The sequence below is a fragment of the Ranitomeya variabilis genome, chromosome 3 (genome assembly GCF_051348905.1).
Source record: "Ranitomeya variabilis isolate aRanVar5 chromosome 3, aRanVar5.hap1, whole genome shotgun sequence".
In the NCBI taxonomy this organism is placed as follows: Eukaryota; Metazoa; Chordata; class Amphibia; order Anura; family Dendrobatidae; genus Ranitomeya; species Ranitomeya variabilis.
The window spans coordinates 471,545,431-471,689,609 of NC_135234.1; the positions used below are offsets into that span (position 1 = coordinate 471,545,431).

General features: G+C 44.5%; 1 protein-coding gene across 1 annotated transcript; it reads right to left on the minus strand.

Moving 5' to 3' along the window:
* Positions 1-16,472: 16,472 nt before the first annotated feature.
* Positions 16,473-106,302, minus strand: LOC143816391 (septin-10-like). Its single transcript, XM_077296677.1, has 11 exons — positions 106,146-106,302; positions 80,326-80,397; positions 79,966-80,080; positions 66,577-66,772; positions 55,148-55,334; positions 53,126-53,287; positions 52,796-52,892; positions 44,596-44,764; positions 27,791-27,923; positions 20,675-20,859; positions 16,473-17,230 (listed from the first exon to the last, which is right to left on the minus strand). The coding sequence occupies exons 1-11, from the start codon at positions 106,176-106,178 to the stop codon at positions 17,221-17,223; spliced, it is 1,359 nt and encodes a 452-aa protein (XP_077152792.1). The 5' UTR covers positions 106,179-106,302; the 3' UTR covers positions 16,473-17,220.
* Between the last annotated feature and the right edge of the window lie 37,877 nt (positions 106,303-144,179).

Below are 144,179 nucleotides of genomic sequence, written 5' to 3' on the forward strand. Positions count from 1 at the left end.
TATCTACAGCATTCTGTAATGCTGTAGATAAGCCCCGGATGTAACCTGAGCGATAAGAAAAACTAGTTATACAGGTCCGTCTCAAAAAATTAGCATATAGTGTTAAATTTCATTATTTACCATAATGTAATGATTACAATTAAACTTTCATATATTATAGATTCATTATCCACCAACTAAAATTTGTCAGGTCTTTTATTGTTTTAATACTGATGATTTTGGCCTACAACTCCTGATAACCCAAAAAACCTGTCTCAATAAATTAGCATATTTCACCCGTCCAATCAAATAAAAGTGTTTTTTAATAACAAACAAAAAAAAACATCAAATAATAATGTTCAGTTATGCACTCAATACTTGGTCGGGAATCCTTTGGCAGAAATGACTGCTTCAATGCGGCGTGGCATGGAGGCAATCAGCCTGTGACACTGCTGAGATGTTATGGAGGCCCAGGATGCTTCAATAGCGGCCTTAAGCTCATCCAGAGTGTTGGGTCTTGCGTCTCTCAACTTTCTCTTCACAATATCCCACAGATTCTCTATGGGGTTCAGGTCAGGAGAGTTGGCAGGCCAATTGAGCACAGTAATACCATGGTCAGTAAACCATTTACCAGTGGTTTTGGCACTGTGAGCAGGTGCCAGGTCGTGCTGAAAAATGAAATCTTCATCTCCATAAAGCATTTCAGCCGATGGAAGCATGAAGTGCTCCAAAATCTCCTGATAGCTAGCTGCATTGACCCTGCCCTTGATGAAACACAGTGGACCAACACCAGCAGCTGACATGGCACCCCACACCATCACTGACTGTGGGTACTTGACACTGGACTTCAGGCATTTTGGCATTTCCTTCTCCCCAGTCTTCCTCCAGACTCTGGCACCTTGATTTCCGAATGACATGCAAAATTTGCTTTCATCAGAAAAAAGTACTTGGGACCACTTAGCAACAGTCCAGTGCTGCTTCTCTGTAGCCCAGGTCAGGCGCTTCTGCCGCTGTTTATGGTTCAAAAGTGGCTTTACCTGGGGAATGCGGCACCTGTAGCCCATTTCCTGCACACGCCTGTGCACGGTGGCTCTGGATGTTTCCACACCAGACTCAGTCCACTGCTTCCTCAGGTTCCCCAAGGTCTGGAATCGGTCCTTCTCCACAATCTTGCTCAGGGTCCGGTCACCTCTTCTCGTTGTACAGCGTTTTCTGCCACATTGTTTCCTTCCAACAGACTTACCATTGAGGTGCCTTGATACAGCACACTGGGAACAGCCTATTTGTTGAGAAATTTCTTTCTGGGTCTTACCCTCTTGCTTGAGGGTGTCAATGATGGCCTTCTTGACATCTGTCAGGTCGCTAGTCTTACCCATGATGGGGGTTTTGAGTAATGAACCAGGCAGGGAGTTTTTAAAAGCCTCAGGTATCTTTTGCATGTGTTTAGAGTTAATTAGTTGATTCAGAAGATTAGGGTAATAGGTCGTTTAGAGAACCTTTTCTTGATATGCTAATTTATTGAGACAGGTTTTTTGGGTTATCAGGAGTTGTAGGCCAAAATCATCAGTATTAAAACAATAAAAGACCTGACAAATTTCAGTTGGTGGATAATGAATCTATAATATATGAAAGTTTAATTGTAATCATTACATTATGGTAAATAATGAAATTTAACACTATATGCTAATTTTTTGAGAAGGACCTGTATTATACTCACCTGGGGGATTGTCCGATTCGATGGGCGTCGCGGTCTGGGTCCGGCGCTGTAGATAAGCCCCTAATGGCGGTGGCCAAAGCTTACATACGAAAAAGTAGGTGACAGATTCCCTTTAAAGATATGTATTTCAAGGGAACAGACTCCAGAGCCTCCAGAACTAAATTTAGATCCCAGGGAGGAACTCGAGGAACGTGAACCGGGTAACTGTGTTCACAAGCTGCGATGAACCGAGAGACCCACCTATCTCTTGCCACATTATAACCATAAAGAGCCCCTAAGGCTGGAGTCACACAACGCATAAAAAAAAATCAGTCCGTTTTTCAAGGCTGAGATTCGCAGAAATGTTCCCGAACAGTGATCTGTATGTCATCCGTGTGCAATGCGAGGATGCGATTTTTTTCTAATCAAAGTATCCGTATGGTGAGATTTTCTCGCCGGCTTGCAAAATGGACATATAATGGATCCATGGCCTCAAATATTCTTGAAAACATATATGTCAGTGATATATATATATATATTTATTTTATTTTTTTTCATACAGAGCTACATAGCAGAACAGCAGTTAAATCAATTGTCGGGTTTTGTAAAATCATTACTAGTGATGAGCGACTATACTAGTTACTCGAGATTTCTCGAGCATGCTCAGGGGTCTTCCGAGTATTTTTTAGTGCTCGGAGATTTAGTTTTTATTGCCGCAGCTCAATGATTTACATCTGTTAGCCAGCATAAGTACATGTGGGGATTCCCTAGCAACCAGGCAACCTCCACATGTACTTATGCTGGCTAACAGATGTAGATCATTCAGCTGTGGCAATAAAAACTAAATCTCCAAGCACTAAAAAATACTCGGAGGACCCCCGAGCGTGCTCGGGAAATCACAAGCAATGAGTATATTCGCTCATCACTAATCATTACCAAACACGACAGGATAGGAGACATGGTTTACATACAATAAACTATTGCATATCCTTTAGATTTTTATATGTCCCTCACTAATAACGTTAGTAGTGTGTATGTGTAAAATTTTGGAGCTGTGTCAAATTAAAGGATTCACAGTAAAAACTGGCGTGGGCTCCAGCGCAATTTTCTCTTCCAGAGAGAAGCCAGTGATTGAGGGCAGGTACTAATAGCCTAAAGAGGGACCATGGTTATTGCCCCCCCCCCCCCCGGCTAAAAAATATGTCCACAACCACCCCAGAAAAGGCGCATATGTAAGATGCACCTATTCCGGCACTTGGCCTCTCTCTTCATATTGCCCTGTAGCGGTGGCATATGTGGTAATAAGGAGTTAATGTCACCTTGCTATTGTAAGGTGACATTAAGCCTGGTTAATAATGAAGAGGTGTCAATAAGACACCTATCCATTATTAATCCAATAGTATGAAAGGGTTAAACACACACACGCACATTAAGAATAAAGTCTTTTAATAAAATAAACACGTTTAACATCTTTCTTACACTCTCAATCCAAGCGAAGCCCTCATTTTTCTGTGAAAAAAAATCCAAAATAAAAAAGCAACAATATCCCATACCTGTCCGCTGTACAAGTCCCACGCTGCAATCCATCTCAAGGGGTTAAATAGTTTACAATCGGGAACGGTGCTAATGCTACCGCCCCGACTGTAAACCACTGTGTAATGAATGAAAAGCTGCCTGCGCCGCCTCCCCGCCTGACCGGACATGAACTCATTAGCGTGGGAAAGTTTCTGAACATTTTCCCACGCTGTCAAGTTCACCTCAGGTCAGGCTGTGAGCAGGGGCTGACTGGCCCAGGTGGCAAAGAGGCAAATGCCCCCCGGGCCGCTCCCCCAGCAGCTGTTCAGGGCCGGCTGCCTGGTGGTGGCTACAGCCACACAGCAAATTGTGCGCAGCCATGTCTGCTGTACTGTGATGCAGCTGGCAGCAGACACAGCCGCATCACAGTTAGCGCACACGTCTGTGCTGGGGCCAGGAGCTATGCTTGGCTGTCACCTTGACGGCTGCGCAGCTACTGCTCCCTTCATGTTCTCTATACTTCCAGGTTAGGTGTTGGGCATGCGCGATAGCATCCTCACGCACACGCCGACATGACCCGGATGCTAGAAGCAGAGAGGCACTGCAGGTGAGCGACTGGTGAGGTAAGTATGAAGAACTTTTTTGTTTTCTTTATAAAATAAATTTAATGGTGGGTAACTGCAAGTTATGAAGTGGGGGGTGTAAGGAGGCTGCACATGATGGAATTTGGGGGTTAAATGAGACTGCACATGATGGAGTGAGGGGGTAAGTAAGGCTGCACATGATGAAGGGGGAGTGGGGCTGCACATGATAGTTTAGTGGATAAAGGAGACTTCACATGATGAAATGGGGAGAGTGGGGCTGTACATGATGGAATGGGGCAGCACATGATGATGTGGGGGTAAGGGGGATTGCGCATGATGAAGGGGGAGTGGGGCTGCACATGAAGTGGGGGTAAGGGGGACTGCACATGATGAAGTGGGATGTAAGGGGGACTGCACATGATGAATTGGGGGTTAAAGGGGACTGCACATGATGAAGTGGGGGTAAGGTGATCTGCACATGAAGTGGGGGGTAATGGGGACTGCACATGATAAAGTGGAGTGTAAGATGGACTGCACATGAAGTGGGGGGTAAGGGTGACTGCACATGATGAAGTAGGGGGTAAGGGGACTGCACATGATGAAGTGGAGGGGTAAGGGGACTGCACATGATGAAGTGGGAGAAGGGGACTGCAGGACTGCACATGATGAAGTGTGTCTGATGTGGGACTGCTCATGATGAAATGGAAGGGGGATAGGGGGCTGCAAATGATGAAGGGGCACTGCAGATGAAGTGAGGGGGTGATAGGGGACTGCAATGAATGAAGTAAGGGGACTTCAAATTAAAGTGGGGGGACTGCAAAATTATAAATTCAGTGTGAGGGACAGGGGACAGCAATTTAATTGAAGGTGGGGAGAGCAAATGATCAATTGAAGAGGGGGTGGGGAGAGCAAATGATGATCTAGGGGAAGAACAAATAATGAATTTTAAGGGTGGGGGAGTAAATGATGTATTGAATGTGGGGTAGAGCAGTTGATAATGAATAGAGGGTGAGAGAGAAAGACATGACAATGAATTAGGGCGGGAGGGGCATGCAACTATAATGAATCGGGGTTAGGGTTAGAGTGGTAGGTACATAGTGGGGGGCGTTGAGGATGAAGTGACTGGTAATGAATTGGGGGAAAGAGTACAGGTGCTAATTCATTTATATATTAAATGGGGAAAGTGGCTATTTATAGTTAGTGGGTGCACAGTGGTGGATTATAATTTATATTTGGAATGGTCGGTTAATAATAATAATTATGATAATTTTATTTCTATAGTGCCAACACTTTACATTTTAGAGGGGACTTGTACAGACAATGGACATTAAGCATAACAATAAACACATAGATCAACAGATACCAAAAGGAATGAGGGCCCTGCTCGCAAGCTTACAATCTGAGGTTGCATAATAACCAATTATATATTGTTTGTGGGTGCACCTCTGTATTCAGATGTCTAGTGTACACCATGTTCCAAATTATTATGCAAATTGGATTTAAGTGTCATAAAGATGTAATTGTTTTGTTTTTCAAATAAACTCGTGGATGGTATTGTGTGTCATGGCTCAATGGATCACTGAAATCAATCTTAAACACAAGTGATCATTAGTTTTCCAGGTGATTCTAATTAAAGAAAAACTACTTAAAAATGATGTTCCACATTATAAAGCAGACCACAGGTTTCAAGCAATATGGGAAATAAAAAGGATCTCTCTGCTGCTGAAAAGCATTAAATAGTGCAATGCCTTGGTCAAAGTATGAAAACATTAGATATTTCACGAAAACTTAAGAGTGATCATCATACTGTGAAGAGATTTGTGACTGAAATAGAGCACAGACAGAGTTCATGCAAATAAAGGCATAATGAGGAAGGTTTTTTGCCAGACAAATTCATTGGATAAAGAGAGCAGCTGCCAAAATACCATTACAAAGCAGCAAACAGTTATTTGAAGCTGCTGGTGCCTCTGGAGTCCCTCGAACCTCAAGGTGTAGGATTCTTCAAAGGCTTGCTGTGGTGCATAAACCTACTATTCGGCCACCCCTAAACAGTGTTCACAAGCAGAAACAGTTGCAGTGGGCCCAGACACACATGAAGACTGATTTCCAAACAGTCTTGTTTACTGATGAGTGTCGAGCAACCCTGGGTGGTCCAGATGGATGGAGTAGTGGATGGTTGGTGGATGGCCACCATGTCCCAACAAGGCTGCAACGTCAGCAAGGAGATGGATGTGTAATGTTTTGGGCTGGAATCGTTGGGAAACAGCTGGAAGGGCCCTTTAAGGTTCCTGAAGGTGTGAAAATGATCTCTGCAAAGTATATAGAATTTCTGACTGACAACTTTCTTCCATAGTATAAAAAGCAGAAACGTGCCTTCAGGAGCAAAATCATCTTCATGCATGACAATGCACCATTTCGTGCTGCAAAGAAAACCACTGAGTCATTGGCTGCTATGGGCATAAAAGGAGATAAACTCATGGTGTGGCCACCATCTTCCCCTGACCTCAACCCTATAGAGAACCTTTGGAGGATCATCAAGCAAAAGATCTATGAGGGTGGGAGGCCGTTCACATCAAAATAGCAGCTCTGGGAGGCGATTCTGACTTCATGCAAAGAAATACAAGCAGAAACTCTCCAAAAATTCACAAGTTCAATGGAGGCGAGAATTGTGAAGGTGATAACAAAGAAGGGTTCCTATGGTAACATGTGACTTGGCCTGTTAGGATGTTTTGGAGTTAAATATCTTTTTTGTTCAGTGAATGTGACCTCCTAATGCTGTAAATTCCACAAATGAGCATTTTCAGTTCTTTAAAACAGATCAAATATTTAGAAATTCTACTGTGCCTAATAATTTGGAACAGTGCATTTTGAGTTTTTATTCATTTTGGAAATTATACTGTTATCATTGGGAGGTTTCTCCAATAAAATTTGATGTATACTCTATCGGGTGATGACTTTTATTAGACTGACTGTCATTTGCACCGACCATTTAGGAAAATCCGAGAAAAATATAATTTGCATAATAATTTGGAACATGGTGTAGAAGAAAGGGAAAAAGTGGGGAATGTGGTCTGGAAGCCATGCTCTAGGTAACTGTGTTATTTTATGCAGAGATGAGTCCTGGCTGGAAGAAATGATGGCAGTCTGTGCTGGATGAAAATGAAAAGCAAAGATGAAGGACTTCAGCTAGAGACATCACTAGTGAGTCAGTGTATTGCCTGTACACTGACACTATACACTGTATACTTTATACAAAGCTCCTGTGTATAATGTCACTGGCAGTGGTGATCACTGTATTACCTGTACACTGACACCTTATACAGATCTCTTGTGTATAATGTCACCAGTGATCACTGTAGTATCTTTACACTGACCGTAAATACAGAGTTCCTGTATACAATGGCACTTAGTGTTGTGCTTTTTTAAAATTAATGATCAGTATTGTAGTATACTAGTAGTAAAAGTTGTACGCTCCCTGACAGAAGTAATGTCGCTTATCCATGTTATGTAAATAAAAGCTTATAACCTGATGTTAAATTCATCCATTGGTTGTATAAATTATTCTTTTGAAAGCTGAAACCTTCCAAAATGTGGTTTAGGTTAAGAAAATAAATTGACATCAATGCAGAAATATTGATCAGTTAATGGACACAGAATGGTCAGATTTTAGCAAGACAAAAGTTTTGTCGCCTGGTCATATAATGCACCCAATCCTAGTTTACATCCTTACCTGTGCTCAGTAAATGATCGGTTATTTAGTGTGTGTGTATAAAAAGAAACCCAGCACCCCAGACCTTCACTTGAACTGCAACTTGAGCTCTTGACAACATGCCAAAAATCCACCCTGCGACCAAAGCCTGGATTATCAAGAGGCTGAAGACCAGATCCACTGCAGAGGTGGCGGGCACCTTTAATGTCTGAAAAAGAGGTAACTGGCCGACAGCACAGCAGATGAGCGGATGCACGTCCTAGTTCCACTGGACCCCCATGGAAAATGTACATACCACATAAGAAATGAAGGACAGCATCCAATCCAGGTGAAAGTGTTCAAAAACGATTTCCTTTATTTGCCAAAATGCAACGTTTCAACCCACATGGGTCTTTATCAAGCTTGAATGTAGTAATCCAGATTATGGTACTGTATGTATGTCGTAATCTCAGTTCTGCTCCAGTTTCTATGTAGCAGACTTGGTTCCATGTAGTAGACTTATTAAGCTCGGTTCTGCTCCCTTATCTCTGTAGTAAGCTCGGTTCTGCTCCCATATCTCTGTAGTAAGCTCGGTTCTGCTCCCTTATCTCTGTAGTATGCTAGGTTCTGCTCCCATATCTCTGTAGTAAGTTTGGTTCTGCTCCCATATCTCTGTAGTAAGGTCTATTCTGTTCCCATATCTCTGCAATAAGCTCGGCTCTGCTCCCATATCTCTGTAGTAAGCTCGGTTCTGTTCCCATATCTCTGTAGTAAGCTCGTTTCTGCTCCCATATCTCTGTAGTAAGCTCGGTTCTGTTCCCCTATCTCTGTAGCAAGCTTGGTTCTGCTCCCTTATCTCTGTAGTAAGCTCGTTTCTGCTGCCATATCTCTGTAGTAAGCCCCGTTCTGCTCCCATATCTCTGCAGTAAGCTTGGTTCTGCTCCCATATCCTTGCTGTTAGCTCGGTTCTGCTCCCATATCTCTGTAGTAAGCTCGGTTCTGCTCCCATATCTTTGCAGTAAGCTCGGTTTGGCTCCCATATCTCTGAATCTAGTAAGTTCGGTTCTGCTCCCATATCTCTATAATAGGCTCTGTTCTGCTCCCATATCTCTGTAGTAAGCTCCGTTCTGTTCCCATATCTGTGTACCAGCCTGTTTTTAAAGCCTGTTCTCTCTGCTACTTTAATGCAGTGGCCAGATATAAGCAGGGAAAAGGAGGGCCACCGCCTTGTGATTGCCCCCCAGGCTGAAAATTGCCAGCCAGCCCCTGGCTGTGAGTCTGCGCATGCTCAGTGACATCAGCGGTAGTTAACATTAAGGGGTTAACATTAACCCCTTATTACCCCATATGCCACTGCTACTGGTACATCTTACAAATGCGCCTTTTCTGGGGTGGCTGGTGGCAGATTTTTTTTAGCCAGGGGGGCCAATAACCATGGTCCCTCTCTAGGCTATTAATATCTGCCCTCGGTCACTGGCTTTCCCTCTCTGGCGGAGAAAATTGCGCGGGAGCCCACGCCAGTTTTTTCGGTGAAATGATCCTTTAATTTAACACCTAAAGGTCCAAAATTTTACACACACATACACACTAACATTACTAGTCAGGGACTAAACCATGTCTCATATACTGTCGGGATCTGCAATGAACCTGACAATTGAATTATTGGCTATTCTGCTATCTATGAAATAAAGAGATTATATATATATATATATATATATATATATATATATACACACACACACACACAAACACTATGTGTAGACATTTATCTTATATATTCTATTTTAACCTGTCAGTGTGATTTTACATTACACCACACTGAATTGCCGGCTTTTCTAAAGGACACCTGTGTATTTCTCGCACGTCACACTGATGATCCGTGTGGTGTGCGAGTTTTTCTCGCACCCATAGACTTTCATTGGTGACTCTCGGCCGATATACGGTGCAAATCGCAGAAGGCTGCGATTTACCTAGCACATATAATTCGGCCGAGAAAACAACGGATGATAGGAGCTGCCCCATAGATTAACATTAGTCCGAGTGCTATGCAATTTTTTTTTTATAGCACAGCACTCGTCCGTATTCCGCTCTAGTGCAACTCTGGCCTAAGGCAGATACCTGGACCTTTAACATACTAACGGACAGATCCGGTCCTCTACCTTTCTGCAGGAATTCTAAAATAGGTGTGATCGGAACGTCCCTAGAGAGGGTATCTGTATGGAATTCTAGGAATTTCCTCCATACTTTATTATAAATTTTTGTTGTAGATTCCTTCCTACTCAGTAGGAGTGTGTTAATTAAGCCTTCCGAGAGTCCCATTCATTTTAATAACTGCCTCTCAAGTTCTATGCCGTCAAGTGGAGGCCCTCCACTTGAGGATGAAGGCATGGACCTTGAGAGAGTAGATCCGGAATCGAAGGGAGGATCCATGGGGCGGTCATGGACATGGCCCGCAGCCAAGAAAACTAAGGCCTCTTGGGCCAGAATGGTGCAATGAGGATTATCCATTGCTTTTTCTTCCCTGATTTTCCTGATGACAAGAGGTAGCAACATTATCGGTGGAAAGGCATATGCCAGTTTGAACTGCCAAGGAGCTTGAAGGGCATCCACCATCTCCGGATGATCTGATGTATTCAGGGAGGCAAATCTCCGCACCTGCTTGTTCTCCTTCATGGCAAAAAAGGTCTATTTGAGGAAGACCCCATAAATCTACAATATTCCTGAATATGTGGAGGTTGAGACACCATTCTCCTTGACATAGCACATGACGGTTCAGGAAGTCCGCTTTTCAGTTGTCCTCCCCCCGATATGGACAGCTGAGAAAGTAGATGGGCCTCGGCTAAACTGAAGATTTTTAGTGTGGTAGACATCAGCTTTTTTTTATCGCATTTTACCTTGCTGGTTCACATACGTGACCGCCGTAGTGTTGTCTGACAGGACTCTCACATACGAACCTCGAAGCTGTGGAAGAAAATAATGTAATGCATGACTGATCGCGTTCAGCTCTTTCAAGTTTGATGAGTCCTGCATCTCCTCTATGTTCCTCTGTCCCTGGGCCAGACTGTCCCATATATGGGTGCCCCAACTTTCCGGACTAGCATCAGTGGTGATTATACTGGATGGTCTTATAACCCATGGGACACCTCTAGAAAGATGGGCATCGTCCAGCCACCAGGTCAAGGAGGTTAACACTTCTGCAGACAAGGTTATTACTCCCTCCAGCTTTCTTCCTTGTGGAGGACCTTATGCTGCAACCCCCAGGTATGGTACTGGGCCCATTGGACCGCCGGAATGCAGGACTAAAAGTGAGTCTTAAGGACATCCGAGGGCTGGTTCACAATTCCTCGTCACTAAATGGATATTTCCTCTTAGAAGCTGAATGAAGGAAGCCCCTCTGGTTTTGTTTGTCCCATTCCCTCTTTACTAGGTCCTTTATTGCCGGAATCACATGGAAGGCTTTCCTCTTTCTCTGAGCAAGTCCCGCAAATATTATATCCCGAGATGTTTGGGCTTCTTTTGCATCCATGCACCTCAAAGTGTTCCTAACTGACTTAACTAAATTGTCTATACTTTCTATAGGAAAGCACGAACACCCCTCTACATCAGATGAAAGGGAAAAAAAACACAAAAATTTAGCTTAACTTGAGTTGGTACACATGCAGAAGTTAAACGCATGTTCACATTGGCCACAAAGCATAAAAACCTACAAGAGGAAAAAAGTAAGCAAAAACCCTGATATAACTAAGTAAAAAAGCAAAAGTGCATTTAAATAACAGTTTTTAGTAATACTGTTTTTTGATCAAAAAATAGCACAAAAGTCATCCCACCTCGTCAAGGTAACTCTGATCGGGACAGTCCTACACTGTCTAATATTAAAACCTTACCATGTGTCAATGTTGACCTCAGTATGAATAAGGGCAGACAAAAGGACTGGGCGCAACCAGTGAAACACCAGACTGTGGAAGCCTTATATATAAACTCTAGCTCAGAAAAAGGGAGACCACACCCTGGCTTGCACAGAATGCAACAATACAGAGAAAAAAAACACAAAAATTGAGCTTAACTTGAGTTGGTACACATGCAGAGGTTAAACGCATGTTCACATTGGCCACAAAACATTAAAACCTACAAGAGAAAAAAAAGTAAGCAAAAACCCTGATATAACTAAGTAAAAAAGCAAAAGTGCATTTAAATAACACAGTTTTTAGTAATACTGTTTTTTGATCAAAAAATAGCACAAAAGCCATCCCACCTGTCCCAATCAGAGTTACGTTGACGAGGTGGGATGGCTTTTGTGCTATTTTTTGATCAAAAAACAGTATTACTAAAAACTGTTATTTAAATGCACTTTTGCTTTTTTACTTAGTTATATCAGGGTTTTGCTTACTTTTTTTCCTCTTGTAGGTTTTAATCAGATGAAAGGGAGGATGAAGACAACTGCGAGGAGTGAGAAGGCTGTTCTTGGTCACTATCAGACTCCGGACTGGATATGGGGGGGATCTTTTTCCTTTTACTTGTATGGCTCTGGGGTGTTTTGGTCTGACCCAAGGCCTGGAGCTCCTCTCTTATCAATATACGAATGTCCTTTGATGTTACCGCAGCCACCCCCTGTAGCGGCTCACTAATACAACTTTGACTGTCTCTTGGGGTAGGAGTCATAAAGGGGCTGCCTGCACAATGCACACTCATTATGCTTAGATTTTTTTGTTTTCTTGGTCTGAAAGAGGGAGGCATACAGAAAGAAATGGGAGTTAGCGTAATAGGTAGAGCTCCGCACACTCACCCAGTGAAGCTTATACGGTACCGGTTCTGGAGGTCGAGATACAGTCCGAGTCCTGGGTGAGTTCGATGTTCCACCTCTCAAACTTCTGTCCATGGTGCCTCCTTCTCTGGAGCGTCCACTACTTTTACCCACAGTATGCTCCTGTGAGTCCACCGCTGGTGGGCGTGCCTCATGTTCACAAGGAGATGATGTTTAGCACACTGGCGGTACTATAGCCACCAGTATTTATAGTTCCCTGTCAGGCATTTTTTTGCGCATCCGCAGTGCGCCGGGCCAACTGCTTCACCTCCTCCCGTCCCCCCGGAAGTTATCCAGCCACTTCTGGGGCAGGGAGTGCTTACCGGTCTACTGGGCATTCCTGGGACCGGCTTTTCACTTCCCCAGGATTGCACCCTGATACCGGTTAAACAGAGGCGGGTGACCAGTGCCGGAATCCTCGCTACCGCGTGAGCCAGGACGGCTTCACCCAGACCCTGGCCGAACACAATCCACGCACCTTCCACATGATGCTCCGTAAGGCCGGCGGTCCCCGTACTCAGCCCAGGCGAGGGGGGAGACTGATAGACAGGGCTCCCCCGACGCGGCTTCTGGAACCACAGCCCCTGCCGTTCTCAGCAGATACTTCACATGCGGCATGCATTGGCCCAGGTATGTCTTTTCTTCTCCGTAGGTTTTTGTCCTTCGGTTCACATAGGAACAGGAAACCAACTGAGGAGAAGCGGACCGCCCCTTTTATTTCTGTAGGTTTCCTGTTCCTATGGGCAGATCCCTCTCATGTGGGTGCTGTCGTGGTGAAGAGTAAAAAAAAAAAGCTCAGGTCATAAAGGGGTTAAAAACCTTACGTGATGCAGACTTTTGGAGCACATATTCGTGTTCAGCATATCAAAATCTATAAGATACAATAAAATTTTCTCAGGGGACAAAAACTTCCCTGAAATTTGTTGCGCAGTGTAATCCGTGTTTTTAGAATTATAACAGAATATTATAATGTTTCGTATCATTTCTCAAAAAACGTACGTGATAGGAAAAACCTGAAGTTATTTCTGAAATCAGTATGAAAAAAATCTATCAGGAACACTCAAAATTGTCAGAGTGACAAAACCTTTGTAACAGTGTTATTTGTGTACATTTATTACACAACATTAGCATAGCCGTGAGCAGGCGCACTGGAGCAGAAGTAATAATGCACACTCCGTAAAGTAGATTGCGTCATATAAAGATATACGCTATTGAAATAAATATTCAGGTTACTGTGAAGCTATTCTGCTCTAGTCGGTCATAAATAACAATTTCAAGGGAGGAAAAGCCACTACTCCAGTACAGCACCTTGTCAAAAGGTTACTGCCATGATTATTATCACTGTAATAGCATAATCAATATTATTCACCTTTCCTTTTTAGTGGAAGTAAAGCTATGGCTGATTGTTGTTCAGATTTTCATTTTGAAAATGAATTGTCCATATTGCTAGGTTTTTGCTTAAAGAGTTGCCATTGTTTAAATTTTTATTTCAGAAATCAATAGTACATGTGAAAATAAGCAACTTTGTAATATATCTCATCAGAGAAATCTGCTTCCTTCTCTGCCAAAATTGATAAAAATTCTTAATTGTGAGGACAAATCCATATTCATTAAATACTGAATGTTACATTACTGACATAGGAGATGGCAGATACACTTAGGCCGGCGTCACACTGGCATATTGCATCCGATGCGAGATCATTGGATGCGATATGCTAATGACCCTCGGTTCCTGCTCGCAGCAGAGCAGGAGCCGAGTGTCATGCGTCTGTGCCCTGATTCTCTCGCACAGGGAGGATCGGAGCACAGCTGCGGAGGAGGCGGAGAAATGAATTTCTCCATCTCCTCCATTGCTGGGGTCCGCTTATAACGCACAGCACTCGGATGATATCCAAGTGATGTGCGTTGTCTCACTCGCACCCATAGGCTTATATGGGTGCGAGTGAGCCGAGAGTTTTCCTCGGTCCGAGACAATCGCGCTGCGATTGTCTCAGACCGAAGAAAACGGCCGACAAAAAGTCGGCTGGTGGGAGCTGCCCCATATGTTAACATTGGTCCAAGTGCAATGCGATTTTTTATCGCATTGCACTCGGCCGTTTAAAACGCCAGTGTGACGCTGGCCTTATATGTAACACAGGATGGGGCTCTGTATCTAGCTCCTAAGTCCTCCCGTCTATATAGAATAAAATATACTGTATCTGCTCTGATCTGTTCTGCGGTTTGATAAAAACAAAAATGCAAAACTGCAATAGGGTCTCTTCCAAGTAATAAAGAGAGAACAAGAGGGTGGGAGTGCTCACCTTAAGGGGCTGTGTGAGACACAACCCCTAGAATTGCATATATAGAAGTCACTGCAGCCTCCAGGGGAAATATATACAAATGTGTCAGGAGTGATGGCTGTATCCCGCACTGCTGATAAAATGACAAGCCACGATAAAATAAAGAATTGCTGGCTTAATATCAATGCGTTTCAGAATCACTCCGAGACCTTTTTTTGGGTCATCCTGAAGAAGAAGTCAGAGTGACCCTACAGGTTATTTATACTGAAAATATTGTTAAGATAAAGCGAGTACAGCTTAAGCGTGTGTGCACATGGAGTCTTTTTTCTGAGTTTTTGGAGCAGATATTCCAATTTTTTTAGGAGGATTTGTAGAGTTCCCCTCAATTTCTGTTACAAAAACTCTTAAAAAGGTTAGCGGGAACTTACTATAGAGTAAGCATTGATACCGATTGGCATCTACTCTCTGTAACACTGCAACTGTGTTCTGTAAAGACAACCTGGGAGGATAATTAGACATGCTCAAAAGATGTGGATCAGGTAAAGTGCATTTAATTTAACTTTTAAGATATATTTAGAACTTCAATGTATGCACTAGAACTAATCATTAAGGCCTGGTGCACAAGATCTGGAAGTAGCAGCACTTTGGACACAGCGCATTACCGATTCATCGTGTTCAATACATTCTATGGGTGAAATTTCTCTTGCGGAGACTAGCGTTTCCAGAAGAGAAATTGACATGCTGCAGTCTGGAAAAACGCGCCGCATGTCCGTCTCCGTAGGTGAGCAGCGGGTGTCTGTGGACGCATAGTGGTCATGGGATTTCTTGAAATACCATACGCTATGCTGTAACATCTGGCAGCTGCGGGTTTGACGTCCAATCTGCAGCATTTATTGATGGTGACATTAAATTAGGGTATGTGCACACAAGGATCAACCCTGCTAAGCTGTCTATAAGGGAACATATCGGTAGGTCGTAGGAAGCTGGATAAAATGATATCTTATCTGTGATCTGATCTCTTCTCCAGAGAAATTCATGTTTTTCTTATGTGTAAGTTAGCTGTTAAGATCTATGGGATGGACACATCTGCACAAGAATCTGCCTTCAGAGTTTATTATAAATGAAATGGGGCATTACCAGTGTGAGAAACGTAACTAACACCGAACAGCAGAACTGAACTTTGTCTCATAACAAACCTGTTACAATTCAGCAGAGCCGTAGCTTCTAACAATATTGTAAACCTGGCTGCCTGTGAGATGGCAGCTGAGAGGAACCTGCAGATGTGTCAGTTAGGCCGGGATCACACATGCGAGAAATACATCCGAGTCTCGCATGGTAATACCTGGCATTGCCACCATCACTCAGGAGCGGAGAGTGCGGCCGCATAGCAATACATGCAGCCGCACGCTCTGCTTCAGAGAGACGGCGGCAATGCTGGGTATTGCCATGCGAGACTCAGATGTATTTCTCACATGTGTGATCCTGGCCTTATAGTCACAGCTCTGCAGTGAGATCAGGAGAGCAGCCATTACATATCACACTGGTTACACCTCCTTTTATTTAAAATAAGCTTTGGAGGCAGATTCTCATTCAGATCAGAGTCCGGGGCAATAGCCCTCAACAGCGCACTCACATATATAAGAAAAAGGTGGATTTCTCTTAAATAAGACATCAGATTACAGATATCAAGGTATCATTTTATTCAACTTTCTATGTATGACCTGCATGCCTATGCAGATGGCTTAAGAGGGTTGATCCCCAGATGCCCTGCAAGCCTCCCAGATTACTGTAGGTACATTTAAAGCTTACATTTGTGTAAAGAACTGGATTATTTGTCATCAGCTAAAAGAGACTAATGAACATTATGACCTTTTATTCGACCTTTATTAGACCTTCGCTCTAAAAAAGAAGACAGTGAGAAACAGTAAAATAACAAAACACCAAATAACTTTACTTTATGTTGATTAAATCAAATGTAACAATTCTTTTTAATAAAAAAACAACATACCGTAATAAACATTTGAAAAAAACTGTTCTACGTGCAACTGTTTTTATGGTGGGCTACCAGAAGATTGGAAATGACTTGTTTTTGAACATACAGAAAATAAAACCCCTTATTGATGTGTTAGAATACTTTACATTTTTGAGTGGCATTTATACACTTCTATAAGCAGATCCAAATGTGGACTGACACAAAAAAGACTTTAAGGGCCTCTAGACATGTGTGGAAGGTATTTATGTGTTTTGTAAGCGTCGCCCATGTGATTGCAGTTCGAGGCAGTAAATTCTCAGTGTCGACATCTTATGATCTTCTGCAGCTTTGCAACTGGCTTGAATTCAGTAGAACATACGCCACTTCCTAAACAGAATATTCCTTAGGCTTTTCAGATTGCCCATGCTATCCTTGAATATAAATCACATCCCCTCTTATCACATATAACTGTTCCATCTAAACATATCTGAACATATCCAAATTTTTAACAGTCTTGTAACAAAGCAGCGCCCCAGCAGTCTTGTCTTTTCCTTTGGTATGATTGAGCTCCCCAAGTCTAAGGAGCCCGATGGTTTAATAAAAGGGTTACAAAGTAACGGGGTAGAGAGAATACGTTTTATTTTGTAGTAAAGAATGAAAAGAAAATGCACGCCTGCTTATGTAGTATCATGTCAGCTTTGTTTGATCACATGAACCTGCAAAGCAAAAACACAGAAAATGTAATATATACAGACATGGAGCATTATTTGCAGTGAACACTTTTTTCCTATTAATTTTACCCTGTCAGTTTTATTTATGTTACTAAATTGATGATCCACTTTTGACTTTGATATTATATATGCTATATGTCAGCAAATATAACATATACTTGTTTTTCTATATCAATACATTATCATTTCACCAGATATGAATAACTTAAATTAATGTAATGGAACCCACATCCATCTTGAAAATAAGGTCTTTGGAAGTATTGTTGGTCACATGCACTGTCACTGTTCTTAAAGGAAATGCCTCATCATAAAATAGCCTACAGGTCAGTACCTACCAGTAAAAGATCCAAACACAGCAATTTCCTTCGCTCCCATACACTTTTTTGGATTGAACCCCTAAATACTGTGATCATACCTCCACAATTACATATGAATGGCATATGCTGTCCACTTGTTAATAAGACTCTGTTCACATAGCACAAGAAATACAAACAAAACAAACAAACTGAGGTGCAAGGTTGTGATACAATTGCATAAAAATAATATTTACTGAAATATACAAAAGCACACGATTACAATAATGTTAAAAATAGTGTATGGTGGGTGAATCCAAAAAAGATATAGATATATCTATGATATAAGCAGATAAATAAAGTAAAGTAGGAAAGCAGCAAATAGTATCAGATATTAGACTTTAGTACTGGGAGTCCCGACTTACAAATATCCAAGTTACATATGTCCCTTAGTTACCAATGTCAGATCTTAAGGAAAAAAAACTAACATACCTCACTGCTGACCTCTTCAGCTGTCGTCTGGTCCTCTTTCCGCCATTGCACTCTGGCCTCTTCACTACAGGCCAGGCCGGAGCTCACTGTGCATTGTAAGGTCGCATCATCACAACCTTATGACACACAGCAAGCTCCGGCATGGACACAGACAAAGTCTTGGCCTATTGTGAAGAGGTCAGAGATGCAACGTGACAATGACGCTAAGAGGACAGGACGGCGAGGTGAGTATTGATAAGAAAACCCCCACTAATACTCACCTTTCCGGCTCTCTCCTTTCTGCTGCCACGTGCCGCATTACCAAATCTTCCGGCCGCGTCCAAGCCCCACGGCATGTCGTCGCAATGTTGATGTTGCGACTTTATGATGCACAGTGACCTCCAAGGACTGCACGTAGCCATTAGTCCTGGCCTATAGTGTACAGGCTGAAGATGTGGTGCATACAATGACAGAAGGAGGAGGAGGAATGGAAACCGTTCAGCAGAGGTTAAAAAAAGGTAAAGAATTAAATATCTCTCCGGGCCCTACTGTTCAGTCCTCTTCTTTCAGCTTGAAGACCATATACTGGAATCTAATATACTTCAATATACTATTTGTTGCACTTGCACTTTACTAATCTATCTGCAGCATGTGTACAATGGATATATGAATTAGGCTAGGGCTACATGGCAATATGTATGGCGCGACACAAATTGCAAAGACGAATTCCACCTTTCGATGTAATGATTTCCTATGGTGTTGGGCTGTGACCTGAGATACTCTGTGAAAGTCACATGCTTCCAAATGTATCAGACTTTGTCGCTTGTCACAAGTGACAGACTCGCCATAGACTTCAATGCAAGTCACACGCGATAAGCAATTAGTTTGCGACTTGTTGGCAACTTGGCTCTTTTATTTATGGCCAAATCAGAGCTTTAAAATACTTTTTAAAGATTAAAGTTATTAATAGACTTGGTGACCTGCAATACTAAGACAGGTTATCAATTTTTTTGTTATTCAGTTCGGAAAAAACTAAGGTTTTGGGGCGATCGTATTACAATGTAAGTTTATATGAAGGGACAGTACAGAGATTTTTCTAATCCTCTTTTTACACCTAGGCCTGCAATTGTGATAAGGGACATCCTCTATGTCTAGAAGAAAAAAGGTTTAATCATCACAGACATAAATCATATTCTTTACAGTTAGAGCAGTGAAACTATGGCACATGATGTTGTAATAGTTGATTCACGGCAAAATTTCAAGATGGTCTTGGTACCTTGCTTGAAAAATATAATATTACAGGTTATGGGTACTTAATATGGTGAGGGGCCTTTGATCCAGGGAACCAGTCCAATTGCAGCATGGGAAGAATCTTTTCTGCTTAATATGGGCAATTAGAATCCCCATGGGGTTTTTGCCTTCCTCTTGACCGACATGTTAGGCTATAGGTTGAACTTGACGGACTCATGTCTACCTTCAACCTTAAAAACTATGAATAGCTAGCGCGTAACATGTTGCTATGTAGCCCCAGCCTTAGTGTACTTTTTTGGCTTCAACCACCATATGTTTTTTAATGTGTCTGAGTAGTAGGTTTTAATCTTGCATAACTGTATTCATTTGTATATTCAGTGAAGAAATAATTTTTTTATGCAATTCTATATTACTTTTTTTCTCACCCTATTTACTATCATTCTTATTGCTTGGTCTTAACATGTGCTTATTTAGGCAGTCTGCATAGCATTTTATAAGATTATATTCACACAATTTTTATTTATTTTTTTACTTAAATCTCTATCACACGTTACATTACTACAGAGCACCATATTTATCATTCGTGCTTTTGCTAATTATTTTGACTGTTAGTTGCGTTTCATACATCTACAAATTACCTTATTGCTATCCTTCCTCTCCTACTCCTGGAAAACTGCTCGCATGTTGTAGGATTCATTTTTATTGCTTTTTAAAATTTAATTTATATAGCTTTTTAGATTCATTGAGACTTGTTTGTGGGTTGTTTGGTCATCTTTTCTGTACGATTACACTCATTATATATGACTGGAGAGAGCCATATTTTGGCTAGTAGTAGTTCAGTAACTAGCTGTCATAACCACGTGGATGTATTAAATGGAAATAGACTCTTAGGCTATGTGAACACGTTGCGGATTTTGCTGCAAATCCGCAGCAGTTTTGACGCTGCAGATTAGCAGCTGTTTTCCATGAGTTTACAGTATCATGTAAACCTATGGAAAACAAAATCCGCAGTGCACATGCTGCGGAAAAAAACACGCGGAAATGTAGCGTTGTTTATTCCGCAGCATGCCACTTCTTTGTGCGGATTCCGCAGCTGTTTACACCTGCTCCATAATAGGAATCCGCAGGTGTAAAACCACATGTGAAATCCGCAAAAAAAAAAAAAGCGGTAATTCCACAGGTAATCCGCAGTGCGGTTTACCTGCGGATTTACAAAAATCAATAAGACTTTCCGCAACGTGTGCACGTAGCCTTAGGGAAGATTTAGCTTTGCCTTAGATAAAAAAAGACCTAAATTCTGTAATTTGGTAATGTTCAGTTGTGGTGTATACCATTCACTAGTAGAAAAAGTTCTCACTATAAGATGCAGCTTCTCAGTAATCAGTGAGCGCATAGGAGAGTAACACATACTTACGTTTTGCGATCCTTTTTCAGGCTGCTGTTGGAAACCGTTCCAAATGCTTGTCCTTGTAGGAGGTCTGCCGCTGCCTTACGTTTATTAAAAGCACTAATTTCTTCTTGCAATTCTTTTCTTTTGTCCTCTAGACTTGTCCTTTCATCATGATGGTGTCTCTTCAGCTGCTCAAATCTGTTCTGAAGCTGTATAAATCACATACCTTATCAATATTCTGTAAAAGATATCCTTATAAGCACTACCAAACAATGGTAAAAACGATATAAATGTAATTATGGATCCCAACAGACGTGTCCATGCTGACATGCATCTTCTAGACAATACATGTAATACATAGCGATGTTTCTGCTGCATATACATGAATTTCTTCAAGCCTCAGTCAGACATTTCTGCGGTGTGTGAATATTACCCATAAAAGGTTTTTCCCATCGCAGACGGTTGCCTCTACGTCCAGGTTTCGCTGGAAGTGAAGCCATAGATACAGCAGAGTTGCTGATCTACACCTTGTCCGTGAGTATCAAAGAAATGAATAGGGAACTTGGGAGTTACAGAATCAGTGTTACTTCTGTAACTTCCATTCATTTCTTTTTTTAAAATCAAACTATTTTTATTGAACAAACCACAGTTACTACATTTTACATTTTCATAAATACAGTAAAATGACAAAGACATAAAAATCTGTGCATTTAACATTGCAGGTGCCACCCTATGTATAAATACATTACAATGTACGGACCATTGGGTAACCTCCATTCCACGTCTCAGACAATGTCCCAATCCCCAAGTAAGCCCCTCCCCAATTAATCCCCAAGACCTGTTTTCTCTTTGCCAGGACAGCACCCACTGAGAGAGGGGACCCCGCCCATAGAACAGGGCATACAGAATAAAAGGGGCAGTCCGTCTCTTCTCCTCCACAGTTGGTTTCCTGTTCCTAGGGGAACCTGCAGAAGAAAGAAGAGTACCTAGGCCTATGCATGCCGCCTGTGCGGTGTCCAAGAAAATGGCAGGGGCTGCGGCACCAGAAGCAGCGTCGGGGGAGCCCTGCCGGTCAGTCTTCCCCCTCGTCTGGCAAACAGATCGTCAGGCCCGGTTCCGGGAAAAGCCGTCTGGGCTCACGAGGAATGCGGTGCAGGGCAGGCACAGAGGCAGAGTGTGAGTGGCAGCCGCCTGGCGTCTCCACAGGCAATACTTCCGGATGGTGGTCGTGCATGCGCACTGGCCGATGCATCATTCCTGAACCGGAAGTGCTTGGAGTGCTTCCAGAGGTACAGGGAGGCGTTCTCCATAGGGGCGGTAAACATAAAATCCGGCAGCTCCAGTGCGGCTGGCGTGCTAAAGGATCTCTTCCCCAGGAGAGTCTGAGATGCACCGACCAGTGGTGGAAGTGCAGACGCACAGCATTATGAAGAGCAGCAGTGGACGCTTCCAGAATCGGTACCTTATTGCAAGCTTCACTGGGTGAATGTGATTTAACTCTGCCTATTAAGCTGATTCCCCTTCTTACCTCCCTTCCAGGCTAAGAAAACAAAAAAATCTAAACATAAAGAGTGTACCTTCTGCACGCAGCCCCTTCCTGACGCCTGACCTAAAAGACTGTGCCAGGGTTGCTTCAGCCAGACATTACAAGGGGAGGCTATGGTGGTATCCGTTGATGTACGAATGATGATAAGGGAAGAGCTCCAGGCCTTAGAACGGTCTAGTAGACCTGAGAAACAGTGACAAGAGGGAAAATGTTACCCGTCTCCAGCTCGGATTCCTCAGGTTCTCTGGTCTCTCTGACTTGTCGTCGTCATCATCTGATGAGGAAGGTTGTTCGTGTTTTCCCATTGACAGTATAGACAACTTGGTGAAGTCAGTCAGGAATACCATGGGGTGCTCGGACACAAAAGAAACCAGGTCTACGCAAGACATTATGTTTGCGGGTCTAGCACAGAAAAAGAGGAGAGCCTTCCCGGTTATTGCAGCAGTGAAAGATTTGGTAAAGAAGGAATGGGACAAGCAGGGTCAGCGAGGGTTCCTCCCTTCATCTTCTAAAAGAAGGTATCTCTTTAGCGATGACGAGTTAACAACCTGGTCCAAAGTCCCCAAAGTGGATGCTGCAGTGGCGTCAACTTCTAAACACTCGGTCATGCCTGTGGAGGATGCGGGCATTCTATCTGACCCGCTAGACTGCAAAGCAGAGACATTGCTAAAGAGGGCATGGGAGTTGTGTACCGGAGCCTTTAAACCAGCTACATCCAGCACATGCACAGCAAGGTCAATGCTAGTTTGGGTGGACCAGCTGGAGGAACAAAATCAAGGAAGGGGCATCTAGGGAGAGGTTGTTATCCTCCATTCCATTGACCAGGGGGGCCACAGCGTATCTAGAGGATTCCCTAAGTCTGGCGGCTAGGTTGGCTGGGTTGGTTAATTCTGCTCGTCGTGCTCTGTGGCTGAAAAGCTGGAAAGGTAATGCGCAATCAAAAGCTAAATTATGCGCAATCCAATGCCAGGGTGAGTTCCTGTTTGGCCAAGTACTTGAGATCCTCACCAAGGCGGGAGAGAGAAAGAAGGAGCTCCCTAACCAGTCTGTTCCATCCTACAGGAGAGGGTTCAGGAAGCGCCCGTTTAGTAGGAGAAAGCCTTATGAAAACCAGGATCGCTGGTACACAAAGGAGGTCAAACAAAAAGTGTCCCTCTTTAGTGGATCCTCTTCCAGAAAGGGTAAGAGATTTCGTTAGTCCTGACCCTCCAGTGGGAAATGGAAGGAAATCACTTCTAGTTCTTGGATCCTGAACTTAGTAACATCTGGGTTGAAGCTGGAATTTCATAAAATTCCCCAGGATTCTTTCATAATGACCTCTCTTAAAATCACCCGCACAAGAAGCTCTTGAGTTAGAAATTTTGAGTTTGTTACCTAAAAATGTCCTGACGGAGGCCCCGGGGGATCAGGAGGGAAGGGGATTTTATTCCCCTTTGTTCCTGATCTTCAAACCGGATGGTTAATTTAGGACTATTATAAATTTGAAGAGGTTAAATACTTTCCTTTGTAACCACACCTTCTAAATGGAGTTGATTATTTCCCAGATGTGTGATGGCTGTTTTGGATCTGAAGGATGCATATTATCATCTCTCCATACATGCCGAATACCAACAGTATCTCAGAGTGGCAGTCATCTTGGGAGGTAGAAACCAGCATTTCCAGTCCGCAGCAATGCCGTTTGGTCTTTCTATGGCACCTCGGGTGGTCACAAAAGTGATGTTAGAGGTGATGGCTTACGTACCTCAGCCGGACACGCTAATTGTGCCATATTTGGATGATTTCTTGGTAGTAGGGAAATCTGCCTCCCAATGTAGAGGTCGCCTGGCTGATACGACTTCATCCTTACAGGCGTTGAGGTGGATAATCAACTTCGACAAATCCAGACTGGTCCCGGTAACTTCAGTCTTTCCTGGGTCTACACCTAGATTCAGTAAGTCAAAGGTGTCTCCTCCCAGAGTCAAAAATGTTGGTAATAATAACAAAGGTTAGGACAGCAATGGATAACCCTCGGATGTCCTTAAGAGATGCCATGTCCCTTCTGGGGTTCTTTACCTCCTGCATTCCAGCGGTCCAGTGGGCCCAGTTTCATACCCGATGCCTGCAGCAGGAGATCCGAGGTGCAGAGGAACGTCTGCAGGGTCACCTATGGGGTAGTGTGACCTTGTCCAGGGAAGTGATAAACTCCCTGTCTTGGTGGTTGGAGAAGGACAATCTTTCTAGAGGGGTTCCTTGGCTAGTAAAACCATCCAGGATAATTACTACTGATGCTAGTCCTGATGGATGGGGGGCTCATATGGGGGGACAACCTACCCCAGGGGCAGTGGGACACAAGGGAGGCGGATGACTCCTCAAATTTAAAAGCAGTCAGTCATGCATTGCATCACTTTCTCCCACAGCTCCGAGGGTCTCATGTGAGGATCTTGTCAGACAATACAGGGAACGTTTTAGACCGGTGGGGACCGCCATCTTTTTGTCTAGGCCCGAGTGATGCCTGTTCCAGGACGTAAGGACTGCGCTTTGAAGGTGTCTTGAGTAGTGATGAGCGAATATACTCGTTGCTTGAGATTTCTCGAGCATGCTCGGGGGTCCTCCGAGTATTTTTTAGTGCTCGGAGATTTAGTTTTTCTTGCCGCAGCTGAATGATTTATATCTGTTAGCCAGCATAAGTACATGTGGGGATTCCCTAGCAACCAGGCAACCCCCACTTATGCTGGCCAAATCTCGCAATCTCGAGTAACGAGTATATTCGATCATCACTAGTCTTGAGTGGGCCTGACTCACACTTGGGATGCAGGATGTCATCAGTCCTAGGATCCTCATGGCGTATCTGATGGAGGTCATCTTCCTCTGTAACGTACAGATCCAGCTTCTGATCTCCTCCTGATTCACGTGGGGTAGGTAGGACATCCTGCGATGGGAATCGAGGAGGACCCCTAAGAACACCTGGGTCCCTGGATGTAAATCGGATTTTTCCAAGTTTATTTGCCACCCTAGATCCTCCAGAACTTTTATAGTGCGGGATAGCTGTTTGAGGTGTATAGCCGAGACTGCTACCAGCAGGATGTCGTCCAGGTAGGGAACCACGATAATCCCTTGTTTCCTCAGAAAAGCTGCCACCTCCGTCATTATTTTCGTAAAGATGCACGGGGCTGAGGATAGGCCAAATTAGAGGCATGTGAACTGGAAATGATGGTTTGAATCGTGATGGTATAGAGCGAACCTCAGATATTGGCGGTGGTCTGGGTGAATCAGCACATGATAATACACATCTCTTAGATCTAAAGTGCACATGGTGTTGTCTCTATGAGTTGAATGACAGATTTTATTGTCTCCATTTTGAATCTTTTGTATCTTACCCACTTGATTCAGGGGTTTTAGATTTATGATGGTGCGATATTTTCCCGAAGGCTTTTTTATGGAGAATAGGGAGGAGTAGTGGCCCTGATCTATTTCTACAATAGGTCCTGGCTCGACCACCCCTAATTCTAAGAGATTTCTGACATCTGTCCAGAGCCTGCTTTGCGCGGAAAGGGATTGGGGTTTGGTGATGCAAAACTGATGGGGAGGGAGTTGGGCGAAATCTATCCTGTAACCTTCTCCTATGGTTCACAGGATCCATTTGTTGTCAATTATGGCCCCCCACTCTGTTTGAAAAAACTGCAGTCTCCCTCCTACTTTCCTGGCGTTCCTGGGTTATAAAAGCGTTTATGAAATGCAGCACTGGCCCTGAATAAAAAGTGAGTTTTAGTTGATATATGACAAAACTGGTGACAGGTTCCCTATAATAGATGAACAGTTTATGTGCTTCTCCCAAGGGAGTTAAAGGGAATCAGAAGAACTATACTACATTTCTATACATTTCTAAATGGAAGTATTTGCTAATATTATCATCATTACACCTACTACACATTGTGATAGGATCTTGTAGTTGGGAATACCACTTTAAAAAATTATCATACCCTAGGTGCTCAAGATTGACCACAGATTCTCAATTGAATTAAGGTCTGGGCTTTCACTAGGTCACTTCAAAACATTTAGACGTTTCCCCTTAAACCATGCGAGTGTTGCTATAGTGTATGCTTTGGGTCATTGTCTTGTTGGAAAGTGAACCTCAGTCCCAGTCTCAAATCACTGACAAGACGAACAGGTTTTGCTAAAAAACATCCATGTATTTTGCACCATCCATCTTTCCCTCAACTCGGACTACGGCTAAAAAACATCCCCACAGCAGCATGATGCTGCCACCACCATGTTTCACTATGGGGATGGTGTTCTTGGGGTGATGAGCTGTGTTCGTTTGGGGCCAGACCTAGCGTTTACCTTGGTGGCCAAAAAGTTCAATTTTGGTCTAATCTGACCATGTCACTTTCCTCCATACATTTGGGTAGTCTCCCACGTCTTTCGGAAAACTCAAAACGAGCCATACAATTTGTGTGTGTAAAGGCTTTTTTCTGGCCACTTTTCCATAAAGGCCTCCTCTATGGAGTGTACAGGTTATTGTGGTCGTATGGACAGATACTCCAGTCTCTGCTCGGGAACTCTGCAGCTCCTTCAGTGTTACCTTTGGTCTCTGTGCTTTCTCTCTGAATAGTTTTGGTGGGCTGCCCTTTCTTGGCAGGTTTGTTGTGATACCATGTTTTCCATTTGATGATAATAGATTTGATGGTGCTCCGGGGGATCATCAGAGATTTGGATTTTTTTTTTTTTTTTTTAATAACCCAGCCCTGATGATTTGTACATCTCAATAACTTTGCCCCTGACTTGTTTGGAGATCTCCTTGGACTTCATGGTGTTGTTTGGTTAGTGGTTCCTCTTTCTTAATGGTCTTGCAGCCTCAGTGGCCTTTCAGAAAAGGTGTGTATATACTGACAGATCATGTGACACTTAGATTGCACTCAGGTGGACTTCCTTTCACTAAGCATGTGACTTATGAAGGCAATTGCTTGCTCCAGAAATTTTTAGGAGCTTCACCCCCAAAAGGGGTGAATACATATGCATATGACAATTTTACAATTTTTAGTTATTGGATCCCACAACTTGAATGCCTATATTTTTCTCACTTCTCTTCACCAACTTAGACTATTTGGTGCTGATGTATCATAAACAAATCAGATTACAAAAATATTTAAACACAGGTTGTAGTGTAACAAGATAGGTAAAAAGCAAATACATATGCAAGCCACTGTAACTTCAATGTGTCTGCACATTTATAGGCCAACAATTTAAAAACTATGAGCACTGCTATATATTTGCACAAGTAGTCTAATCATATTGGGTACCGTATAGCAACTTGTTTTTCCTATGTTTTTTTTTCCTGGAAGGGAGCAATTTTGCAAAACTTCTTTAAAGTAAATTTTGTAGTATGAACAGGAACAGAACTCAATGTATAGCTGTGCATGCTCTACACTGGAATTACATGTGGTCCTCATTTGTCTAGTGACTTGTATGTAATTATTGGGGCTGGATGAGGGTTTGATTTTAAAAAAAGCTAAGCTATCGCATTGTAGGATCTAGCAACGTCCAGATTTGTTTGGCCTTGTAAAAAAACCGGTCAATACTAAAAAAAAAAAAAAGGTCAGGAATGGATTTTGTACCTCTCTCTCTGCCTCTTTCAGCACAGTCTCCTTTTCTCTCACTCTTTGCACAAAGGTCTGTCTCATCTCTTCCTCCTTCCGCTGCAGATCCTCGAAGAACTCTTGGCGTTTGGCTTCATATGTTTCTTGTAAACTGCAGTACAAACAAAATACATTGTGATTCCATTGATCTAAGAACTAAAAATTACCCCAAATATCATACCATTCCACCAACGTTAGATTTTTTTATTTCGTTCTTTTAGTGCAAGGTACCAACAAGGGGTGGTCATTCACAAGGACCTGATGCTCTACAGATCTGTGTTCTCATTGCAGATATGACCATTATTCCTTCCATAGCTTGTTCTGGTTGGACACAGATTTCATAAAATATAGTTTGTTGTTAAAGGGATCTGTATCCTTCGCCCATACACTAAATATAGCACATTAGTACAGAAGTCAGTCAGGTTATGAAGGGCAGGTATCTGGACATGATACACGCCGGTTTTGTATTCAGCAGTGCTATAAGGCCTATCTCTCTAATGCAGAGTTCTGTTTGGCCCAATGTTTTACTGTAACTTCAATATAGTGCAGTTACTGATGACATACAGTTGCTCAAACACTAGATGGCAGCATACATTCAGTGACAGAATTACAGATTCGCTGCTCTTGTGCTACTTACACCAATCAAATGTTTCTTTCTAAAAGAAACTGTAACCAGCAAGTACTATCACTTCTAACTCAATATAATATGAAGTATTGCATATTTATAGATATTACAAGAGAAAGTATAGTCCTATCCAATCCTCAACTGCAACCTAATAAAAACATGTCTGTAACAGACAGTATTGTGCTATTCATGCAGCCACAAAAGCATTACTGACTGTGTAATTTTCAGTGGAAGACAAATAACTGGAGGCTGCATTTGATGTTCTCTGTTCACCCCATTAACTGACACCTACTACACTCCCTGACAGAAGTTATGTCGCTTATCCATGTTATGTAAATAAAAGCTTATATCCTGACATTAAATTCATCCATTGGTTGTATAAATTATTCTTTTGAAAGCTGAAACCCTCCGAAATGTGGTTTAGGTTAAGAAAATAAATTGGCATCAATGCAGAAATATTGATCAGTTAATGGACACAGAATGGTCAGATTTTGGCAAGACAAAAGTTTTGTCGCCTGGTCATATAATGCACCCAATCCTAGTTTACATCCTCACCTGTGCTCAGTAAATGATCGGTTAATTAGTGTGTGTATAAAAAGAAACCCAGCACACCAGACCTTCGCTTGAACTGCAACTTGAGCTCTGACAACATCCCAAAAATCCACCCTGCGACCAAAGCCTGGATTATCAAGAGGCTGAAGACCAGATCCACTGCAGAGGTGGCTGGCAGCTTTAATGTGTCTCAGCGTCAAGTACAAAGAATTAAAAAAAGATTTGAAGAGACTGGAGATGTGTTTGACAAGCCCAGGTGCGGCAGACTCCGCAAGACAACTGCTCAGGAGGAACGTTTGTTGGTTAGAAAATCCAAAGCAAACCCCTCTTCCACTGCAGCAGAGCTCTAACAGGCCTGGTCACCTCAAGTCCCTGTGTCAACAAGAACAGTTTGTAGGATTCTGTCTCGAAATGACCTCCATGGTGGATTTCTCTGATGAATCTTCAGTAGAATTACACCACACCTACTGGAGCCTGTATGGATCCAAAATACACCCAGAAAACGGTTACATTTGGTGGTGGAAAGATCATGGTCTGGGGTTACATGCAGTATGAGGGTGTGCAAAACATTTGCAAGGTGGAAGGCAATATCAATAGCCTAAAATATCAAGTAGTATTAGCTACCGCTATTTCAAATCATAAAAGTGGTGAAATTCTGCAGCAGGATGGTGCTCCATCTCATACATCCATCTCTACAACAAAGTTCCTCCAGGCAAAAAATATCAAGGTGCTCAAGGACTGGCCAGCCCAGTCACCCTTGGAAGACAAAACCAAAGAATCTAGATGAACTCTGGGAGGCATGTAAGACCGCATTCTTTGCTATTCCTGATGACTTCATTAATAAATTGTATGAATCATTGTTGAACCGCATGGATGCAGTCCTTCAAGCTCATGGAATTCACACAAAATATTAAATATGACTAATAGCACCACAACTTCATTCACCAATGTTATGCAACATATATTTGAATTTTAAGTTAATTGTTTGAATATCACATTACTTTCTGTTGGCGACAAAACTTTTGTCTTGCCAAAATCTGACCATTCTGTGTCCATTAACTGATCAAAATTTCTGCATTGATGCCAATTTATTTTCTTAACCTAAACCACATTTCGGAGGGTTTCAGCTTTCAAAAGAATAATTTATACAACCAATGGATGAATTTAACGTCAGGTTGTAAGCTTTTATTTACATAACATGTAACATATATATCTAGTCTCCTGTCAGCTTTCCTGAAGAGGTGGGTTTTTAGGTTCCGTCTGAAGGACCCGAATGTGGTTGATAATTGGATGTGTTGGGGCAAAGAATTCCAGAGGATGGGGGATATTCGGGAGAAGTCTTGGAGGCGGTTGGGTGAGGAGCGAATAAGTGAGGAGAGAAGGAGGTCTTGGGAGGACCGGAGATTACGTAAGGGAAGATATTGGGAGATTATTTCAGAGATATATGAAGGAGACAGGTTATGGATGGCTTTGTAGGTCAGTATTAGTCATTTGAACTGGATACGCTGAGGGAATGGAAGCCAGAGAAGAGACTTGCAGAGGGGGGAAGTGGAGGAGTAGCGAGGAGAGAGATGAATTTGTCAGGCAGCAGAGTTCAGGATGGACTGGAGAGGTGCAAGGGTGTTAGCAGGGAGGCCACAGAAGAGGATGTTACAGTAGTCGAGGCGGGAGATGATGAGGCCATGCACAAGCATTTTAGAAGATTGAGGGTTGAGGAAAGGACGGATTCTGGAGATATTTTTGAGCTGGAGGCGACAGGAGGTGGAAAGAGCTTGGATGTGCAGTTTGAAGGACAGGGCAGAGTCAAGGGTTACTCCGAGGCAACGGGCTTCCGGTACGGGGGAAAGTGTGATGTCGTTAATTGCGATAGACAGGTCAGGTAAAGAAGATCTATGAGATGGAGGAAAGATGATGAGTTCAGATTTGTCCACATTGAGTTTGAGGAAGTAAGAGGAGAAGAAGGAAGATATGGCTGATAGACACTCCGGGATTCTGGACAGCAGAGAGGTGACATCTGGGCCACGAAGGTAGATCTGAGTGTCATCAGCATAAAGGTGGTACTGGAATCCATGAGACTTTATGAGTTGTCCCAGGCCAAGTGTATAGATTGAGAAGAGTAGGGGTCCTAGAACAGAGCCTTGGGGGACTCCAACAGAGAGAGGATGGGATGAGGAGGTAGTGTGGGGGTGGGAGACGCTGAATGAGCGGTTGGAAAGGTATAAGGAGATCCAGGATAGGGCGATGTCTTTGATGCCAAAGGAGGAGAGAATCTGTAGTAGGAGGCAGTGGTCAACTGTGTCGAAAGCAGAGGACAGGTCTAGAAGGAGGAGTACAGAGTATTGTCCATTAGCTTTGGCTGTAAGTAGGTAGTTAGTAATTTGGGTCAGGGCAGTCTCAGTTGGGTGATGGGGGCAGAAACCAGATTGTAGATTGTTAAAGAGCAAGTTAGATGAGAGGTGGGAGGAAAGTTCAGCATGGAAGATTGCAACGAAACATAACAGATGGCAAACTTCTTTGTATTTGATCATCTGCAGCATACCACACATAAAGCAGTTATATAGTGCTGGTCAAGAACTAGAATGCTTTCCTGGTCCTACACCAAGCGTCATATAGTGCTGGTCTAAAACTGTAATGCTTTCCCTGTCCTTCACCAAGCGTCAAATAGTGCTGGTAAAGAACTAGAATCTTTTCTTGGTCCTACTTTAAGCCTCATATAGTGATTGTCAAGAACTAGAATGCTTTCCCGAGGCTAACGCAAGCCTCATATATGGGCAGGACGGTGGCTCATTGGTTAGCACTGTTGCTTTGCAGCACTGGGGTCCTGGGTTCAAATCCCACCAGAGACAACATCTGCAAGGAGTTTGTATGTTGTTCCCGTATTTGCGTGGGTTTCCTCCTGTTCGTCCGATTTCCTCACACATTTCAAAAACACATGGATAAGGAAATATAGATTGCAAGCTCCAATGGGAACAGTGCCAATAATGTCTGTAATGTAAAGTGCTGTGGAATTAATGGTGCTATATAAGTGATTAAAAAAAAATAAATATATGGCTTGTCAAGAGCTGTGAGGCTTTCCTGATCCCACACCAAGTCTCAAAGAGCTAGAATTTTTTATCCTGGGCATACACCTCATATAGTTCTAGTCAAAAATTAGAATGCTTTTCTGGTACTACGCCATGCATAGCAAGTGATAGTAAAGAAGGAGAATGCTATCCCAGGCCTACTTCAAGCCTCATTCTAGTTCCTGACCAGCACTATGGTATATGCTTTTCTGGTTCTATTTCAAGCCTCATATGCTGGTCAAGAACTAGAATGCTTTTCTGGTACTACACCGATCTTCTATGAGGTAGTAATGAGGAGTGTCTACTAGACAATATACACATTTTTCAGGGGTCCCGTTATGTAATAAGTTGGTAATTCCTGGAATACTGTAAGGACTCCCAGTGTCCGGCTTCCTTCAGATATCCATCTTCCTTATTCGGATATCCATCCATGTTTTGTTAATAGAGACCATTAGAGAACACACAACTAAGATTCCCACATCTAACACACAAAAGTCCCAGCTGCAGCTGCTCTCAATACTGTCATGTCAGCCTTGGTCACCGATATAGCTGGAGAAAGAAGATGGGACAGTGGTTCAATTGTATTACTTGCCTTCTTCTGCACAGAAGTCTCACATTACACCAAGTACTACTGGTAATAAAATCTGCATTAATTAGCAATTTATTTTCATTAACCCGTAAAGCTATATTACTAAACGAGCTCCAGTTTCTTTTGTGCACCATACTGACAGATGAAAGCGGTCTAGAAGATTGCCATTAAAGCTTGTCAGAGTTGCACCAGATTCACTAACACCATTTTAATTAACAGAGCATAATTTTGCGGCTCACAATAATGTCTTTCCTAGGACGGTCATCAGAATCATACCCAGCCAGAGCTGCAATGCTACAAATACAAAAAAGATGTTTTGTGCAGTGTTCGATGTTGCGTGTAAAAAACTGCTAAACTTTTGTTAGCGTGGGAAAAATGTAAGGCACTTTTTTTTTAATCCCTTGCTGACATGATACACACAACCTCCTTATGGCAGACCACACCACGTTCCTTTATGTGATACAGAAAGCGTGTACAACACAACTCTTATGCAAATCATGTATGCCATTTTTGGGGCACTTCAGAGAGAGAATTCTGACTCGTTTAGCTTAGTAAATCAGCCCTAATGTTATGAAAGTAGCACGTGAGATATTTGGGCAGAACAGATGACAAATCATATGTTCTGGGTGACAACTTTAGTCAATGCAGAGTTAGGCTGGGGTCACACATGGCGTAAGACAATACGCCACGTATTATACGTCCGTACTACGGCCGTAATACGGAGAAATGTTCCCAAAATAGTGATCCGTAGTCAGGGTGTGTCAGCGTATTTTGCGCATGGCATCCTCCGTATGTAATCCGTATGGCATCCGTACTGCGAGATTTTCGCGCAGGCTTGCAAAACCGACATCTAATGGATTTATGTGCTCAAATGTTAGGGAAAACATATATATATATATATATATATATATATATATATATATATATATATATATATATATATATATATATATGTCATTGAGACACATATATATATTCTGTATTTAGATTTCATTCAGCGCGATATCTGTGAACAGCCGGTAATTCAATTGCCGGCTTTTCATTTCTCCTGCACAAACCCGACAGGATATGAGACATGGTTACATACAGTAAACCATCTCATATCCCCTTTTTTTTTTGCATATTCCACACTACTAATGTTAGTAGTGTGTATGTGCAAAATTTGTGTGCTGTAGCTGCTAAAATAAAGGGTTAAATGGCGGAAAAAATTGGCGTGGGCTCCCGCGCAATTTTCTCCGCCAGAGTGGTAAAGCCAGTGACTGAGGGCAGATATTAATAGCCAGGAGAGGGTCCATGGTTATTGGCCCCCCCGTGGCTACAAACATCTGCCCCCAGCCACCCCAGAAAAGGCACATCTGGAAGATGCGCCTATTCTGGCACTTGGCCACTCTCTTCCCACTCCCTGTAGCGGTGGGCTATGGGGTAATGAAGGGTTAATGTCACCTTGCTATTGTAAGGTGACATTAAGCCAGATTAATAATGGAGAGGCGTCAATTATGACACCTATCCATTATTAATCCAATTGTTGGAAAGTGTTAAAAAACACACACACACATGATTAAAAAGGATTTTAATGAAATAAACACAGCGGTTGTTGTAATAATTTATTGTTCTCGCAATCCATTTCCAGGCCCTCGCTTGGCAAAATAATAAACACACAAGATACATACCTTCTGATGTCAGATCACGTCCCACGAAGTAATCCATCTGAAGGGGTTAACTAATATTACAGGCAGAGCTGCGATAAACCACTCGCTCGTGCCTGTAATCCCCGGGTGCTGAAAGGAAAGCAGGATCTATACTTACATTGAGTCGCGGTGAGGCGCCCTCTGGTGGATGTTCTCCTGAACTGCAGCCTGGGAACTTTTTCCCACGCTCCAGGTCATATGAGGACATCCACCAGGGGGCGCATCACCGCGACTGAAGGAAATGTAGGTCAATGACCTACATTTCATTCATTCGCTGGGGAATTACAAGCACGGAGCACAGCTGCATTTAGCAGGGCTCCTGCCTGTAATATTAGTTAACCCCTTCAGATGGATTACTTCGTGGGACGAGACGGTTCACCAGAAGGTATGTATCTTGTGCGTTTATTATTTTTCCAAGCGAGGGTGTTCCTGATGGATTGCGAGAACAATAAATTATTACAACAACCGCTGTGTTTATTTCATTAAACTACTTTTAAATCATGTGTGTGTGTTTTTTAACCCTTTCCAACAATTGGATTAATAATGGATAGGTGTCATAATTGACGCCTCTCCATTATTAATCTGGCTTAATGTCACCTTACAATAGCAAGGTGGCATTAACCCTTCATTACCCCATATCCCACCGCTACAGGGAGTGGGAAGAGAGTGGCCAAGTGCCGGAATAGGCGCATCTTCCAGATGTGCCTTTTCTGGGGTGGCTGGGGGCAGATGTTTGTAGCCACGGGGGGGCCAATAACCATGGACCCTCTCCTGGCTATTAATATCTGCCCTCAGTCACTGGCTTTACCATTCTGGCGGAGAAAATTGCGCGGGAGCCCACGCCAATTTTTTCCACGATTTAACCCTTTATTTCAGCAGCTACAGCGCTGAAATTTTGCACATACACACTACTAACATTAGTAGTGTGGAATATGCAAAAAAAAAGGGGATATGAGATGGTTTACTGTATGTAAACCATGTCTCATATCCTGTCGGGTTTGTGAAGGAGAAATGAAAAGCCGGCAATTGAATTACCGACTTTTCACTAACAGCGCTGCGTATTTCTCGCAAGTCACACTGCTGGTCCGTGTGGAATCCGTATTTTTCTCGCCCCCATAGACTTTCATTGGCGTATTATTTGCGCAATACGCTGACAAACGCAGCATGCTGCGATTTTGTACGGCCGTAGAACGCCGTATAATACTGAACCGTAATATACGGCTAATAGGAGCAGCCCCATTGAGAAGCATTGTGCCGTATGTAATGCGAGTTTTACGTACGTAGTTTTTGCGCTCTTACGTACGTAAAACACGCATGTGTGACCCCAGCCTTATAATGTATGGCACTTGAGCATTTCTAAGACCTGAACAAAGGAGCAAACCAGGACTATAACTCCAGATACATATTAAGATGGATTTATTAAACATGCGGATTATACTGACGTCAGCAATTATAGTGTCAAATCATTTTAGTAATACACAGCAGTGTTAGCTGGACAGCTAGGAGAGGAATGCTGCCAGAGTCTGGTGGGTGCATACGTCACAATCATTCATCTCTGTACTCAATGGACAGATAGTAAAGGTACCTTCACACGAAGCGACGCTGCAGCGATAGCGACAACGATGCTGATCGCTGCAGCGTCGCTGTTTGATCGCTGGGGAGCTGTCACACAGACCGCTCTCCAGCGACCAACTATGCCGAGGTCTCCTGGTAACCAGGGTAAACATCGGGTTGCTAAGCGCAGGGCCGCGCTTAGTAACCCGATGTTTACCCTGGTTACCAGCGTAAAAGTGAAAAAAACAAACAGTACATGCTCACCTGCGCGTCCCCCAGCGTCTGCTTCCTGACACTGGCGCTCAGTCAGTGTCAGGAAGCAGACGCTGGGGGACGCGCAGGTGAGCATGTACGGTTTGTTTTTTTTACTTTTACGCTGGTAACCAGGGTAAACATTGGGTTACTAAGCGCGGCCCTGCGCTTAGCAACCCGATGTTTACCCTGGTTACCAGTGTAAAACATCGCTGGTATCGTTGCTTTTGCTTTCAAACACAACGATACACGGCGATCGGACGACCAAATAAAGTTCTGGACTTTATTCAGCGACCAGCGACATCACAGCAGGATCCTGATCGCTGCTGCGTGTCAAACTAAACGATATCGCTAGCGAGGACGCTGTAACGTCACGGATCGCTAGCGATATCGTTACAAAGTCGTTTCGTGTGAAGGTATTCTATACCAGGGTCGTTTCATCAGATTGAAATAAGTTATTATTTAAGTAATTCCATTCATAATGAATAAAATATCAGATTTTTTTTTACTTCTAAGCATAGATTTACTGTGGTCCAGACAAGCAATTTAAAGCAAGGCCAAAAAGGTACATTGTGAATGCTAGATGTATGCTTTGTGGATAGGTAACCCAAGGTCTGGACATTCAGGTAACAGTATACAGCTGTTCCCTGCCTTGTAAGGGGTGTAATGTACGCAGAGGACACTATCTGAGAGATACACATCAAGGAACAATACACAACCCCAAGCACACAGCAAACAAAAAAGGAAAAAAGAACAAGAATATGGTCTAGCTAACGCTGACCGTGATGCCACAGGGCATGTCCGGCTGGAGCACTAAACTCTATGAAGCTGCATTATTAATTCAGGCTGGTGAAGAGTAAACAGGATATAAGAGCCATAAACTCATCCTGAGAATTTCATTTCACTGCTCTGTGACAATGCTTGGGAAGCAGATTGCCTGCAAAATATCTAAAAACCTACTTCCTAAAGCAATGAGCATTTCCTCTTCTCAATTTACATAATGTAACACATATTGCAGGAAAAAGATACAATTGTAAGAAATATCCTAAAATAGAATTCATTTATAAAGCAGCGTTAATTCCATGAAGTTGCACATTTGAAAATATTCACTATAAAATTGTGACATTTTTGTGTTTCTCAACGTCTAACAACGCCACGCACAACTTTAGGTACAACTGCTGTAGCGCCAGTATCACCTATAGTCCAGTTATGGGCCCTAAACATGAAGACTGCAGTTGTTCACACCGGTCTTGATGAGGAGGTGTCCTGGAGTCAGACGCTCCTGATTCATGAAGAGGCGTACACCTCTTCATGAGTCAGAAGCGCCCGATGAGGTGTGTGCACCTCACCACAAATCCTACTCCTGTCCCTGCTGGAATAAGATTTGGAGCTTAAGGAATGCTGCCACTCCTCATGAATTTGATGAGCGTTGGTCACCATGCCTCTGTCCTAGCCCTGCCCAGTTTGTTGGAGCTCGTCGAAAATGGCGCGAGAACACCAAAAGTCACAATTTTAGTGTAGCTGCCAGTTGTGCCAAAATTAGGTGACCTTGCAAAGCAGAATATTGCTGGAAAAGCTTTCATGAATCAAGCCCAAGCATTCAGGTTAAAGATTAACTCCCAATTAATGGGTAAAGGTGTGGATGGGGTAATCATTCTTTTTATAAAAACAGTATTCTTTAACTTTTTCTACTTTTCTTTCTTGTATTAAAAATATAATACATTAAATGAATCAAGGCAACAAAAATCCATAGAATAATTTTCACAGCAAAATATTGCCTGCTTCATAGCAAATAGATCATATCCTAGACAAAATATCATAGAGTAGAAAATTTGTAGAATCTGCCACTTAGATTCTCTGTTACCAGAGATTCAGATTAAATACAGACATTTGAAAGAGTTAAACAAGTTTTTAGGAAAGCACAATGCTTTTTCCACCTACCCATTAAGCCAGGCATTAACTACTGTATGTCACTGTGTAACTGTCATTAGCAAAACATAATAGCAATAAGGCCCCAATAAACGGAACCTACTTGTAGACATAGGGACTCAATTGTGAATCCCAGAACTGTTGTTAAAGGGAACCTGTCTCCCCCAAAATGGAAGATGAGCTAAGCCCACCGGCATCAGGGGCTTATCTACAGCATTCTCGAATGCTGTAGGTAAGCCCCCCGATGTATCCTGAAAGATGAGAAAAAGAGGTTAGATTATACTCACCCAGGGGCGGTCCCCACTGCGGTCCAATCCGATAGGCAGTGCGCAGGCGCTGGGAAAGGTCAGAGAGGCCCGGCGCCTGCGCACTGCAGCTCTTTGCTCTGCCCTCAACAGGGCAGACAAAGTACGCCTGCGCCGGAGCCGCAGCGTGAAGACAAGAAGAGGACGTCATCGTAAGAAGATGGGAGGCCCCAGAGCGGACTGCAACGCCCACCGCAGCGGGACCGCCCCTGGGTGAGTATAATCTAACCTCTTTTTCTCATCTTTCAGGCTACATCGGGGGCTTATCTACAGCATTACAGAATGCTGTAGATAAGCCCCTGATGCCGGTGGGCTTAGCTTAACTTCCATTTTGGAGGTGACAGGTTCCCTTTAAGGGTGTGTCAGAGGCTGCTGACAGCCGCAAGGTCTCTGCAGTTGGCTTTGCAGACGCCTTCCTAGTCCTTCTGGCTCTTGGACCCAGTGGCAACTTCCCCCCCCTGCTCTGATTGACACACCTGGACTGGGTGTTTATAGACTTCATCAAGGTGATGAAGAGGGGAGAATCCCCTGCACCTGTCCCGGCAGCTCTGTGACGTCACAAACAAGCTCTGCCCCCTCCTAAGCCCGCCGAATCCCTCAGCGTCACTACCGGCCGGAGCGCGCAAGGTAAGTGCCGGTTATTCTGCAATCTATTGCGGATGATCCAGCAGCACCACTCTAATAGGTGAGAACCTCCCCAGCATCCTTCTTGTGCATCCAGCACAGCGATCACTGTGAGCCAAACAGCTCAAATCTTCACCCTAATACGCAGGTGAGAGATATTTGTCAAATCCTCTAAACAAATTGTGTATTTGATTTACACAGCACCTTGGGGCACATAACAGCAAATTCCAAGGATCTGACTGCTCCGACAAGGATCTACCCTTACTAGTCATATTTCTAGTGAGTATTTCTATGGACTTTATCAATAGGACGTTAGCACACTGATCATTGAGAGATATACATCACCTATTTTTTCAGCAACCCTTACTAACAAGCACTAAAGTCTCCCGCTGACCCCACAGAGATCAAACATATCTCTTTCCAGTACTTGCGAGTACAACTATAACCCAGTCGGGTGTCAGCTTAAAGTTGTAAAAATATTTAAAAAAAAAATGTGTGTGTGTGTGTGTGTGTGTGTGTGTGTGTGTGTGTGTGTGTGTGTGTGTGTGTGTATGTGTATATGTATATATATATAAATATTAATCACCATTTTTCTAGCTATCTCACTTGTCTATAGATACACCTAATCCACCTCTCCGGTCTTTCACAGACAAGAGCATCATTCCCAGTACAAGTGAGTACTCTATCTGTTAAAAGCTGTACATAATATCTATTTATCTACCCCCCATTTTTTAGCCACTTAATCTCAGTTTAGTGCAGGTGTTAAGGTACCTTCACACGAAGCGACGCTGCAGCGATAGCGACAACGATGCCGATCGCTGCAGCGTCGCTGTTTGGTCGCTGGAGAGCTGTCACACAGACCGCTATCCAGCGACCAACGATGCCGAGGTCCCCGGGTAACCAGGGTAAACATCGGGTTGCTAAGCACAGGGCCGCGCTTAGTAACCCGATGTTTACCCTGGTTACCAGCGTAAAAGTAAAAATAACAAACAGTACATGCTCATCTGTGCGTCCCCCGGCGTCCGCTTCCTGCACTGACTGAGTGCCGGCTCTAACAGCAGAGCGGTGACGTCACCTCTGTGCTGTACTTTCACTTTAGGGCCGGCGCTCAGTCAGAGCAGGAAGCGGACGGCAGGGGACGCGCAGGTGAGTATGTACTGTTTGTTTTTTTTACTTTTACGCTGGTAACCAGGGTAAACATCGGGTTACTAAGCGCGGCGCTGGTATCGTTGCTTTTGGTGTCAAACCTGACGATACACGCCGGTCTGTGGACCAAATAAAGTTCTGAACTTTATTCAACGACCAGCGATATCACAGCAGGATCCTGATCGCTGCTGCGTGTCAAACACAACGAGATCGCTATCCAGGACGTTGCAACGTCACGGATCGTTCTCGTTCTCGTTGTAAAGTCGTTTCGTGTGAAGGTACCTTTAATCTTTGTATAGTCTGCTTGTCAGGAAAGCTTTACACTTTATTTATACTAGGCAACCTGAAGGGTAACCTGCAGCAATGCAGGCGACATAAGATAAGAAAGATTCTTCTAAATTTACTGTGTGAAAAAATGATCGACATGTTCATGGCCTTGATCTGACTGCAACAAGATTTGTTCTCCTCCCAGAACAGAATAGTGAATGGTCTTCTCAATGTATTCTTTGTGAGTTGTGTTTCTTAGATTAAGTCTTACTTTCTTAGCATACACAAAGATTTAATAAATCAAACCATTCTACAAGAAGTTGCCAGGTTTTGAGAGACATGGTTTATTATGCTGGAAAACATTTCATGAGTCAGAGTTGAAATGATTTGTGATGCTTCAGTGATTAGTTCAGTGCAGTGATAATCAGATGAAGTTATGCACAGGGAGAGAGTGATGGGAATGTGGGAGCGATTGAGGATTTCACATATGCAAAATACAGATATAGTGAGCAGCTTGTGCACAAAATGGATGGCATGGAGCAACAAAGCATGCACAGGCAATGTAGGCTTAGCCAATATTGACAGCAATTCTGCTGAAAGCCACGTAGAGTGGGACACACCTGGCCAAAACAACCCAATGAGGACTTATTCCTTATGGAAACACTTGGGCCCCGATTTATCAAGCAGTTTTTGACACTTTTCTGCAGTAAAAGCAACTTGAAGTTGCACAAATATTTTGCAACTTTTCAAGTCTTTACTCCAGTCCTGGCTACCTCCACCAAAGTGGGCAGAGATGGGTCGAGACAGGGCATTGGGAAGCCCATCCATCAAATTAATCATAATGTAAGCCACCAGGGTGGTGTAAATTATGACAGACATGTACACTAGACCCTGGCTGTGGTAACATTTCTGACAGAGGACAGAAAATCCTCGCCTCTTAATGAATTTACATGTTTAGTAGAGAAAGAGGATGCTTCACAGGGCAACAACTTATGCTTCTAAGCCATTAGATACATAGTGCAGTAGGACTCTCACCTCTATGGGTTATGCGAAGTGCACAACACCCATGAGAATATATGTAGTGACTGGCTGCCTGACCTCCCTTATCCAAACTTCTGTCTAGGTCCGGAGGTAAATGTCATAGTTAAAGATTCAGAAAAGGCCACAGGGTTGCACAAGTGGCACCAAAACCCAGGAAGATGGTGATCAATATGATCATTGTCATAGATGTAAAGGTAAAATGGGACCAATATCAAAACGGTCTCTTGAGCAGGGACATGTGACCCACATATAGAGGATTGAAGCATGGCTTCATCATGAATTGAAAGGAAAAAGAGCTAGCACTCTAAGGACACTACATTTTACAGCTATTCAGTGAAGACCTCCTGCTGTCAGCAGGTAATTGAAGTGGGTTATCTGCTGCAGAACAGACATGAAGTCTAGGCCCAGTGTAAAAGGGGGACACTGAACTGCCCCCCCGTTGTCAGGTACAATCACCTACAATAAAGGATCAGCATGATCATTATTTTTCTTGGTTTTGGTGTGGCCCATTAACAGTTTGGCATTTTCTGAATCTTTAACTCTTAATGAACTTGATGAATCTTACTCCAGCACTCCTTTTATTAAGCCTGGTAAATAAAACACTACTTTTAGTAAAGCTAATCCTTCAGAAAGTCACTGACCAAAACTGTCCCTGGTATACAACTCACTACATTTTCCTTGTGAAGTGTTTCTCTTTGCTGAAAACCCAACTCATTTCTTCCTGTGCATGGGAGTCCCTGATCTATCATCCAGAGCTGTTCATTCTTCTGTTACTGGGAACAGGAGGTTTCAGTCATTATGAAGACAAAGTAGAACAGTCCAACATGCATACTCCGTGTTTTCCTATAGGTAATGTCCCACCTAAGTCACGACATTTGCTATGCGGAGCCAGCTAGGGTGCTGAGCAACATTTCCTCAAAGGTAGGCGATCGGTAAAAGTGGGCAACCTTCTTGTGCCCTGCAAGTACCATGCATGTGTCCTATCCTAATTACTAGAACATATACAACACAATACTTGCTTGCACGATATGCTTTGCTATTTTGTCAGTGGGCACCTCAATGCAGATGTGACACAGCTTCAAACAGCGATGCGGCTGTGTCCTACACATATACAAGGTCACAATTAAGTGGACGGTGTCAGCTGAACCGACAGGTCCTCTTTCTGATTGGCTATATCAAATAAAGCAAAATAACAGGACCTTTGTAAAGTTACTGCCTCCCTTCACAATGACCAAGAAAGAGCATTTTATTCAGTCTGTTTAATCCTTACTTCTTCACACTTGTCTCGTTTTTTCTAGATTACCCCGCGGATACAAGCTGAGCACAGGGTACATTTATCTACAATAGTCAGTGCTAGCAGTTTGCCTTGAGTTTCACACCAGCATTCCGGCAAGGGCTGGTATTACCCTCTACTATAACAAGCAGCTGTGCAAGCAACAGGTGCAGGGCAAGGGCTCAAAATCTTTCTACAATCGGAAACCCTAGAGCATTTCATAGATTGGATGTGGGCTCCAAGACTGGCTAATCTTTATATTTTCCCACAAATTACAACACACAAGGTGTGAACACTGCAGCCATGTAAAGGACTCCCTGATTCCAGTGTATCCCTGGTCTGGAGGGGATTTCCTGCCAGAACTAATGCTATTCCATCAATGTTTGATTAGCAGGAACCAATCACTGGGATCCTTTCATTCGCGTCTTTGGCTTTCTTTAGCTGACTACACTCCAGTTCCACTGCTGTATCAATTAGAACTCAGTAATTAAAGGGAATCAGTCACCAGTTTTTTCAAACATAACTTGAGAGCAACATGATGTACAGAGACTCTGATTCCAGTGATGTGCGACTTAATGGGCTGCTTGCTTTAGTTTTAACAGCAGGAAAGTATAACTAGGAGGACTAATAAACCTGCTGCCATGAAGTCCTCCAAATTCATAAGCTCTGTATAACTCCACCACACATTGGCAACTTTCTGCCTATGCACAGAGTACACAGAAAGCTGCCAATCAGTGGTAGTGGGGTTATACAGAGCACAGCATTCTGAGAACTTGTACATCTGTAACAAATAAAAGTGATTTTATTAAAACTGTAGCAAGCAGCCTAGTAAGTGATACAACGCTGGAATAAGGATCTCTGCCCCTACATCATTCTGCTCTCAGATGTGGTAGGAAAAACCTGGTGACCGATTCCCTTTAGAGTGAATTCTGCAGTTTTGCCTTGCTGACAGCGTTGGGTAATGAATGACTGACACAATATGGCCTATCAGCAACCCATAGACTGCTGCCTATGGTCAATTCCTACTGATGACATTTCCTAAAGTACTGCAGTGCGCCGGGCCTCTCTGACCTTTCCCAGCGCCTGTACACTGTAGTACTTTACTCTGCCCTCAACAGGGCAAATAAGTACTCCTGCACAGGAGCACAATGCTGGGGAGCCATGAAGCAAGCAGGAGGGCGGCATCGCAAGAAGATGGGAGGCACCGGACCTGCGACACCCATCGGACCGGACCGCCCCCCGGGTGAGTATAGTAAAACGTATTTTTCTCATCTTTCAGGTCGGATCGGGGGCTTATCTACAGCATTATAGAATACAGTAGATAAGCCCTGAAAGGCTGTGGCCGTATCTTATATCGGCCAAACCTGCTGACAGGTTCCCTTTAAGAACTGCAAAGGCAAACCAGAGGTAAGTTTAGCAATTCCATTCATTTAATAAAAGAGAAGGGGTGTATGAAAACAACCACGGGTGCATCAGTGTGTCTGCTCAATAAGGTCTGTCTCTGCGCACAATATGCACATAGGATTATAACAGGCTGCTTTTTCCCTCAGGCTACAAATAAGAGTCAAAAGAACATTAATGATAAGTGCACAGATAAGAGATTGCCATCAGTCACATGGTTAATTTATTTCCGACATGCTCAATCGTGACTGTAAGGAAAGTGTTACTAGGCATGGGAGTAGTCTGGCAGCATACAGTCGAATCACTGCAATTATTGTGAGTGATGTGCCAACTAGAAAAACGGAATTTCTTACTGCTGAGCACTGTGAATAGTATAAAAAATGTATCTACAGATCCTTCATTCCACAGTGTATTGCCTACTTTGGATGACTTATCAGAGAAAATCAGCATGGCCACATATGAAGTAAAATGCCTACCTTACTGGCTTATCTCCGGGACCCATATCTTGAAATCCCATTTCCTCTAACTTGCAGCGGCGATATAACTCATAATGCTTGCTGTGGGTCTGTTCCCTTAAGTCCTCCATATTAGTGCAAATCAACATCTCACGCAACTTTACAAAATCGCAGTGATTTTCGTTTTCCACTAGTAAGAAAATGGCAGAGAGAATAATGAGCAACATACATTCATAACACACATTCACAGCTTGACCAAGTGTTCTCAAAAATTAAAGGGGTAAGTCCAAAACATGGAAGATTTACAGATCTTTCTATTAGGCTCAATTCACACCTCTGTGCACACACTGCAATGTGCGGACTGACCGTTGGTCTTCTGACCCAAATTAACATGCTAGTAGGCATACAGTGCCTTTCTAAAGTATTCACCCCTTGGCTATTAACTTGTTTTGCTACATTACAACCTGTGTTAAAAAAAAAAAATTGTAAACCGATTTGTGTGTGATGCATCAGCACTAAATAGTCTAAGTTGGTGAAGTGAGTAAAATATAGGCAAAAATTCAATTTATTGGATCAATTTATGGGATTAAATAACTAAAAATTGGCATGGGCATATATATTCACCCTTTTTGCTATGAAACCCCTAAACATTTCCTGTGCAAGCAATAACCTTAATAAGTCACATACTTAGTGAAATGAAGTCCACATGTGTGCAATCTAAGTGTCAGTATATACCCTTTACCTTTTCTGAAAGGCCACGGGGGCTGTAACACCATTAGGTAAGCGGCACCACTAACAAAACAACACCATGAAGACCAAAAAGATCCCCAAACAAGTCAGGGCCAAAGATGTTGAGTACAAGTTGGCGTTGGGTTACAAAAAAAAATCCCAATCTCTGATGATCTCGGGAAGCACCATCAAATCCATTATCATCAAATAGAAAGAACATGGTACCACAACAAACCTGCGATGAGAGGTTGTCCACAAAAACTCTCAGCCCAGCAGCCCAGAGACCAAAGGAGAAGGAGCTGCAGAGTTCCCAAACAGAGACTGGAGTATCTGTCCATAGGATCACAAAAAGCCGTATACTCCATAGAGGTGGCCTTTATGGAAGAGTGGGCAGAAAAAGCCTCTATTTACACACAAAAATTGTAAAGCTCATTTTGAGTTTGCGAAAAGATATGTTGCAGACTCACAAAATGTATGGAGAAAGGTGCTATAATCACCAAGGTAAATGCTATGTGTGGCAAAAAAAAAACAAAACAAAACACAGCTCATCAGTCCAAGAACACCATCCCCACAGTGAAACATGGTGGTGGCAGAATCAAGCTGTGGGAATGTTTTTAGGCAGCAGGGACAGGGAAAATGGTCTGTTTCAAGAGGAAGATGGATAGTGCAAAATACTGGGATATTCTTGAGCAAAACCTGTTTCAGTCTGTCAGTGATTTGAAGTAGACTATAAACAGCCATACTCTCAGATGATTGCAAATAGTTATTCAATTTATTAACATGAAAGAATTATGCACCACACCTTTGGATAACAAAAAAGTGATGATGGGTAAAGCAATATCTCATAACGTTTCGACGCAATATTGGGTCATTGTCAACATCGTTATTAATTGTGGTAGATATATGAAATATATAGAGGAAGAAATGCGCTATCCAGCAGGGCACCAGGGTGATCAGGTGTAAAGAGCGCTCTCTGCGTGGTACACTCTTTACACCAGATATCCCTGGCACCCTGCCAAACGACTCCCTTGGGGAAACACATTGCTGCAGACAGCGCATTTCTTCCTCTATATATACACAATTGGTTATAGCGTTTTTTGACAAAGACCCAAGATTGGGTTGAAACCTTACAACATATCGCTTTACCCATCATCGCTTTTTTTTCCTATCCAACGGGGTGGTGAAAAATTATTTCATGTTAATAAAATCAATCACTACTTGCAATCAAATGCAGCTGTTTATCGTCTACTTGGAATTTTGGAATACTCCAGTCCAGTCAGCACTCTCAAATTTGCTGAGTGACAACCTTTTCTATTGCCAACTGTCAGTAGTTTGAGACTGCGATGGAGGTTCACCTTCCAAGACAACGACCCAAACCATACTGCTAAAGCAACACTTGAGTGGTTTAAGGGGAAAAATGTAAAGGTACCTTCACACGAAACGACATCGCTAGCGATCCGTGACGTTGCAGCGTCCTCGCTAGCGATATCGTTTCGTTTGACACGCAGCAGCGATCAGGATCCTGCTGTGATGTCGCTGGTCGCTGAATAAAGTCCAGAACTTTATTTGGTCGTCCGATCGCTGTGTATCGTTGTGTTTGAAAGCAAAAGCAACGATACCAGCGATGTTTTACACTGGTAACCAGGGTAAACATCGGGTTACCAAGCGCAGGGCCGCGCTTAGTAACCCGATGTTTACCCTGGTTACCAGCGTAAAAGTAAAAAAAACAAACAGTACATGCTCACCTGCGCGTCCCCCAGCCTCTGCTTCCTGACACTTACTGAGCGCCGGCCCTAAAGTGAAAGTGAAAGCACAGCGGTGACGTCACCGCTGTGCTGTTAGGGCCGGAGCTCAGTCAGTGTCAGGAAGCGGACGCTGGGGGACGCGCAGGTGAGCATGTACTGTTTGTTTTTTTTACTTTTACGCTGGTAACCAGGGTAAACATCGGGTTACTAAGCGCGGCCCTGCGCTTAGCAACCCGATGTTTACCCTGGTTACCCAGGGGCCTCGGCATCGTTGGTCGCTGGAGAGCGGTCTGTGTGACAGCTCTCCAGCGATCAAACAGCGACGCTGCAGCGATCGGCATCGTTGTCGCTATCGCTGCAGCGTCGCTTCGTGTGAAGGTACCTTTAAAGTATTGGAGTGGCCTAGTCAAAGCCCAGACCTTAATCCAATTGAGAATCTGTAGTCAGACTTGAAGATTGCTGTTCACCAGAGGAAGCCATCTAACTTGAAGAAACTGAAGCAGTTTTACCCTGAGGATTGTGCAAAAATCCTAGTGACAATATTTGAAAAGCTCAGAAACTTATAAAAAGCGACTTGCAGCTGTAATTGCTGCGAAAGGAGGCTCTACAAAGTACTGACTTTAAGGGTGACTAGTTATGCACATTGAAGTTTTCAGTTATTTTGTCCTATTTGTTGTTTTCTTCACAATAAAAGGAAAACCAAATGATCACAGTTGCAGGCATGTTCTTTATCAGAACTGATGCAAACCCTCAAAAAAAACTGACAAATTGCAGGTTGTGAGGTAGCAAATAAAAAAAAAGTGTGTTGAATACTTTTTGCAAGCCACTTGTATATAAGGCTGTTCGTTCAGGTCAAGAGACACTCGGTGAATCTGGGCATTGAAATTCGTGCATGACCCGTGAAACATGCACATGAAGTCATCCTTAGGCTACGTTCCCACGATTAGTTTTTGATGAGTTTTTTACGCTGTATATTTTTGAAAAATGCAAGTAACCTATTTTACTTAATAGGTGCAGAAACCATGCAATATCAGGAACTCACCAAAAGCTCATTGCGGGGATGTAGCCTTAGGGCCCCTTTCCACTTGCGAGAGAAAAAATGGTCCGATTAACGAACCGAAAAAAGGAGGTAAATCGTGCGAGTGCTATGCGATTTTTTTATCGCAACATCCATATGACATCCGTATGACATCCGTATTGCTGTCCGATTTTTACGCACCGGTGTCCTTTGAAAAGCCGGCAAATCAGTGCTGTGTACAGTAAAATCACACTGACAGGTTAGAATAGAATAGATATATACACATATATATATATATATATATATATATATATATATGTATATATACACATTCTGTCAGTGAGACACCTATATATGTATATTTATATTTAATGCAGCGCTAGATAGCATAAAAGCCGCTAATTCAATTGCCGGCTTTTGCTCTCTCCTTTACAAACCCGACAGGATATGAGACATGGTTTACATACAGTAAACCATCTCATATCCCTTTTTTTTTGCATATTCCACACTTCTAATGTTAGTAGTGTGTATGTGCAAAATTTGGCCGCTGTAGCTGCTAAAATAAAGGGTTAAATGGTGGAAAAAATTGGCGTGGGCTCCCGCGCAATTATCTCCGCCAGAGTGGTAAAGCCAGTGACTGAGGGCAGATATTAATAGCCTAGAGAGGGTCCATGGTTATTGGCCCCCCTGGCTACAAACATCTGCCCCCAGCCACCCCAGAAAAGGCACATCTGGAAGATGCGCCTATTCTGGCACTTGGCCACTCTCTTCCCACTCCCGTGTAGTGGTGGGATATGGGGTAATGAAGGGTTAATGTCACCTTGCTATTGTAAGGTGACATTAAGCCAGATTAATAATGGAGAGGCGTCAATTATGACACCTATCCATTATTAATCCAATTGTATGAAAGGGTTAAAAAACCACACACTTTATTAAAAAGTATTTTAATGAAATAAACACACTGGTTGTTGTAATATTTTATTGCTCTCTCAATCCACCTGAAGACCCTCGCTTGGAAAAATAATAAACCAACAATATACATACCTTCCGTAGATCTGTGACGTCCCACGATGTAAATCCATCTGAAGGGGTTAAAATATTTTACAGGCAGGAGCTCTACTATAATGCAGCTGTGCTCCTGCCTGTAAACCCCGGGGAATGACGGTAATGTAGGTCAATGACCTATAGTTACCTTCAGTCGCGGTGATGCGCCCTCTGCTGGATGTCCTTATGAATTGCAGCCTGGGAACTTTTTCCCACGCTCGACGTCATATGAGGACATCCAGCAGGGGGCGCCTCACCGCGACTTGCATTGGCGAGTCTCGTCCGAGAATCGCAGCAATACGCAGCATGCTGCGATTTTTTTTCTCAGCCGATCCAGATTTTTCTCAGTCCGATTTCGGCTGAGAAAAAAATCGCAAATGAAAAGACACCTATTGAATAACATTGGTCCGAGTGCAATCCGATTTTTTATCGGATTGCACTCGTCCGTTTTCCTCGCAAGTGGAAAGGGGCCCTTACAGTTTTTCTCAATTTATTGTCCATTTCATGTAGCGCTCATTCAGATGAACGGATTTACAATCTGTGCCCTGATCATGTGGAAAATAGATAGCACATAGCACATACGATACAATACGATACACTTTATTGATCCTGGGGGGAAATTACGGTATTACAGCAGCAATACAAACAGCAGTACATAAAATATTAGGCACAAATCTTGCACAAATATGCCAATATTACATAACAAATAAATGTGGGTAGTACAAGTATATAAGGCACTGTTAATTGACATTAGTACACCAGCAGTCAGTCATTATTGTCTATCACCCTTAGGAAATTATTATACATCCCCATAGCAGTAGGTACAAACGATTTCCTGAATTTCTCCTTCTTACACCTTAGTAGGATTAGACGGCTACTGAATGTGCTCTTCTGCTTCAAGAACAGCTCGTATAGTGGGTGTGTATTATTGTTCATTATAGCCCTACACTTCTTCTGAATTCTATCCTCCAATACCTCCTCAAAAGAGTCCAGATGGAGGCCAGCAGCCGCACTTGCCTTCTTGATAAGTTTGTTGAGCTTATTAGCGTCAGATCCTCGCACACTACTGCCCCAGCATATGATAGCAAAAAAGATGGCGCTTGCCACAACGGACTGGTAGAACATTTCCAGCATTTTACTGCACACATTGAATGACCTGAGCTTCTGAAGAAAGTACAGTCTGCTCATTCCCTTCTTGTAAACCTTTTCTGTATGACTCCTCCAATCGAATTTACTGTCAAGGTGAACCCCCAAATATTTGTAGCTCTCAACAATCTCAACCTCCTGGCCAGCAATATTGATCGGTAAGTAATCCTCCTTTTTCCTTCTATAACTCACCACCAAATCCTTGGTTTTCTTTACATTTAGTTCTAGACAGTCTGGCACCAATCCACAAAGTCAGAAACCACCCTTCTATAATCCTCCTCCCCCCGACCCCCACAATGCCACATGTACCCATGTAATTGGATGGTCTAGTTCAGATGACAGTTTTCAACACAGGCCAGATGACCATGTGAAAGAAAAAAAATCCAGAACTTAATGGAAGCTAAAAAACCAGATCCCATAATGGCACATTACATAGGCAGATCCATTTCACCGGATCCATTGCAAAGATTACATACAAGACTATATTACAGATCATATGCATTAAAATTCGTTCATTTTTCCTGGAAGAACAAATAACAGCTTGACGAACACGGATGTAAAGACGGACCAAAATACGCTCATGTGTAAGAGATCTAATATTTTGCATTCATTCATCTGTAGGTGATGGACACATATATTCCTTTTCACACAATTTTAACAGTAGTTATCAGTAAAAAAAAAAAAAGGCTAAAAGTATTTACAAGAAGGTACAACTCACCAGACTTGATTACAATTGTGACTATCCCACCAGTCTCTTCACCTTACATAACCCTAGAAAGGGTAACGCTTCCAACGCTCACAAGATAATTAATGGGATTTACTTTCTAAACTAAAACCAGTTATACAGCTGGGTCTATTTTAAGGAAAACGCTAGTTCAATGCTCATTCATTATGATAGCAGTCTGCGATGCTAATGCAATATATAAACTTTAGCCATTTAGTGGATCAGCCAGGCTTAGTACACGTTGATTTCTGTGGTCAGGTACACATTCAATTCAGTTGCATTTTCTACAATGGATATTGAAATTATTGACAGAAGTAGAAGTGAAGATAACAAAACTGCTGTCAAATAAATAGACAATGGCCCCTATTTATCAAAGCTTTTACGCCCAAAAATTTTAAACATTTTTGCGAAACTTGGAATTGCGCCATTATTTTGCGACCTTTTATGTTTTAGGCTGTGTGCCCACTTGGTGTTCTTTAAGCATTTCCGACACGTTTTTCCGCTGTGGAAACGATTAAAAACGCAAAACGCATCACATTTTTTTAATAGCATTCCGCAATTTCTGTGCCCATGCTGCGTATTTTTCCGCAGCGGAATTGCATAGCGGTAAAATACGCAGCATGTTCATTTATTTTGCGGAATCGCGGCGATTCCGCAGCCATAGACGTGTATAGGAAAAAACGCACAAAAACCGCATGTAAAAGCTTCAAAACCGCATCAAAACCACGTAAAAAAGCATAAAAATCCGCACGCGTTTTCCTGACAAGGGTGTGCGGTTTTGATGAGGAAAAAATCTGCTTATATTCTGCAACGTGGACACATAGCCTTACAGCTAGTTTCTCACAGCTTTGCCAAAATGGGTGTTGCTGGAGAGGGATGGAGGTGTGGTAGGGGTATGACAACAGCCCATCTAATTCCCGATAAGCTGTGGAGTTCCCTACACCAGAAATCTCAATTCAGTACCTGAATTGAGTGGGATTTCTGGTGGCGCTCCAGATTCATGAAGAGGAATACATTTTTTATGAATTAGAAGCGCATGACTCCACCATGCCCCATCATCAAGACCACCAGGAAGATTGCCAGTCTTGACGAATCTGTATTAGAAAGAAATCTCCCTGATGGCTATAGGCTACATAAGACAACAATGCGGGCCGTGGGGGGGGGGGGGGGGGAGAGGCGTATAACTTCTCTATGCAGTTCCTCTCTTTTTCTTAGGAAGTGGACACCTCGTTTAGGTTATCACCACCAACGGGCAGAAGTTGGTCCCAACCTGATCTTGGGTAGCACAGTGGTTAACACAGCAGCTTTGCAGTTCTGGAGTCCTGGGTTCAAATCCCACCAAGGACAACATCTGCACGGAGTTTGTATGTTCTCCCTGTGTTTGCGTGGGTTTCCTCTGGGTACTCCGGTTTCCTCCCACATTCCAAAAGCATGCTGATAGGGAATCTAAATTCGGAGTTACGATAGGGTCAGTAATGATAATGTCAGTAAAGCACCGTGGAAATTAATGGTGCTGATCATTTGTGGGAGAAGGGTGTTGGGTGCCTAAAATGCAAAATATCACTTAGGGTTATTAAAAAAAAACCCAGTAAATTAAAAGCAGGCTCAAATATCTGTGGAGAAATGTCACAAGTATCTACGTGAAGCCTGGTCCATCTCTCCCACACATGGAAACTAAGCAGAATCCAATAGCAGATAGCGGCTCTTACAAATTTATTACCTTCAAAATCACTGGGGAACTTTGAGAAATGCTACATTTTGCCTAAATACAGCTTTTTTAAGCATAGACTTGAATATGAAGTTGAATTTATTTACCTTGTACAGTACCCCATGGATACTGCCGAGCCTTTACCATTTTGTTTCCAATCTTAACTTCCTCCATACTCCCCACTACTGCAAAAGGCAGCTGAGTCTGAGGCAAGAAAAATATAAAAAAAGAAAAATTAAACAATTTTCGTAGTCTCAAGTTCTCATACTACTAGTTTCCTCTACATATTACAATACTTATAATGCATGATAAAGGAAAAGCAGAGAAAAAGTGTAACTTCTTAGGTATTGTAAAGTCAGGACCACAAAATACAACAGCCCATAATGGGGACAGAGAAGGACGACTGATAATGGAAATGCACATTACTGGACACTTACATTCATTGATGCATTCAGCTTGCTGATGGTCTCATCATCAGTTGGAAACTGGTAGATTTGCACGCCATTGCTCACCAGCTCACTCATCAGCTTTGTTTTGAACCTCTGTAACTCTGACTTTGAGATCACATCTGCTTTAGCAATGACAGGAATGATGTTCACCTGAGAAGGAGCACATTCCACATGTAAGATGAAAGACAACTCTTGTAGACACCTGGATGGAAGGTACTAACTAGTACAGAATGTAACAGCAAAATGAACAATACATAATAATACCAGTGGTAAATACACTCATTTCTCTGTTCTGTTCCATAGCACCTTGGGATTTACAGTGGCACCAGAACTAAGCTCAGCTGCGACTGACAGACGTGTGATGACCACCCAATGTTGTAACCTTCACTTACGTAAAGCGAACTTGTCATCAGATTCATGTTATCCGAACCACACGAATCAGACACTGAGTAGGACTGCAGCCTGGTGCATTGTACTCGGAAAGGCTGCAACGTTTAAGAGCAAGAATACTTTAGCCCCTTCCCTCCACAGCCAATCTCCATTTTTGTGTTTTTTCAAAATTTCCTTCCCCTTCTTCCAAGAGCTATAACTTTTTTTATTTTTCTTTCCACTTGGAAGTACATTGGCTTGTTTTCCGCAGGATGAGTTGTACTTTTTAATAACATCATTCATTTTACCACGCACTGTACTGGAAAATGGAGAAAAAAAAAAACGCTTTTATATAATTAAATAGCTATAACATTGTTTTTGTGGAATTGTTTTTATGGCGTATATTGTATGTCAAAAATGACCCTATGATACTCCTTGTCAAGACGATAACGGCAATACCAAACTTATTTTGTTTTGTTTTTTTATTATTTTAGTAAAAGGAAACAAGAAAAAAAACAAAAAAACGTGAATTGGTAACAATTTTTTTTTAATTTTTTTATTGTGTTCGCCATTTTCCAAAGACTTGAAACTTTTTTTTTTTTGCGAGGCAAGACATTGTTTTTGCTTATACCATTCTGGGTTAGATATGACATTTTGATGGCTACGTCCAGCATTTTTTACAGTGCTGTGCTGACCTAACAAAAACACAAATTTTGACGCTTTAAAATTTTTTCTGTCTACAGCATTTACCAACTGTGTTAATTAGTTTTATATTTTGATCAATTGGACTCTTATGGAATGCGGCAATGTTACAAGCGTATTTTTTTTGGTAATATCTTAAATTTTTAATAGGGAAAAGGGGTGTAATTAATCATTAATTTTTTTTCATGTTTTTTTAAACTTTTTTTTTTTTTCATTTTATTTATTAGTCCCCTTAGAGAACTTGAACCTGCGATCGTCTGCTCGCTTGTTCTACATACAGAAATACCACAATATTGGCGTATACTACAAAATCATGGTTTCCTTTGAATCCCGGCCACAAACTAGGTTTCATGAGAGCTTCGTGATGACTGGCACAAAGGTCTTCAATAGATCCCCAGCTGTCATAGCAACCCATTGCCGCCCCGTAATCACATTGCGGGAAAGCCGATGGGTGTATAGAATGACACGCCCCTACGTTGGCGCACTTTTAGTGCTGCTGTCAAGATTCACAGGGCTATTTAACAGGTTAACAATAGTGGGTTGAGCTCCATTCCACCAGTGGCTGACAAAGCCAGGTTCTGGCTGTGTATCACAGCCATAGTCTGATCGGTATGGAGCGGGCTCATGAAGTCTCTGTACACCTGCTCCTGACTTGTGCCGTACATATACAGCGGATGCTGGCAAGGGGTTAAAAAGTCAGACAGCTTTTCAAAGTATATTTAATCAGAAAACCAGTGTTTCAGAGTAAAACATACCAAGCTGCAATCACACAACCAGTGTCTGATTCATGCTGCCTCTGGGACGGCAACATGAATCTGATGACATGACAGTTTTATGTCCTCAAATTCAATATAAGATTGGATCCTTTACAAAATGTCAAGATTCAGCTACATCAATGAAGACTTACTATTAATAAATAAGGTAATCAGAACATAGTACCTTGCTTTCTAGCTTCTTCATGGTTATAAGATCAAGAGACTTGAGGGAATGTCCAGTGGGAGCAATGAAGTAAAGGCACACATGAATGCGAGTGTCATGGTATTTGTACAATAATCTTTTTATCTTCAACTCTTCTTGTAAATAGGATTCAAACTGTGTGTCAATATAGTCCACAATGGGCATGTAGCTGGAAGAGAATAAAATGTTGGCTCACTCAACAACAGATATAACTGTGCTCATCAATGAGGCCTTAACGGATACACGTATGCTGCTGCCCATATGTCTCTATTAAGGTACCTTCACACGAAGCGACGCTGCAGCGATACAGACAACAATGCCGATCGCTGCAGCGTCGCTGTAGAGCTGTCACACAGACAGCTCTCCAGCGACCAACAAAGCCGAGGTCCCCGGGTAACCAGGGTAAACATCAGGTTGCTAAGCGCAGGGCCGCGCTTAGTAACCCGATGTTTACCCTGGTTACCAGTGTAAAATGTAAAAAAACAAACACTACATACTCACCTTCGCGTCCCCCGGCGTCCGCTTCCTGCACTGACTGTGAGCGCCGGCCCTAACAGCAGAGTGGTGACGTCACCGCTGTGCTGTGCTTTCACTTTACGGCTGCCGCTCAGTCAGTGCAGGAAGCGGACGCCGGGGGACGCAAAGGTGAGTATGTAGTGTTTGTTTTTTTACATTTTACACTGGTAACCAGGGTAAATATCGGGTTACTAAGCGCGGCCCTGCGCTTAGTAACCCGATATTTATCCTGGTTACCATTGTATAACATCGCTGGTATCGTTGCTTTTGCTGTCAAACACAACGATACACGGCGATCTGACGACCAAATAAAGTTCTGAACTTTAACCAACGACCAGCGATATCACAGCAGGATCCTGATCGCTGCTGCCTGTCAAACTCAACGATATCGCTAGCGAGGACGCTGCAACGTCACGGATCGCTAGCGATATCGTTTAGTGTGAAGGTACCTTTAGGGTATGTGCAAACATACACCTGTCCGCTCTTCTATAGAGCACCATACACATGAGGACCTGTTCACAACTTGTTCTAGCCAGAAGTAAATGTATGGAAAGCCTTCAGTGTATAACACTAAGCATATCTACAGTATAGGGCTTCACTGCAATGCACCACACTTTTCATCTTCAGACAGCAAAGATATATATCTTGGTACCGTGTTAGCCACTAGATAGAAAAATATTTAGAATTGAGAGTCCTCAGTGGTTGATACCTTTTAATGGCTAACTAAAAAGATGGTAACAAATTGCAAGCTTTCGAGACTACACAGGTCTCTTCATCAGGCAAAGACTAAAAGAAATTCTGAAGAATTACATATTTATGCACAACATAGCACAGAAAAAAAAAAAAGGAAAAAACCATGGATAAGATAGGTGACATGAAGCAGAATTACCATGAGTGATAAACAGTTATGTCCATAAATATTGGGCCAGTTCTTAGATAAGGAATGTTTTATTGTCCTCTGATTGGTGTTGGTTCTGTTGTGATGACCCCACATGGTCTGAAGGGCAAGTTCCTTAGTTGATGTAAAAAGACATAAATCCATGTGACACATTCATTCCTGCAGTTAGAGTGTCAAAGGTCGTCATCAGTTTATATTCCCAGACTCTTCTGTCTCTCTTAGATTTGAAGCTACCTTTTAACACAAGAAATTTCATGTCCATAATGTTATGATTTGGGAGACAAAAATATATTGCCACAGGTAGATCCATTCTTTTTTCTCTTATTGTGTGGCGGTGAGAATTCATTCTTGTTCAAAACTTTTGCCCTGTCTCCCCCACATACAGACCCCCAGTTGGACATTTAGTACAAATAATTAGGTACACCACATTAGAAGTGTCGCAGCTGAAAGTGCCTGGTATCTTGTAGTCCTGATATGAATTGGGGGTCTTTATCTTGTACGTGGTCATTATAAATGGACAGGTTTTACATTTTTTCTAAAGAAGAAAATAACCGGGTACCTCTAGTAGTTACCTACAATCCAAATCTAGAGGTGCTAAGGGGAGCTGCATGGAAATTACAGCCTTTACTACAAAAAGATGCCCGATTACAGTCCCTTTTTTCAGACCCCCCCACTACTGTGTTTTAGGCAGCCCCCAAATATAAGAAGCATCATAGTCAAGAGCTCCCTGTCCTCTCCAACAGCTGCAGGAACCTATCCTTGCAACCAGAAAAAATGTAAAACCTGTCCATTTATAATGACCACGGACAAGATAAAGATCCCCAACTCACATCAGGACTACAAGATACCAGGTACTTTCAGCTGCGTCACATCTAATGTGGTGTACCTAATTACAGTTAGGTCCATATATATTTGGACAGAGACAACATTTTTCTAATTTTGGTTATAGACATTACCACAATGAATTTTAAACAAAACAATTCAGATGCAGTTGAAGTTCAGACTTTCAGCTTTCATTTGAAGGTATCCACATTAAAATTGGATGAAGGGTTTAGGAGTTTCAGCTCCTTAACATGTGCGACCCTGTTTTTAAAGGGACCAAAAGTAATTGGACAATTGACTCCAAGGCTATTTCATGAACAGGTGTGGGCAATCCCTTCGTTATGTCATTCTCAATTAAGCAGATAAAAGGCCTGGAGTTTATTTGAGGGGTGGTGCTTGCATTTGGAAGGTTTTGCTGTGAAGTAAACATGCGGTCAAAGGAGCTCTCCATGCAGGTGAAACAATCCATCCTTATGCTGCGAAAACAGAAAAAACCCATCCGAGAAATTGCTACAATATTGGGAGTGGCAAAATCTACAGTTTGGTACATCCTGAGAAAGAAAGAAAGCACTGGTGATCTCATCAATGCAAAAAGACCTGGGCGTCCATGGAAGACAACAGTGGTGGATGATCGCAGAATAATCTCCATGGTGAAGAGAAACCCCTTCACAACAGCCAACCAAGTGAACAACACTCTCCAGGAGGTCGGCGTATCAATATCCAAATCTACCATAAAGAGAAGACTGCATGAAAGTAAATACAGAGGGTTCACTGCACGGTGCAAGCCACTCATAAGTGTCAAGAATAAAAAGGCTAGACTGGACTTTGCTATAAAACATCTAAAAAAGCCAGCACAGTTCTGGAAGAACATTCTTTGGACAGATGAAACCATGATCAACCTCTACCAGAATGATGGAAAGAGAAAAGTATGGCGAAGGCGTGGTACAGCTCATGACCCAAAGCATACCACATCATCTGTAAAACACGGCGGAGGCAGTGTGATGGCTTGGGCATGCATGGCTGCCAGTGGCACTGGGTCACTAGTGTTTATTGATGATGTGACACAGGACAGAAGCAGCCAAATGAATTCTGAGGTATTCAGAGACATACTGCGTGCTCAGATCCAGCCAAATGCAGCCAAACTGATTGGTCGTCATTTCATCCTACAGATAGACATTGACCCAAAACATGAAGCCAAAGCAACCCAGGAGTTAATTAAATCAAAGAAGTGGAATATTCTTGAATGGCCAAGTCAGTCACCTGATCTCAACCCAATTGAGCATGCATTTCACTTGTTAAAGACTAAACTTCAGACAGAAAGGCCCACAAACAAACAGCAACTGAAAACCACCGCAGTGAAGGCCTGGCAGAGCATCAAAAAGGAGGAAACACAGCGTCTGGTGATGTCCATGAGTTCAAGACTTCAGGCAGTCATTGCCAGCCAACCCTTTTCAACCAAGTACTAAAAATGAACATTTTATTTAAAATTATTGAATCTGTCCAATTACTTTTGGTCCTTTTAAAAACAGGGTGGCACATGTTAAGGAGCTGAAACTCCTAAACCCTTCATCCGATTTTAATGTGGATACCCTCAAATGAAAGCTGAAAGTCTGAACTTCAACTTCTGAATTGTTTTGTTTAAAATTCATTGTGGTATTGTCTATAACCAAAACTAGAAAAATGTTGTCTCTGTCCAAATATATATGGACCTAACAGTATTTGTAATAAATGTCCAACTGGGGGTCTGTATGTGGGGGAGACAGGGTAGAAACTGAGAACAAGGATGAACTCTCACCGCCATTCAATAAGAGAAAAAAGAATGGATCTACCTGTGGCAATACATTTTTGTCTCCCCAATCATAACATTATGGATATGAAATTAATTGTGTTAAAAGGTTGCTTCAAACCTAAGAGAGACAGAAGAGTCTGGGAATATAAACTGATGACGACCTTTGACACTCTCACTGCAGGAATGAATGTGTCACATGGATTTAATGTCTTTTTACATCAACTAAGGAACTTGCCCCTCAGACTATGAGGGGTCATCACAACAGAACCAGACCCCAATAAGAGGACAATAAAACATTCCTTATCTAAGAACTGGCCCAATATTTATGGACAACTGTTTATCACTCATGGTAATTCTGCTTCATGTCACCTATCTTATCCACGTTTTTTTCCTTTTTTTCTGTGCTATGTAGTGCATAAATATGTAATTCTTCAGAATTTCTTTTAATCTTTGCCTGATGAAGAGACCTGTGTAGTCTTGAAAGCTTGCAATTTGTTACCAGCTTTTCAGTTAGCCATTAAAAAGGTATCAACCACTGAGGACTCTCAATTCTAAATATTTTTTGTCTTCAGATGCATTGCCAATAGGCCAAAAAATGTCTGCTCCTGCATACTGATGTAGGGTATGTCAAATGGGCACTCATTCTGCATATGTTGGAGCAGTGTGCTGTAGCATACCTTTTTTGGCCTATGAGAAAAGCATCTGACTGTATGTCCAAAGAGTGGGATATTTCACATCCTTATGCCATAGGTGACATAAGGCTAGTACCATGACGAAAACAGCATTTAAAAAGGTTCTCCACCTGTGAGGATATTTTTTATCTTACTTTAACTGAGCTAGTGTAGTGGACAACCTCTTTTCAGATTTTTTTTTTTTTACATAAATGCCAAACTATGATGTCAAAGATCCCCCATATACCTTTTCTGACAATTTTCATGTTTTAGACACGTTTAATTTCATGTTCACTAGTATTAGCTCTGCTGTCCCAGTCATCACATCCTTTTAAGAATCCTCAGCTCCCTCCTAACTACATTTCCCATCAATTCCACTGATAGAGAAGTAACAACATGCAGCAGAACAACAGCCCTGGCAAAAAAGCGTGTGCGATGAGGTCATTAAAACGAGCCCGCTGTATCGATATCTGCAAAGGATCAGAAGACACCATTTTTTTTTTAATGTGGGGCCCATTATACCATATGGAGTACTATGTGGGGCCCATTATACCGTATAGGGCACTATGTGGGGCCCATTATACTGTATGGGGCACTATGTGGGGCCAATTATACTGTATGGGGCACTATGTGGGGCCAATTATACTGTATGGAGAAATATGTTGGTCCGTTATACTGTATGAAGCACTTTTTGGGGCCATTATACTGTATGGAGCATTATGTGGGGCCCATAATACTGTATGGAGCACTATGTGGGGCCATTTTACTGTGTGGAGGGCTGTGTGAGGGTTACACTTGGGGAATCATACTGTGATGGGGTCACCATAGTTTCCTGGGTGTATCAAGGGAGTGGCGGTACAGTAGTGTCATTATACCGTGTGTGGATGAATTCACTGTGGGGGTATCTTACTTTGTTTGGGGGGTGGGGTACTTTTGTTGGCACTATATTTTATCTGTATTATTCAAGGTTTTTTGTCCTTTGTTATTACATATTTAAATTAGGCCACTGGGTCATATGCTTTTTACTGCTATTACATAACATATTATTCCAATATTATATTCTAAGATCTATTAATTAAAATATACTTTGTTTATGGGATAACCCCTTTAAGTTTGTTTCCATATGAAAAGGTTCATTGTTACAGTTATATGAAAAAGTTTGGGCACCCCTATTAATCTTAAACTTAATGTTTTATAAAAATTGTTTTTTTTACAACACCTATTTCAGTTTCATATACCGTATATACTCGAGTATAAGCCGAGATTTTCAGCCCAAATAGGGGTGGAGCCGCATATTCATTTCTCTAATGAGCGGTAACGGTGACCGCTGATAGAGGAAGAGGCTGCGGCACCGAAGACCAGCTGTCCGGGGGAAGGAGCGGGACACCGGGAGCAGGTAAGTATTACATATTCACCTGTCCGCGTTCCACACGCCGGGCACCACTCCATCTTCCCGGCGTCTCTTCGCACTGACTGTGCAGGTCAGAGGGCGCGATGACGCATATAGTGTGCGCGCCGCCCTCTGCCTGATCAGTCAGTGCAGAGAGACGCCGGGACGGGACGCTGAAGAGCTGCAAGCAAGAGAGGTGAGTATGTCATTTTTTTTTTATTGCAGCAGCAGCAGCAGCAATGGCACAGCTTTCTATGGCACATCTATGGGGCAATAATGAACGGTGCAGAGCACTATATGGCACAGCTACGGGGCAATAATGAACGGTGCAGAGCTCTATATGGCACAGCTATGGGGCAATAATGAACGGTGCAGAGCACTATATGGCACAGCTATGGGGCAATAATGAACGTGCAGAGCTCTATATGGCACAGCTATGGGGCAATAATGAACGGTGCACAGCACTATATGGCACAGCTACGGGGCAATAATGAACAGTGCAGAGCACTATATGGCACAGCTACGGGGCAATAATGAACAGTGCAGAGCACTATATGGCACAGCTACGGGGCAATAATGAACGGTGCAGAGCACTATATGGCACAGCTACGGGGCAATAATGAACGGTGCAGAGCACTATATGGCACAGCTATGGGGCAATAATGAACGTGCAGAGCACTATATGGCACAGCTATGGGGCAATAATGAACGGGTGCAGAGCACTATATGGCACAGCTATGGGGCAATAATGAACGTGCAGAGCACTATATGGCACAGCTATGGGGCAAAAATGAACGGTGCAGAGCACTATATGGCACAGCTATGGGGCAATAATGAACGGTGCAGAGCACTATATGGCACAGCTTTCTATGGCACAGCTATGGGGCAATAATGAACGGTGCAGAGCACTATATGGCACAGCTTTCTATGGTACAGCTATGGGGCAATAATGAACGGTGCACAGCACTATATGGCACAGCTACGGGGCAATAATGAACGGTGCAGAGCACTATATGGCACAGCTATGGGGCAATAATGAACGGTGCAGAGCACTATATGGCACAGCTATGGGGCAATAATGAACGGTGCAGAGCACTATATGGCACAGCTTTCTATGGTACAGCTATGGGGCAATAATGAACGGTGCAGAGCACTATATGGCACAGCTATGGGGCAATAATGAAAGGTGCAGAGCACTATATGGCACAGCTTTCTATGGCACAGCTATGGGGCAATAATGAACGGTGCAGAGCACTATATGGCACAGCTACGGGGCAATAATGAACGGTGCAGAGCACTATATGGCACAGCTACGGGGCAATAATGAACGGTGCAGAGCACTATATGGCACAGCTATGGGGCAATAATGAACGGTGCACAGCTATGGGGCAATAATGAACGGTGCACAGCACTATATGGCACAGCTATGGGGCAATGAACGGTGCAGAGCACTATATGGCACAGCTATGGGGCAATAATGAACGGTGCAGAGCACTATATGGCACAGCTATGGGGCAATAATGAACGGTGCAGAGCACTATATGGCACAGCTATGGGGCAATGATGAACGTGCAGAGCACTATATGGCACAGCTATGGGGCAATAATGAACGGTGCAGAGCACTATATGGCACAGCTATGGGGCAATAATGAACGGTGCAGAGCACTATATGGCACAGCTATGGGGCAATAATGAACGGTGCAGAGCACTATATGGCACAGCTATGGGGCCATAATGAACGGTATGGAGCATCTATTTTTATTTTTGAAATTCACCGGTAGCTGCTGCATTTTCCACCCTAGGCTTATACTCGAGTCAATAAGTTTTCCCAGTTTTTTGTGGCAAAATTAGGGGGTCGGCTTAAACTCGAGTATATACGGTATCTAATAACTGTTGGACACAGTAATGTTTCCGCCTTGAAATGAGGTTTACTGTACTAACAGAAAATGTGCAATCTGCATTCAAACAAAATTTGACAGGTGCTTAAGTATGGGCACCTCACCAGAAAAGTGACATTAATATTTAGTAGATCCTCCTTTTGCAAAAATAACAGCCTCTAGTCGCTTCCTGTAGCTTTTAATGAGTTCCTGGATCCTGGATGAAGGTATTTTTGACCATTCCTCTTTACAAAACAATTCCAGTTCAGTTAAGTTTGATGGTCGCCGAGCATGGACAGCCCTCTTCAAATGATCCCACAGATGTTCAATGATATTCAGGTCTGGGGACTGGGATGGCCATTCCAGAACAGTGTAATTGTTCCTCTGCATGAATGCCTGAGTAGATTTGGAGCGGTGTTTTGGATCATTGTCTTGCTGAAAGATCCATCCCCTGCGTAACTTCAACTTTGTCACTGAATCATGAACATTATTGTCAAGAATCTGCTGATACTGAGAGGAATTCATGCGTCCCTCAACTTTAACAAGATTCCCGATGCCGGCATTGGCCACACAGCCCCAAAGCATGATGGAACCTCCACCAAATTTTACTGTGGGTAGCAAGTGTTTTTCTTGGAATGCTGTGGTTTTTTGCCGCCATGCATAATGCCTTTTTGTATGACCAAACTCAATCTTGGTTTCATCAGTCCACAGGACCTTCTATCAAAAAGAAATTGGCTTCTCCAAATGTGCTTTTGCATACCTCAGCCGACTCTGTTTGTGGCGTGCTTGCAGAAACGGCTTCTTTCGCATCACTCTCCCATACAGCTTCTCCTTGTGCAAAGTGTGTTGCATAGTTGACCGATGCACAGTGACACCATCTGCAGCAAGTTGATGCTGCAGCTCTCTGGAGGTGGTCTGAGGATTGTCCTTGACTGATCTCACCATTCTTCTTCTCTGCCTTTCTGATGTTTTTCTTGGCCTGCCACTTCTGGCCTTAACAAGAACTGTACCTGTGTTCTTCCATCTCCTTACTATGTTCCTCACAGTGGAAATTGACAGGTTAAATCTCTTAGGGTACGTTCACACAGGACTTTTTTGCTGCTTTTTTTGTTGCTTTTTTTTATGCTAATTTTCAGCTGCTTTTTACAGTACCAGTAAAACCTATGAGATTTCAGAAATCTCATGCACACACGTTGGTTTTTTGTTTGATCAGTATTTTCTGCTTTGCTGCTTTTTTTGGACATAGGGCATGTCACTTCTTTCAGCGTTTTTGCTGCGTTTTTGCAGCGTTTTTTCACCCATTGACTTGAATGGGTGATGAAAAAAACGCTGCAAAAACGCATGTAGCATTATTTGCTGCGTTTTTTGTGCAGAAAATCATGGCCAGCAGGAAGGGATCTCACAGCCAAGAGCTTAGGGGTGTGGTTAGTGAGGTGTGAAGAGCCATTGTGAGCCATTGTGAGGTGTGAAGAGCCATTGTGAGGTGTCCTGATTGTGATCTATTGTGAGGGAGTTCCTGGTAGTAAGGTGTGAAGAGCCATTGTGAGGTGTGAAGAGCCATTGTGAGGTGTCCTAGCAGCTGAAAATTGGCATAATAAAAAAAGCAGCAAAAATCTGCAGCAAAAAAGTCCTGTGTGAACGTACCCTTAGACAGCTTTTTGTATCCTTCGCCTGAACAACTATTTTGAATAATCTTTGTTTTCAGATAATTTGACAGTTGTTTGGAGGAGCCCATGATGCCACTCTTCAGAGGAGATTCAAACAGGAGAACAACTTGCAAGTGGCCACTTTAAGTAGCTTTTCTCATGATTGCATACACCTGGCTATGAAGTTCAAAGCTCAATGAGGTTACAAAACCAAAAAAAGTGCTTTAGTAAGTCAGTAAAAAGTAGGTAGGAGTATTTAAAACAAGAAAATGATAAGGGTGCCCATACTTATGCACCTGTCAAATTTGGTTTTAATGCAGATTGCACATTTTCTGTTAGTACAATAAACCTCATTTCAAGGCAGAAACATTACTGTGTCCAACAGTTATTAGATATATGAAACTGAAATAGCTTTTGCAAAAAAAAACAATTTTTATAAAACATTAAGCTTAAGATTAATAGGGGTGCCCAAACTTTTTCATATAACTGTATATTTGATAAGGAAAATTGTAAACATTTTTTTGAATAAATATCAAGGTAAGCTTTGTCTAAGCTTATAATTTTGTCCCTCTATGTATTTGAGACATAAGGAGGTTAGATGAAAGCTGTCAGCTAAACAGCGTGGGCCGATGGCTTTTTCAGTTATATGGACACTGGAAGATTTAGCGCTGTTGACATGTTGGTTTTGGTGAATACTTGTACTCCCTGTGAAACAGTAAGGGTACCGTCTCACAGTGGCACTTTTGTCGCTACGACGGTACGATCCGTGACGTTCCAGCGATATCGCTGTGTCTGACACGCAGCAGCGATCAGGGACCCTGCTGAGAATCGTACGTCGTAGCAGATCGTTTGGAACTTTATTTAGTCGCCGGATTTCGTTCGCTTGTAACCAGGGTAAACATCGGGTTACTAAGCGCAGGGCCGCGCTTAGTAACCTGATGTTTACCCTGGTTACCATCGTAAATGTAAAAAAAAAAAAACCCGTACATACTCACATTCCGGTGTCCGTCAGGTCCCTAGCCGTTTGCTTCCCGCACTGACTGACTGCCGGAAAGTAAAAGCACAGCACAGCGGTGACGTCACCGCTGTGCTCTGCTTTCACTTTACGGCCGGCACTCAGTCAGTGCGGGAAGCAGACAGCTAGGGACCTGACGGACACCGGAATGTGAGTATGTACGGTTTGTTTTTTTTTCATTTATGATGGTAACCAGGGTAAACATCGGGTTACTAAGCGCGGCCCTGCGCTTAGTAACCCGATGTTTACCCTGGTTACCCGGGGACTTCGGCATCGTTGGTCGCTGGAGAGCTGTCTGTGTGACAGCTCTCCAGCGACCACACAACGACTTACCAACGATCACGGCCAGGTCGTATCGCTGGTCGTGATCGTTAGTAAATCGTTTTGTGTAACGGTACCCTAATGCTGAAGTATTTTTTCTTAGGACTCTGCACTTTGCTCCTCCTGTTTTTCTTACTGCACATGTACAAAACTAATTGCTGGCTGAGCAGTATCATTTCCCAAACCACTGAAGTTCTCTACACAATCTGACACTGTTGTATCACTTCTGACAGTGCAGGGACATACCTCAATAAAGGGAGAATGGTATGCCCAGGTGTCAAATTAATTCATGTATTCCCAGGAGGAATAACAGAGGAACAGCACAAAACAGTAGAAACAATGCTCCAGTGGTGTAATGTCATAAGGAATGCAAGTATTTACCAAAACAAACATGTCAGGAGAGCCGAGTCTTCTACATTTTCCCAGTTTAAATATCAATTGCAAGTCAAGTTGTGTAGAACATTACCTGTCTTCTTTGTTTATCTGGTCCCCAAAGCCCACCGTATTCACAATAGTCAGCTTCAAGCGCACATTGCTCTCAAGGAGGTCATATGTTTGGGCTTTTAACTTTACGGAAGGCTCAAAATGACTGGATTCATTTTCTTCAAAATTAGTATTGAACAGGGTGTTGATCAGTGTTGACTTGCCAATCCCAGTCTCCCCTAAAGTAAGAACCAGATAATGTATTCAAGATATGAATTTAAAAATTAGTTAGTGTTTTGCTTAGTTTATTCACATTCTCTGAGCTGCTTATTAAAGAATATATTTGCTTTTTGGTGAAGAAACACCAACAGTGTCACCAGCAAAGCATCCCCACACCATCACACCTCCTCCTCCATGCTTCACGGTGGGAACCAGGTATGTAGAGTCCATCCGTTCACCTTTTTTGCGTCGCACAAAGACACGGTGGTTGGAACCAAAGATCTCAAATTTGGACTCATCAGACCAAAGCACAGATTTCCACTGGTCTAATGTCCATTCCTTGTGTTCTTTAGCCCAAATGAGTCTCTTCTGCTTGTTGCCTGTCCCTAGCAGTGGTTTGCTAGCAGCTATTTTACCATGAACGCCTGCTGCGCAAAGTCTCCTCTTAAGGCTCCTTCTCACTTGCAAGCAACTCGGATGAGTCTCGCATGTTTAAAACCCGGCTCTGCACCCGGCACTCAGATCGGAGCGTGCTGCCGCATAGGATTACATGCAGCCGCACGCTCCGCTCCTCTGTGCCAGGTGCAGAGCCGGGGTATTGCCGTGTGAGACTCATCCGAGTCTTGCGCAAGTGAGAAGGAGCCCTAACAGTTGTTGTAGAAATGTGTCTGCTGCTAGAACTCTGTGTGGCATTGACCTGGTCTCTAATCTGAGCTGCTGTTAACCTGCGATTTCTGAGGTTGGAGATTCGGATAAACTTATCCTCAGAAGCAGAGGTGACTCTTGGTCTTCCTTTCCTGGGGCGGTCCTCATGTGAGCCAGTTTCTTTGTAGAGCTTGATGGTTTTGGCCACTGCACTTGGGGACACTTTCAAAGTTTTCCCAATTTTTTGGACTGACTGACCTTCATTTCTTAAAGTAATGATGGCCACTCGTTTTTCTTTACTTAGCTGCTTTTTTCTTGCCATAATACAAATTCTAACAGTCTATTCAGTAGGACTATCAGCTGTGTATCCACCAGACTTCTGCTCAACACAACTGATGGTCTCAACCCCATTTATAAGGCAAGAAATCCCACTTATTAAACCTGACAGGGCACACCTGTGAAGTGAAAACCATTCCCGGTGACTACCTCTTGAGCTCATCAAGAGAATGCCAAGAGTGTGCAAAGCAGTCATCAAAGCAAAAGGTGGCTACTTTGAAGAACCTACAAATATAAGACATATTTTCAGTTGTTTCACACCTATTAACTAGTTAAATGCCGCTGTCATACCCTGACAGCGTCATTTAACAAGCGCTTCCGACCATCCTGCCGGAAATGCGTGCACCGGTGACCCCTGTCAAATGATCGGGGGGTCATCGGTGCATTGACATAACAACCAGAGGTCTCCTGCAGACCTCTATGGTTGTTGATGCCAGATTGCTGTGCGCGCCACCCTGTGGTCGGCGCTCATAGCAATGCTGTAATTTAACTACATAGGGGCGATCTGAGCATAGCTCCTATGTAGTAGAGCCTATCAAGCTATGCCAGCTTCTAGCCTGCCATGGAGGCTATCGAAGCATGGCAAAAGTAAAAAAAAATGTTTTTAAAAAATATGAAAAAAAATAAAAAAAAATTAGAAAAGTTTCAATCGTCCCCCCCCTTCGCCCCATTCAAAATAAAACATTAAGAAAAATCAAACCTACACATATTTGGTATTGCCGTGTTCAGAATCGTCCGATCAATAAAAAATGGATTAACCTGATCGCTAAACAGCGTAGTGAGAAAAGAATTCAAAACGCCAGAATTACGTTTTTTGGTCGCCGCGACACTGAATTAAAATGCAAAAGAACATATCTGCACCGAAATGGTATCATTCAATATGTCAGCTCGGCAAGCAAAAAATAAGCCCCCACCCAACCCGAGATCACGAAAAGTGGAGACGTTACGAGTCTCGGAAAATTGCGCTTTTTTTTTTTTTTAGCAAAGTTTGGAATTTTTTTTACCACTTAGATAAAAAAATAACCTAGACATGTTTGGTGTCTATGAACTTGTAATGGCCTGGGGAATCATAAAGGCAGGTCAGTTTTAGCATTTAATGAACCTACCAAAAAAGCAAAACAAAAAAACAAGTGTGGGATTGCACTTTTTTTGCAATTTCACCGCACTTGGATTTTTTTCCCCGTTTTCTAGTACACGACATGGTAAAACCAATGGTGTCATTCAAAGGTACAAGTCGTACTGCAAAAATAGGGATTTTTGTGCACTCACCATAAAATCCTTTTCTCCGAGCCAATCATTGGGGTACACAGGACCATGGGTGTTATGCATCTGCCACTAGGAGGACACTAAGTGAACACAGAAAAGATTAACTCCTCCTCTGCAGTATACATCCTCTCGCTGGCTGAGATTCAACCAGTTCGGTAACAAAGCAGTAGGAGTATTAAACAAAGGACAATAAACTACGCCAAAACCAAAGAACAAAACAACAAGCCAATAGGCTAAAAGGGTGGGTGCTGTGTCCGCCAATGATTTGCTCGGAGAAAAGGATTTTACGGTGAGTACACAAAAATCCCTATTTCTCCTACGACTCATTGGGTGACACAGGACCATGGGATGTCCTAAAGCAGTCCCTGGGTGGGGAGCAACACAACTGCTAATACCCCATGTACCATTGGCTTACAGCTGTGGTACTGCCGATTGTAGAATGCGCCTGCCAAGGGCAGCGTCTGCAGAAGACTGAGAATGAATATGGTAGTGTTTTGTAAAAGTATGCAAGCTGTACCAAGTCGCAGCTTTGCAGACCTGTTGTGCTGACGCCTGGTGCCGAATGGCCCAAAAGGCGCCCACTGACCGAGTAGAATGTGCCTTAAGCCCTGCTAGGGCAGGAATGCCCCTGACACTGTAGGACTCCTGAATAGCCGATTGAATCCACTTGGCTAGTGTGGCCTTTGAAGAGGCTAGACCCCTCCTATGCCCTTCTGGAAGCACGAGCAGGACAGGTGACTTGCGGAAGGGAGCTGTCCGCGAGATGTACCATCGAAGAGCCCTAACCACATCAAGAGTGTGAAGAGCTTCCTCGATACGATGGACTGGTGCAGGACAAAATGAAGGCAGAACAATCTCCTCATTGAGGTGAAACGAGGAAACAACTTAGTGCAGGAAAGAGAGGGATGTCCTCAAGACTGTCTTGTCTTGATGAAAAATCAGGAACAGGGGTCGCCAGGATAGGGCTGCCAACTCCGAGACTCGTCTGATTGATGTAATTTCCACTAGAAAAACCACCTTCCAGGAAAGAAAGGTTATTGAAACGTCCTGCAGTGGTTCAAAAGGAGCCTCCTGTAGAACTCCGAAGAACAAATTAAGATCCCATGAATACAATGGCATTTTATAGGGAGGCGCCACACGTGAGACTCCCTGAATGAACGTCTTTACCGGTAATCTGGTGGCAATCTTGCGTTGGAATAGAACTGACAATGCTGAAACTTGTCTTTCAAGTGAACTAAGCGTGAGACCCGACTCTAATCCTGATTGGAGGAATTCCAATATGGAAGGAATGGAGAACACTGGAGGAGATTGTCCATGGGCGTTGCACCATGAGAAGAAGATTCGCCAGGTGCGATGATAAATGCGTATGGACGCGGGCTTCCTAGCACTAATCATGGTGGAGGTCACTTCAGGAGAGAATCCAGCTTGGGCCAAAATCCAGGATTCAATGGCCATGCCCTCAAAGACAGGGCCACGGAGTTCTGGTGGTAAGCCCTGTGAAAGTAGATCCAAGCGATCTGGTAGCCGCCAGGGAACGTCGGTGACCAGTTGAACTAGTTCCGCATACTATGCCCAGCGCGGCAGTCCGGCGCGACTAGGATCACTGGTATCCCCTCTGCTCTGTATTTCTTGATGAACCTTGGGAGCAAGGAGAGAGGGGGCAAAATGTATGGGAGTCGGAACTGATGCCACAGCAGAACCAAGGCATCTGCTCCGACAGCACATGGATCGTGTGATCGGGCAATGAACTGGGGAACCTTGTTGTTTAGCCTTGAGGCCATGAGATCCACATCCGGAGTCCCCCAGCGAGGGCAAATCTGATGAAAGACTTCCGGATGAAGAGACCAGTCTCCTGAGGCGAGGCCCTGGCGACTGAGAAAGTCCACCGCCCAATTCTCTACACCTGGGATGTGGATCGCCGAGATAGGCGAATAGTTGCTCTCAGCCCAATGGAGGATGTGACTCACTTCGTGCATGGCCATCCTGCATGCGGGTTCCCCCTTGACGGTTGTTATACACCACAGCTGTGGCTTTGTCGGATTGGATCCTGATGGGGTGACCTGCGAGGAGATGCTGAAAACTGAGTAAGGCTAGTCTAATCGCTCGTATCTCCAAGATGTTGATGGGGAGTTGCGACTCTCGAGTGGACCAACGACCCTGTGCCGTGTGGTGGCTGAAAACTGCACCCTAGCCCAAAAGGCTGGCGTCAGTGGTCACCACGAACCAGCGTACCAGGAGAAAGGACTTCCCTTGGTTCAGGGAGGACTTCAGCGTCCACCACCTGAGGGTCTGCCTGACCCGCAGAGACAGATGGAACCGACGGTCGAGAGAGAACAGGTTCCTGCCCCAGGCCAACAGCAGCGCATGATGCAAAGGGCGGAGATGGAACTGTGCGAACGGAACCACTTCCATCGTTGCTACCATTTTTCCCCGAGAATGCCCATGCTGAAACGAATGGAGGGGCTGGGTGGGAAAGACTCCGTGCTCCCTGTTGTAAGGCCAAGGCCTTTTCTGAAGGGAGAATGACCAACCCGCGGGAAGTGTCTAGGATCATTCCCAAGAAGGAAATTCGCTGAGCCGGTACCAGAGAAGACTTTTCAAAGTTTATTTTCCAGCCCAGGCGAGAAAGAGTATCCACCGTGATACCGACGGACTCCTCGTAGGCTGGATGGGACGTGCCTTTGATCAGTAGGTCGTCCAGATACGGAAGACTCTGGGGCGGTGGCGAGGCCGAAGGGCAAGGCAACTAGCTGAAAGTGTTCCTCGCGGAATGCGAAACATAGGAATTGTTGATGGAAAGGAAAAATTGGGATGTGAAGGTAAGCACATCCACATGTCTATGGATGCTAGGAACTCTCCTTTTTCCATGGATGCTACAACAGAATGGAGAGATTCCATTCCGAACCTTGACAAACTTGTTTTAACAGCTTTAGGGCCAGTATAGGCTGCAGCGATCCGTCCTTCTTTGGGACTACAAATAGGTTTGAGTAAAACCCCTTGAACCTTTCGTCCTGAGGAACCGGAATAATGACTCCGTCCCTTCGTAGCGCATGTACATCCTACGACCTGGAGAAAAGCTGTTGTCCTTGTTTTGGGAGGGGAATACCCGAAAAAAACATGTCAGGGGAGAAGAGAACTCTTTGGTATCCGGAGGACACCAGCTCTCTGATCCACTCGTCGTGGATGACAGAGAGCCAGGCTTAACGGAACGAAAGTAAGCAGCCGCCTGATGTAGCGACGAGTCATTGTGTAGAAGATCTAAGGGATCTGGTTCCCTTAGATCCAGACGTCCTCAGTCTGGATTTCCAGGTACAGTTAGGTCTATATGAGACCTGGGAACCTCTGTCCCCACACGGAGCCCATCCTGATCCAGAAGAGAAGGTTGTAGAGGACCAACTGGAATTGTTGCGAAAAGGCCGGGACCGAGGCTGTTGATTCTGAAACGCCCGGGTAGGCCTTTGTTGAGGAAGAAATTTACTCTTCCCTCTGGTATTGTCAGAAATTATTTGGTCTAGTTTTTCTCCAAATAAGCGACCAGCTTGGTAAGGCAGAGAGGTCAACGATTTATTGGAGGCAAAATCTGCCCGTCAATCTCGGAGCCATAGGGCCCTTCTGATGGAGACTGCATTTGCAGCTGCCTGTGCTGCGCAATTGGAAGCATCTTTCGAAGCGTTAACTGCGAAGTCCCCGACTTGAGCTATCTGACTAGCGAGACTGGCCGCGTCCGGGGGAAGACTGCTGTCATGGATGGTTGCGGTTAACACCTCTGCCCAAGCGACCATTGCCTTAGCCACCCAAGTCTCAGCGAAGGATGGAAAAAGCGCCGCTCCTGAAGCCTTTGAAGACAGAGCGAGTGAGGTAGTCAATTTGACGGTCAGTAGGGTTTTTGACTGGGGAACCGACAGACAAGGATAGGAGTGTTCTGGATGCGAGACGCGATATGGCAGGATCCACTGAAGGGGACTGTAGCAAATCCTTCCTTAAACCCGGGGCAAAAGGATATTTGGACTCGATAGGCTTTTGGCCCGTGAACCGTTTATCTGGTCGGTCCCTGTGTTTCTGGACAATGTCCTTAAACTCAGGATGATTGGCAAATACTTTTTGGACACGTTTAGTCTTCTTAAAAGACACCACGTGTTCTGGAGCGGATATGGATTCCTCGTCCACCCTCAGGGTCTTGTTGACCACCTCAATAAGGGAATCAAGCGTCTCTTGACAAGTCGAGGAATCCTGGACTAAAGACGCATCAGACTCGTATTCGGAGTCATGTGCACTGCGACCCTCAGAAGGGGAGCGAGAAATTGAGCTTGCAGATGCCGAAGCACGAACGTGATCGGGGGACGTGACATGGGTCCTTTTTCTGGAGACCTGAGCCCCCTTTGAGTACGACCCCTGCTGGTGGACGGTTCCCTACCATCGCCAGAGTCCTCCGTGGTTGACAAAGTGACGTTCTGACTTAAAGAGGGTTCCCGGAGAGAGTCTATTGCCTTGGCAAGGGAGCCATAGATCGTGACAGGGAAGCGGCCTACTCAGGGGGGCTAGGCTCAGCAGGGTCGGTGGGAGGCGGCTGCACACGGGCCGGGTCACAATCCGTGCATAACAGAGTATTGTGAGCACGGGGCAAGGCAGTATTGCAAGTGGCACAGGAGGTAAAAAACACTGTGTTTTTTGTTAATCCGTTTGGCCTCCTTAGATTAAGACATAGTGTGTCCCTAAGGGTTAAAGGCAGAGTATGCGCTACAGGTGCAGAGAAGGGGTTCTCTTCCAGCAGCTGATGCAACTTACCCAAGGTCCTGTGCTTGTGTCCCCAGGGAAGAAGTCGGTGGTCTGAAAACCGCAGAAGGATTTTCGGCGGTCATGTCGCGTTGCTGGGCTGTCAGTCAGCATGGTCCCACAGCAGTTGCCTAAAAAAGCATGGACTACGAGATTAGCAGGGCGCCTCTCGTTCAGGACGAGAAGCGCCAGGAGCATGTGCGGTAGCTCCGGCGGTGGGCGGCGCCATGTAAATTACGGCCTAGTCCGGCTAAAAGCCGGGGGCTATATTTCTGGGGCCTGCCGGCTGAGAAGGGGACTGCAACGGGACACAGATCGACTGCCACTGGCACCGGGCCAGCCACTCCTCTCCCCAGGGACCAGGACCCGCACCATCCGTCTCGCAGGAAAACGCAAGGGGCTCATACTCACGGAGGTGATGCATCGCCTCCCCTCTTCCTAAGAGGTATGAACCTTAATCCATCCTCCCTATAGCGGGGGATGGAGAGGACACTCCGTCCATTTTCTCCTGCGGTCGTGGGGCTGTAGTGACGCCATTAGGTGGGGGCCTCTGTCCATAAAGCTATGGGTCTTTTCGGCCCCGGAGAGGAACTTGGAGGGGAAAAACTCCATGTGCTCGCCGTCTTTCAGGGGTGGGGAGATCGGGACCATGAAGGAACCGTCAGCCCAAGGCGAGATTAGGAGTGCTCCAGTCATCGCAGGAGAGGGTACGGGGAGATATACTCCGCATTCTCGCCTGTTGATGGTTCGGGGAAGAACGGACCCTTGAAAGGAATCCGTCTCCTCCTCCACTCCATTAATTAAAAAATAAAAATTTACAGTAAAAAAAGGGAAAAAATTGAAAATAAAAACGATGGGGTCTGAAACAGACCCAAGTGCCTCCTACAGACAATAACCAAGAACTGGCTGAATCTCAGCCAGCGAGAGGGTGTATACTGCAGAGGAGGAGTTAATCTTTTCTGTGTTCACTTAGTGTCCTCCTAGTGGCAGCAGCATAACACCCATGGTCCTGTGTCCCCCAATGAGGCGTAGGAGAAAATAAGCCCTCACATGGCCATATTGACGGAAAAATAAAAAAGTTATGGCTCCGGGAACGAGGGGAGGGAAAAACGAAAATGCAAAACCGGAAAAAGCTTTGAGGTTTAAGGGGTTAATATTGCTGTAAAATTTTCTTTTTAGGTCCCATTGTAGCACAACATCTAAATATATGGACGCAAAACAGTGATCCAGTATTTCTGTAATAATCCCAGAAAAATTGGTTCATCTAACGCATAAAAGACCTGTCACTTGCTAGATCTAGAATTTAAACCATTTGGACCTGGGTTAGGAGTTGAGCCAGCACCACGTCCAGCAGTATGTTATACAATCGGCATCTGCCTATAAGAGCAGCTCTGACAGCGATTGCTTAACCATATATTGACTACAGCATTTATATAGCTTGGCTGTTGGTACGATGTGATCATGATCATGCCGATGGTTTACCACTGAAGCCTACTGAAGGCTACCATAGCTGGCATGTCATTCCCCTATGATATCAAGTGTATGGGTTTCATAATAGAACAATTTACACATTGCAATCCCCTAAAGAGACTACAAAATAAAGTAAAAGGAAACTACTGGTATTTTTTTTTAAAGTATGGCAGTTGAAATCTCCACCTTTTCAAAGTTAAAAGAATTAAAAAAAAAAAACACATTCAGTATAACTGGACCCATAAACACCCGCTCTTTCGAAATATAACATTTTTTTAAAAATAGGCAAGTTAAACGATAAATACAAATAATAGACCAAGGTAAAAATTACCTATTTAAAGGGAACCTGTCACCCCCAAAATGGCTGGTGAGGTAAGCTCACCGGCATCAGGGGCTTATCTACAGCATTCTGGAATGCTGTAGATAAGCCCCCGATGTTACCTGAAAGATGAGAAAAAGACGTTAGATTATACTCACCCAGGGGCGGTCCCGGTGCGGTCAGGTCGGATGGGTGTCTCTGGTCGTAAAGGCGTAAAGACCCGAAGAGGACGTCATGGAATGAAGATGGGAGGCGCCGGAGCGGACCGGAGACACCCATTTGACCAGACCGCACCGGGACCGCCCCTGGGTGAGTATAATCTAACGTCTTTTTCTCCTCTTTCAGGTAACATCGGGGGGGCTTATCTACAGCATTACAGAATGCTGTAGATAAGCCCCTGATGCCGGTGAGCTTACCTCACCAGCCATTTTGGGGGTGACAGGTTCCCTTTAAGGCAAGTTACAGGTCCTCTAATAATTATTCTTTTCTAAAAAGAAAAAAACTCATCAAAACACACCCGCAGAGACTACACTTTTCAGGTCTCTCATCCTGCTGTCTATATACAGTTGTGTGAAAGTGTTTGTCTCCTTCCTGCTTTCCTATTCTTTGGCATATTTGTCACAATTACTGTAAATGTTTCAGATCAAACAATTTTAAATAAAAGACAATGATAACACAAGTAAAAACACAATGCAGTTTTTAAATGAAGGTCTTTATTATTAAGGGAAAAAGAAATCCAATCCTACAGGGCCCTGTGTGAAAAAGTGATTGCCCCCCATTAAAACATAAATTATCTGTGGTTTATCACATCTTTGGGAAACTAGTCATTGAGATTTATCAGTCTGAAAAAGATAAAAAAGCCATTTCTAAAGCTTTGGGAATCCAGCGAACCACAGCGAGAGCCATTATCCACAAATGGCAAAAACATGGAACAGTGTTGAACCTTCCCAGGAGCGACTAAGGACCAAAATTACCCCAAAAGAACAGCACTTGCATCAGTTAAGGACAGTTCATGACTCCACCATAAGAGACTGGGTGAAGTGCCCTGCATGGCAGAGACGAAAACCATTGCTGAGCAATAGGAAAATAAAGGTTTTTCTCAGTTTTCCCAGAAAACAATATTGATGATCCCGAAGCCTTTGGGGAAAACTCTGTGGACTGATGAGACAAAACTTGACCTTTTTGAAAGGCGTGTGCCCCATTACATCTGACGTAGAAGTAACACAGCATTTCAGAAAAGGAACATTATACGAATAGTAAAATATGGCGGTGGTAGTATGATGGTCTGGGGCTGTTTTGCTGCTTTAGGACCTGTAAGACTTGCTGTGGTAAATGGAGCCATGAATTCTGCGGTCTACCAAAAAAAACTCTAAAGGAGAATGTCCGGCCATCTGTTCGCGAACTCAATCTGAAGAGCACTTGGGTTACGCAACAGGACAATTATCCAAAACACACCAGCAAGTCCACCTCTGAATGGCTTAAGAAAAACAAAATTAAGACTTCGGAGTGACCTAGCCAAAGTCCTGACCTTAATCCGATTGAGGTGCTGTGGCATGAGCTTAAAAAGGCAGCTCATGCTCAGAAACCCTCCAATGTGGCTTAATTACATCAATTTTGCAAAAATGAGTGGGCAAAAATTCCTCCAGAGCGTTGTAAAAGACTCATTGCCAGTTATCCCAAATGCTTGATTTTTTATATTTTTTTTTTTTTTTTTTTACACAGTCCCCTGTAGGTTTGGATTTCTTATTGCCTTAATAATAAAGACCTTCATTTTAAAATCAGCATTTTGGGTTTACTTGTGTTATCTTTATCTTTGTCTAATATTTGCATTTTTTTTTTTGCTGATCTGTAACATTTAAGAGTGACAAACATGCAAAAGAATAGTAAATCAGGAAGGGGAAAACACTTTCACACAACTGTAGATTGAAATGCAATAAAGGTTCCAAATATTCTAAGAAAAATATTATTAACCCCACACAAATTGTACATCACTAAATAAAAAAATTGAATTTGTGACAAAGCTACAGGAAAATTGGGTTGGGCACTAAAATTTCACTACAGGATGTGTGCCAGATCCAACTGGATGAAATCCAGCCTAACCTCCAGCGATTCTTAAAAAAGTCTAGGCAAAAGTGTGTATTCCCGTGTGTGTGCGCTTCTGCTTTCTTCTCGCTAAAACCCTCTCCATACACAACATTGATGTTCTCTGGTTATGGTACAAGGAACTCAGAAAATGTATGGCTGATACCAAGATGTGGAAGATAGCACAACTGGTATAAATAAGAAACATGATATGATTCTAATGAAGCAATGAAATCAGAGCTGCAGTAAGACCTTTACAGCTGGTGCTATATGGAAGGCCACTCTGTATGTCATACCGTATATACTCGAGTATAAGCCGAGATTTTCAGCCCAAATTTTTGGGCTGAAAGTGCCCCCTCGGCTTATACTCGAGTCACGGTCTGTGGCAGGGTCGGCGGGTGAGGGGGAGAGGGCGCTGAGGCATACTTACCTAGTCCCGGCGATCCTGTCACTCCCCCTGCCCGTCCCACGGTCTCCGGGTGCAGCAGCCTCTTCCCCTGAGCGGTCACGTGGGACCGCTCATTAGAGAAATGAATAGGCTGCTCCACCTCCCATAGGGGCGGAGCCGCCTATTCATTTCTCTAATGAAGCGGTGCCGGTGACCGCTGACAGAGGAAGAGGCTGCGGCACCGAACACAGGCAGGGGGAAGGAGCGGGACGCCGGGAGCAGGTAAGTATGACATATTCACCTGTCCTGGTTCCACACGCCGGGCGCTGTCTCCATCTTCCCGGCGTCTCTCTCTCCTCACTGACTGCAGGCAGAGGGCGCGATGACGCATATAGTGTGCGCGCCGCCCTCTGCCTGATCAGTCAGTGCAGGGAGACGCCGGGAAGATGGCGCCGAGAAGCTGCAAGCAAGACAGGTGAGTATGTGTTTTATTATTTTTATTGCAGCAGCAGCAGCACAGCTATGGGGCAATAATGGACGGTGCAGAGCATTATATGGCAGAGCTATGGGGCAATAATGGTGCAGAGCACTGTATGGCACAGCTATGGGGCAATAATGGTGCAGAGCACTATATGGCACAGCTATGGGGCAGTAATGGTGCAGAGCACTATATGGCACAGCTATGGGGCAGTAATGGTGCAGAGCACTATATGGCACAGCTATGGGGCAGTAATGGTGCAGAGCACTATATGGCACAGCTATGGGGCAGTAATGGTGCAGAGCACTATATGGCACAGCTATGGGGCAGTAATGGTGCAGAGCACTGTATGGCACAGCTATGGGGCAGTAATGGTGCAGAGCACTATATGGCACAGCTATGGGGCAGTAATGGTGCAGAGCACTGTATGGCACAGCTATGGGGCAATAATGGTGCAGAGCACTATATGGCACAGCTATGGGGCAGTAATGGTGCAGAGCACTATATGGCACAGCTATGGGGCCATAATGAACAGTATGGAGCATCTATTTTTATTTTTGAAATTCACCGGTAGCTGTTGCATTTTCCACCCTAGGCTTATACTCGAGTCAATAAGTTTTCCCAGTTTTTTGTGGCAAAATTAGGGGGGTCGGCTTATACTCGGGTCGGCTTATACTCGAGTATATACGGTATTTGTAAGTCATGTACTTCTACAACTGATCATCTTATTACATAGCTACCATTGACTTTGATACATAAAATGAGGACTTGGTGTCATCATGACAAGGTGGAGCATCTTGGGCTTCATTCATGGAGGTGTTTTTGCCAGTTTTCTGACATAACACCTTGAAATGTCTCAAATATGTTGTGCAAAACTGTTGACACTTGCCATTTTTACCCTAGTCCTGGCCACATCTGTCAAAGTGGGTACCGCTTGGGTGGGACAGGGCATAGTGAGTAGAGATGAACGAATTTGATTGGGTCAGGGCTTATTCAGCAAGCTATAGTGCTTACCGAATAAGCCCTGACCCAATGAAATTCGCTTATCTCTAATAGTGAGGCCAGCCCAGCAAATTAATCAAATTACGCCAGAAATTAACTCCAGGCCCTGACTGGAGTAACTATTCTGTTGTAGGTTCACAACAGTTGCAAAACATGCCTAATTCATTAAGAGGCATATTTAATTAATTATGCGCTTTTAATTGCAGTGTTGCATTCATTAAGACTGTTATACAAAATGCCAGTCTTAACGACCGCCGATACGCCTTTTAATGGCAACAGTTAAAAGTACTTATTCCATAGCTTTTTAAAATGAGAAATCGCTGGTCAACTTTTAACCCTTATAACCTTCCTAACAAAAAAATGATGTAAGTAACTACATACAGTACTTGTAAATACTTGCTTTTATTGAGTATACAGAGAAAGAGAGATATAAAGATTGAGAGATATAGATTACCTATGCATAAAATATTGAAGCAAAACCCTTCATGGACTGATCTATTAACCAGCTGATCCGGTAAACTGTCAAACCCCACATGACCGGAGAGAGGTAATGTACGGAAATTTTCATTCTGCTCAAAGAAAAAAAAAGGTTATAAGATTAAATAAGAATCAATGCTATTCCTGCTAAGAAGTGTAAATACAATATGCACAAACAATAAGCACACATCCAAACCTCTAATATATCTATAAAATGAATAATATAATCTGCAAAAAAAACACACAACAGTGCTGTTAAATCAAAGCCACTAACTCAGTCAGTAAAGAAAACAACTTAAAAAAAATATATGAATAAGCAGTTACATGGGGAACTTACTTTACTGCCATCTCCGGAATAGTCATCTGAAGCATTTTGCGGGATCCTCATTCCAAAATTGGGTTGGCGAAGCTACAGCAAATACAGAATGATTCAATATAAGTTACGATTCTTTTTTTCACATTACAAAGAAAAACTAAAAATAGTTCAGTTCTTTATATTTGATACTTTGTAGCTCTCCTCACATTATTTCATGTGCCACACATCTTCTCTTGTCCCAAAGCAACAAAAAGGTCAAAACAAGTGACATTTTTGTAGCAAATAAAGGAAAATACTCTATGTATCGCCAAAGCAAAATTGCCAGCAGAGTTTGGGCAAGGTTTTAAAGGGACCAACAGGGTTCGCTGATCACACGGTAAGTTGCGCAAATAAGCGCCTACTGGCTCTAACTTTTACCTTAGGGACTCACTTTCATTTACATACCTTCTTTTTCAGTAGGGACACCCGATTATCCACAATGGCTGGCTGTCCCCAGGAAAACAGATGTAAATAATAGTAAGCTAAATACATGCATTCTTTAACTTCTTCACCGACGGGCGATTTTCTGTTTTTTAACTCCCCTTTTTCAAAGAGCTAGAACTTTTTATACTTCTGTCAATATGTCTGTATGAGGGTTTGTTTTTTGCAGGATGAGTTGAACTTTTGAATGACACATGATTTTATCATATAGTGTACTGGAAAATGGGAAAAAATAACTAGTGCGGTGAAATAACAAAAAAAAACAACGCATTTTACAATTCTTTTTGGGTATTTTTTATTTACCATGTTCACTAAATGCTAAAACTGACCTGCCATTACCAATTTCCAGGTCAGTACGTCAGAGCCTGCTTCAAAGGCAGGGACATGACTAAGGTACCTTTATGTGATCAGTCGTGAAGGGGTTAAATCTATTTCTTAGCAGTAGCTAAAATACAGCTGCCAAAACCCTTAAGTGAGCAGAAACTACTAATTTCAGCAGATTTTCATTGCCAGATCATGTAATGCTTAGGTAGGGGGTCCTAATCCTCCCCAGTTGCGTTAAAACGTGTCTCATGCATTTGTTCTCAGCCAGAGTTGGCTGGCAGGGGCTACTTCCCTGTGTCTATGCTAAATACATGCAAGCTTAGCCAAACCATCATGTGTATATAGGGGGAGTCAATCTAGAATGATAGCTGTCAGCCAACAGATATCTACTACACTATATGGACAAAAGTATTGAGACACACACGCCCATGCGGGTTTGATTGATGTTCTTGAGGCAGAGGTATGTCATCACAAAAAATTAAAAATCAAGAAACTGCATCGGTGTCTTCCAGTGTGTAGGTCTGTAGGGGGAAGGTCGCTTGCCAGCTTCTGAGCCAGGACCAGAGGTGATGTATGCAATATGCGTACCCCCGGGCAGAAGCCATCTAGTGGGCGCGGCCTCGCTCCAAGTGCAGGGAGAGAGACCGTGCCCACTGAATGGCAGCACCCACGCTCCGCGCCCACTTGACAGTTTCTGCATCCGAGTACAGAAAAGATATATATCTTTGGACCGTGTTAGCCAGTAGATAGAAAAATATTTATGGGAGTATGCACATCAAATACATCACCACCGGTCCCGGCTCAGAAACTGGCAAATCCTCGCAACACACAGTACATGTGTCAGTAAATGCAGTGGGTGTGACGCTGTGTTCATCTTCAGTGTCCAACCTGCAGCGGCCAGATGTTACAGCATAGTGGAGGGGATTTCATGAAATCCCATCTTCACTAAGCGCACAGGCACGCCTCCGGCTTCCCTGTGGAGACAGACATGCGGCGCGTCTTTCCAGACCGCAGCATGTCTATTTATCTTGCTGAGACGCTCAGTCTTTGCAAGACAAATATAACCAGTCCAATATATTGGATGCGGTGATTCCACACGGTTCAATGAACACATGTGGAATCAGCTGCGTTCAAAAGCAGGCAGCACTTAGGACGGAGCGGACATGTGCTGCGTCCAAAGCGCTGCCGATTACTAACCGTGAGGACATACCCTTAATGAAAGGAAAAGCTTCAGTATATTCTGTATGATATTATGATATTGACCACTATAATAAGACACTGGCTGCTGAAGAATGATCACACACCTAGGGAGCTTCTCCAGTACAAAGATGTCTGTTCTCTGTCAATAATGCTTCCAGCTCGCCCTCATTCCAGCAGTCAGTGAATACAGTGAGGTCTTTACAAGGCTGACAGGAAATACATTCATGTCTCTGACCTTCTTCTTAACTTGTTCACAGCTCTGGGAACAAATGCACATTCCACAGGGAGCACCAAATGACAACCTGAAATAGGACCTTTGCTTCTCATTCTACATTTATTTACCAGTTCTGACATGACCAACCATAGACTATCAATCCAAAACCATTGTATATACAGTTGTCAGGTTTTGGCATTTTAGCTGTTTACCAAAACATATTCAAGATGCAGTTACTTAATCAATGGGCTTATACAGTGCACACTCAGCTTTAATTTGACGGTATTTACATCCTAAATGGAGTTAGGGTTTAGGAATTACAGCTCTTTAACCCCTTCCCAACATGCGCTGTACATAAACTGCTATGCAGGAGCTGCTTTCCCGCAAACAGTATATTTAGGCCATGTTCACATTTTGCGGGTTTTACCGCGGATCCGCAGCGTTTCTGTAGCTGCGGGTCCGCAGCAGTTTCCATAGAGTTTACATTTACATGTAAACCCTATGGGAACTGCAATCCGCTGTGCACATGATGCGGGAAAAACCGCGCAGAAACGCAGCAGTTTACATTCCGCAGCATGTCACTTCTTTGTGCAGAATCGCTGCGATTCCGCACACATAGGAAAGCATTGATCTGCTAACTTCCCGCATGGGGCTGTGCCCACGATGCGGGAAGTAAGCGGATAATGTGCAGATGGTACCCGGGGTGGAGGAGAGGAGACTCTCCTCCAGGCCCTGGGAACCATATTAGTGTAAAAAAAAAAAAGAATAAAAATAAAAAATAATGATATACTCACCTCTCAGCGCTGCACGAGGCCGTCCGGTCGCAGGGTTGCTGTGCGAGTAGGACCTGCGGTGACGTCGCGGTCACGAAGGTCCTTCTCGCACAGCATCTTTGGAACCGGACCGCCGCGTGCAGCGCCGAGGAGATCGGGACATCAGAGTGTGAGTATAAACCATTTTTTATTAATTTTAACATTACTATTGATGCTGCATATTGCTGCATATGCAGCATCAATAGTATAGGAGTAAACCCGCAGCGGAAACCGCAAAACTAACCGCGATAAATCTGCAGGGATAACCGCAGCGGTTTTGCCCTGCAGATTTATCAAATCCGCTGCGGGAGAACCCGCAGAGGACGCCGCAAAGTGTGCACATAGCCGTACAGTGGCATGATCGCACAGCCTCACGCTGAGTGCCGCAGAGATGTATAAAAATTTATAAAATGTATAAAAAATGAGGCAAAAAACAATGCTTTATCATCATACCACTGAACAAAAAGTGCAATAAAACACGATCAAAAAGACGAATGTATATAAGCATAATACCGCTGAAAACGTCACCTTGTCCGACAAAAATCAAGCCGTCATTTAGCTCCATCAGCTGAAAAATAAAAAAGTTATAGCTCTCAGAATAAAGAGATGCAAAAATAATTATTTTTTCTATTAAATAGGTTTTATTGTGTAAAAGCGCCAAAACACAAAAAAAAAAAGATATAAATTGGGTTTCGCTGTAATCGTACTGACCCGAAGAATAAAGCTGCCTTACCAATTTTACCACACACGGAACCATTAAAAAAAAGCAATTCCTGAATTGCTGGTTTTTGTTCATTCTGTCTCCCAAAAATCGGAAGAGAAAGCAATCAAAAAAGTCATGCACCCAAAAATGGTACCAATAAAAAAACATCAGCACGTCCCGCGAAATACAAGCCATAATGTTACTCTCTTGGACGAAAAATGGAAAAATTATAGCTCTCAAAACGTGGCGATGCAAATGCTGTATTCTGACAAGGTGGCTCTCTTAGTTCGGGTCGCTGGCACTGCTGCGATAATCGCTTTTGAAATTTGTCCCTCATACCTTTTAAATCGTCCAGGGGGCAGGTCTTTCCCCCTAATCCAGACGCCTCACATCCATCACTCATGGCCTCTGCGCGCCGGGCGCCGCCTCCTCTTCCTTCAGTAGCGTCCCCAGCGCCTGTGCTCTAAAGGTACCGTTACACTAAACGACTTACCAACGATCACGACCAGCGATACGACCTGGCCGTGATCGTTGGTAAGTCGTTGTGTGGCCGCTGGGGAGCTGTCACACAGACAGCTCTCTCCAGGGACCAACGATCAGGGGAACGACTTCGGCATCGTTGAAACAGTCTTCAACGATGCCGAAGTCCCCGGGTAACCATCGGGTTACTAAGCGCAGGGCCGCGCTTAGTAACCCGATATTTACCCTGGTTACCATTGTAAAAGTTAAAAAAAACACAAAAAAACACTACATACTCACATTCCGATGTCTGTCACGTCCCCCGCCGGCGGCTTCCCGCACTGACTGTCAGGCTCAGCAGGTGACATCACCGCTGTGCTCTGCTTTACGGCCGGCGCTGACACAGTCAGTGCGGGAAGCTGACGGCGGGGGATGTGACAGACATCGGAATGTGAGTATGTAGTGTTTTTTTTTTTTACTTTTACAATGGTAACCAGGGTAAATATCGGGTTACTAAGCGCGGCCCTGCGCTTAGTAACCCGATGTTTACCCTGGTTACAAGTGAACACATCGCTGGATCGGTGTCACACACGCCGATCCAGCGATGACAGCGGGTGATCAGCGACCAATAAAAGGTCCTGATCATTCCCATCGACCATCGATCTCCCAGCAGGGGTCTGATCGTTGGTCGCTGTCACACTATAACGAGATCGTTAGCGGGATCGTTGCTACGTCACAAAAAGCGTGACGTTGCAACGATATCGTTAACGAAATCGTTATGTGTGAAGGTACTTTAAGTTCGAAGGGCAGCGCAACTGCGCATGCCCAGAAAAAAAATAACAGGGCAGGCGCCGCGACGCTACTGAAGGAAGAGGGGGAAAGACCTGCCCCCTGGACGATTTCACAGGTATGAGGGACAAATTTCAAAAGAGATTATCGCAGCAGTGCCAGGGACCCGAACTAAAAGAGCCACCTTGTCAGAATGCAGCATTAGTGCTGCACAAGATGGCTCTTTTAGTTACAAACGCCTGTGTCAGGTTCCCTTTAAGGCTGTGTGCACACGATGCGGAATTAGTGCGGATCTGCAGCGGATTTTTCCGCACAGAAATGCTGCAGTTCCGCACAGTGATTTACAGAACAATGTAAATCAATTGGAAAAAAAAAGCTGTGCTAATGGTGCGGAAAAATCCGCATGAAATCCGCTGCGGATCAAAAGTAGCATTCTACTTCTTTTGTGCGGAACTGCAGCGTTTCTGACCCCTTCCATTATAGAAATCCGCAGGGGTAAAAAAAACGCACAAAATCTGCATCAATTCCGCAACAAAAAGGCACAAAATCAACATAAAATCCGTGGCAAATCTGCACCTGCGTTTTCTGCCAGGAGATGCGGATTTTGTGCAGAAAATTCTGCACCCCAATCCGCAAAGTGTGCACATAGCCTAAGGGAAATATAGGGGGCTTCCATGTTACGCGTAGCACAAAGGCTCTGGAGAAGCTCCTCGCCCCCTCAAAACAAATTCAGCAAATTTTCTGCTCCCAAATCCAAATGCCCCCTTCCCTTCTGAGCCTCAGTGTACCTAAACCACAATTAGCACCTACATGTTTGGCATTTCTGTAGTGATGACAGCCTGCCTAATTTACAGGTGCGTGTTTCCAGAACCATGAGTTGGGCATAATTTACAGGTCATTACAATGGCAGTTTGCAATTTTCACTCAGCAACATCCACTCTTGCTTGTTTCTGGAAAACACCCATGGAGTCAAAATCGTCAATACACATGTAGATAAATTCCCAAAGGGGTATAGTTTCCAAAATGGGGTCACTTGAGGGGGATTCTGCTTTTCTAGCACTTAGGGGCTCTGTATATGGAGTCTGCAAACTATTCTACGCAAATCTGCCCTCTAGGAGGCAAATAGCGTTCCGTCCCTCCCAAGTCCCTCCGTATGGCTAAGCAGTATTGTACAGCCACATATGGGGTATTTCTACATTCAGCTTCAGTAGAAATTGTGGGACAAATGTTGGTGCCATATTACCGTTTTTCCAGTATGAAAATGTAAAATTTGGGGCCAACACATAATTTTGGTGGTAAAAATGTAAATTATTTTTTCTTGACTGCCCAATGGGGTCTAGTTTCCAAAATGGTGTCACTTGTTGGGGGTTTCCACTGTTTAGGCACATCGGGGCTCTCCAAATGTGACATGGCATCCGCTAATTATTCCAGTAAATTTTACATTCAAAAACTCAAATGGTGCTCCTTCCCTTCCAAGCCCTGCCGTGTGCCTAAACAGTAGTTTTCCTCCACATATTTGGTATCTGCGCACTCAGGAGAAATTGCACAACAACAAATTGCATGGAGCAAATTCTCCTTTTACCCTTATGAAAATACAAAGCTTGGGGCTTAAAAACATTTATCTGGGAAAAAATAGATTTTTTTTTATTTTCACGGCTCTACGTTATAAACTTCTGTGAAGCACCTGTGGGGGTTCAAGGTGCTCAATACACTTTTAGATAAGTTCCCCAAGGAGTCTAGTTTCGAAAATGGTGTCACTTTTTGGGGGTTTCCACTGTTTAGGCACATCAGGGACTCTCTAAACATGACATGGTGTCCGCTAATTATGCCAGCAAATGTTATATTCAAAAAGTGAAACGGCCCTCCTTTCCTTCCGAGCCTTGCTGTGTACCAAAACAGTAGATTTCTCCCACATGTGGGGTATCAACATACTCAGGAGAAATTACACAACCAATTGTATGGTCCATTTTCTCCTGTTACCCTTTCAAAAGTTAAAAAAATATTAGGTCCAAAATTCTGCAAACTATTCTAGGTAAATCTGCACTCCAGGAGGCAAATAGCCCTCCATCCCTCCAGAGTCTCACCGTATGGCTAAACGGTACTGTGCAACCACATGTAAAGTATGTATATTACATTCAGCAGAAATTGTGGGTCACATTTTGGTGCCATTTTTACCTATTTTCCCTTGTGAAAATGTAAAATCCCAGGCTAAGACAACATTTTTATGGTAAAAATGTAATTATTTTTTCTTCACTGCCCAATTGTATAAAATTCTGTGACACACCTGTGGTGTCAATATGATCACTGCACCTCTAGATGAATTCATTGAGAAGTGTAGTTTGTAAAATAGGGTGTTATGCTGTATCCCTTCTGACCTTTGCACTGTTCCTCAAAAGCAGTTTTCGACCTCATGTGGGGTATCGGTATATTCAACACGGTATACAACAATTTTTGAGGTCCATTTTGTCCTGTTACCCTTGTGAAAATAAAAAAAAACTTGGGGCTCCACTAACATTTTTGCATTTTTGTGGGAGAAATAAGATTATTTTTTATTTTCACAGCTTTATGTTATAAACTTCTCTGCAGCACCTGGTAGTTCAAGATACTCAAACATCTAGATAAGTTCTCGGAGGTGCCTATAGTACAAAATGGGGTCATTTGTGGGTTGTTCCCACTGTTTAGGCACATCAGGGACTCTCCAAAAGCAACATGGTGCTAATTACTCCGGAAAATTTGGCATTTAAAAAGTCAAATGGCACTCCTTCCCTTCAGAGTCCTGTCATGCACACAAACAGTAGTTTTCCTCCACATACTGGGTATCGGCGTACTCAGGAGAAATTGTACAACAAATTGTACAGTGCAATTTCTCCTGTTACCTTGGAAAAATGTAAAATTTGGGGCTAAAATTTTTTTTGTGGGAAAACTGATATATTTTTTTTTCATTTTCACAGCTACGTTATAAACTTATGTGAAGCACCTGGGGGTTCAAGGTGCCCACCACACATCTAGATAAGTTTTCTGACGGGATCTAAATTCCAAAATGGTGTCACTTGTGAGCAGTTTCTACTTTTTTAGGCACATCAGGGGCTCTCCAAACGCTACATGGCGTTCTCTAATTATTCAAGTAAATTTTACATTCAAAAGGAGAAATGGCGCTCCTTCCCTTCTGAGCTCTGCTGTGTATCCAAACAATGATTTTCCATCACATATGGGGTATCGGCATGCTCAGGAGAAATTGCACAACAAACTTGGGGTTTTGTTTTTCCTGTTACCCTTGCGAAAAAAAAAAACAATTGGGGGTCCTCCACACATTCCATAAATTTCTGCAAAGCACCTAAAGGGTTAATAAACTTCTTGAATATGGTTTTGAACACCTTGAGGGGTGCAGTTTTTAGAATGGTGTCACTTTTGGGTATTTTATGTCATATAGGACCCTCAAAGTCACTTAAAATGTGATTGTGGTCCCTAAAAAAAAAAAAGAACGGTTTGGCAAATTTTGTTGGAAAATTAAGAATTCGCTGCCTCCTCATCACTACTGAAACTACCGCCTCACCAACACCGGAGCTCCTGCAACCCTCAACCTATTGTCTCCTTCCCCATAATCCCGTAGAATGTAAGCCCGCAAGGGCAGGGTCCTCGCCCCTCTGTATCAGTCTCTAATTGTTAGTTTGCTCACTGTAAGTGATATTTGTAATTTGTATGTAACCCTTCTCATGTACAGCACCATGGAATCAATGGTGCTATATAAATAAATAATAATAATTCTTCGAGAAGTCTCCAGAATGGGAATAGTAGTAGGAGTAGTAGTGTGTCTTTTAACTATCATGTAATATCTGCCAAAATACAAACAGCAGGCTGTTGCCGGCCTTGTTCTGCAGTTGTCCCTTTGTACTGGATGGTAACACCTCTTTTTATAAAGCAGAAGTGTTTATATGAAGAACAGGGAAGGAAGCCGGTTATATGGAACAGCCCACATTCTTATGTCACCAAGCTCAGGAGAACAGGACTGGGAAAGGCACATATGGAAAGCATTACTGGAAGGAAGGAATTCCACATATAAGGAGTGGCTCTGGCACTAACAAGAGGCAGCCTAAACTTCCCCCGAATTGAGATGTTACACAGGCTCCAATGACAGCGAGCTCCACAGAACAATGCAATGTCATTCTTGTCCGCTCTCCAAATCTCAAACCAAGTAAATGTTATACTACTGGGAAGCTGCCAGTCACCGTGTGTAATATAATGAGCGGTCGGTAATACACAGAAGCTTTGGAGTCCTCGCTTCATAAATTGCACGTTACAATACACACTAGAGTTGGTCTATAGCTCTGTGACTGGGCCAGAAAAAATACCAATGAACAATGCTATACCCAGAAAATGAGGCTTTAAAAAAAATAAAATAATAAAAACACAACCAAAATACCCACAAAAACTCAAATAATGTATGCAAGATATTTCTCTCTCAATATAGACTGTACAATCTAGCTACAAAAAGAAAGATAAATCAATTACAAAAGTGAAAAACGCTGTGTAAACCAAGATGCAATGGTGGCCGCACAAATTGCGCCTTTTTTGCTCCACTTTCAAGAATAGTACAGTGAAAACCGTTAGTGGCTTTACTGTGAATCACCCACTGTTTTGCAATTCAGTTTTCTGCTGCATAGTAAATATATTTAAGACGCATGAAAACCAAGGTCTATCCCTGTACTTGCTGGGCAACTGAAAACTGCATTGCAAAGCCACAACACTTTTCAATAAATCGAGCTATGCAGTTCCTGGACACATGGCACAAGCCGTCACGTGTATGGTCACCTCAACTATCCATATGGAGTCGGAGTATTAGGGTATGTTCACACTGGGCATTTTTGCTGCGTTTCTTTATGCTAATTTTCAGCTGCTTTTTACAGTACCAGCAAAGCCTATGAGATTTCAGAAATCTCATGCACACACATTGGGTTTTTGTGTGATCAGTATTTTGTGCTTTGCAGCGTTTTTTTGACATAGGGTATGTCACTTCTTTCAGCGTTTTCCACCCACTGACTTGAATGGATGGTGAAAAAACGCTGCAAATACGCAAGGTTGATTTTTCTTGCAGCGTATTTGCTGCAGAAAAGTCAAGTACAGCCGGATGTGACATCACACTCGGATCTGCTATATCTAGATGGCAGGGTGCATGATGTGTCCATGCAGCCTGTCATCCAACAGAGCGGATCCGATCCCCATTCACTTGAATGGGGGGGGTCCAACAATAATGTTTGACACGCTGTCATCCGCGCCGGTCAAAGAGCTGCGGCTCCCATGCGGTCAAAAGACAGCGGGAGCGCTCAGCTGTGATCGGAGGTGTAAACTCACCTCCGATCACTGGTGTCAGCTGATAGCACTACTGATCCCATCATCTGACAACTACAGCCGCTAATTACAGTGACAGCAGGAGCGGCAGATGGGAGCATTCATCTGCCGCTCCTGCGCTATAAATAATTTAGAAAAAAAAAAAAGTGTGGGGTTCCCCCTAATTTTGATAACCAGCCAGACAAAACTCACAGCTGGGGGCTGCAACCCCCAGCCGTCAGCTTCAGCAAGGCTAGTTATCAAGAATAGAGGAGTCCTCACGCTTTTTTTTAAATTTAAGTAAATAATTTAAAAAAACTGCATGGTGTCCCCCCCATTTTTGACAACCAGCCTTGCTAAAGCTCACAGCTGGGGGCTGCTATTGTCAGGCTGGTAAGGGGCCATGGATATTGCCCCCCCCCCCCCCGCCTAAAAACAGCAGCCCGCAGCTGCCCAGAAAAGGCTTATCTATTAGATGCGCCAATTCTGGCACTTTGCCCGGCTCTTCCCACTTGCCCTGCAGCATGGCAAGCCTGGTAATGAGGGGTTAATGTCACCTTGCTATTGTAAGGTGACATTAAGCCGGCTTAGTAATGTAGAGGTGTCAATAAGACACCTATCCATTACTATTCCTATAGTAATTAAAGCGTTAAATAAAGACAGACACACACACACACACACAGAAAAAAGAATTTTAGGCTATGTGCACATGTTCAGGATTTTTCTCGGAAAAAAACGCTAAAAAAACACTTCCATAAGCATCTCATCATTTTGAATGCATTCCACAATTTTTCTGCACATGCTGCATTTTTTCCCTGAAAAAAACGTATCGCGGTAAAAAACGCAGCATGTTTATTAATTTTGCGGATTTTTTGCGTTTTTGCTGCTATATTATAGCATTGGGAAGCTCTGGAAAAAAACGCGAAAAATCTGCTAATAAAAGACAAAAAGAGAGAGCAAAAAACACGAAAAAAAAAAAGCAAGTGGATTTCCGGCAGAAAAAGTCCGGTTTTGTTCAGGGAAAATCTGCAGACATTCCTGAACGTGTGCACATAGCCTTAATTAAATAAAACACCACACAGTTTTGACAGTCTTTTTATTGTTCTGCCATTCCAAAGCGAAGCCATCGATCTTCTGTAATAAAAAATAAAATAAAAAAGCAAAAGTATACTCCCTGATCTGTCGCAATCCAATACAACGAGTGTCCCACGCAGTATTTGGGGGAGATAAAGCTTACAACCGGCAGTGATGCTAATGCGACCGCTCCCGGTTGTAAGCTACTGGGGAATGAATGAGACAGTGCGGGTACAAGATCAGTAACGAGCAGTGACCTCACCGAGCCTGCGCTCCCTCACTGCCTGACCGGAGGTAACTGCACCGTGGGAAAATGCCGGGGAAGAGGATACCGCAGGTAATGTATCTATTCTATCAATTCATTCTATCTATCTACAGTAAGTTGGTTTTTTTTTCTCTGTGTACACTCAACTTTATTGGCATGCACAAAGAGGAAAAAAAAGCATGAAAAAAACCACACCAAAAACTAGGTAAAAACGCGGAAAAAAAAACCACACCAAAAACGTACCTAAACCTGCATTTTTGGCACAGCTTCTTTCCTGCCAAGATGATCAGGTTTTGCTGCAGAAAAAAAACCGCAGCAAAAACGCCCTGTGTGAACTTACCCTTAAGGTACGCTCACACTGGTGTATAACAGAGCCGAGTGCTCTCCAATGTGGTATCAGATTGCACTTCAACCAGTGTTAGGCTATATGCACATGTTGCGGATTTGACTGTGGAATTTTCTGTGCAGATTCTGCATTTCTTGGCAGAAAATGCAGGTCAGAATCTGAGCTTTTTGCGGTTTTTGTGCGGATTTCTTCCTTTTTTTTACCCCTGTGGATTTCTATTATGGAGTGGGTGAAAAAACACAGCAGATCCGCAAAAAGAACTGACATGGTCCTTTTTTGAATCTGCTGCGTTTTCGGTGCGGATTTTTACGCACCATTAGCACAGCATTTTTTTTTGCCATTGATTTACACTGTACTGTAAATCACTTGCGGATCTGCAGCGTTTCTGCGCGGAAAAACGCTGCAGATCCGCAGGAAATCTGCAGCGTGTGCACAAACCCTTATACTATGGGGCAGTGCAGATCTGGGATTACTTTCTCATGTTGAATCAGTGAGCTGAGTGGCTCTGATCGAATATGCATGTGTGACTTCATTCACAGCAGTTAGCAGAAATATGGACAATCCATAATTGAAGGCCACAATGGGCTGTGTAAATTAAAAAAAAATTCCATACTTACCGTAATTCACAAATCGATACTGCTCCTCAACTTTCAGCCCTGTGTCCACCACAAGTCTCTTCACATTAATGTTACGTGATCGCTACAGCCAATCAGCAGCCGCTGATCAGCTGCAGTCTTCCCAATTCGTCCTGAGCAGAAAGTAAAGGCTGCAGCTAATCAGCGAGCCCCTTAGGAATATGAAGCCTTGAGTAACTCGGAGCAGGATTTCTGAGTAAAAAGAACATTATTGACAATATGACTCCTAGGACACACAATGAGTCCTGCTTACCCCACCCACACAGTGATTGATAGATTTCCCTGTACACACACAATGGCCGGTTTCACACGTCAGTGATTCCGGTACGTGAGGTGTCAGATTTCTCACGTACCGGAGACACTGACTCTCGTAGACGCATTAAAATCAATGTGTCTCTGCACATGTCGGCGTGTTTTCACGGACCGTGTGTCCGTGTGCAAAACACGGAGACATGTCAGTGTTCGTGGGAGCGCACGGATTACACGGACCCATTAAAGTCAATGGGTCCGTGTAAAACACGTACCTCCCATAGGGGTGAAGCCGCATATTCATGACTGTAATGGGCAGCACCACGTGACCGCTCATACAGGAGAAGCTGCAGCGCGGAGAGGACGCTTCGAGGGAGCCGGGTGAGTATTTTATTAACAGCGGGCGGGCGCAGGGATCTTTATTTTAAACACGGGGAAAAGAAAAAAAAAAAAAAAGGATTATTCATATCTTCTCTCCAGCGAACGCTGCTGGAGAGAAGATATGAATGGCGGCTTCAGCACCAGATGCAGGGGACAGCGCTTATCTCTAGCGCTGTCTCCTGCACGGTCCGTGTGGTACCCAGGCGGCACACGGCTGCCGCACGTGTGCCACACGGATGGCCTACGTGAGCTCACGGACACGGATAACTCCGGTACCGATTTTTCTGGTACCGGAATTATCTGGACGTGTGGGACAGGCCAATGATATAGGTAGTCAATCAGGTGTCAAACTAGCCTGCACGGACGAGGTAATCTGGACTCCCACCGACTCACCAGGGAGTCCTGTCAGGATTCTCTGTTTTTTTTTAATTTTACTCAGAAAGCCTACCATAAAATTCACAAAACACATATGTAACTCAACATAGAGAGATGAAAGAACGGCACCAGGGTCATATGCGCTATTTATATGGTGGATCTATAAGTTAGACCAGCGTGCAGTTTTGCAAAATGATGGGTAGTAGGTGCTCAGCATAAAACAAAGAATTAAATAGAGGTTGAAGGAGAAATGCGGAACTCACTCTTTTGCAGAGATATCGTAGTCTTTATTACACCATAAAAGGTTAAACAAATTTCAGTCCGTGGGAACGGCAGGTTTTCAGAGGGGTGCAGGGAGGAGAAAGTGGATGACGGCCGTTTTGCGCAAAGCGCTTCAACGTTGAAGCACTTTGTGCGCGAAATGGCCGTCGTCCACTTTCTCCTCCCCGCACCCCTCGGAAAACCTGCCGTTCCCACGGACTGAATTAGTTTAACCTTTTATGGTGTAATAAAGACTAGGCTATCTATGCAAAAGGGTGAGTGCCGTATTTCTCCTTCAACCTCCATATATAACACAGCTGAACATCTGGCACTCCATTGTATGCTAACAGGGTAGCAAAGACTAAAACTATTCATTGAAAAAAAGTGTTATTATAATTTTATTTTTAAAGACATTTTTTATTGCTTTATATTTTTAGTGAATTCTCCAATCTAGCACTGCTGAACAAAATGACTGGCCCCAACATAATAGGGCTTCTCCATTTTTCGACAGCGCAGCAGCCAATCAGTGACCTCAATGGCGTTACCATGATGTTATTATTGCAGACAACTGGGAGCAGCAGCAGAGACTCGGCCGTGGACCTGGGGAGGATGAGTACGGTAACATGTAGAAAAGTGTAGTTTGTTAGAGTGTGAGACGATTCTCTTTCATGAGAAAAATCGCAGCACAGGTGCGAAGAAGATGAGAACTTAATTTCTCCATTGTCTGTGTGATCGTACACGGATGACGTCTGCCTTTAGTTCCTTAGCTATGATTTTATCATAAATATAATAAAGTATCTGTTGTGGTGATTCAACTATTTGTGAAAACTTGTGCATAATAAGTTATTTCTACAAACCATTCGTTTTTACTTCTCTAAACTGCTCGCATAATAATGTAGGTCATGTAAAAATCTTTCAAAATCTACAGTCATGAGAAATAACTAAGTACACCTTATTTAAATTCCTTGGTTTTACATATCAGGAAAGCGTGGAGACTGGAAGGGTTGCCAGGGGTAATTCACTTCTTTCTAAAAAGAACATGGCAGTATGGCTAAAGTTTGTGTCTGAACCACTAGACTTCTGGAGCAATGTCCTGTGGACTGAGGAGAGCGGTGGGGATCATTGGTTACAAGGCCCTGTGTCAAACACAGCATGTCAGCACAAACAATTCTTACAAAATGGCCGAGCACGGCGGTGGAGTGGTGATTGTGCTGGTGCAGTCAGAGGACCTGAGCTCCTTGCAGTCACTGAGTCGACAATGAATTCCTCAAAGTATTCTACAATCATATGAGAGATCATCTATCCAAAAGCTCAAACGTAGCAAAACTGGGTCATGCAACAGGACAACGATCCCAAGTATACTTGCAAATCTACATCAGAATGACTGAAAAAGAACAGAATCCAGGTGTTGCAATGGTCCTAAGTCCAGATTTAAACCCATTTAAAATAACGTGGCGGGGGCCTTAAGAGAACTGTATATAGACGAATGCCTGCAAACCTTGATACAGGAAAGAAATATATCTTGGTACCGTGTTAGCCAGTAGATAGAAAAATATTTAGAATTGAGAGTCCTCAGTGGTTGATACCTTTTAATGGCTAACTGAAAAGATGGTAACAAATTGCAAGCTTTCGAGACTACATACGTCTCTTCATCAGGCAAAGACTAAAGCAAATTCTGAAGAATCACATATTTATGCACAACATAGTATAGAAAAAAAAGAAGGGAAAAAAAACATGGATAAGCCAGGTGACATGAAGCAGAATTACCATGGGTGATAAACAGTTACGTCCATAAATATTGGGCCAATTCTTAGATTAGGATTGTTTTATTGTCCTGTGATTAGGGTCTGGTTCTGTTGTGATGACCCCACATGGTCTGATGGGCAAGTTCCTTAGTTAATGTAAAAAGACATAAATCCGTGTGACACATTCATTCCTGCAGTTAGAGTGTCAAAGGTCGTCATCAGTTTATATTCCCAGACTCTCCTGTCTTTCTGCGATTTGAAGTTACCGTATATACTCGAGTATAAGCCGACCCGAGTATAAGCCGACCCCCCTAATTTTGCCACAAAAAAACTGGGAAAACTTATTGACTCGAGTATAAGCCTAGGGTGGAAAATGCAGCAGCTACCGGTGAATTTCAAAAATAAAAATAGATGCTCCATACCGTTCATTATGGCCCCATAGCTGTGCCATATAGTGCTCTGCACCGTTCATTATTGCCCCATAGCTGTACCATAGAAAGCTGTGCCATATAGTTCTCTGCACCGTTCATTATTGCCCCATAGCTGTGCCATATAGTGCTCCATACTGTTCATTATTGCCCCATAGCTGTGCCATATAGTGCCCTGCACCGTTCATTATTGCCCCATAGCTGTGCCATATAGTGCTCTGCACCGTTCATTATTGCCCCATAGCTGTGCCATATAGTGCTCTGCACCGTTCATTATTGCCCCATAGCTGTGCCATATAGTGCTCTGCACCGTTCATTATTGCCCCATAGATGTACCATAGAAAGCTGTGCCATTGCTGCTGCTGCTGCTGCAATAAAAAAAAAAAAATTACATACTCACCTCTCTTGCTTGCAGCTCCTCAGCGTCCCATCCCGGCATCTCTCCGCACTGACTGATCAGGCAGAGGGCGGCGCGCACACTATATGCGTCATCGCGCCCTCTGACCTGCACAGTCAGTGCGGAGAGACGCCGGGAAGATGGAGCGGCGCCCGGCGTGTGGAACGCGGACAGGTGAATATGTAATACTTACCTACTCCCGGCGTCCCACTCCTTCCCCCGGACAGCTGGTCTTCGGTGCCGCAGCCTCTTCCTCTATTAGCGGTCACCGTTACCGCTCATTAGAGAAATGAATATGCGGCTCCACCCCTATGGGAGTGGAGTCCATATTCATTTCTCTAATGAGCGGTCCCACGTGACCGCTGAACGGGGAAGAGCTGCGGCACCCGGAGACCGTGGGACTGCAGGGACAGCGCCAGGAGCCCCGGAAGCAGGTAAGTATGCCTCAGCGCCCTCTCCCCCTCACCCGCCGACCGTGACTCGAGTATAAGCCGAGAGGGGCACTTTCAGCCCAAAAATTTGGGCTGAAAATCTCGGCTTATACTCGAGTATATACGGTACCTTTAAGTACAAGTAATTTCATGTCCATAATGCTATGATTTGGGAGACAAATGTATTGCCACAGGTAGATCCATTCTTTTTTCTCTTATTGTATGGCGGTGAGCGTTCATCCTTGTTCTCAGTTTCTGCCCTGTCTCCCCCACATACAGACCCCCAGTTGGACATTTAGTACAAATAATTAGGTACACCACATTAGAAGTGACGCAGCTGAAAGTACCTGGTATCTTGTAGTCCTGATGTGAATTGGGGATCTTTATCTTGTCCGTGGTCATTATAAATGGACAGGTTTTACATTTTTTCTGATTGCAGGGAAAGGTTCCTGCAGCTGTGGGAGAAGACAGGGAGCTCTTGACAATGATGCTTCTTAGATTTGGGGGCTGCCTAAAACACAGTAGTGGGGGGTTTGGTCCAGACTCCCCACTACTGTGTTTTAGGCAGCCCCCAAATCTAAGAAGCATCATTGTAGATTGTAAGCTCTCACGAGCAGGGTCGTCTTATTTTGTCTTATTTTGCTTTATTACTGTATTGTTAACATTGTTACCTATGACTGTTGTGTTTGAAACTGTTAAACTGTAAAGCGCTGTGGAATATGTTGGCGCTATATAAATAAAGATTATTATTATTATTATTGTCAAGAGCTCCCTGTCTTCTCCCACAGCTGCAGGAACCTTTCCCTGCAATCAGAAAAAATGTAAAACCTGTCCATTTATAATGACCACGGACAAGATAAAGATCCCCAATTCACATCAGGACTACAAGATACCAGGTACTTTCAGCTGCGTCACTTCTAATGTGGTGTACCTAATTATTTGTACTAAATGTCCAACTGGGGGTCTGTATGTGGGGGAGACAGGGGCAGAAACTGAGAACAAGGATGAACGCTCACCGCCATACAATAAGAGAAAAAAGAATGGATCTACCTGTGGCAATACATTTCTGTCTCCCAAATCATAGCATTATGGACATGAAATTACTTGTACTTAAAGGTAACTTCAAATCGCAGAAAGACAGGAGAGTCTGGGAATATAAACTGATGACGACCTTTGACACTAACTGCAGGAATGAATGTGTCACACGGATTTATGTCTTTTTACATTAACTAAGGAACTTGCCCATCAGACCATGTGGGGTCATCACAACAGAACCAGACCCTTATCACAGGACAATAAAACAATCCTTATCTAAGAATTGGCCCAATATTTATGGACGTAACTGTTTATCACCCATGGTAATTCTGCTTCATGTCACCTGGCTTATCCATGGTTTTTTTCCCCTCTTTTTTTTTTTTCTCTCTATACTATGTTGTGCATAAATATGTGATTCTTCAGAATTTGTTTTAGTCTTTGCCTGATGAAGAGACGTATGTAGTGTCGAAAGCTTGCAATTTGTTACCATCTTTTCAGTTAGCCATTAAAAGGTATCAACCACTGAGGACTCTCAATTCTAAATATTTTGCAAACCTTGATGAATTTAACAAAAAGTACCCATCACCAATCTAGGGCTACACTTTTTACTTAATAAAAGAGTGGGCAGCCCCAGATTGGTGATTTTCCCACTTGTCATTTAGTAACAAAACCGCTCATTAGTGTCCCCAATGTCCTCCGAAAGAGCCCCACGTTCTAACAGTAGGGCTTGAGCACATGTTGCAGATTTGGTGCGTTTTTGCCATTCATTTTGCAAGCAATCCTGATGCCAGCAAAGTGAATGAGAAACCTGGGGTGTCATGCACACGTTGCTTATTTGTGACTTTCAGATTTGGTGCAGAAAATAATCTGCGGCATGTCAGTTCTGTGCGCCTTTGCCCTGCGTTTTTCACCATTCACTTCACTCAAATCAGTCTAAAATGCACCAGAAACGCGTCTTTTGCAGATAGCATAAAGCCCAAAATGTAAATTCATAGAATTCATACAGGATGTACCCAGTTTTCCTCACCACTTTATACCCGTTTGTCTCCAGATTCACCATTTAACTTACAAAAAGAATAGTTAGAATGTCCCACGCCATATGAACATGAGCCCAGAAGTGTGCACTGGGTGTATAATCAGGTCAAAGGCACTAAGGGGTTTTACCGCTAAAGGAAACCATCGTTTTCTAAAGGACAAATATGAAGTCTCCTCGTTCACCCACAGCCTCCTTGAATTATTGCTCTTGCTGTATCTTGCAGGGAATAGGAGCATTGCAAACTTACTACTGCAGGCAGAGGGTTTAATTCCTTTTTGTACATGCTTAGGCCTTAAAGAGGTTGTCCACTACCGAACAATCCCTTGTGAACAGATCCATTAGGCATCATGAAATAAAAAAAAATGTAATATGTACCTCCCGGACAGGTGCTGTTCCTCTGATCGCAGAGCGGTGTTCCCACAGGCAGTCACATAACATAAATATCACGTGACTACTGTAGCAAATCACTGGTTGACTGCAGCATTCTCTATTCTTTAAGAGCAGAAGTCCACTCTGATGGAATTGTGAAAGCTGCAGCCAATCAGCAGTTACTGATTGGCTGCAGTGATCACATGATAAATATTGTCACGTGACTGCCAGGGGATGAATGGTGCAGAACAGGGTAATAAGTATTACGTTTATTCATTTTATGACGCAGTCGATATGCTTATAGAGAGTCGCCCAGTAAAGAACTTCTAATTTTTAAAACAGTATGGAGCTACTGGAAACAGACATACATACAGTGGCATGTAAAAGTTTGGGCACCCCTGGTCAAAATGAATGTTATTGTGAACAGTTAAGGTAGTTGAAGATGAAATGATGTCTAAAAGGCCTAAAGTTAAATGTTAGTGATGAGTAGTGTTGAGCATTCCGATACTGCAAGTATCGGGTATCGGCCGATACTTGCTGTATCGGAATTCCGATACCGAGATCCGATATTTTTGTGATATCGGGTATCGGTATCGAAACAACATTAATGTAAAAATGTGTAAAAGAGAGAATTAAAATAAAAAATATTGCTATACTCACCTCTCCGACGCAGCCTGCACCTTACCGAGGGAAGCGGCAGCGTTCTTTGTTTAAAATTCGCGCTTTTCTTTCCTTTACGTGAGTCCCGGCTTGTGATTGGTTGCGTGCCGCCCATGTGACCGGGACGCAACCAATCACAGCAAGCCGTGACGTAATTTCAGGTCCTTCAGGATTTTAAAATTACGTTCCGGCGTTGTGATTGGTTGCGTCGCAGTCACATGGGCGACGCAACCAATCACAGCAAGCCGTGACGTAATTTCAGGTCCTTAAGGATTTTAAAATTACGTCCCGGCTTTGTGATTGGTTGCGTCGCAGTCACATGGGAGACGCAACCAATCACAAGCCGTGACGTCACGGGAGGCTGGACACGCGCGCATTTTAAAATGGGCGCGTGTCCAGCCTCCCGTGACGTCCCGGCTTGTGATTGGTTGACCGCGGCGCAACCAATCACAAGCCGGGAGGCTGGACACGCGCGCATTTTAAAATTTTAAAATGCGCGCGTGTCCAGCCTCCCGGCTTGTGATTGGTTGACCGCGGCGCAACCAATCACAAGCCGGGACGTCACGGGAGGCTGGACACGCGCCCATTTTAAAAAGCGCGCGTGTCCAGCCTCCCGTGACGTCACGGCTTGTGATTGGTTAATGGCGGCCATGTTGCCGGGACGCGGACCAATCACAGCAAGCCGTGACGTAATTTCGTCACGGCTTGCTGTGATTGGTCCGCGTCCCGGCAACATGGCCGCCCTGACCAATCACAAGCCGGGACTTCACGTAACCAAGTAAAAGCGCAAATTTTAAACAAACAACGCTGCCGGTTCCCTCGCTGAGGTCCAGGCTGCGTCGGACAGGTGAGTATAGCGATATTTTTTATTTTAATTCTTTCTTTTACACATTTATATGGATCCCAGGGCCTGAAGGAGAGTTTCCTCTCCTTCAGACCCTGGGAACCATCAGGAATACCGTCCGATACTTGAGTCCCATTGACTTGTATTGGTATCGGATTGGATCCGATACTTTGCCGGTATCGGCCGATACTTTCCGATACCGATACTTTCAAGTATCGGACGGTATCGCTCAACACTAGTGATGAGCGAACATACAGGTCCTTCTCAAAAAATTAGCATATAGTGTTAAATTTCATTATTTACCATAATGTAATGATTACAATTAAACTTTCATATATTATAGATTCATTATCCACCAACTGAAATTTGTCAGGTCTTTTATTGTTTTAATACTGATGATTTTGGCATACAACTCCTGATAACCCAAAAAACCTGTCTCAATAAATTAGCATATCAAGAAAAGGTTCTCTAAACGACCTATTACCCTAATCTTCTGAATCAATTAATTAACTCTAAACACATGCAAAAGATACCTGAGGCTTTTAAAAACTCCCTGCCTGGTTCATTACTCAAAACCCCCATCATGGGTAAGACTAGCGACCTGACAGATGTCAAGAAGGCCATCATTGACACCCTCAAGCAAGAGGGTAAGACCCAGAAAGAAATTTCTCAACAAATAGGCTGTTCCCAGAGTGCTGTATCAAGGCACCTCAATGGTAAGTCTGTTGGAAGGAAACAATGTGGCAGAAAACGCTGTACAACAAGAAGAGGTGACCGGACCCTGAGGAAGATTGTGGAGAAGGACCGATTCCAGACCTTGGGGAACCTGAGGAAGCAGTGGACTGAGTCTGGTGTGGAAACATCCAGAGCCACCGTGCACAGGCGTGTGCAGGAAATGGGCTACAGGTGCCGCATTCCCCAGGTAAAGCCACTTTTGAACCATAAACAGCGGCAGAAGCGCCTGACCTGGGCTACAGAGAAGCAGCACTGGACTGTTGCTAAGTGGTCCCAAGTACTTTTTTCTGATGAAAGCAAATTTTGCATGTCATTCGGAAATCAAGGTGCCAGAGTCTGGAGGAAGACTGGGGAGAAGGAAATGCCAAAATGCCTGAAGTCCAGTGTCAAGTACCCACAGTCAGTGATGGTGTGGGGTGCCATGTCAGCTGCTGGTGTTGGTCCACTGTGTTTCATCAAGGGCAGGGTCAATGCAGCTAGCTATCAGGAGATTTTGGAGCACTTCATGCTTCCATCGGCTGAAATGCTTTATGGAGATGAAGATTTCATTTTTCAGCACGACCTGGCACCTGCTCACAGTGCCAAAACCACTGGTAAATGGTTTACTGACCATGGTATTACTGTGCTCAATTGGCCTGCCAACTGTCCTGACCTGAACCCCATAGAGAATCTGTGGGATATTGTGAAGAGAAAGTTGAGAGACGCAAGACCCAACACTCTGGATGAGCTTAAGGCCGCTATTGAAGCATCCTGGGCCTCCATAACATCTCAGCAGTGTCACAGGCTGATTGCCTCCATGCCACGCCGCATTGAAGCAGTCATTTCTGCCAAAGGATTCCCGACCAAGTATTGAGTGCATAACTGAACATTATTATTTGATGGTTTTTTTGTTTGGTATTAAAAAACACTTTTATTTGATTGGTCGGGTGAAATATGCTAATTTATTGAGACAGGTTTTTTGGGTTATCAGGAGTTGTATGCCAAAATCATCAGTATTAAAACAATAAAAGACCTGACAAATTTCAGTTGGTGGATAATGAATCTATAATATATGAAAGTTTAATTGTAATCATCACATTATGGTAAATAATGAAATTTAACACTATATGCTAATTTTTTGAGAAGGACCTGTACTCGGATAAGGTGTGCCAGTAAACATAATTATTTATTGCAACACCCCATCTTGTCCACCATTAAACAATCTTGCTTTGAGGTTGTATTGCAGCCAGCTGAAGGTTTTACAGTGGCCCACACAGTCCCCTGATCTGAGCATCATTGAAAATCTGAGCTAGACCTCAAAATAGCAGTGTATGCAAGACAATCCAGGAAACTCACAGAACTAGAAGAATTTTCCAAGGAAGAACGGATGAAAATCAACAAGAAGTGAAAGGGTATGTGCACACGTTGCGGAATTTGCTGCGGATTTTTCCGCAGCGGATTTGGAAAATCCGCAGTGCAAAACCACTGCGGTTTTCACTGCGGATTTTCATGCGGATTCCTCTGCGGGTTTTCAACTGCACTTTCCTATTGGTGCAGGTTGAAAACCGCAGCGGAATCCGCAGAAAGAAGTGACATGCTCCTATTTTTCCGCAGCGAATCCACGCGGAATTTTCCACAGCATGTGCGCTGCGGTTTTTGTTTTCCATAGGGTAACATTGTACTGTAACCCGCATGGAAAACTGCTGCGGATCCGCAGCGTCAAATCCGCTGCGGATACGCAGCAAAAAACGCAACGTGTGCACGTAGCCAAAGACTCTTCACTGGCTACAAAAAGCATTTACAAGCTGTGATTCTGTCAAAAGGGTATGGTACTAAGTACTAACCATGCAGGGTTCTCAAACTTTTGCACAGGCATATCTTCCTTTTTGTAATTTTTAAAATAAAAAAAAGTATTTTTGTTACCTAAAATACAAAGGAAATGTGTCATCTTTCACTTTAGCCCTTTTAGAGATCATTTCATCTTCAACTTGCTTAACTGTTCACAATAACAGTAATTTTGACGAGGGCTGCCCAAACTTTTACATGTCTCTGCACATTTAGAAAGGTCTTTACATGATCTAGAGCATAGTTGGATCACTTTTTGGGGCTAGTAACTAATTGGTTCCCTTTCAACAGTGTAAATAACTACTCGAAATCTATTCTGGAAACTAAAACTTGCTGCTATTTTGCTTTTCTTAACAACTAATTCATCTTGAATGAATGTATTTTTCTGGATAACGTATTTGGAGAAGTGACAAGGGTGCAGCCTCACAGCTATGTAAGTGCTCAGTTATGTACAAATTGGGCTGCAACTCATAAAGCAAGACAATGAATGAAGAAGGAAAGGCCTGAGGCTAGGGAACAGAGAGGACTGTGTCTGTACTGACGCTGGGTGTGACTTATCACTACTGCCGCTTGTGACATTTTCTGTACCAGAGCAATGTACTACTGGGGAAGAGATAATGTGAAGAACTGACCAGCCCACAAAGCGCTACTCATATGATTATGTGCCTCAGTTCCTGCATATGATATTTCATTACTGGAGCTTGTGTTATAGTAAGGAAGCAAAAACTATATGTACTGGAGGGAAACATGAGAAACCAGAGCTATGCTTCATTTTGTCATCCTGATCCTTGGTGTAGAGGGAACGTGATGGAACCTGCAAATAAAAAATGTTTCACTCCTTTTCCAATTAGTTTGTCGGCCCTGGTGTAAGCTACTTAGACCACTGGTTTTCATAAATGAACATATATACCATAAAAATAGCATACTCATGCTGGGCACTATTCCAGCAAGCTATGGTCATATATTGAATGAAGCAGTAACCAAAAAACTGAGACAACAACGTCACCCTCTGCTGATGGGCTGTTCTTGACGGAACCGGTACAAAGAGCTGAGTGCGTTTTGTAAACGATGGGGCCAACACACCAGTGAAAAGCCGCTTGCAGTTTCTGAATGGTTCTCACTGTGATAAAATGATGGTGATCGGCTGCAAATGCGACCTAAACCCCGATCAGCCAGGCTGATGGGCGAAGATTTGACATTAGGATATGGTGATTTTACTAGAAATCTATGTTAACCTATATACGAAAACATATTTAGGGATCCAAAAACAGAGAAGTCAAATGATCCAGCTCACTAAAAAGTGAGTGTTGTGCAGTTTGTTACATGGCAGACAAAACTGATTCCCACAGCAACCAACCACAGCGCTGCCTTCATTTTACCGGAGCAGATTAAAAAGTGAAAGCTAAGTTCTGATTGGTTGCTATGATAATTTTTCCTTTGGCCGGGGTCACACTTGCGAGTGCAATGCGAGAAACTCGCGCATTAATACCCGGCACTGCCGCCAGCACTCAGGACCGGAGTGTGCGGCTGCATGTATTTCTATGCCGTTCCCGAGTGCCGGCGGCAGTGCCGGGTACTGATGCACGAGTTTCTCGTGTTGCACTCCCAAGTGTGACCCCGGCCTTTGAGACAGTTCTGACAAAATATTTTAACTCAAAACAACAGGATGTAAACGACAGACCCATTCACCTAAACAAGGCGTTCTACGCATACCCATACTTACTAACGTGCCCATTGGTAAATTAAGTGTTTAACCCCAGTAACCCCTGTCATGGGCAGAAACGCTTACCTTTCAATGGGATTTTGCCTTTTTAACCACAAGATTATTTCCAAAACTTTAAGACCGTTCTGAAAAAGTCAGAACTGTCCTAATCACTTTGGCATTCATGTAAAGACCATGCAAAACATAGGGCGGCCTCCATTGTGAGTTCTGTTTCTACAAGATCCATAACTAATAGGCCAGATCCGCTGTGATCCACCTCGCCTTGTAGTGGTCTGTTTGGTGGATCTGTTGTGATCCACAGTGAGGAGTACACACACTTACTAGCCTCTGTACAGAGCGGACCGGGTAATGGGGGAATGCCCCTATCCCTGCTCAGAGATAATCTGATTACTCATAACTATTTGTAGTATCATGTCGCTTATATAAAAACAGATAGCACCCTGCTGACAGACTCCGCTCTGCTACATCGGGGCACAGACAGCAGCATCCCGCGCTCTCTAGTGACCGGTGTTATGTGCACACCATGGTGTTCTGTGCAGACCATGGTGTTATGTGCAGACCATGGTGTCCTCTGCCCCCATTCCCCTGTAGTCTGGGTGTGTCCCCTGGATGGACACAGCTGCTGGGGGTGCCGCCGTTACCGGACACTACCCAAAGTTCCGTGCACATGGCGGCAGCAGGATGAGAGCCGTCTCCACACACAGGATGCGGCGCACACTTACCAGATGCCAGGAAAGCTCGGGAGAAGCGTCCATAACTTGTGGAGCCGAGCGGACAGTCCCGCCCCAGTCACACTCTCACTCCCGGGTCCTGTCCGCACTCCCTGGCGCCGCCCCGAGCCTCACTGTACGGCGCCGCCCCCCGCGTGCTGTCGCCGGTGTGCCGGGGCCCCGGTGCGCCTGTCACTGCCACTGTGTAACCGCCACTTTCCCGTCACTCCTAGCACACTCCGTAGTGTAACAGCGCCAAACCTGCTAACTACATGGCGCTATAGGTGGAGTATTATTAGGAAGTGGATTCCCTTCAAAAATGCTCCTCAAAAACCGCCTCCAATCCAATGGAAAATTCACTTTGCTTCATGAGTTTTTTTTCAAGGCCACATTTACACATTGAGTATTTGGTGATTTATTTATTTTTACCTCAGTATTTGTAACCCAAAGCCAGGAGTGGAACGATCAGAGGAAAAATATAATAGAAACAAGTCACCACTTCTGTATTTATCACCCACTCCTGGTTTTGGATTACGAATACTCAGGTAAAATACTGACCAATACTGAACATGTGAACATGGCCACCATGATAAAAAAAAAAGCGACGTGTGATGTTCAGACAAGTTTTTGGAAGAGTGGAACCTGCTCGGAAGGGAAGGAGTGCCGCTTGACTTTCCAATGCAAAATTGGCTGGAGTTGAGAAAGGACGCCATGTCGCGTTTGGAGAGCCCCTGATGTGCCTAAACAGTGGAAACCCTCCACAAGTGACCCCATTTTGTAGACTCCCTAAGGAACTTATGTAGATTTGTGGTGAGCACTTTGAACCCCGAAGTGCTTCACAGAAGTTTATAATATAGAGCCGTAAAAATAAAAAATCATATTTTTTCACAAAAATGATCTTTTCGCCCCCAATTTTTTTTTTTTCCAAGGGAAACATGAGAAATTGGACCCCAAAAGTTGTTGTGCAATTTGTCCTGATACCCCATATGTGGGGGTAAACCACTGTTTGGGCGCATGGCAGAGCTCGGAAGGGAAGGAGTGCCATTTGACTTTTCAATGCAAAATTGACTGGAATTGAGATAGGACGCCATGTCGCGTTTGCAGAGCCCCTGATGTGCCTAAACAGTAGAAACCCCCCACAAGTGACCCCATTTTGGAAAGTAGACCCCCTAAAGAACTTATCTAGATGTGTTGTGAGAACTTTGAACCCCCAAGTGTTTCACTACAGTTTATAGCCCAGAGCCGTAGAAATAAAAAATCTTTTTTACCACAAAAATGATTTTTTTAGCCCCCAGTTTTGTATTTTCCCAAGGGTAACAGGAAACTTTTTGGACCCCAAAAGTTGTTGTGCAATTTGTCCCGAGTACGCTGATACCCGATATGTGAGGGGAACCACCATTTGGGCGCATGGCAGAGCTCGGAAGGGAAGGAGCGGCGTTTGGAATGAAGACTAAGGGCTCATTTCCACTGGCGAGAGACAAATCGGTCCGTAATCTGGACCGAAAAAACGGATGTAACGTATGCGATTATCATGCGAGTGCAATGCAATTTTTAATTGCATCATCCGTATGACATCCGTATTACTGTCCGATTTGTACGCACCGGTGTCCTTTGAAAAGCCGGCAAATCAGTGCTGTGTACAGTAAAATCACACTGACAGGTTAGAATAGAGTAGATATATACACATAGAATAGGTATATATACATATATATATGTCAGTGAGACACCTATCTAATATATAATTGCCTAGAATACTACTTCCTGCAATTTGTGCCAACTTCCGTGGCTTTGTCCGGAGCTATTGTCCGGAGATAAGTGACGTCACCAGTGTCCTACACCCAGGCAGAGCACAGGGGCCCCAGGCAGCATATGGGGCCCCTGGCAGAGCACAGTGGCCCCAGGCAGAGCACAGGGGCCCCAGGCAGCATATGGGGCCCCAGGCAGAGCACAGTGGTCCCAGGCAGAGCACAGGGGCCCCAGGCAGCCTATGGGGCCCCAGGCAGAGCACAGTGGCCCCAGGCAGAGCACAGGGGCCCCAGGCAGCATATGGGGCCCCAGGCAGCATATGGGGCCCCAGGCAGAGCACAGTGGCCCCAGGCAGAGCACAGGGGCCCCAGGCAGAACATGGGGCCCCAGGCAGAGCACAGGGGCCCCAGGCAGAACATGGGGCCCCAGGCAGAGCACAGGGGCCCCAGGCAGCATATGGGGCCCCAGGCAGAGCACAGGGGCCCCAGGCAGCATATGGGGCCCCAGGCAGAGCACAGGGGCCCCAGGCAGCATATGGGGCCCCAGGCAGAGCACAGGGGCCCCAGGCAGCATATGGGGCCCCAGGCAGAGCACAGTGGCCCCAGGCAGAGCACAGGGGCCCCAGGCAGAACATGGGGCCCCAGGCAGAGCACAGGGGCCCCAGGCAGAGCACAGGGGCTCCAGGCAGCATATGGGGCCCCAGGCAGAGCACAGGGGCCCCAGGCAGCATATGGGGCCCCAGGCAGAGCACAGTGGCCCCAGGCAGCATATGGGGCCCCAGGCAGAGCACAGCGGCCCCAGGCAGAGCACAGGGGCCCCAGGCAGCATATGGGGCCCCAGGCAGAGCACAGTGGTCCCAGGCAGAGCACAGGGGCCCCAGGCAGCTTATGGGGCCCCAGGCAGAGCACAGTGGCCCCAGGCAGAACATGGGGCCCCAGGCAGAGCACAGTGGCCCCAGGCAGAGCACAGGGGCCCCAGGCAGAACATGGGGCCCCAGGCAGAGCACAGGGGCCCCAGGCAGAGCACAGGGGCCCCAGGCAGCATATGGGGCCCGAGGCAGAGCACAGGGGCCCCAGGCAGCATATGGGGCCCCAGGCAGAGCACAGTGGCCCCAGGCAGAGCACACACCAAATCGGAGGCCGAGGGGCCCCGCCAACCAAATCGGAGCCCGAGGAGGCCCGCCCACCAAATCGAAGGCTGAGCGGCCCCGCCCACCAAAGCGGAGGCCGAGGGGCCCGGCCCCACCCACCAAAGCGGAGGCCGAGGGGCCCCGACCACCACATCGGAGGCCGAGGGGCCCCGCCCACCAAATCGGAGGCCGAGGGTCCCCGCCCACCAAATCGGAGGCCGAGGGGCCCCGCCCACCAAATCGGAGGCCGAGGGTCCCCGCCCACCAAATCGGAGGCCGAGGGTCCCCACCCACCAAATCGGAGGCCGAGGGGCCCCGCCTACCAAATCGGAGGCCGAGGGTCCCCGCCCACCAAATCGGAGGCCAAGGGGCCCCGCCCACCAAATCGGAGGCCGAGGGTCCCCGCCCACCAAATCGGAGGCCGAGGGTCCCCGCCCACCAAATCGGAGGCCGAGGGTCCACACCAACCAAATCGGAGGCCGAGGGGCCCCGCCCACCAAATCGAAGGCCGAGGGGCCCCGCCCACCAAAGCGGAGGCCGAGGGTCCCCGCACACCAAATCGGAGGCAGAGGGACCCCGCCCACCAAATCGGAAGCCGAGGGTCCCCGCCCACCAAATCGGAGGCCGAGAGTCCCCGCCCACCAAATCGGAGGCTGAGGGGCCCCGCCAACCAAATCGGAGGCCGAGGGGCCCCGCCAACCAAATCGGAGGCCGAGGAGCCCCGCCCACCAAATCGAAGGCCGAGCGGCCCCGCCCACCAAAGCGGAGGCCGAGGGGCCCGGCCCCGCCCACCAAAGCGGAGGCCGAGGGGCCCCGCCCACCACATCGGAGGCCGAGGGTCCCCGCCCACCAAATCGGAGGCCGAGGGTCCCCGCCCACCAAATTGGAGGCCGAGGGTCCCCGCCCACCAAATCGGAGGATAAGGGGCCCCGCCCACCAAATCGGAGGCCGAGGGGCCCCACCAACCAAATCGGAGGCTGAGGAGCCCCGCCCACCAAATCGAAGGCCGAGCGGCCCCGCCCACCAAAGCGGAGGCAGAGGGACCCCGCCCACCAAATCGGAGGCCGTGGGGCCCCGCCAACCAAAGCGGAGGCCGAGGGTCCCCGCCCACCAAATCGGAGGCCGAGGGTCCCCGCCCACCAAATTGGAGGCCGAGGGTCCCCGCCCACCAAATCGGAGGATAAGGGGCCCCGCCCACCAAATCGGAGGCCGAGGGGCCCCACCAACCAAATCGGAGGCTGAGGAGCCCCGCCCACCAAATCGAAGGCCGAGCGGCCCCGCCCACCAAAGCGGAGGCAGAGGGACCCCGCCCACCAAATCGGAGGCCGTGGGGCCCCGCCAACCAAAGCGGAGGCCGAGGGTCCCCGCCCACCAAATCGGAGGCAGAGGGACCCCGCCCACCAAATCGGAGGCCGAGGGGCCCCGCCCACCAAAGCGGAGGCCGAGGGTCCCCGCCCACCAAATCGGAGGTCGAGGGTCCCCGCCCACCAAATCGGAGGCCGAGAGTCCCCGCCCACCAAATCGGAGGCCGGTCCCCGCCCACCAAATCGGAGGCCGAGGGTCCCCCCCACCAAATCGGAGGACGAGGAGCTCCGCCCACCAAAAGTAAGTGCGGCCCCAAAAGTAAGTGCGCCCCCGGGTGCAAAAGTAAGTGCGCCCCAGGGTGCAAAAGTAAGTGCGCCCCCGGGTGCAAAAGTAAGTGCGCTCCCGGGTGCAAAAGTAAGTGCGCCCCCGGGTGCAAAAGTAAGTGCGCCCCCGGGTGCAAAAGTAAGTGCGCCTCCGGGTGCAAAAGTAAGTGCGCCCCCGGGTGCAAAAGTAAGCGCGCCCCCGGCCCCGGGTGCAAAAGTAAGCGCGCCCCCCAGTCCCGTGTGTGAAAAGTGCTGCTGTAAAGCTGGTAGCGCTGTTCAAGCACCATGTATTTCCTTCAGGAAATGCCCATCTAATATATAATTGCCTAGAATACTACTTCCTGCAATTTGTGCCAAGAAAGAACATACCAATATACATAGTTATTGATACATATTATTTATTATTTACATTATTGTTCTTAAGCAAAGAACCGTTGTTGTGGCATTTGCCACAACACGCAAAGTTGTTGTCTGATGTCTTTCATCACTCCCCTCATAAGCATGTTCATGGATCCTGTGTAACTGTACCTTAAATAACAAGAATTGTCAAGAGCTGGTGAGTGCAGCCATTTTTTGTTCTTTCTTACTATTATTTATTAATTGTATTATTCTTACATTTGAATAAATAAAGTATATATGGATTCTAGACTCCCGATTCTTTAGAATCGGGCTGCCATCTAGTCTAATATATAATTGCCTAGAATACTACTTCCTGCAATTTGTGCCAACTTCCGTGGCTTTGTCCGGAGCTAATGTCCGGAGATAATGTTCGGAGCTAATGTCCGGAGCTAATGTCCGGAGATTAATTGCCTAGAATACTACTTCCTGCAATTTGTGCCAACTTCCGTGGCTTTGTCCGGAGCTAATGTCCGGAGATAATGTCCGGAGCTAATGTCCGGAGCTAATGTCCGGAGATAAGTGACGTCACCAGTGTCCTACACCCAGGCTGAGCACAGGGGCCCCAGGCAGCATATGGGGCCCCAGGCAGAGCACAGTGGCCCCAGGCAGAGTACAGGGGCCCCAGGCAGCATATGGGGCCCCAGGCAGAGCACAGTGGTCCCAGGTAGAGCACAGGGGCCCCAGGCAGCATATGGGGCCCCAGGCAGAGCACAGGGGCCCCAGGCAGAGCACAGTGGCCCCAGGCAGAACATGGGGCCCCAGGCAGAGCACAGGGGCCCCAGGCAGAGCACAGGGGCCCCAGGCAGCATATGGGTCCCCAGGCAGAGCACAGGGGCCCCAGGAAGCATATGGGGCCCCAGGCAGAGCACAGTGGCCCCAGGCAGAGCACAGGGGCCCCAGGCAGAACATGGGGCCCCAGGCAGCATATGGGGCCCCAGGCAGAGCACAGGGGCCCCAGGCAGCATATGGGGCCCCAGGCAGCATATGGGGCCCCAGGCAGCATATGGGGCCCCAGGCAGAGCACAGTGGCCCCAGGCAGAGCACAGGGGCCCCAGGCAGCATATGGGGCCCCAGGCAGAGCACAGTGGTCCCAGGCAGAGCACAGGGGCCCCAGGCAGCATATGGGGCCCCAGGCAGAGCACAGGGGCCCCAGGCAGCATATGGGGCCCCAGGCAGAGCACAGTGGCCCCAGGCAGAGCACAGGGGCCCCAGGCAGAACATGGGGCCCCAGGCAGAGCACAGGGGCCCCAGGCAGAGCACAGGGGCCCCAGGCAGCATATGGGGCCCCAGGCAGAGCACAGTGGCCCCAGGCAGAGCACAGGGGCCCCAGGCAGCATATGGGGCCCCAGGCAGAGCACAGTTGTCCCAGGCAGAGCACAGGGGCCCCAGGCAGCATATGGGGCCCCAGGCAGAGCACAGGGGCCCCAGGCAGCATATGGGGCCCCAGGCAGAGCACAGTGGCCCCAGGCAGAGCACAGGGGCCCCAGGCAGCATATGGGGCCCCAGGCAGAGCACAGTGGTCCCAGGCAGAGCACAGGGGCCCCAGGCAGCCTATGGGGCCCCAGGCAGAGCACAGTGGCCCCAGGCAGAACATGGGGCCCCAGGCAGAGCACAGGGGCCCCAGGCAGAGCACAGGGGCCCCAGGCAGCATATGGGGCCCCAGGCAGAGCACAGGGGCCCCGGGCAGCATATGGGGCCCCAGGCAGAGCACAGGGGCCCCAGGCAGAACATGGGGCCCCAGGCAGAGCACAGGGGCCCCAGGCAGAGCACAGGGGCCCCAGGCAGCATATGGGGCCCCAGGCAGAGCACAGGGGCCCCAGGCAGCATATGGGGCCCCAGGCAGAGCACAGTGGCCCCAGGCAGAGCACAGGGGCCCCAGGCAGCTTATGGGGCCCCAGGCAGAGCACAGTGGCCCCAGGCAGAACATGGGGCCCCAGGCAGAGCACAGGGGCCCCAGGCAGCATATGGGGCCCCAGGCAGAGCACAGGGGCCCCAGGCAGAGCACAGTGGCCCCAGGCAGAGCACAGGGGCGCCAGGCAGAACATGGGGCCCCAGGCAGAGCACAGGGGCCCCAGGCAGAGCACAGGGGCCCCAGGCAGAGCACAGGGGCCCCAGGCAGCATATGGGGCCCCAGGCAGAGCACAGTGACCCCAGGCAGAACATGGGGCCCCAGGCAGAGCACAGGGGCCCCAGGCAGAGCACAGGGGCCCCAGGCAGCATATGGGGCCCCAGGCAGAGCACAGTGATATTTTGGACCACTGTGCGGTGTTTCAGAACCCCTGTGTGATGTCTGGGGCCCTGTTCTTAAGTATATTAAAGATTAAAGTAACGTATATTAAAGTATATTATAGATCAAATTTGACACGTTTATGAGCACCATTGAGTGATATACTCAAGAATGACATAATTTTTCAACATTTTATGGTTTCAAACTGTAAACACTCAGAGTTTTTTTTACTTCAACCAGAAAACCTTAACGGTTCATAAAAAACTTTACTGTTCAGGATATGATAAAAGTCATAGTATTCTGAATCTTTAACTTATAAAGATACCTTTACATGGGGTGATTATTGGTTCCAGAGAGGCTTTAGGCCGATAATCGTACACATGGCTGGTGACAGGACAATCTAATATATAATTGCCTAGAATACTACTTCCGGCAATTTGTGCCAACTTCCGTGGCTTTGTCCGGAGATAATGTCCGGAGATAAGTGACGTCACCAGCGTCCTACACCCACTCAGGGTGGACAAAGATATATGCCTTCGTGGTGCGCGGCACTTTTCTGATTGGTTGCCGCCTGCCGCGAGCGACCAATCAGAAATGTGCCGTACTGTGACACACTCCGCCCGCCATTTTGGTGTGATTTTTGAATTTTTACCTCACAGCAAGTTTCTACTGCGTGGAGGCGGTCCCAGTGACGTCGCTCTTCAAGCTCCTGCCGAATTTCGTCAAAAAAATGATAATACCATTTACCAAAACTATATATATTTAGTTGTGAAGTGGTTCAGTGACATTTTCACACCAATTTTGAACTTTTGTTTGGTGTTTTCTCCATATACTGCCTATTATTTACTGACTGTAAGGGTACGTTCACACAGGACTTTTTTGCTGCTTTTTTTATGCTAATTTAGGTGCGTTTTTTTGGTGCGTTTTTGGTGCGTTTTTTGGGTACGTTCACACAGGACTTTTTTGCTGCAGATTTTTGCTGCAGATTTTTGCTGCTTTTTTTATGCCAATTTTCAGCTGCTAGGACACCTCACAATGGCTCTTCACACCTTACTACCAGGAACTCCCTCACAATAGATCACAATCAGGACACCTCACAATGGCTCTTCACACCTCACAATGGCTCACAATGGCTCTTCACACCTCACTACCAGGAACTCCCTCACAATAGATCACAATCAGGACACCTCACAATGGCTCTTCACACCTCACAATGGCTCACAATGGCTCTTCACACCTCACTTACCACACCCCTAAGCTCTTGGCTGTGAGATCCCTTCCTGCTGGCCATGATTTTCTGCACAAAAAACGCAGCAAATAATGCTACATGCGTTTATTCAGCGTTTTTGCAGCGTTTTTTTTCATCACCCATTCAAGTCAATGGGTGAAAAAACGCTGCAAAAACGCAGCAAAAACGCTGAGGGTATGTGTCCACGTTCAGGATTGCATCAGGATTTGGTCAGGATTTTTCATCAGTATTTGTAAGCCAAAACCAGGAGTGAAACAATTAGAGGAAAAGTATAACAGAAACATATGCACCACTTTTGCATTTATCACCCACTCCTGGTTTTGGCTTACAAATACTGATGAAAAATCCTGACCAAATCCTGATGCAATCCTGAACGTGGACACATACCCTGAGGGTATGTGCACACGTTGCGGATTTCTTGCAGAAATTTCCTGAAGAAAACCGGAAATTTTCTGCAAGAAATCCACATTTTTTTTTTTGCGTTTTTTTTCCGTTTTTTTCGCGTTTTTTTAGCATTCTGCAAGCGTAATTAGCTTGCAGAATGCTAAAGTTTTCCAAGCGATCTGTAGCATCGCTTGGAAAACTGACTGACAAGTTGGTCACACTTGTCAAACATACTGTTTGACAAGTGTGACCAACTTTTTACTATAGATGCAGCTTATGCAGCATCTATAATAAAAGATAGAATGTTTAAAAATAATAAAAAAAATAAAAAAATGCTTATACTCACCCAGACATCTCATCAGCGGCGTCCGTTCGTCTTCCTATAGCTGGTCTGTGCGCACAGGACCTTCCGTGACGTCACGGTCACGTGAGCGGTCACATGACCGCTCACGACCAATCACAGGACAGTGACGTCATCGGCAAGGTCCTTCGCCGCACATCAGCTACAGGAACCGAAGCGACAGCGTGCAGTGGAGGCGGGAAGACATCGAGGGTGAGTATATCGCTATTTTTTATTTTAATTCTTATTTTTTGACCACTTATATGGTGCCCAGTGCGTGGAGGAGAGTCTCCTCTCCTCCACCCTGGGTACCAACCGCACATAATCTGCTTACTTCCCGCATGGTGTGCACAGCCCCGTGCGGGAAGTAAGCAGATCAATGGACCCCTAGGTGTGCGGAATCCCCTGCAATTCCGCATTTTAATGAACATGTTGCTTTTTTTTCCGCGATGCGATTTTTTCGCGGAAAAAAAGGCTACATTTGCACAAAAAATGCGGAATACACTTAAAATAATGGGAGGCATATGTAAGCGTTTTTTTCGCGTTTTTATCACGTTTTTATAGCGAAAAAACGCGAAAAAAACGCGAAAAATACTTAACGTGTGCACATGGCCTTAAAGAAGTGACATGCCCTATGTCCAAAAAAAGCAGCAAAGCAGAAAAAACTGATCAAACAAAAAACCAACGTGTGTGCATGAGATTTCTGAAATCTCATAGGCTTTACTGGTACTGTAAAAAGCAGCTGAAAATTAGCATAAAAAAAGCAGCAAAAAAAAGCAGCAAAAAAGTCCTGTGTGAACGTACCCTTATACTGAGAGACTGCCGTTTATTAACCTCTTCTTTGCCACACTGGGTATATTGCTCTATTATTTGCCACATAAGGACATTGTCCATTATTGCCCAGCAATTTCTCTGCAATATAAACTGCCTATTTATTAATATCTGTATTCCTGCAAAGAACTATTGCCTATTATTAACTGGCTATTTTCCTACTACCTGACACTGCCTCTTATTAACCTGTTGTTTGCCACCACCACGCTTAAAGCTGTTTAGCTTAGCCAACATGAGCTCTAATAGTAAGGATACTAATGACACAGAGCCCAAAGCTGCTGATGGCGCACGTAAGATTAGGTCAAGATTAGGTCTGATATAAAGTATACTAATAATGCAGAGCAAAAAGACGCCGATGCCGCACGTAAGCGTAAACAGCGTGCTAACAAGAGTACAGAGGATAGATGCAAGCGCCTGGACACTGTTAAGTATAGTAATGACACAGAGTCCAAAGCTGCTGATGGCGCACGTAAGATCAGGTCTGATATAAAGTATGGTAATGATGCAGAGCGAAAAGCCGCCGATGCCGCACGTAAGCGTAAACAGCGTGTTAACAAGAGTACAGAGGATAGATGCAAGTGCCTGGATACTGTTAAGTATACTAATGATACAGAGCCCAAAGCTGCTGATGGCGCACGTAAGATCAGGTCTGATATAAAGTATGGTAATGATGCAGAGCGAAAAGCCGCCGATGCCGCACGTAAGCGCAAACAGCGTGTTAACAAGAGTACAGAGGATAGATGCAAGCGCCTGGATACTGTTAAGTATACTGATGACACAGAGTCCAAAGCTGCTGATGGCGCACGTAAGATCAGGTCTGATATAAAGTATGGTAATGATGCAGAGCGAAAAGCCGCCGATGCTGCACGTAAGCGCAAACAGCGTGCTAACAAGAGTACAGAGGAGAGATGCAAGCGCCTGGACACTGTTAAGTATACTAATGACACAGAGCCCAAAGCTGCTGATGGCGCACGTAACATCAGGTCTGATAATAAGTATACCAATGACGCAGAGCGAAAAGCCGCCAATGCTGCACGTAAGCGTAAACAGCGTGCTAACAAGAGTACAGAGGATAGATGCAAGCGCCTGGACACTGTTAAGTATACTAATGACACAGAGCCCAAAGCTGCTGATGGCGCACGTAACATCAGGTCTGATAATAAGTATACCAATGACGCACAGCGAAAAGACACCGATACTGCACGTAAGCGCAAACAGCGTGCTAACAAGAGTACAGAGGATAGATGCAAGCGCCTGGACACTGTTAAGTATACTAATGACACAGAGCCCAAAGCTGCTGATGGCGCACGTAACATCAGGTCTGATAATAAGTATACCAATGACGCAGAGCGAAAAGCCGCCGATGCCGCACGTAAGTGCAAACAGCGTGCTAACGAGACTACAGAGGACAGACAGAAGCGCCTGGACACTGTTAATGCTGCTTGCAATAAACGCATTACTAATGAGTCTTTTGAGGACAAAACTAATCGATTAAGTAATAAAGCTGCTGCTGCACGCTCTCAACGTTGCAAACATAATATTTCCACGTCCTCAGTCATAGATTCTGCCCACAATACAGCTTCTTTGTCTCCATTCATAGAATGTGTGCGGCCTCAAGCTCCTTTAACCGTTGGTAAATCTGCACGTAAGCGCAAACACTGTCCTACTTACACTCCAAATGATAAACGCCGTCGCCTGTACACCATTAAGTCTGCTTATAAGACATGCTTCACACCTGACTCTTCTAAGGCAACAAACAAACCATTACCAAATGCAGCTGGTGCACGCCGTGAACGGCGCAAAAAAACCGCTTGCACCTCCATATTAATAAACCCTGACCACGATACACCTTCCAACTCCTCAGTGATTGAATCTGTGGACAGTGAAGATCCTCTACCAGGTCCACGCTTTATATATGTTGGCTTAAAGAAACATTCCAATGCTCCGTTACCACAACCTGTACCTCAACATCCTACAGGTTTTACTAATGATGACAGTACCATAGTAGAACACTCCTGTGGTCCTATGAACTATTTATGTGAACATTGTCAAGCATTACATTTTAATGCTGAGATACCAGCAGATAAAAATTTTACTCTGTGTTGTCACAAGAGTAAAGTGCATATACCTATACCCCAATATCCCGAGGTCTTTAAACGATTGCTGACAGGGGAGAGTGAGTTCAGTAAGAATCTCATGGAAAATATTCGTAGTATTAACAGCTCATTTGCTTTCGCCTCCATGGGTGCCAATATATCCCCTCCACCTGGACATGGCCCTTACTGTTTCCGTATACATGGACAAATATATCATCGTACTGGAACCCTACATCCCAGTGATGATCAAGTTCCAGCTTATGCCCAACTGTATATTTTGGATACCGCTACCGCGAATGAACAACGTTTAAACTGTGAACAAAATCAAAAATGTCATCCCACTTTGATGAGTATAATTGCTCTTCAGTTAGACAATGTGAATCCCTTTGTTGCTGCCTACAAAATGTTACGAGATGTGGAACATGAAGAACATCTTAAAGCTGAAGCTAATGGCACTCTCATGCCAAATATCATCATGGCCCTTAAACAAGATCGGAATCAAGACCCTCGCCGATATAATAATCCAACTGTCAATGAAGTTGCTGTCGTATTTGAAAATGACAATGGAGAGCCACCATTTAATCATGATATTTTAATACATTTACAACCGGACCCCAAAAATCCTTTGGCGCCAAGAACACAACAGGTCAGCATTCTACACAGTAATTTAGATGCTTTACTCTATCCTTTATTTTTCCCTTACGGAGACCAGGGCTGGCATGATGGCCTCAAGCAACAAGGGCAAAGTCCACGCAGAGTTACACAACTGCAATATTACTGCTATGTGCTGTCTGTCCGTAATCAGTTTAATCCACTCCAGAATGGTGGCAAACTCACTCAGCAGTACTTAGTGGATGCTTATGTGAAAATCGAGGCAAATCGCCTAAATTATATCCGTCAACACCAAAAGGATTTGAAAGTAGAGGATTATTGTGTACTCCAGGAACATCTCCAGAAAAAATCCATTGAGAAGGGCATCCCCATTGGAAAAACGGTCATTTTACCATCTTCGTTTGAAGGCAGTCCCAGGAATATGCAGCAGCGGTACCAGGATGCCATGGCTATTGTGACTAAATATGGTCGTCCTGATCTATTCATCACCATGACCTGTAATCCGAAATGGAATGAGATTACTGAGAATTTGGAACCTTGGCAGCGTGTGGAACATAGACCTGATTTGGTGGCACGTGTTTTCAAAATAAAACTGGAAGCACTCTTAAAAGACATTAACAACGGATTATTTGGGAAAGTTTGCGCTATGGTTCATGTAATTGAATTTCAAAAACGTGGCCTTCCACACGCTCACATTTTGATTATTCTGGACAGCAACTCCAAATTAAGGACTGAGGAGGACATAGACAATACAGTGTGGGCTGAAATTCCCAATCCTACCCACTACCCTCAGCTCCATAAAATTGTTCTCCAACATATGATTCATGGTCCGTGTGGAGAACACAACCCAAATTCTCCCTGTATGGATCTGGGGAAGTGTACAAAAGGTTTCCCTAAAGATTTGCAACCAAGAACCATCATAGCTAAGGACGCCTATCCTACTTATCGCAGACACTTTGGCCCATCTTTTCAACACCATTCTAACATGATTGACAATTCGTGGGTGGTTCCATATAATCCGTTCCTGCTATTAAAATACAAGTGCCATATAAATGTCGAAGTTTGTGGTTCCATTCAGGCTGTGAAATATTTATTTAAATACGTCTACAAAGGACATGATAAAGCCAATCTTGAAATCTGCCAGACTAACATCCAACATGATGAAACACACCAATTCATGGATTCAAGATATGTCAGTGCACCAGAGGCAGCTTGGCGAATATTCTCATATCCAATGCATAAACAATCTCATAGCATCATTCGCCTTGCTGTACATCTACCGCATTCTCAGCCACTCTATTTTCATGGGGATGACTCTATTGGAAACATCAAACAAAAGCTCCATCAAAATTCTACACTTATGGCCTACTTCAAGCTTAATCAGAACGACCATCATGCTCATATTTATTTATACCGTGAAATTCCCGAAAACTATGTTTGGAAAGAAGGTTCTTGGGAAGTTAGAAAGCGAGCAGGTGGTTCTGTGATTGGACGAATGTATACTGTCAGTGTGAAAGACCAAGAACGCTACTATTTAAGATTGTTATTGTTACATGTCAAAGGTGCAACCAGTTTTGACAGCATAAAAACTGTACACGGAGTCACACATGAAACCTTCAAAGATGCGGCATTAGCTCTTGGCTTACTATTTGATGATAGTCTGTGGAGAAATACATTACTTGATGCCAGTATTCTCAACATGCCAGCACAGCTACGTGACATGTTTGCCTACATTTGTATTTTTGGTCCTCCAGCTAAACCTCGGGACTTATGGGATGAATTTAAGGAACACTTTGTAGAAGACTACTGCTATGCATACCACTCCGACACTCTGGAGTGTGTCAATTGTGAAGGCTATGCTATGACAGATGTCCAACATGTTAGCTCATGGCAAAACTTATACTGATTTTAATTTGCCACGTCCAGTCAAGAAACAACACCTCCTCCCACAGTATGATAAAGATTATGAGTTATCAGCAGCTGCTGAAATGAAAGCTACTCTAAATGAGGACCAACTTTTTGCTTTTGATGCTATCACTCAAGCTTTAGAAGACACTAATTCTACAGCAAAGTGTTTTTTCCTTGATGGTCCTGGTGGCAGCGGAAAAACGTACCTATATCATCTACTCCTACATCAGCTAAGAGGACAAGGAGACATTGTGTCACCTGCTGCCACTACTGGAATTGCCGCCAACTTGCTACAAGGTGGACGAACCATTCATTCTCTTTATGGGATTCCAATTCCTGTGAATGAAACATCTGTTTCCAGGATTAAGAATGATACCGATGCAGCAAAAGATTTGCACAGCACTAAACTTTTTATTATTGATGAGTGCACAATGCTATCCAAATATGCATTGCATGTCATTGATAGAGTTTTACGTGATGTCATGACAACAAATGTAGCTCACAAAGAAAAAACACCGTTTGGAGGTAAAGTGATTGTTTTTGGAGGCGACTTTAGACAATGTCTTCCTGTCATCCCTCATGGGACAAGAACTGATGTTGTAGAGAGCTGTATAAAATATTCACAACACTGGCAACATTTTACTCGCCTGCCACTTATTAACAACATGCGCTCCATTGATCCTCACTACAGCAGTTGGTTGCTTCAACTGGGAAATGGTGAACTATCTAATAAACATAACCTTGGAGATGATGTAATTGAAATTCCTCCAGACATGGTATGCACTGGCTCTTTAATAATTGAAATTTTTGGAGATAATCTTTGTATTGATGTGAATGACACCGAAAGCATAAATACAGCTGCATCTCATGCAATTTTATGTCCAAAAAATGAGGACGTTGAGAAAGTCAATTCCCAAGTAAGTCATGGATTTATTGATAGGTGACTATACTGAATATATCAGTGATGATTCCATCGATCCTGATGAAGCTGATGACCTCGATCAATACCCACTTGAGTTTTTGAATTCACTAACACCAACTGGAATGCCTTCACATCGGCTGAAACTTAAAATTGGCACCATTGTCATGTTATTACGTAATCTGAACACGAACAAAGGTCTCTGCAATGGTACGCGGCTCATTGTCACTGCCTTACATGCCAATATCATACTGGCTAAAGTAATTAGTGGGTCAGCAGCAGGAAATGTGGTATTCATTCCACGAATTGATTTGTGTCCATCAGAGACTGGATTACCTTTTAAATTAAGACGGAGACAATTTCCCATCAAGCCCGCATTTGCAATGACCATAAATAAATCTCAAGGCCAGACCCTCCATCGAGTTGGCATTTATCTACCAGAACCTGCTTTTGCCCATGGTCAATTGTATGTTGCTTTTTCCAGGGTGAAGCAATGTTGCAATGTGAGGGTTAAAGTGGTTAATACACCACTTCAAGGACAATTATTGGCTGATAGTACTAAAGTCTTCACACGTAATATTATCTACAAAAATATTTTAGTTTAAAGTTACTTTTCTTTTTTTTCATTATTCAGTTTTTCTAATAACATAGACAGCAATAGGCAAATTCTATGTATAGAGATAAGGAAAAAAAACAAAAACAAAAAAAAATTAGTGTAGCCATAGACATATAGATTTTAAGTACTTATGTAGGAAATACGTATATAACATACGTACTCATTAGCATATAGGGTTAATAACTCTATATCATATCTACATAAATTTAGAAATATGATATATCAATACATATTTTTATAGGTAAGTAGAACACACATTAAGTACAAGATGTAAGATGTGTATCATCCAAATGCCTGTATTTGGTGATAGGAACCTGTATTTGAAGCTCCAGCAGTATAGCTGCTGAGAGATTTCATTTTGTTTTTAAAAAGGGTGAGGTTTTTGTGAACAGGTAAGAGACGGGTGGGATGGCTGTTCACACACATCTCTATCTCCAGGTGTGTTCTGTACATAGAAATAGATATATAGATAGGTACATATTTAGATAGATAGGGAAAGAATAGAGATTTTGCTTTCACATCAACATTTTTCTGCTATTTGGAGAATTTATGGTGGAAAAAAGGCTATTTCTGCACTTCCTGCCTAAGGGCTGACCCACGCCACTCTTGCTGTAAGTTGCATGCAATGTATACGGAATTTGTACTTCCCTTCGGCAGGTGCGGCACATGTGGTTTCTGCAGTTTTCGCCACAAAATCTCCACTTACCAGTGTTTTTGTTGTGGCTGCATTTAATGCAATTGTCGAAGCCGCGTTTGCCGCATTTACTGCAAGTTAACTCCAAGCTTCATCTACATTGCATGGCACTTGCTGAAAGTGTGTTGTAGGTCAGTTCTTTGGTGCCAAGTGTGGAAGTTGTATTGTTTTTAACATTACTTCTGCAAATATCAGAAACATGCAGATGTGAAAGAGGTTTGAGTATTAAGAAATAGGAATCAGTTAGTTAGGACCCATCAGTTCAAAGGCTACCGTGACGTGGTTGATGGGCATGCTTATATTAGCCCATCGGTGTACTATGAACGTTGATTTCTTAAATTTTACACTTCTGTAAAAATAAACACAAAAAATTTGGATACACAAAAAGGCTTTTATTTCTGTTGTACTTATTAGAATTATTTAAAATGAAGGCTTAGCTAAGCCCAAGAGATGATTAAAAACGTTTCATACCAACCCATCAGATGTAAAATTACTGTGAAAATACCTGATGGGCACACAAGTATGCGCCAGTATGGGTACTAAGAGCTTTTCCACATAATAATGAAATATTTTAAAATGTCATAGAACATACCAATATACATAGTTATTGATACATATTATTTATTATTTACATTATTGTTCTTAAGCAAAGAACCGTTGTTGTGGCATTTACCACAACACGCAAAGTTGTTGTCTGATGTCTTTCATTCCTCCCCTCATAAGCATGTTCATGGATCCTGTGTAACTGTACCTTAAATAACAAGAATTGTCAAGAGCTGGTGAGTGCAGCCATTTTTTGTTCTTTCTTACTATTATTTATTAATTGTATTATTCTTACATTTGAATAAATAAAGTATATATGGATTCTAGACTCCCGATTCTTTAGAATCGGGCTGCCATCTAGTATATGTATATTTATATTTAATGCAGCGCAAGATAGCATTAAAGCCGCTAATTCAATTGCCGGCTTTTCATTTCTCCTTCCCATACCCGACAGGATATGAGACATGGTTTACATACAGTAAACCATCTCATATCCCCCTTTTTTTTGCATATTCCATACTACTAATGTTAGTAGTGTGTATGTGCAAAATTTAGGCGCTGTAGCTATTAAATTTAAGGGTTAAATCGCGGAAAAAATTGGCGTGGGCTCCCGCGCAATTTTCTCCGCCAGAGTAGTAAAGCCAGTGACTGAGGGCAGATATTAATAGCCAGGAGAGGGTCCATGGTTATTGGCCCCCCCTGGCTAAGAACACCTGCCCCCAGCCACCCCAGAAAAGGCACATCTGGAAGATGAGCCTATTCTGGCACTTGGCCACTCTCTTCCCACTCCCGTGTAGCGGTGGGATATGGGGTAATGAAGGGTTAATGCCACCTTGCTATTGTAAGGTGACATTAAGCCAGATTAATAATGGAGAGGCGTTAATTATGTCACCTATCCATTATTAATCCAATTGTATGAAAGGGTAAAAAAACACACACACACATGATTAAAAAGTATTTTAATGAAATAAACACACAGGTTGTTTTAATATTTTATTGCTCTCTCAATCCATGTAAAGACCCTCGCTTGGAAAAATAATAAACCAACAATATACATACCTTCAGATGACCTGTCACGTCCCCTGCTGGTTGTCCTCATATGACCTCAAGCGTGGGAAAAAGTTCCCAGGCTGCTGTTCATGAGGACATCCAGCAGGGGGCGCATCACCGCGACTGAAGGTAACTATAGGTCATTGACCTACATTTCCTTCATTCCCTGGGGCTTACAAGCACGAGCACAGCTGCATTAGCAGGGCTCCTGCTTGTAAAATATTTTAACCCCTTCAGATGGATTACCTCGTGGGACGTGACAGGTCATCTGAAGGTATGTATATTGTTGGTTTATTATTTTTCCAAGCGAGGGTCATCACATGGATTGAGAGAGCAATAAAATATTAAAACAACCTGTGTGTTTATTTCATTAAAATACTTTTTAATCATGTGTGTGTGTGTTTTTTTAACCCTTTCATACAATTGGATTAATAATGGATAGGTGTCATAATTGACGCCTCTCCATTATTAACCTGGCTTAATGTCACCTTACAATAGCAAGGTGGCATTAACCCTTCATTACCCCATATCCCACCGCTACACGGGAGTGGGAAGAGAGTGGCCAAGTGCCAGAATAGGCGCATCTTCCAGATGTGCCTTTTCTGGGGTGACTGGGGGCAGATGTTTTTAGCCACGGGGGGGCCAATAACCATGGACCCTCTCCTGGCTATTAATATCTGCCCTCAGTCACTGGCTTTACTACTCTGGCGGAGAAAATTGCGCGGGAGCCCACGCCAATTTTTTCCGCGATTTAACCCTTAAATTTAATAGCTACAGCGCCGAAATTTTGCACATACACACTACTAACATTAGTAGTGTGGAATATGCAAAAAAAAGGAAGGGGGATATGAGATGGTTTACTGTATGTAAACCATGTCTCATATCCTGTCGGGTATGGGAAGGAGAAATGAAAAGCCGGCAATTGAATTAGCGGCTTTAATGCTATCTAGCGCTGCATTAAATATAAATATACATATATAGGTGTCTCACTGACATATATATATGTATATATACCTATTCTATGTGTATATATCTACTCTATTCTAACCTGTCAGTGTGATTTTACTGTACACCGCGCTGAATTACCGGCTTTTCAAAGGACACAGGTGCGTAAAAATCGGACAGAACTCGCATGGTGCGAGTGCTGTGCGTTTTTTTTCTCGCACCCATTGACTTGCATTGGCGAGTCTCGTCCGAGACTCGCAGCAAATCGCAGCATGCTGCGATTTTTTTCTCAGTCCGATTTCGGCTGAGAAAAAAATCGCAAATGAAAAGACACCTATTGAATAACATTGGTCCGAGTGCAATCCAATTTTTTATCGGATTGCACTCGTCCGTTTTCCTCGCAAGTGGAAATGAGCCCTTAGGGTATGTGTCCACGTTCAGGATTGCATCAGGATTTGGTCAGGATTTTTCATCAGTATTTGTAAGTCAAAACCAGGAGTGGGTGATAAATGCAGAAGTGGTGCATATGTTTCTGTTATACTTTTCCTCTAGTTGTTCCACTCCTGGTTTTGGCTTACAAATACTGATGAAAAATCCTGACCAAATCCTGATGCAATCCTGAACGTGGACACATACCCTTAGATGGCTTGGTCTGCGGGCGTCACGTTGCGTTTCCAGAGCCCCTGATGTACCTAACAGTAGAAAGCCCCACAAGTGACCCCATATTGGAAACTAGACCCCCCAAGGAGCGTATCTAGATGTGTTGTGAGAACTTTGAACCCCCAAGTGTTTCACTACAGTTTATAATGCAGAGCCGTGAAAATAAAAAATCTTTTTTCCCCCACAAAAATGATTTTTAGCCCCAAAATTTTGATTTTTCCAAGGGTAACAAGAAATACAACCCTAACCCTAATCCCAGCCCTAACCACACCGCTAACCCCAACCTGCCCTTAACCCTAATCCCAACCCTAACCACATCCCTAACCCCAACACACCCCTAACCCCAACACACCTTTAACCCTAATCCCAAGCCTAACCACACCCCTAACTCCAACACACCCCTAACCCTAATCTCAACCCTGACACTACCCTAATCCCAGCCATAAATGTAATCCAAACCCCAACCCTAACTTTATCCCTAACCCTAAATTTAGCCCCAACACTAACCCTAACTTTAGCCCTAACCCTAAATTTAGCCCCAACCCTAATGAAAAGTGGAAATAAATACATTTTTTTAATTTTATTATTTTTCCCTAACTAAGGGGGTGATGAAGGGGGGTTTGATTTACTATTTATAGCGGGTTTTTTAGCGGATTTTTATGATTCACAGCTGTCACACACTAAAAGACGCTTTTTACTGCAAAAAATGTTTTTTGCATTACCAAATTTTGAGAGCTATAATTCTTCCATATTTTGGTCCACAGAATCATGTGAGGTCTTGTTTTTTGCGGGACGAGTTGATGTTTTTATTGGTACCATTTTTGGGCACATAACATTTTTTGATCGCTTTTTATTCCGATTTTTGTGAGGCAGAATGAACAAAAACCAGCAATTCGTGAATTTCTTTTGGGGGGGCATTTATACTGTTCCGCGTTTGGTAAAATGGAAAAAGCAGTTTTATTCTTCGGGTCAGTACAATTACAGCGATACCTCATTTATATCATTTTTTTATGTTTTGGCGCTTTTATACAATAAAAACTATTTTATAGAAAAAAATCATTATTTTTGCATTGCTTTATTCTGAGGGCTGTAACTTTTTTATTTTTTTGCTGATGACGCTCGTTTTTTGCGGGACTAGATGACGTTTTCAGCGGTACCATGGTTATTTATATCCGTCTTTTTGATCGCGTGTTATTCCACTTTTGTTTTTTGCCTCAGTTTGTTTTTGTTTTTTTTACGGTGTTCACTGAAGGGGTTAACTAGTGGGACGGTTTTATAGGCCGGATTGTTACAGATGCGGCGATACTAAATACGTGTACTTTTATTGTGTTTTTTTATTTACATAAAGAAATGTATTTATTGGAACAATTTTTTTTTCTTTATTTAGGATTTTTTTTTTTTTAATGCATGTTAAAAAAAAAAAATTTACTTTGTCCCTCAGACTTGCGGTGGATTCCGCGTCTGGTGGCACGTTTTCCCAACCCAGCGCACATTCCAGTTTCATTTGCTACCCGCTACAGGCTCCCGTTATAATGTCCAGCACATCTGGTCTCTCATTTAAGAGCCACGTACCCCTCATGCCCAGTATAGCACGTTACTGAAGAAGGTTCTATTTGGACCTAAACGTTTTTCGTGTACTGCAATAAATTCTGTCTCAACGCATTTAAGCTGAGTGCTAGGTTTACATTTATTGTATTTATGGTTTGGGAACCTAACCTTAGCACCACCTCATAGCTGTGCTCAAGGTGTTTCTTTATATGAACTCGTAATGACCAGGAGAATCATAACGGCAGGTCAGTTTTAGCATTTAGTGAACCTACTGTAGTAAAAAAGCCAAACAAAAAATAAGTGTGGGCTTGCACTTTTTTGGCAATTTCACCACACTTTGAATTTTTTTCCCATTTTCCAGGACACGATATGTTAAAACCAATGGTGTCGTTCAAAAGTACAACTCGTTCCACAAAAAAAGGCCCTCATATGGCCATATTGACAGAAAAGTAAAAAGTTAATACTCTGGGAAGAAGGGGAGCAAAAAACAAAAACGCAAAACCAAAAATACCTCCGGTCATGAAGGTGTTAACAACATGATAATAGAGGTGCACCCCACTGCAGCACTCAGTGGTCACAGCTGTTCTCTAAGGCCGGCGTCACACTAGCGAGTTTTACGGACGTATGAGAGGTGCAGAAAATACGGATTGCATACGGTACAATGATTCTCTATGGCCCTGCTCCTATCTGCTGTATTTTACTGATCCGTATTATACGGTCTTGTACGGCTGTAGAAAATCGCAGCATGCTGCGTTTGTCACCATATTGCGTGCGGTGTTCTCTAGAAAAGCCGGCAATTCAGTGTGGTGTACAGTAAAATCACACTGAGGCCGGCCTCACACTAGCGAGTTTTACGGACATATGAGCGCATAAACGACGTCCGTAAAATACGCATTACACACGGCCCAATGAATCTCTATGGCCCAGCTCCTATCTGCCGTACATTACGCATCCGTAACATACGGTCTTGTACGGCCGTAGAAAATCGCAGCATGCTGCGTTTGTCACCGTATTGCGCAAAAAAATCGCCAATGAAAGTCTATGGGGGCGAGAAAATTACGGATTCCACACGGACCAGCAGTGTGACTTGCGAGAAATACGCAGCGATGTTAGTAATTCAATTGCCGGCTTTTCATTTCTCCTTCCCAAACCCGACAGGATATGAGACATGGTTTACATACAGTAAACCATCTCATATCCCTTTTTTTTTCCATATTCCACACTACTAATGTTAGTAGTGTGTATGTGCAAAATTTGGCCGCTGTAGCTTGTAAAATAAAGGGTTAAATCGTGGAAAAAATTGGCGTGGGCTCCCGCGCAATTTTCTCCGCCAGAGTGGTAAAGCCAGTGACTGAGGGCAGATATTAATAGCCTAGAGAGGGTCCATGGTTATTGGCCCCCCCTGGCTACAAACATCTGCCCACAGCCACCCCAGAAAAGGCACATCTGGAAGATGCGCCTATTCTGGCACTTGGCCTCTCTCTTCCCACTCCCATGTAGCAGTGGGATATGGGGTAATGAAGGGTTAATGTCACCTTGCTATTGTAAGGTGACATTAAGCCAGATTAATAATGGAGAGGCGTCAATTATGACACCTATCCATTATTAATCCAATCGTACGAAATGGTTATTAAAACACACACACATTATTTTAAAGTATTTTAATGAAATAAAGACACAGGGTGTTTTAATATTTTATTATACTGGTAATCCACCTGAAGACCCTTGTCACCTGAAATAAAGTAAAAAAACCAAACAACAATATCCCATACCTTCTGTCGGTCCCACGATGTAAATCCATCTGAAGGGGTTAAATCATTTTAGAGCCAGGAGCTGTGCTAATGCAGTCGCTCCTGTCTGTAAAATGTTGTGAATGAATGTAATGCAGGGGAATGTCCTGTAGTTACCTTGAGTCGCGGTGATGCGCCCCCTGCTGGATGTCCTCATATGAACTCGAACGTGGGAACTTTTTTATATGCTGCAGATTATTTTCTACAGCAAATCTGCAAGTCACAGATAAGTAACATGTGCATGACACTTCTGGTTTCGCATTCACTTTGCCAGCATCAGACTTGCTTCAGGTTTTGCTAGCAAATTTTCATGGCAAAAACGCACCATATCTGCAATGTGTGTACAAGCTCTAAAGGCTGAGTCACACATAACGATATCGTTAACGATATCGTTGCAACGTCACGCTTTTGGTGACGTAGCAACGATCCCGCTAACGATCTAGTTATGTGTGACAGCGACCAACGATCAGGCTCCTGCTGGGAGATCGTTGGTAGTTGGGGAATGATCAGGACCATTTTTTGGTCACTGATCACCCGCTGTCATGGCTGGATCAGCGCTCCTGCCGAAAGCAGTTTTAACCCTGTTGACGCCGGGGGACGTGACAGACATCAGAATGTGAGTATGTAGTGTTTTTTTTTTTTTACTTTTACAATGGTAACCAGGGTAAATATCGGGTTACTAAGAGCAGCCCTGCACTTAGTAACCCGATGTTTACCCTGGTTACCCGGGTGCTGCAGGGGGACTTCGGCATCGTTGAAGACAGTTTCAACGATGCCGAAGTCGTTCCCCTGATCGTTGGTCGCTGGAGAGAGCTGTCTGTGTGACAGCTCCCCAGCGACCACACAACGACTTACCAACGATCACGGCTAGGTCGTATCGCTGGTCGTGATCGTTGGTAAGTCGTTTAGTGTAATGGTACCTTTAGGGTATGTGCACATGTTGCTGATTCTCTGCGGATGCGCAACGTTTTTTGCAGTGCAGAAACGCTGCAGATCCGCAATTGATTTTCAGTACAATGTAAATCAATGATAAAAAAAAAATGCTGTGCACACTTTGCGGAAAATCCGCTGCGGAATCGCTGCAGTTTAAAAGAAGTAGCATGTCACTTCTTTTTTGTGAATCTGCAGCGTTTTTGTACCCATTCCATTATAGAAAACAGCAGGGGTAAAAAACGCAGCAAAGCCGCAAGAAAACCGCAGCAAAAACGCACAAAAAAACGCTGCGGAACAGCACAAAAAACCGCAGGTGCGTTTTCTGCCAGGAGAGGCAGAATCCGCACCAGAAATTCCTAAGCCTAATCCGCAACGTGTGCACATAGCCTTAAATAGATTATCTACTACTCAGACAACCCCTTCTCAATCACTATGTTTCCCCCAAGTAAAGTGATAGCTATACTCCCCTCCAGTGCTGCCGAAGTTTCAGCAGGGTATAAACTTGGTCCTATGATATAACTTTGTTAGGCCGGTTTCACACGTCAGTGGTTCCGGTACGTGAGGTGACAGTTTCCTCACGTACCGGAGACACTGACACACGTAGACCCATAAAAATCAATGCATCTGTGCAGATGTCATTGATTTTTTGCGGACCGTGTCTCCGTGTGCCAAACACGGAGACATGTCAGTGTTCGTGGGAGCGCACGTATTACACGGACCCATTAAAGTCAATGGGTCCGTGTAAAACACGGACCACACACGGACGGTCTCCGTGTGCAGTCCCTGTGGCGTGCAGGAGACAGCGCTACAGTAAGCGCTGTCCCCCCCACATGGTGCTGAAGCCGCCATTCATATCTTCTGTGCAGCAGCGTTTGCTGCATAGAAGATAGGAATAATAGTGTTTAAAAGAAAGATCTATCTGTCCGCCGCCCTCCCACCCCCTGTGCGCCCCCCCGCTGTTCTGAAAATACTCACCCGCCTCCCTCGCAGTGTCCTGTGCTGGCTTCAGCTTCTCCTGTATGCGGTCACGTGGGGCCGCCGATTAGAGTCATGAATATGTGGCTCCACCTCCCATAGGGGTGGAGCCGCCTATTCATGACTGTAAATGAGCGGCCCCACGTGACCGCATACAGTAGAAGGGGCGGCCAGCACAGGAAGCATCGACAGCCAACGAGGGAGGCGGGTGAGTATTTTCAGAACAGCAGGGGGGCGCACAGGGGGTGGGAGGGCGGCGGACAGATAGATCTTTCTTTTAAACACTATTATTCATATCTTCTATGCAGCAAACGCTGCTGCACAGAAGATATGAATCGCGGCTTCAGCACGATGCAGTGTACCACACGCGTGGGTACCACACGCTCTGTGTGGTACCCACTCGGCACACGGGCGGCACACGTGTGCCGCACGTATGGCCTACGTGAGCTCACGGGCACACGGACACGGATAACTCCGGTACCGATTTTTTCCGGTACCGGAATTATCTGGACGTGTGGGACAGCCCTTAATCAGCAGCTGCTTCACTCTCCGCTCTTTTCGGACATCTGGAGGTATTGAGAGAGCAGCCACAGCTTTTACTTCATCCCGATATAAGTGCCAATTTGCACAAAAATATTGTGATTTAGGGTGAACCTGCTGAGTTTTTTTTTTATGGAAATACCAGCTGCTTTTTTCACCATTTTTATAACCCTACAAAAGATGCAAGGTGTCTTCTGTCTGTCTTTTTGGGCTCCCCATAGACTTATTTTTTTTGCAGTTTGTAGTATCTTCCAAGCAGAAGACTCCGGAAGAATGGTCATGTCACTTCTTTTAACTGCTTCTAGTCTTTTATAACCTGAAGTGGTGAAAAGACAAAAGCCTGAACATGTGAACAGAAAATTGTTTTGAAATAGAAATGCATATGTTCAGCCATTTGAGAGTTGTTTTGTCTATTTTTCAGGAGCGTTTAATAGCAGACCCTGAAAAAAAGACATGTGCAGTGCACATACCATGAAGCTGGTTCCATACACGGTGTTGTGACACATTTTTAGGGGCATTTTCCATGGAGTTTTATTACCTCTTCTCTTTTTACTGTCTGTTAATTTAAAGTCTGTAAGAGTAAAGAGAAAAGTCTACATATACAGCTGTGTGTGTGTGTTGTAGCATTTTTGTGGTCAGTGTCAGTGGCATTGGTATTAAGGCACAGAGTGCTTTAGGTATGGAGTATTTGAAGGCATATTCCCTCCATAAACTTCTCTATAAGAGATAAAGAACACCGAAAAAAAAGTTGAAATACATGTATGTGTATATATATATATATATATATATATATATATATATATATATATATATATATATATATATATAACAGTATACATTAAAAATGCCTGGAGCGCAAGTCATTTTATACACCGGTTTTAAAACACAGAAAAAAAGTGTACCTGCAATCCTATAACTGCAGACATCTTGATGGCATTAGCCCTAATTGATATCACAGACAAAGATATCGCCATCTGTTTTGTCCCAATCCAAGAAGCTTGGCAGAAGCATAAAAACCACAAGTATTCCAGTGTCACATGAAAGCGGGCTCTTCTTTTTTATGCATATCTGATAATAACGTAGACTGGCTACAATGAAAGACTTCATTAAAACGTAGTAGACTTTATGTATGTGTGATCCTAAAATGTTAGTTCACCAATGCCAGGTGCTATTTTTGTGGCCTGTAATCATATGTTTCCTAAATAAGTTCTCTGCCAAAAATTGATGCAGTGTTAAAGATAACAACAGTGTTATAGAAAACATAAAAAAGAAGTCATCATGTATCAACAAATTGTAACATTCAGACATCCATGATTTATGTAGGTGTTCTATTTTTCACGTGCAGAAAAGGTGGCTCTTATTTATGTAATTATTTACATGTAATTTTTTTTTGTGGCCCAATTGTCTGCAAAAAGAAATATATATACACAGTATATCATGAATATTTATTTCTGTATATGAGAATAACGGATAACACACTCATGGAAAAAAGGAAAAAAAATGCACTTTTGCAGTTTGTTTTCTACTATTTGTTTTGTGAAAGGTGTTCTACTTAAGTGCGCAGCCACTGAGGCTGTGTATTCTGAATATAGACTCAGGGCCGGTCTTAAGGTACCGTCACACTAAGCGACGCTGCAGCGATAGCGACAGCGATGCCGATCGCTGCAGCGTCGCTGTTTGGTCGCTGGAGAGCTGTCACACAGGCCGCTCTCCAGCGACCAACGATGCCGAGGCCCCCGGGTAACCAGGGTAAACATCGGGTTGCTAAGCGCAGGGCCGCGCTTAGTAACACGATGTTTACCCTGGTTACCAGCGTAAAAGTTAAAAAAACAAACAGTACATACTCACCAGCGCGTCCCCCAGCCTCTGCTTCCTGACGCTGACTGAGCTCCGGCCCTAACAGCACAGCGGTGACGTCACCGCTGTGCTTTCACTTTCACTTTAGGGCCGGCGATCAGTAAGAGTCAGGAAGCAGAGGCTGGGGGACGCGCAGGTGAGCATGTACTGTTTGTTTTTTTACATTTTACGCTGGTAACCAGGGTAAACATCGGGTTACTAAGCGCGGCCCTGCGCTTAGTAACCCGATGTTTACCCTGGTTACCAGTGTAAAATATCGCTGGTATGGTTGCTTTTGCTGTCAAACACAGCGATACACGGCGACCTAGCGACCAAATAATGTGCAGACCTTCTAGCAGCGACCAGCAATTTCACAGCGGGATTCTGATCGCTGCTGCGTGTCAAATACAGCGATATCGCTCCCTAGGACGCTGCAACGTCACAGATCGCTGGCGACGTTGCTTAGTGTGACGGTACCTTTAGACAAAGTGGGGCCCTAGGCAAAAATTTAAAGTGGGGCCCCAAATGCTAACATTGTAAAATCACGCAAACATTTAGGTTACATTACATGAGCAGGATGCGGATACAGTTGGTGGAGGGGCCTGGAGCCAGTGCTCACACTGTGGCCCCCATATTTAGGGGCCTTATATCGGCCAACAGGTCTGCCACTATTAGCTGTATGCAGGGGCGTTGCTAGGGTCAGAAAAGATTGGGGGCCCAAGCCCCAAGACAAAGAGTTGCCCCGAACCCCCTCTTAATTTTTTTTTAACACCACAGATAATACAGTGATAACTCTCTGAGTACAGATAATTTAGTAGATATCACATGCAGTCCTATGTAACACCACAGATAGACATAGCGTTTCAGAGTAAGACTATGTTCACATGCAGCATTTTTTTCAGTAGCCAAAACCTTTTCTATTAGCAGTAAAAATGTTGTGTTCAAAGCACCTGTTTTTCAGCTTATTTTGTGGTGTTCTTCACACTTTTTTCAGCTTTTTTTGGAGTGAGGATGTTTGCTTTGTCTACAGTATGTTTAAGACCACATTCATACGATCAGTATTTGGTCAGTATTTCACATCAGTATGTGTAAGCCAAAAGCAGGAGTGGGTGATAAATGCAGAAGTGGTGACGTGTTTCTCAGGGTATGTGCACACGCTGCGGATTTTGCTGTGGATCTGCAGCAGTTTTCCATGTGTAGTACAGCACCATGTAAACAAATGGAAAACAAAATCCGCCGTACACATGGTGCGGAAAATACTACGCAGAAACGCTGCGTTGTATTTTCTGCAGCATGTCAATTCTTTGTACAGATTCCGAAGCGTTTTACACCTGCTCCATAATAGGAATCCGCAGGGGTAAAAACGCTGTTGAAAACCGCAAAAAAACCGCGGTAATTACGCCGTAAATCCGCCCTGTGTTTTACCTGCAGATTTTTAGGAATCTGCGTGGAAAAATCCACGTCAGATTCCGCAACGTGCGCACATAGCCTCATTGTTCCACTGCTGTTTCTGCATTACAAATACTGATGTGAAATACTGAATATGTGAACGAGACCTAATAGTTTAATTCACTAAAACCACTTAAAAAATTGCAATGAAAAATGCCATTGCAATATCTGCAGCTTTTTTATTCTTTCATTGCTTTCTACGGGTGAAAACACACTGAAAGAAGTGACACACTACAGATTTAAAAAGCGCTACAGTTCTGAAATTCAGTCAGAAAACAAACAAGCGCCTGCAGGAGATTTCGGAAATCTCCTATGTTTTGCTGGCACTTTGAAAAGCAGCTTTTCGCCATGTTCAAATGCAGAATTTTTGCAGCTTTTTCTTCTGCAAATAAGAAGTTTACAGCACAAGCAAAAACTGAGATTTTCAGAAATCTCCTCCACACCCTTTTATTTTCCCCTGACTAAATTTCACAACTGCAGCGTTTTTTAAATCTGCAGCATGTCACTTTCAGCAATTATTTTCACCCGTAGAAAGCAATGAAAAAGTTAAAAAAATGCTGCAAATGTTGCAATGTTGTTTTTCGCTGCGTTTTTTGTGAATAACACTAACTTTATTAAACATGTACTGTAGAAAAATGCATACTGTATAAAACAAACAGCAAAAGCTCTAAGGGTGTGTGTCCACAATCAGTAAATGCTGCGGGTCGGCTGCTGTGTACTTGTGCAGCGTCCAACCCGCAGCGGCCAGATGTTACAGCATAGTGGACAGGATTTCAAGAAATTCCATCTCTACTATGCGCGCAATGACACCCATACCTCACCTGCGGAGACGGACATGTGGCGCGTCTGTCCAGGCTGCAGCATGCCAATTTATCTGGCGCAGACGCGAGTCTCCACCAGAGAAATCTCACCCATGCAATGTATAGGACGCAGTGATTCCGCACAGATCAATGAACACATGCGGAATCACCTGTGTTCAAAACATGGCAGCACTTTGGACGCAGCACATGTCCACTGCATCCAAAGGGCTGCCATTTCCAGATCCTCTGCACATACCTTATAAAATGGGTGCTTTGAAAGCAGTGTTTTTACTGCCAAGAGAGCAGGCTTTGGCTGCAAAAAAAAATGCACCAAAAACACTGATTCCTATGCACACCTGTACTATATATGTGTATGGTTTACCCTTCATTCATTTCTATATAATAAATGCCCTGATTCAGCAGACAATATTCCTGTCTTGTGTCATCCAGACAGTAGTGACAGCAGGTCGCCCTGTCAGATTACAAGCAATGATTCAATGATTGGTCAGAGCCTATACTGATCCCTGCTGTATGTGACTGTGAAACCTGATCCTACAGAGATCTGCACAGTGCTCCGGGACCACATGAGTAAATCACTGCACTGAGGGGGTCTCAAGGGGTGTTTGGGAGACACGTTCTGGGACTACAGGGCAATGCACAGCATTATTCACTGCCCGCTGGACACTTCATACAGGGGCTGCAGATGCAGGGGGCCCCCTTGTAGGTGGGGGCCCCAGGCATCTGCCTGGTCTGCCTGTGCCAAACGCCGGCCTTGTATAGACTATGTACTCTGCATAAGGAGTTGAAGAAAACTGAATTGTGCTATGGGATGTCTGAGAACAAAGAAGTCTCAATAGTGTGGAAATTGTGGTCACAAGATTTTTCCACAATCACACAGCCATTAACCATAACCAAGCAATTTTCAATTTATTTCTTATAACATAGCTTATTCCAAAACCAAGTTTTATTAGTACTGCATTCAACGTGTTTCAACTCTTGTGAGTCTTCCTCAGGTATTATATATAAGCTATTACTGTTTATAGTAGTATAATACCTGAAGAAGACTCATAAGAGTTGAAACGCATTGTGTGCTGTACTAACAAGACTTGGTTTTGGAATATATCATCGTATCTCACCCTCTGTGTTCCAGGAGCGCACACCACCTGGAGAATAACTATGTGGCACCCCAGGAGTTTGGGTACCACAGTAGTGCTGCCTTCCTCTCGGGGAGGGTAGTGCTATGCCTGGAGGCAAGTGAGATTCCCTTTGGCAGGTTATCACACACACAACACCTTCCAAATCCAGGCCAGGAGGGGGAGCTCAAAACCCTGTTTTAAGGCAGCTTCCCTGAATAAAGATCCTGGTTTGGAGGAGGAGCTAGTTCAGTCTGTACAGAGAGTGTGTGAGTGAGGACAGACAGGAAGGGAGCTGAGAGGAGATACAGGACTCAAGGAGGCCAAGACTAGGCCTCCAGGAGTCAGTGCGCAGTAGCCGGGTACCGGGAACCCGAGGCTTTTGTGGAAACTCTAAGACACAGAGCAGAACCGGAGGGCATAGGATTACACAAACATTGCCCATTCACACCTGTGGTACAACAGCAGCACCCTGGAGCCTGGGGTCTCCGTGTGGAGACCCCCAGAAGGTACGGCTCAAGCTGCCTGCCATACAGGTACCTGTCCCAGGACAGGGGAAAGAACTGAAACAACTAGGACCTTGTTTGGAGCACTTAGTGGCAGCAGGGACCTCAGACACAGCAAGCACAGAGTGGAAGGCCCCCAATCTGACCTGCCCATCTGTGCTGCCGCAACATCCTCCAGGGGACCCCTTTAATGGAGCATCGGTTCTACTACTGACCGAACTCCACAGGTGGCGTCACGACATACTTTGAACATTTTCCCCATTAATTTTGAGGCCCAGGGCCACGGACCAGGTCACAGCCACCGTGAGATCCCCCCTTGCGACCGGACCCGGTACCGAGTATCCCACTGCCCTGCGGGCGACTCAACTTTGGCGTCACAAACAGGATTTCATGCCCTGGCATCGCCAGATACTCTGTGCCAGTGACTGTGACAGTTTGCCACCAAAAGCCACCATTGCTGCGCCGCATGGAGCGCGAGGGGGAGGAGAGCGCAAAGCAGGAAAAACGTGTGCCGCGGTGCCTGGAACGCCGGAAGTGAAGACGCCATACAGTAAAGCCAGAAGTGAGGATGCTGCAAATTGCCGAGCGATGCACCGGAGGAACCGCTGCAGACTCAGAAGAGGAGATCCGGCCTCTACCAGGTTAGCGAGGGGGAAGAGCCAGGAGGAGAATTGGCGGCGGTCACAGCCGCAGGCCCCATAGTACCCCCTGCAGCGGATGCACTCGCAGGCCCAGTGATGCCCCCAGGCCCCGCAGCGGATGCACCCGCAGGCCCAGTGATGCCCCGCGGAGGATGCAGCTCTATACAGCTACCAGGCCCTGCAGAGCCCGCAGCTCCAGTAAGCCAGCCGGACACCGCCACGGCTACGGTGCCCATCATGCCCCTCTCCATGCTGTATATACCTGGAGCAGCATGGCTCCCACAGTATTCCGGAGAGTCACATACGTTAAATGACTTTAAAGAAAGGCTCTGCTGCCTGTTTGAAGTTTATCCTTTGACAGAGCATCAGAAAATTAATATCTTAACTGGCCAACTAATTGGTGCGGCCCTGAGAGAGGTAAAATCCTGGCCAGATGTGGACAAAAGGACTGTGCAGCAGATCTTTGCTAAGCTCAACATTGCCTTTGACACCCGCACCTGTTATGACCCCAGTGGACAGGGTCTCAGAGGAACGTGTAAGTCTGCAAGATACAAAAATCCAGCTCATAGGGCTGTGGTAACTGGGTTGACCAAATAGCTACTCCTAACGCCAACACTAGAAGTAGCCGGGGATCATGCCTACGGTGATCGCTAGATGACTCGCGCCAGCCGGAGAATCTAACTACCCCTAGGAGAAGAAAACAAAGACCTCTCTTGCCTCCAGAGAAAGGGACCCCAAAGCAAGATACAAGCCCCCCACAAATAATAACGGTGAGGTAAGAGGAAATGACAAACACAGAAATGAACCAGGTTCAGCAAAGAGAGGCCAGCTTACTAATAGCAGAATATAGCAAGATAACTTATCTGGTCAACAAAAACCCTATAAAAATCCACGCTGGAGATTCAAGAACCCCCGAACCGTCTAACGGTCCGGGGGGAGAACACCAGCCCCCTAGAGCTTCCAGCAAAGGTCAGGATACAGATAGGAACAAGCTGGACAAAAATACCAAACAAAACAAAAGCAAAAAGCAAAGAAGCAGACTTAGCTTGAAAAACAGGAACCAGGATCAGAGGACAAGAGCACAGCAGATTAGCTCTGATTTCAACGATGCCAGGCATTGAACTGAAGGTCCAGGGAGCTTATATAGCAACGCCCCTGAACTAACGGCCCAGGTGAGGATATAGGAAAAGACAGACGCTCCAGAGTCAAATCACTAATGACCACTAGAGGGAGCAAAAAGCAAAATCACAACACGCACCGCTGCAGAAATAAAAATGAAGTTCTTCGGGTGTAAGGAAAAAGCACAGGACAGCATACGGGACTATGCCCTTAATTTGCAGGAGGCGCTCCAGGCTGTTAATCAAGTGGATCCTTACAGCGTACAGGATGGAGATAAACTTTTGAAAGAGCAGTTTATTGAGGGGCTCCTGTCCAGCACCCACAGTACTCAGCTACGCATCCTGACCTTGCAAAACCCTGACCTGGACTTTGCGCAATTTAAGGACAGAGCCATCCGGGTGTTGCACGAACCTCCACCCAGCCGTTCAGTGCTTCTTAAGCGTTCAGCCCTCACGTACCACCAGAAGGTGGCATCATATCCTCAGGTCCCTGTTGAAGCTGATGCACAGGTCCTAGATGATGATTCTTCTACAGGACTACGCCTACAGGTCCAAGAGCTGACCAAAAGTGTTGCTGCATTAGCCCGGACCGTACAGTCTCTACTGGAAACCCCTAAGGAGAAGATCAAGCTGGCTTCCAGACCGGAGGACGTCCCTTGGCGATGACAGAAGAGGATCCCACCGACCAGAGGGAGAGACGACATCCGCTATCAGCAGGATGGATGACCCATCTGCCGCCGCTGCAACCAGGCAGGATACATTGCAAGGTACTGTCATTTAAACGAGCTACCCCTGGGGCAGAGGGCCAACCTCCAGGAATAGGACAACCAGGCCCACACAACTGGCGAGCCAAGTACGTCGGAGGACAACCAGTTCTCCCCATTGTGATCGACGGCATCCCAATGAACGCTTTGTTGGACACCGGTTCTCAGGTTACAACTATGCCTTACATCCTTTATAAGCGTTAGGCTAGGGTCACATTGCGTTAACAGCAGCCCGTTCAACACATGCGTTAATGGGCTGCTGTTAACGCAAGTGCCGATATATCATATCGCTAGCGCAGATAGAGCTAGCAGATGCTCTATCTGCGCTAGCAGTGACAGACCCGGAAACGCTGCAGCCCGCGTCCCAGGGTCCGTCACTCAATGACGGCACATCGCTAGCGCACGCCCATAGTAGTCGCGTCCTCTCTGGTGGCATTACGCCACCCACGCTACATCTCTCCATTCCGAATATGGGCCACAGCATTCCTTAGCGGCATAGTACGCCAAGAGCCCCTACACCTATATATTGCAACGCCTCACAGCTTTAACCCAGAAGGTGCCTCTTCCTTCTATTTACATGGTCTAAACCAGCAACCCAGATAAATTGGAATTGTTCTGAAGAAGGTCCACCTAGGACCGAAAACGTTTAACCATTGAATCTGTGTCTGGACGTGCAATTAAAACCAACAAACTTCACCTTACAACTGATTTGAGTGCCAAGTTATTGTTACAAATTGGTTATCGGGTTGGATACCCTACTTGAGCACCAACTCTCATTTTCTCACAGAGGGCCGTATGTTTGTACAACATTTAATACCAGTTGATCTAGACATGGGAGTCCTAACCCCAGAAAATACCTCATGAGAAACAGATTGGATACTGAGAGACAACAAAAGTACCGCCAAGTACGAGAGTGCGTCGAAAGAAGTCTATCACAAGCGAGAAAAAAAACAAGAGAGAGACTATAACCAACATGCCCCTGCAATTCCCTTGTCACCATGTGAACAAGTGCTAAAACATAAAAGAAGACTGCACAAACTTGACGACCAGTGGGAAGCAGAACCTTATACTATCCTACCTTCAAACTTCAACAACAGGAAAGTCTGCCTTATCAGTAAAGATTGAGGAGAAACTTCAACTGCAGTATCCAGAGATCATCACATAATATGCCCTGATAAACTGAGGAACAAAGAAACAGACCCAGGAACATCTCCACCCATGGAAGAAAAAGAAAAGAAAATTCACACCGTTCTTGGAGGTTTTCCCCAGTCTTGGACTCAGATACATCAGGCCATAGTGATACCTGTCTTAACTTTTCCCCAGCTGGAAATACAAGAAGAAGTGACTCAGAACCATCCTGAACCAGAAGAGACTTTACACCAGCAGGTTCAAGCAGCAAGTGTCACCCCAGCAGTGGAACCAGAGAATCCATCCTCTGCTATTGGTGAAACTGTCAGACCTATGGTGAATCTGAGAAGCCGCAGACAATTACCCAGTCTACCCACACAATGCAGGCCTACAAATAGTACATGCACCAGTGGGTACACAACAGCAAACATGTTAGACCAGGAATTACGTAGGTCTACTTGTAGCACCAAGGGTCAACTCCCAGCCTGTTACAGGGACTGTCAATAATTGGTGTAACCTGTTTGAATTGTTTACATGTATTTTGTTACAGGTTTTTAATGGACATTGAGGTAATGGACAGTGATTACCCAAAAACTTTTATTGTAAATAGTTTGGCACCCTCAAGGTGCACCCTGGTTCTGCCCACTTGCTGGCATGGGTAGAGCCTTCTTTGTTTCAGCAGACGAAGATAAAACCGTCTGGTGTGGCGAATACCGGGTCTGGATATGCCTTGTAGCCCGCTCAAGTCCTACATTGGGGGTTTATGACGGATCCCTCACATCAGCACTGTTAAATTTATGAACATGGACAACCTGGTATAAGGCCAGATGTACTTTTATAAATTGTTTGCAACGTTCAAGAACCGTGCCTCCCGTAAGGGATGAAAAGTTTAACCTGTTTTGTTGTGTTTTCAATGTATTCACAAAAATGTCTTTTAACCTGTTGTTTATGTTTCTTTTTCCCAGTCCAGGAGTGCCGGATTTAACGGGGGGGGGGGGGGGGAGAAGGGGGGGGAGTGTGGCACCCCAGGAGTTTGGGTACCACAGTAGTGCTGCCTTCCTCTCGGGGAGGGTAGTGCTATGCCTGGAGACAAGTGAGATTCCCTTTGGCAGGTTATCACACACACAACACCTTCCAAATCCAGGCCAGGAGGGGGAGCTCAAAACCCTGTTTTAGGGCAGCTTCCCTGAATAAAGATCCTTGTTTGGAGGAGGAGCTAGTTCAGTCTGTACAGGGTGTCTGTGAGTGAGGACAGACAGGAAGGGAGCAGAGAGGAGATACAGGACTCAAGGAGGCCAAGACTAGGCCTCCAGGGAGTCAGTGCGCAGTAGCTGGGTACCGGGAACCTGAGGCTTTTGTGGAAAATCTAAGACACAGAGCAGAATCGGAGGGCATAGGATTACACAGACATTGCCTATTCACACCTGTACTACAGCAGCACCCTGGAGCCTGGAGTCTCCATGCGGAGACCCCCAGAAGGTACGGCTCAAGCTGCCTACCATACAGGTACATGTCCCAGGACAGGGGAAAGAACTGAAACAACTAGGACCTTGTTTGGAGCACTTAGTGGCAGCAGGGACCTCAGACACAGCAAGCACAGAGTGGAAGGCCCCCAACCTGACCTGCCCAGGGGATTCCACTTGTCTCTGGACTGCCTGGACTCCTAATGTACCTGTTGCTGGTGCCCTGGACTGTGACCTACCATCTGCAGTAAACCAGGTAAAGATTTACAACTTGTCTCCTCCATTTATTCACCAGCACATACCATCCGCGCCTTATACCATAGGACCCCTGGGGACCCCTCTTCATCTGTGGAAGTGTAACATCTGTGCTGCCGCAACATCCCCCAGGGGATCCCTTTAATGCAGCGTCGGTCCTACTACTGACCGAACTCCACAGGTGGCGTCATGACAGACTTTGAACATTTTCCCCTTTAACGTTGAGGCCCAGGGCCACGGACCGGGTCGCAGCAACCGTGACATCCCCCCCTTGCGATCGGACCCGTTACCAAGTACCCCACTGCCCTGCGGGCGACTCAACTACATATGCAGCTTCCTATTGAAACACCTTGAGTGTTTTCACAAGTGCCCAGGATTGTGCTGCAAATCATGAACAGGGGGATCAACTAATCCACCCCATGGAATTATATACAAGTTTATAATGCCGGGCAGCACGGTGGCGCAGTGGTTAGCACAGCAGCCTTGCAGCACTGGAGTCCTGGGTTCAAACCCCACCAAGGACAACATCTGCAAAGAGTTTGTATGTTCTCTCCGTGTTTGCGTGGGTTTCCTCCGGGTTCTCCGGTTTCCTCCACATCCCAAAGACATACTGATAGGGAATTTAGTTTGTGAGCCCCAACGGGGACAGCGATGATAATGTGTGCAACCTGTAAAGCGCTGCGGAATATGTTAGCGCTATATAAAGATTATTATTATTATTATCATAAAATTTGAGTGCAAATAGCACTTGTTTAACATACATTTGAATCTAGCTGCTGCACTTAGAATCTGCGCTCTCTCCCTTCTTTGCATTTTTTTTAATTTATTTATTTTTTAATAACAATGCTTAAAAGCAGTATGTCACCAGGTTTTTACTTCCCCATCTGAAAACAGCATAATGTAGGGGCAGAGGCCTTGAATCCAAGATTGCATCACTTACTGGGCTGCTTGCTGCAATTTTCTTAAAATGAGTTTTATCTAGTGTGAGGAGATGGACATACTGACCACGTTCCCCCTCTTGAAGAAGTATTGTTACCACGTCTAATGTGTATTGATTGTGACATGTGTTGTTAGTGATAAGAGTTGTGTTCTGCCCAGCAACAGGTAGTTAGCGGGGGAGACAGTGTTAAAAGTTGGAACTAGCCCAGAGTGGGAAAGGGATAAGAAGGGGCAGAGACAGTTTCCTGTCGT

Bases quoted from the DNA above. Each gene is read 5' to 3' on its own strand.
- LOC143816391 (XM_077296677.1), bottom strand. From the start codon at position 106,178: ATGGACGCTTCTCCCGAGCTTTCCTGGCATCTG. The intron at 27,924-44,595 runs GTAGGCATTTTA...TTTGTACTGCAG, and splicing joins CCCGGAGATAAGCCAGTAAG to TTTACAAGAAACATATGAAG. The intron at 20,860-27,790 runs GTACAAAATCCA...TGATTTATACAG, and splicing joins TGAAAGAGGCAGAGAGAGAG to CTTCAGAACAGATTTGAGCA.